The following is a 103,408-nucleotide window of genomic DNA, read 5'->3' on the forward strand; positions in this document are numbered from 1 at the left end:
GGTCCAAGCTGGAGATAGCCCTGATGGCCTCCAATTATCCTCTCAAAAGACACAAGCAAGCAGTGTGAGTTTCCTCATCAGTTAGTGGGAAACGATTGTAGCCTAGTGGGATCCTGTCTGGAGGTGACATGAGAATTCGCAAGGGTTAGGTTAAAAACCAAAAAAGGTATTTAGAATCTGGGCCTCAGGCTCTAAGCCCTTTCAGTCGTGAATCAGCCTGCTCAGGATGCTGAGGGGGACGTCCTTTGTCACCAGGTATTTTGAAGATATTCTTGTCTGCCATGCTGAGATTATCCAAACTCATTTGAGGGAAGGGTCACAAAACAATCACCAGTAAGATGGCTTGGTCAGTGAGGGCTAGTTAAACTGACAGGGTGAAGCAATTTAAATAAAAGCAATTTAATTAGCAAGCAGGAAATCTTGATTTAAATAATTGATTTTCATCTTGTTTGACATATGTACTTTTCAGCTGTTTTTCTAAAGAAAAGTCGAGCCTCATTGTTCAGTATAATTTAGTACTACTTTTCACTAACCTGGATGTTCAACTAGGTCTGTACGCAATTATGTAAAGAGGGATGGATATATATAGCTTAACATATGTTATTCAATCTTTTTTGCTTTTAGTATTGTGTTTTAAAATGAATGCATTTCTGATTAGAAGATGATCTTTTTTACATGTGATCTGTATCTAGCTCTGTCTGGAATGAAGTTGTAATTTTATACAAAATGCACAAACAGCATTTCGAAATGCATTGGGTGAGTGATATTACCATACAAGGGTTGGATAAATACAACAAAAGTGTGCATTTTGCAATAACTAACTTATTAAAACAAGGAAGTATTATTTTAGTCAATGAATTGAACTATTTGTTTCTGGTCACTGGGTCCTTCAAGTTTTTAGAATTGGTAAATCTTATCTCACACCTCATTTTTTCCCCTAGATTGGAGGTGGCAAACAAGCCTTCTCAGTTTCCCAACTCCTGGTAAAGTAGGCATTGAATTTAACTAGTTGAATACATTGAAATGAAAAAAAAATACTTTCTCTGGACTGATACCAGAAACTGCTGTTAGCTGTCAAAAGCTAGTTTAATATTTCCATAAATCCTGATCCTTGGTGCCTAATCAGTGACTTTCACCAGTTTTTAACTTTGCTTAAAACTTTGGCAGCAAATATGGGCTGCTTGAATACTTAAAAAAAAATTTAAATAGGTTTAGTAAGCTTAGGTTTTAGCATAAGGTTTTTTTGCTTTAAAAAAAATCATTTTCGTCCATTCTGTGAACTACGGGCAATTTAAGGTCTGATCCTGAGGGATGGTTGAGGTTGTCATTTTTCCTGTCACTTTCCAGACTACAAACCTAATTGGCATTGACTTTGCCTGTGTACTAACCTGGGCGATGGATTGAATACTAGAATAGAGCAGGCTGATGCATATGTTTGCAGAGAAATCTGAATCCTCTTATGATAAATCCAGAGCAGATTCTGCCTATTATATGTCAGCTCCGCTTTGCAAAAGCTAAGGCTGAAAGAACTGACCAACGCAGCAAAAGATATGCTTGTGTTTATTATTACAATGACTTCCTGTGTATGCTTTCTATCACTATTCACTCCAAAAGAGTCACCTCATCCACCATTAAAATCCACCAGTTTCTCTAAGGAGAAACAGCAGCATATATTAAATTCCAGAGCACATACTAAAATAACATGGTTTTCAGTTCACCATAACTGGTCAGACTCTTGAGTTTGTACATCATTTGGAAGCTGTATGAGATATATACAGCTCTTACCTGGGGCAGCCCTCTCCTTGGACTGTAACCTTGTCGTGGTGGAGAGGCTTGTGTGTTCCATTGACCCTCAGAGCTGTCGTTTGGAGTCTTGTATTCCTGATAGGGTCTTCCCTGGCAAACAGGTTTGAGGCGAGGTCCCAGACTAACCATGGTCCAAACTCCAGAAGACCCCAACGGCAGAACAGGCATACTTGAGGACCTTCTGGTTCTCTGCAGCTGTAAAGGTGGATGAAGGCTGCAGCCGGATGGAGGTCTCCAGTTGTCTTGAACATCCTTGCCACTAGGTTCAGGGCTCCTTCCTGTCAAGTTTGTGTGGCTGTTGCTTGCGCACCAGCTTCCCTGTGTTAAAAGATGTCATGTGCAGGCCTCTGCCAGGGATGTTAACATCTCCCACAAACCAAGTCCTGCACTGATGGATGAGTGGCAGTGGGGACAGGAACAGTGATCTCTGGAAGTCCCTAGTCACAAATCTGCATGTAGGCGATAGTCATGTGATGGTTGTTTTGCACTTACTGAGACAGAAGTACAATTCGGCAGCTGTGGCCATGACTGAGCAGTCCTTTAGGATCCCCTCTGCTCACCCAGAATGAGGAAGGGGCTAGAAAAGGTGCCCTAAACATAGGCTGTATCAAACTGCACTGGCTGGATTGCTGCATCCAGTGGGATCGCTCTATTTACTGCTGAAACCAACAAAATAAAGTACTGAAATTTGCCACACAGAATGTCTGCACTCATGGACTCCCCAGACAGTGAGTGTCCTGAAAGAAGAACTGCCATAGTAGCTAGAGAACTTTTAAGATAAGGCATTGATATTGCTGCCCTAAGTGAGACCCACCAGGCAACTGAAGGCTAGCTGAAAGAAGGAGGTGGCTACACCTTTTTTTGGAAAGGAAAGTCACCTGAAGAGGTGTGTATGTGGTAGCCATGTTGGTCTGAGACAAAAAGAAATGCAAAAAATCTAGAATTTGTGGTTCCAAAACAATACCTTTTGTTAGACCAACTGAGAAATTGCAAAAAAAATCTTTTTCTTCAATTTCACCTGAAATATCAGTTGAAGAGAGGTGCATTCATGGGGTTGACTTTGCCATCAAGACCAAGATTGTCAGTCAGCTTTCAGAACTCCCTGTGGGCATTAATGAATGCCCTATGACTCTCTACCTCAAGCTCAGTAACAACCAGTATGCTATGGTCATCAGCAGGGATCCAGGTTTTCCTTTTCCCATGGAAAAATGGGAAAAAATGTGAATTTTCCCTTTTAACTGAGAAAAACATGGATTTCACATTTTAACAGAGAAGCACACGGATTTTCCACTTTTGGCAAGAGCTCTCTGGAGGCTGGCAGTTCTAGCCTTCAAGGGGCTGGAGGGAGTGGGAGGAGGGCGGTCAGGCAGGGGACACCATGTGCATGTGTGCGCTCATACATGGACATGGTTGCCAGGCAGCCTGGAGAGAAGCTCTTGCAGGTAAGTCTGGTGTGGGGGATTGAGGAAGGGAGGGAGGGAGTGAGTTGGGCAGGGCTGGGGCTGGGACTCCTGCCCACCTGGGTGGTGTGTGGGGTTTAGGACCCAGGGCCATGCATGGCTGCAAGGCCCTGGCAGGGATCGGAATGGGGCTGTGGATGGCTCATTCGGGGGGTGGGACTGTTTCTCTGCTGCTGCCCGCACTCCCAGGGAGGAAGGGGGGGCACGTGCCCCCCAGATCTGTGTATGGGGCAGGGGAAGGCTGCCTGCTGCAGACTCAGGCTCCCTACCTTGCTGCCCTGACCCCGGGGCCTCTGCAGCCCAGCGAGTGTTGAAGCAGGGTGGGGAAGCTCCTTGTGCCCGCAGGCCCTGGGCTGTCTTGATGAAGCTCCCCCTGCCTACCCAGCAGCAACAGGGGTGGCAGCACGGAGTTGTGCCCCTCATTGCTAGGCAGGCAGAGGGTGCCTCACCAGGGCACTGCAGTGGCAATGAGCTTCCCCACCCAGCCCTGCTTTGCCCTGTTGTGCTGGGTCCTGCCTGCTGGGTCATGGAGGCCCCAGGGGGAGAGCAGCAGGGCAGGGAGCCTGAGCCTCCAGTGGGCAGCCCACACCTACCCCATCCCCCATGGGCTCTGTTGCCCAGGGGGAAGGGGGAGCTGGGCTCCATGCTCTGCTTAGCCGCAGCATCCACTGCCTCCCATGGGTGACAGCTGGGGCTCAGGTGCTGCTGCGGGGGCAGGGGGCTCCGAACCCCGGTCCCTGATCCCATAGCTCTGGCAGCTGGGACCCCTCTCTAGCAGAGGTGGGGGGCAGGGAACGATGGTTGGGGAGTGAGGAGAACCAATAGAGCTGAGGGCTGTGGGTGAGGAGTGAGGGGCACCATCAGCGCCCGAAGGCTGTGGTTGGGGCATGAGGGGCCTGAACCTGCGTCCTGGTGAGCGAAGGGGGCAGGGGGAATGCTGATTTTCCATGATAAAAACCCCAAAATCAAATACCAAAATTTGTAGGTATTTTGAATTTATTTTATTATAGTGATTGAAGCACTGGTAGGCTTCCAAATGTCTTTAAAATTGTAAATGTGTCATTAAAACTTTGTGTTCAACTGATACCTATATGTACCGTGGCATTTCATTTTAATCACCAATTTGGGGATTTTCAATCAGAGAATTTGCATTTTTTTTATCAGAGAATTTGTGGTTTTTAAATGGAGAAAACCAGGATCCCTGATCAGTGCGTATGCCCCCACACTTAACGATAAAGAAGTCAACAAGGAACAATTCTAGTGAACTCTTGACACAGCCCTGACTACCGCTGCCAAGAAAGACAAGATCATTCTCATGGGTGACTTCAACACAAGAGTTGGGTGACACTCTGAATGATGGAGTGGCACCATTGGGAAAGACGAGGTGGGAAAAGTCAATTCCAATCCTCTTTAGGAAATGTGCAGAGCATGACTTGCTCATCATGAGTACTATCTTCAGACACAGTGACAAATATAACACCACTTGGAAACACCCATGCTCCAATCACTGGCACCTTCTTGACTATATTATTGTCAGAGCCCATGATCGTATCTATGTCCATATCACCCGACTCCTGAGAGGTACACATGACTCTTGGATGGACCACCGTTTAATCAGATGAATCATGGACATGCAGCTTGCACCACAACACTGTAAGCAACCAAAAGGAACGTGGAAGAGATTTACCATCAAGGCACTCCAAGACCAAGCTAGATATGAGGCTCTTCAGCAACACCTTAATGAGAGGCTCTCTGACCTACCTGACAACATAAAGGACATCCAGGCACATTGGGAGGAATTTAAGAACATTATTCACAAGGCATGTGCTGAATTAATTGGATACTTCACTTACCATCACCAAGACTGGTTTGATAAGAATAATGAAGAAATCCTAGCACTTATCCATCAGAAGAGAACCACATTCTGCAGTTGGCAAAATAAACCTTCCCACCAGCAAAAATGAGAGGCTTACCACCGGCTTAAAGCTGTAGTTCAGAGGTGGCTACGGTACATCAAGAACCAGTGGTGGCAAGTGAAGGCCATGGAGATCCAGAATTTCACTGATCAACATGACATAAGGAGTTTCTTTCAAGCAATAAAAGCCATACACCAGCCAGGTTCCGATAGCCCAACCCCTTTGCAATCCCAGGATGGCTCTGCCCTTCTCACGGATTATGTATCCATTAAATAACGCTTCAAGGAGCACTTCAACTTTGTACTCAACTGTGAACCCGAGGTCTCGGCTGCCACCATCGCGTCCAACCCTCAATGCCCAACAATCAAATTTTTTGCTGATCCCCCAGCCTTCAAGGAAGTCTGGCATACCATCAACTCAGACCAAGAACAATAAGGTGCCAGGACCAGATGGCAAAAACTTCACCAACTTCTTATCAAAGTATAGGTTAACAAGGAAGCTCCACCTGACTTAAAGAATGCCAACATTGTGACCATCTTCAAGAAAGGGGACAGGTCAGTCTGTGGGAACTACCAATTAATTACTCTCCTCTCTGTCGCCGGGAAGATTCTTACTCGCATCCTTCTGAATCGCCTACTCCCTCTTGTCAAAGATGTCCTTCCAGAATCCCAGTGTAGCTTTAGACCATCACGGGGTACAACCGACATGGCTTCTGTTGCACGACAGATCCAGGAGAAGTATACAGAGCAACACCAGGAGCTGTTTATGGCATTCATTCACCTAACCAAGGGCTTCAACTCCATCAATCGTGAAGCCCTATGGAAGGTGCTGGCTAGGTTTGGTTGTCCATTGAAGTTCATCAGCATCCCCAGGCTACTCCATAATGGGATGACTGCCATACTCCTTTGCAATGGATCAAATACAGACCTATTTACCATTTGTACTAGTATCAAGCAGGGCTGCATCATCGCCCCAACCCTTTTCACCTTCTATCTTGCTATGATTTTGATTTTGATCTGTGACCACCTTCCTCCTGGAATTGAGGTTGAGTATCGAATGGTTTTTCAACCTGCAGCACCTTCACAGCAAAATGTAGGTTACCAAGACTGGCATCACCGACCTTCAGTATGCTGATGACTGTTATCCTTGTGCACACTGAGACCAATCTGCAGTCCACTCTTGACCTTTTTTCAGGTGCCTATCACAGCCTAGGACCGTCCCTTAATATTGGGAAGCCTGGAACTCTCCCTTAATATTGCTCCATCAGCCTGCCCCAGCACAAGCTGCCCCCCTCCCCTCACAAATTATCATTCTGGTGCTGTACCATACATCAAGCTATAGTCCACTTAAAAGACAACTGTCTTTTTCACAAAGCCAAGAAATGGCAGAGGAGGAAGGAAAGCACACATCTTGGCCAACTGCTGTGCCCCCCACAACCCTCCCAAGCACCATCTATTGTATCTGTGGAAAAACTTGCAGAACAGGGATTGAACTTTTCAGCCATCTTAAAATTTATCAATAATCTCCCCTTGGCAGACACCATCCTCGTATTAAGGGATAGCCAAAGAAGACCTGAGACAGGATAGGGGTAGGTCTGGGCTTTAAGAGAAGCTGTGCTTAGTCCCATTTGGGCCTAGTTATCCATCTTCCAGGAGATGGGTTGGGGCCAGTGGTGGTTGGGTCAGGTGATCAGGCATCAGGTGATAACATGATGATAGGACTTCCAGGAAAGTGAGGGTCTGTTTCTAGAAAGTAGAGGCCAGGAAGGACCCATAGGAGAGTGTACACTGCAGGGAGGACTGAAAAAGAAATTGCCTACATCAGCTTACTGGTGAACTCTTGACAGGAAGAATGGGACATCAGGGACTCAAGAAACTCATAATGGATCCTCATAATGGACGCTCACAGTGGAAAGTTGAGAATTTCTTGTGTCGAGGTTAGTTCTCTCTAAAAGGGAGAAAGAAAACAGAGCTGAGGCAGGATCCCCCACTGCCTGAAACCAATTCCTGGGAATGAGCCTGTTATCTCTGGGAAATGTACTGAATGAGGGCAGGTACCCTTTTTTGAAAGGGCAACTCATTTAGACAGCTCTTGCAAATAATGTGACTTGCTGTAGCTTCTCTTGTAATAAAAGCTCTCCTTCAAAATTCTTTAAAATTAGTTCAACCCTCTGTTCTCTGACATATCAACCCCACCCATTCCTCCCAACTCACTCAAGTATAACATTAATGTTACTAATTAGGCAAAATGTAACGTGCACTTAAATGGCACCTAGCTCCCAAGAATTTTCCATTCCTTCGTCTTGTTGGCCCTCCCTGTCATCTATCAGGCCCAGGTGCTCTACCTGTCATTTGCAATAATTTTCCCTGACACGATAGAAACGTTTGTGTGTTTTCTCTCTCTGGCAGTTTTCTGAAAGCATTCGAAAGCTGACAGGTCCATTTTGATGACAAAGCTTTCTCAGGATATTGCATCCTTTCTTCTTTACTGTTGTGTCCTGGGGCTACAAGGACTCATTAGCTACCAAGCTATGCCTGTGTCCTTCCAGCCACCCATATTACCTCAGGTTTACTTCTCTTCCAAGGAAGTATGATGAGTGAATTCAATGATGTGAGTGAAGGGCCATTAGCACTGTATGTGCAATCCAGAGTTGTTAGTTTTACCTATACAGGAGTTTTAACCCAGGCCTGCAAAACCTTTTGTTACAGACATGTCCCCACCTCTCCGTAGCTTTGCCAGTGCACCTGTACCAAGACCACTTTTTGCCTTTGCAGTCCTAGACTCATTACATAGCTATGCCAGATGCACCTCAGGTCAGATCTATACCACTCCTTGCTGTTCCCTTCTGGTGTTAAATGGCTGTGCTACAAAACTTGTGGCAGTTGTGTCTCCCTTATAAAACACAGTCCAGGTGAAGAGGTGCTGATCAACTGCCCTCTTTAGTCCTGGAGTTATTGGTCACTGCTTCATCCTCCAAAAAGGTAAGCTTGAACTTGTCTTAGTTATAGCTGTTGTGTTCTTTCTTTTTTTTGTGCAGAGTTCTGCCCAGTTTTGATATACCCTGACTCCCCTTGGATTGGGTTCCTGATTGATTGTCCAGTGGTTCATGCAGTCGAGGGGATATTTGCCTGGTATGTTGAGGGCCCCAGCTGTCTCTTTGGAATCTCATTCTCTCTCTTTTCCCTCTGTCCCCACAACTTCCCAGGTGAATTTCCTGTGTCCAACTTGATCTCTGTTTCCTAGGGTGATACTAAAGGGCAATATCATAACTAAGGTGGGGTGACCAGGGCAGCAGCCCTTAATGCTGACTTAAGGGAGGGGAGGGGCAGTCACTGGGAGAAAAACTTCCAGCTCCCATTGCAGCTGCATGGCTATGCCAGCTCCATGGTGGCAGCCGGACAGAGGTCATCACTGCCTCCATGTGTTGCCACTGCCCTGGGCACCTAGCTGCCTTGTTACACCTCTGCTAATACGGCTATCTAATTCTCCTTGCTCTGCACCTTCTGAGGTTGTTGACTTCAGTAAGTGTCAAGTGTTTCAGTGCTGACCTCTTAGGCTAGGGATAGAAGTCACATATAAACTGGTTTAAGTGATCAGAAATTGGCTTAAACCTATACCAGAACAAAAGTTCAGTGCACATAAACCGGTTCAAAATGGCCAAAACTGGTGTAAGATAAACCTAGTTGAATGTAGTATCATACTTAATTAGTTGAGGTCAAACTGGTTTATGGAACTTCTGTCCCAGACCTTAGTGTTTTGCACTGCTTTGAACTGGTGTGAAGGACTGCTGAAAGTTCAGGGCCATGGAGAATCAGACCTGTGAAGAGTACTTGCAATATATCACTTTTAGAAGTCAGCTGGGAAACCCATTTCCTATTTAATGCCAGGCTCTGATAGCCCTGTGATCAGTTGTCCTTGGTGCTAATCTGAAAACCTATGGCCACAAGCATTTCCAATTTATTTATTCTCCCTCCATAAGGCTGTGTCTGATCCTATCAACCCTCCATGTATGCCACCCTGGACCCAGAGGAGTCCAGACTGAATCAGAGCATTGTGTATAAAGGCCTGGTAGGATCATAGACAAAAAAGGTGTATCTTCTGTTACCACTGAGAGAGAAAGGGAAGCATAGGATTGGGAGGAACAGCTAATGAAGGCAAGTGGGGGACTCCCCTGGGTGAGAGGCAGATGAGTGGGTAGAGTGGGACAGCCGCAGCACCCCTGCAAGAGGGAGGTACAGGCTTGGGAGGGGCTATAAGTCAGGGGGTGGAGGGAGGGGCTAGGAATCACCTGGATGTGAAGCATGGGAGTGGGAGTGGGTAATCATCAGAGGGAATTTGGGGGATTGTTTTCTTTTATGGAAGTTGTGAATGTGGGTTGGGGAACAAGATAGGGGTGGGTGGTGATAGGGAAACACTTACCTAGCAGAAGCAGGAAGGGTGGGGAGAGGTTGATTGCTTTTGAAAGTGGGGCAGGGGAGCTTGGCTGGTTATATTTTCTTATTTTATTACTTTTTTATAATAAAAAAAATGTACTTTATTGTTAAGCTTCCCCAAGCCTTTTGGGGAAGGACAGCACACAAATCTGATAAAATACACCAGAGACAGGGCCAAACTTTTCTACAGGGCAAATATATTACAGTATTCTCATCATGAAACTGGCTGTGAGTTGATATGCTAGGGTTAGATTCAGGTCATACAAGGATAAGACTCTACCAGATTAGTGTCAAGCTTTTTTCCCATTTGCTTTCCCTTCTCCCTGCCTGTCTGTTTGCTTCTATTAGGCATTGCTGCTTGTCTCTTTGTTCATGACTCAGAAATCCAGGTGACCTCCTGGATCATCATATTTAGCTACACATCCTGGCACCTTCCCTGCGCGGCTATAAGCCTTCTACATCCATGGCCTTCAAAGGCAGCCAGGTGGCAGGCATCAAGGTAAAACTGAATAGAAACCTCTGCTCTGCTTTGGGGAGAAGGGTAAAGCCCAGCACAGCAGGAGTTTATGGGTCAGCAGTGGCATCTGGGCCAGGTCAGATTGTAGAAGGATCACGTGGTGGCTCAGACTGTGTGCGCTCTAAGAAGCAAAGGCAAAGACAGTGGGGCTTGGGAGGAGGGGGTGAGGTTGATACTTTAGAAAATACAGGAAAGAGGAAGTTGCCTACCAGATACTAAAGACAAAGGCATTTCCAGCCCTGCGGATCTGTTTCCTGGGTACTCAGGGCAGATGGGCAGGTCTCCAGGAGCAGGAATGATTTAGTTAAAAAGCAGTTTCATTAAGTTAAGAGGCAGTGGGTTAAATCGTTTCCAGGAGCATTATGCATGTTGAAGCTAATTCTGTCTGACCATGTGGAAAAGAAGCCGGTAGCATCTCTGGTGTTATGGGTAACCCTCCATCCTTCCTCTGCTAGAGCCATAGGGAGCTGTAAATCGGGACAGACATGGCATAGCTCACATATACCAGTGAAGTGTCTAGCTGTGGGAACCAGGAGGGTTGGTAGCCTCCCTAAGCTGAGAACATGTTTCCTAGGTGTACATTCATCCATGGTGGGGGAGATGTAGGTTCAATTCCTTCCTCTATCAGAGAAGTCTCAATCCTACATCTCTTCTTTTCATTGTGAATGACTTGATGACCAGGCAATGGACTGTTCTAGGCTGGAGTGTAGTCTCTGCCCACCTGTGCAGGCTGTGCCAACATGCAGAAAAGAATTTGAGATTTTGTGAGCCACAAACAGAAGGCAAGAATGAGCATGACTGTGTAGCTTAGGAGTTATGCAAGAGGCCTGGGTCTTGGTCCCTGCTCCATAGGCTGTTTCATGGAAAAAGGGCATTCACTGGGGAGGTGTAAAATATGGGGTTGTATCCCCTTCAGGCTGAGGAAAATACTGAAGCTGGGTCTCCCACTTCCTGGTTGAGTGCCCTCATCACTAGGATATCACTGAACAAGGGGAGCACCAGTGTTGCCAGCCACAAAAGAAGAGTGGCCACTGCTCCATTTTCAAAAGAAAGGGTGTAAGCACCTATGTCCGGAGAGGATTCCAGGCTGCAGATCCTGAGCAGAGGAGGGCACTTGAGTCTTGGAAAGGAGTGAGATTTAGTGTACACCTTTCTAGAGCTCTCTAATTGGCCAGCTCTGGGGGTGTGCTGACTTGGGGTGCTCCCCTGCTCGGTGCAGCTTGTCTGGAAGTGTCTAACTCCCCTTTTCCATCGTATAGGGAGTACAGGCAACAAGTAGGTTTGTGGATTCCATCCATTAGAAGCCTAAATGTTAGATGTTGCAATGCTCGGTGTAGTAGTACCAACAGTCCATCTTGAGCCTGGGCCTCTAGTATCCATCCATCCAAAGGAGAGAATAGCATTGTCCTACTTCACAGCAGTGTATGTTGTAAGACACTGAGATTTTTTGGGACCTTATAAATGCCACGTACTGAATTTCTACGGGTATATTTTCAGTCATACTAAGCACTCTTTACTAGAAGTGGCCTCCTGAATATCCTCTTGTGCAGGGGACTGTAATAGTCAGCAGAGAGCCAGGGTAAAGGCTTTAAAGCCGGTCTCCACTGGAAGGGTGAAGACAGGCAGGAAGCGGCCACTATTTCTTTCCATATTCAACCTGCTTCTTCTTCAAAGCAAACAGTGAAGCTATGGAGAGCCATTTTCTGAGCACCTGGTTAGTGGAACACCATTCTGCTAAACAGACAGGCAAGATGTGTGTCTTGCCTTGTCTATTTGAAGGCATGTTTTAAAAATGAAACATCCTGCCTGCCCCATGAGGGCACAAAATCCCTTATTGTATGTAGAACCCAAATTTGATTGCTTGCAGCAGGCATGGAGTTTCCCTGGAAACTTTCTTTCTACCTGACAAATTTTAATTCTAATTCTTCCTTTGTGGTGAGAAGCAGGGTGGATGGATTTAAATGGCTGATTTTAATGACAATTTAAGTCAGCAAGTAAGAAACCTTGATTTGTTGTTTTCACATGTAGTTTTTAGCTTTTTTGGAAAAGAAAGGCTAATTATCATTGGATGGTCTAATTGGTGCTCCTTTTTAGCTAACCAGGAGGCTTTAGTTCTATACCCAGTAATTTAAACAATTATATAATGTAACATACATTTATTCAGAATCCTTATTTTTTCTTATGCAACAAAACAGTGAATGTCACTTTTTGTATTAGAATATGGCTAATGTTTCATGCTCACTATTTATATTGAGATTATTTGGATGGAAATTGGAATTCAATTTAAAATGCACACTGCATTGTAAAGTGGTTAGTTGATTAATTGCTCATTAAATACTTGTTAATCAACTGCTAATCAATCATTAATTGTTCTGGATACCTAACAAAATGCAAGTATATTAAAATAAGTGTTGCAGTGAAAATTAACTTTCCTGAAACAGAGGAAGTATTTTCTTGAGTCAGTGAATTCAACCAGTTTTTCCTGGGCATCATCAGGCCTTTCAAGATCTTAACACTGCTTGATCTAGGGGTGGATCCAGAGGGGTACTGTGGTACAGCTGCACCCCGCTTTTTGACCATCTGGCAGGAGCAGCAACCCAGGACTTTTGTAAGTCCAGCAGAAAGTAAGAATTTTCCCCCTTCTCTTCCCTTCCCTGCTCAGAGGCACATCGCCTCCTATTTCCTTCTTCCCTGACTGCTGCTTCAGCTGTCTCTGCTGTCCCAGGGGCAAGGGACACAACCAGACTGTGTGGGGGTATGTATGGTTCAGTCCAGGACACCAGTGGCAGTGGCAGTGGCAAAGCAGGTTCCTCCTTGCTTGCTCCCCCTAGGTCAGAGGTGGGCAAAATGTGGCCCATGGGCCGCATGCAGCCCTCCAGGCCATTCTATCAGGCCCACAGGGCCCCTAAAAATTTTAGAAAATTAATATTTATCTGCTCCTGGCTGCCTGTCAGGTGGCCCTCGATGGCTTGCCAAAACTCAGTAAGCGACCCTCTGACTGAAATAATTGCCCACCCCTGCCCTAAGTGTTCTCCACCAACCCAGGAGCAGGCCTGGGGAAGGGGAACCCACCCACAGGCTGCCACCATCCTGGGCTGATCTCAGCCCCCATGCAGCCTGACCGGAGAGGGATGGGAGCTCCACTAGGCCCCAGAACAGTGCAGACTGTGGGATACCGGCAGTGGCAGGGGTGTGGACCGGAGGAGAAATGATGGGGCATACCTCTGAGCACTGATGGGAAGAGTGGGGAAATGCTTACATTCTTCAGCACTTAAAAAGTCCCCAGCTGCTGCTCCTGGGGTGCAGTCTGCCTGCCCCAGTGCAGAGAGGAGGGGGTGTGTAGTCATCCCTGCAGTACTGGTTGCTGCTCTTGCACCCCCAATTTACAAAATCCTGGATCCGCTTCTGTCTAGAACTTATCCTCTTATACCTAATTTGTCTTCCTGGAGTGGAGGAAGCAAACAAACCTTCTTGGTTTTTTAACTCTTAATTTGTTTCTCACATTTGAATGAGGTGGTCATTGAATTGAACTAGTTGAATTAACTGAAAGGAAGAAAATGCACTGATAGAAGATGCTAAAACCTGGTTTAGCATGTTCATAAACTCTGGTTCCTGGTGCTTAGCTGCTAACTTTAATCCGTTGGGGCTTTAATTTCCATTATAACTTCAGCAGCAAAAGTGTACTGCTTGAATAACTGTTTTATTTCATCTAAATGATTTCAACAGGTTATAATAAGGTTTGGCCTTAATGTGGGTTATCATGTGAACTCTTCAGATAGAATTTAATTTGAAATATGTTTATTATTATGCAGAGAAATTATTTTAATGTAAGGCATGCTATTTAAGCAAAACTGTTGGATTTTTTTATTTGACAGGAAGCAGGGATTTTTATCCAGTTGGTTTGGAAGTAAGTAAATGTCTCATTCCCCAGCTGCATGCGCTGAATTGTGTACTCTTCTGCTCTGATTTCCAGACCATACTCCTTCATTTGCTGTTGTGCCTGGTCATTTTCTACACAGTTTATTACATGATTGGAAGCATTTGTCATGGAGCATTCAGGTGAGGCTGCTGCTTTGGAACTAAGTTGATCTCACTCGAGCTCACCCCCTTGAAGTCACAAGGTCTAAATTGTTAGGGGCATGCAGAATTATATGTTGCCTTTCTATAAAGCGGCTCCTCAGTGTGCTGGTGGGGCATGAGAGTCCTCCTCTTCCCTTCCCAAGTGGAGTAGGGCAATTCTGACTCAATTGTTCTTCCCAAACAGACCATTTATTTTTTAGTTTCAGGCTAATGTAGTGCTTGTGAAAAGCACCAGACTGCAGAGCCCTGGAGTTTGAAGATCCAGTTTGTTTAGCTACAGTAAAGAACTCATAGAGTGCATCTACATGAGATGCTACATTGCCATATGAACGAGCTATGGCAACGTAGCTCATCACTATGGCAGCCTGATATCAGCAGACATGAACCATGGTGCTGCCGCTACTGTGCAGTAGGGTTGGAAACAACCCATGTGGCACCGAACTGCACAGCACTGGCAGTTGCTGCGCAGTCATTTAGTACCAATTACTAAATGACTGTGTAGTAATGACTGGGCAGTTGGGTGCACAAGTAGACATGCCCACAGATCAGTTCTGGTCCCCAATCCTCAAAAAGGATATAAAAGAACTTGAGAAGTTACAGAGGAGGGCAACAAGGATCATCAGTGGTATGGGGGGGTCTTCTATGTGAGGAAAAGCTAAAGAAGCCAGGCCTATTCAGTTTAGAAAAGAGATGCTTGAAGGGGGACCTGATAAGAGTTCACAAAATACTAAATGGTGAAGAGAAAGTAAATAGGGATTTGTTATTTACCGTCTCTTGCAATACAAGAACTAGGGGTCACAAAATGTAATGAGTAGGTAGTAAGTTTAAAACTAACACAAGGAAGTTCTTTTTCACACAGCGTGTCATTGACGTGTGAAATTCTGCCACCAGGTGTTGTGGAAGCAGACAGTTCAGCCAGATTCAAAAAGGGGATTGGAGAAGTTCTTGGAGGAAAGTGGCATCAATAGCTATTAAGTATGGGAGTTAGTGCTTCTGAATCAGAACTTCCTAGACCTTAGATGCTGGAGGCTGCAAGTGCGAACAGCATGGGTGTCTGGTGCCTCTTGAGCCCGGGGGGGGGGGGGGCGGGCACATGCCCCTCCCCCCCGACACCAGTCAGCGACCGGGGGGGGGGGGGGTGTCCCCCGGTGGCCAATCCCACTGACGGGGTGGGGGTGGAACTCCTGCGGCCACTTCTGGAAGCAGCATGGCCACTTTTGCTGGTGGCCCTGTTCCCCAGCTGGCACTCACAGGGGGGGCACTGGTGCTTCCGCCTGCCCCCCTGCCCGCCAGCTAAACAGAGAGCGTGGCCTAACATGGGGTGCACCAGCACTCTCAGGGGGTGCACATGCACCCCTGTGCACCCCCTACACGTTGCCCCTGGTGAACAGTGGAAAAAGCCCTGGTCATACCCAGTTGATTCTCCCTTTCAGCATCCACTCTCGGCCATGGTGTGACACAGGATACTGGGCAAAATGGACCTATGGTCTGACCTAGTAAATGACAGTTCTTACGTCCTTATGCAGATGCAGACAGGGCAAATGACTCATTCAGGTTTCCTTTTGCTGGAAAACGATCACAGACCACTGCTGCATAGTTAAAATAGTCATCACCTTTAGGACAGGACCATTACACCTTCAAAATCTTTTTATTTTGAGAGTAACCAAACAGAGTAACCAAATGTCACTCAGGTGCTATTTAATTTTGATAGTAGTCAGGCTCCTAGTCCCCTTAGGTTCCTTTGAAAATTCCAACTTAAAGTCTTGACCTCTCTGCTGAGGGTACTGAAATTGAGATCCAGTTAGTGTCAACAGGATTGGATGGCTTAAATGAAACATGCAGCTCACTGGAAACTGAACAGAGGTCAGAGAGGCTACTGAAACAGCTCGCAGGTGGCATAATGGCTGCTGTTAAAATATCAACCATAACTGCAAAGGTCCCATGTTTATATCCTAATCTAAATGCAAGGCGACATTGATGGGATCAATTTGGAGGTTCTCTTTTATACTCTATGAATGCCGAATATTCACATGATATTTGGAAATTTACAGTATAACTATACTGGCTTCATTTAACAAGGGTTTTATAGACTAACTCATTCAGACAGGCATGAGCCTTAAACACCGAGTTTTCACTGGACAGCAGTGTAATTGCCCTTGATCATTTTTCACTTCCTAAAAATGTTTTCAAATTTTTTTTTCCTGCCTTCTTTTCAGACTGGACACATTTGATGGACTCATCCCCTTTGAATTTAAAATAGAGCCTTCTTATTCCAACCCCAAATATCTCGGTAAGTAGTGTGGGGCAGCCAGGCAGCACTAGAATATAAAAAAAACCACACAGATCCTTCCAGGCCAAGAGCTCGTGAACACCTGAGTATGTGGGATTAGTTTATCTGGAAGGATGGACTCTAAGGAACAAATACAGGAAAGACAGTGAAGTTGGATTGGTTTATAATGAAATGGCCTATAGGCAATGAGAAGAATAAATGGTACTAGGTTTCTCTGTCACCGGGGAATGGACTTTGCTTATGTCTTCTTGCATATCTCCCATTAGGACCAGTATAATCTGTACCCCAAAGAATGGGACAGGAAGTTAACTCCAGGAGATCGTTGAGGTCTTTTCTTGGAATGCTATGGACAGGGATACTTTGCATTCCCACAGATCCCTGCTATGAGCTATATCTGCCTTCACTCCACAATAAGGATGGTTTTGTTCCTCATTTTCCTAGTAAGTTTGCTGTCCATGGAGCTGACGTACTTCACCAGCAGCCTTCTCTTTGCTGCACTGCTGAAGCAATGGGTCTGGGACTACGCCATCACTGTCACGTTGATCCATGTAATACTGACCTCTCTTGGTGAGTTCGAGTCAGGTGGATTCAAACATGGCACTTTATTTGAAAGTATAGGCAACTGACCCTTTCTATTTTGTAGCCGTATGATAGCAGGATAAGATTTTATCATTTCTCATGCACTAAGCAACTCAAAATATATGAGTTACTGGGATGGGGGGACTTCAAAGGCAGACTTGGGTGTTACAAGCAGTGGTGCAAACAATGCCATTAGCAGCTCTCTTCCTGCAGAGTCAGAATTCAGCCAGCATCCCAGGACCATGCCATATTAGAAGAGCATCCTGTTGCTTATGTTTTGTTTCAGATGATCAGAGACACTGCCCACAACTTCTCATAGCATCTCTTTAAAGGAGGTGGTTTAAAACCTTGTTTTTTCCCAAATTGCAGTTTAGCTAAAAGCCTTTTAACGTGGATATTTTCTAAAGTGCTCCAGTGTTCTCAAAGATCTTGTGTTTTCAAAATCACCTCCTTGCCTTAAACCTGTTTTTAAGCATAAAGAGAGCAAAAATTTCAGAAGGTTTCCAAGTAAATGGACCTGAAAATTGCACTGTGATAGTTAACTGACTCTCGTTATTTCTAAATATTCGGCAAATACTAGACCAAAATGTTCCTATGTCATTGTGCACAGACACAAACATACACTTTTTCCTTAAAACTTTTACCATGTGCCTTGATTCCAGTGATGTGCATGACATTTAATTACCTTAGATTTATCACCTTTTCCCTCCTTCATTTTTGCCACATGTTCAATACATGGATCTGAAGTCTGTGGATTGAACACCTCTGGTAACAAATAAGATGGGGCTGATCATTTTATGAGCAGTTCCAAGGTCTGCCTATAGTACCGGAGCATGTTAGAGGAAATACCGAGTTAAACGGTCAGATGAGGAGGGTCCCATGTAGTGGCAGATGGGTGGTCGCTGTCACATGGTGCGTTTGGGCTTGGAGGTTCGGTGGTGCTCAGGATTGGTGGCTGCTGAGAACGTTGAGACCCTGAAGGTTTCTGTAGCAACCGAGACTGGTACCAGGGTAGAATACTGAGACCCTGGATTTCCATGGCAACTGAGACAGGTAAACATGGAGACCTTGAAAATCCCATGATAGTGGTGAAAGAACATTTGCTGTTGAGGGTCTTAGAGGGTGTCAGGTCAGTTGTCAGAGGGCAGGCTGGTACCTTGAAAGCTCTAGACAGATCAGGCTATACCTAATGCAACCTCCCTTGCCCTGCCTTTTCCCCCTTTCTCCTCTACCCCTTACTAAGCTGCACATAATACTTAAGCCTAATGATCCAGCAAGACCAAAAATTGAAAACAGCTTCAAAGTAAATATGAACATTACAGAAAATAGTCTTATTGAAATGGCTTTCAAATGGGCCTGTCGCTTCTTTTCTCTCCTCTTCCTCAGCCCTGGCCCGTGTTGTTGTTCTGTCCCATTAATTCCTGTGCCATGCAGAACAGCATCTTCCTTCCTACCCACAGTGGCTGCGATGATAACAGGGAAGAAGGTTTCATTTGTCTTGCAGAACAAGTTTCCTGAGACAGACGCTACCATTTGCGTCCCACTGGTGCTAATGGAGTGGAAACAGCCCCATCACTCCTCAGGAAAGGGACTGGGAGTCTGCCACCCGATAGCTGCTACCCCCTTCCATTAACTTCCTGGTTCTGTTTATAGTGAGAGACTAATTGCTTACTCACAAAGTCATTTTACTGAATGAAAAATGCCTACGATTTAGTGGCAGGGAATGCTGGGAAAAGCCCCGTGCAGCTCCTTATCTACATTTATTACATCTGTCTATTAGGTTCATTGTGTCAATCTCCAATACAGCATGATATATGTGCTCTGGTCTTAACATGATTGACTGCAGTGGCTTCCACTGCAACAGAATGACTCTTTGTGTAACTCTTACTCAGAGAAGAACTTCAGCGCTCTGGGATTGAGATAGATGGATGGAGAGAGTACGATAGGCAAACTGATGAATGATAAATGAGTGAAGAATCACAAGGGAAGAAACAGGGAACAGATATATAAGTAGATGGATGAGCTAGAGACATGGGATTTATTAGGGCAGAACCGAACAGTCGCCCATCTCGCCCTGTACCCTGTTAACCAATATCAGATGCTGCAAAAAAAGATAACCCAACCCCTCCCACCACTGTGCATTCACTCACATACATTACACTGAGCTTTAAGGGGAAATTGGTTTTCATAAGGCCCAGAGCTCCTATCTAGCTCCAGTTGCTGTCATACCAGTATCATTCAGACAGCCAGTTTGTTGAAGTGTACTTGAATGCCTGCCACAATAATGTATCAACAAGTTCCACGGGCTAATTATGACAGAGTCTGATCCCGAGTTTGTTGAATTGAGTGGATCAGACCTATATTACATAAAGGCATTTCCTATTAGCCATGTTAGGAGTTTAATATCCATCTTTTCTGTTGTCTTTTGAGTTTTCCTTTGACAAACAGCTGCCTGCCTAACTTCCTGTCCCATTCAAGCATATCAAATAGCTTGGTCACAGTCCTTCTACTCTTCATATTCAGAAGCATCCATTGGTTTGTGCAGCCTTGCGCTTTGCCCTCTGAACACAGGCTGCTTTAAATTTCCTTTAACATTATTGTTCAGCCCAAGGAGGGTATTTGTTTCCTTTACCCCCATGAGAAAAATATTATACAAAAAAGCCAAAGCAACCAGCATTAGCAAAGGGCACAAATCATAAATGCACTTTGCTCTTGCACTTTTTCATAACTCCAAATAAATGGAGGTAAAAGCAGTAATGTTTGGGACAGCCAGCCTAACAAGGTGAGAGGACATGTCACACAAGAAGTCTGTGTCAGATATATAATATCTATCTTCTGCCTTCAGATCCCTGCAAATCATGGCCTCATTCAATTCAATGGCAAAACTCCCACATATATCCAGTAGAGCCAGAAGTACATTTACAGGTTTTTATCTCAAGACTCATTTTCCATGAACTTAAAAGTATACATACAGCCCCCCCCTTTGTAGGAATCAAAGCTCAAACTTCTTAAAAAAGGGAAAAATACCATCTACTTTAGGTGTAAAATGGAATTTCACACCTTGAAATTTAATTGCAGAAATTGGTATTAGAAATACTTTCTTAGGAAAAATGTGTAGTCTGCCGTGCTCATAGAAAACCAAACACCACACTCCTGAGAATCTGAAATCATGATGAAGTCTAACTGACTGTTCTAGTCTAGCATCATTGTCTAAAAACAGGTCGAGTGGCAAATTTGACTTCTACATTTTTTCATTTCAACATTTTTGATCAGTCTTTAAAATATAAATTTAATTTTGAGTGCTTCCAACTCATGATTTTTGTTTTTGCAAGCATCACAATATTTGCTGATTGAGATCATTTCAGCTCTCATCACAATAAATAAAAGTAATCCAAACCTACGATTGCATGAAAAGCTTGCAAACGTGACCCACTCCCCAGAGTTTTCAAAATCAGAGCGCACACATTAACCCATGGTATTCTGAAATACTGTGATATTTTGGGAGAGACCCATCTCATTCTTTCTGAATGCTCAGGGATAGTAATACTCGCAACCAAGCCTTCTAAATAGCATGTTTGCACATCAGTAATAATTCTTCACCCTTCATTTAACTGATGGCTCAAAATCTTTTGCACTGAACTGTACAACTTTCTCCATGGCCTGCTATGGGAACTCTTAGCTCCAATTTACTGAAAGCTAGAGTATGACAACTTAATTGACTTGGCTCCCTCTCTCCCAGCAAAACATCCCATACAATGCAAGTTTGTAGTAAAAAACAGAAATTGAACCCAGGAATCCTGACTTCTAGACTCTGGCTCTAGCCAGGTAGATAACATTGTCTTAGCAGATTATTTATGGCCTCACATCTCCTTACAGGAACACTGATATATTTGATCTGTATTTTGCAGTGATGGGAGAATTCCCCTTGGTGTGGCAGTGGTGGGTAGCACTTGGTAAGTTTTTTTTATTTCTGATTGGGTTTACTTTATCCCCCTCCCCATCCAGCTGTTAAAGGCTATTGAGAAACTCTGCTTTGTGTTTAAAAGCAACTGCTTGGGTCCAACCACAGGTTTTTTTATAGCTACTGGTACACTTTCACTGGGATCTAACCTTGTGGGGTTTTTTTGGATGGTTGATGGAGAAGGATGTACTGGCAGATGTTGGTGCTGTGTTTCAAATGCGCTTTTACCCTTCTCTTTCAGGCAGTGGCCTCTTTCTCATGATTTGCAATGGACAACTTGTGACCTACTTTGCTTGCAATGACTTCAGTTCTTCTGCCTTGGATAGCTTCTGATATTCTTGAAACCTCCTGGGATGCAAGCAGTTTAATACTTAGGCTTACAACCTGAGCATTCAGCTGGGCTGCCATAGAAGTATTGTATAGTAGCTGCTGCGAGTTCCAGTAGCCTGGTTAGAAAAGAGAAACATGCAGTGCTCGCAAGAGTAATACAAATTGGCTTGTGGTCCTCATTCATTAAGGCTAAAAAGACCTGCACAGTGTAGCCACCTAAATCTGATGCAGCAAAGGCTAATGTGAATACAATCAAACTCCTTTCTTATGAGACAGGAAGGTCAAAGACGAGCCTGGGCATTCAGGGTGTAATGTTCACCTCCCTGAATAAGCTGAATGGTGTTACTATCAGCCTATTTGGTCAGATTGGCTTAGTACTACATAGCAGTCTCTTGGGTACATGGGTTTTTTTTTTTTTTGCTTATCCTTTAAAGTCTCTATGTATATTGAATCCTGTCTAATTTTATTTAATACACACCAATCATTTGATTCAGAAGTAGCACTAGGGCATATAAAACTGTCACTTCTACTTTTATCACAGTCCAGCAAAAACTCATCCCTACTGGGAGCTCCAAACCATCAGCTGCAGTGATAGCTAGGTTCTCACGACACTCTCACAACAGGAGCCGAGTGCTTCCCAACATTACGCACCCCGCTAAGACTGGATACATAGCTCTTATCCTTCCAGGCAGATAGGACAAGACTTGTGGAGTTTTTTAAATTGAAAGAAAATGGGTGGTAGAGTTGGTGTTTGCAATGCATTTGCAATGCATGAGAACTGCCACACTGGACTGGAGCTATGATTAATTTAGTCTAAGATGATACTAGACAGAAATGGAGGCTGTCATGTGGTCATTGCTACTAAAACACAAGGTGATGTCAAAGTAGCACATCCTTGCCAAGGACTTCTATTGCTACAGTTTGCAAGGATGGTAGCACACAGATAGAGGGCACCAAATATGTATATTGGTATCTCCTCTTCTAGTCTGGCTGGAAATGCTATGCCCAATGAGAAGTGCTGGACACCCAGCTACATAGCAGGGAAGGTGGCTGGTGTTTGAAGAACAAGTAATATATGGTCATTAGATTTTTCTACTTCATATCATAGACCTTACATTCCAAAATCTGAGGACTAATGGAAAGGAAAAACAGAACAGTTTAAGACAAAAGCTTATGGTGTTTCAAAGTAAGCTTTGTCCACATCTGATAGTAGCTGCCCTTGGCTGCCACTTGGCCATGTTTGTCTTAGTTGACCATGCTACTTTAACCTTTGTACTGTGTGAATAATCTGTGGTGGAACCCTGCAAAGAGAGAAGGAAATAAATGCTTCTAGAGAAATCCCATGCAACTGTAAAACAGTCTGAAGTACAGTGATTGTGACCGACTGAAGAACAGCTGCACACACAAAGAAACTCTCTCATTACTGGCAAATAAGCTGGGTAAAAACCTAGATGACTATAAATATCCCAGGCAGAACACAGGATCAAAATTAGAGAATTTATTCTCCTTAACACTTCAACAATTTTTGCCCTAGGTCAACATATTTATAGTGATAAGATCAGCCCTCTAATTGCCATGACTAGAGGGGTGCACCGATAAAGACTTTTTTTGGCCAATACCAATTATTAACCAACCATACTGGCTGATACCAATCTGATAGCCTATATGCAGCCCAGCAGCTTGGAGAGTAGTGTCTGGCCAGTAAGTCTGTAGGGGGTGAAGGGGCACAGGGGAGGGCCAGATGGAGTCCTCCATGGTGAGGGAGAGAGTGGGCAGGGGCAGGGCACAGGACAGAGCTGTAAGAAGCTTGTCTGGGGGACAAGGGAGGGGGCGGGGGGCAGCTCCCTGCTGCTGCAGGCTTGGGGCCAGGGGCTGTGCTGGCCTCTTCTCCACAGGAGGCAGAGGGGGGAGGAGCGGGGGCTGGGCTCAGAGTGGGTGGGGGCAGTAGCAGTGCTGGTTAGGGGTGGCTAGGGGCACCTCAAAATTCCTTGTAACCACCTCTCCTAGCACTAGCACTGCCCACCCTGACTGCAGCCCTGGCCCAGCCCCCTTGCCAAGAGGCCAGCACAGCCACTGGCCCCACAGTGGGCAGCTTGCCCTCACCTTGTGCACAAATCCAGGGGGGCACTTGCCTCTCCTGGGGGTGCATGCAGCAGTGGGAAGCCACCCCCACCCATGCCTCCCAGACAAGCTGTCCCCATCTTGTGTCCTGCTATGGCTGGCCAGTGCCTGCCCCACTCCTTCCCTCACCCTGGGGGCTTCAAACTGCCCCCCGCCCCCTTTCCCCACCACAGACTTACTGGCAGGAGGTCGCTCTCCAAGCTGCTGGGCTGCATTCCTGGACACGTGCATGCATGCGACATTTATCGGTGACATTATTGGCCAACAAAAGCTGATTGCCAATATTATTAATTTTCCTTTTATCAGTGCTGATCCGATATGGACTGGTATATCAGTGCACCTCTAGCCCTGACCTTACTAGCAAATTACAGATGAAGTCCCCCTGCTACGTAATGTATATGATGATGGCATGGGGGTTTGACCCAGGTCAGTTTTTCATTTCTGGAAGTATCTTCAGGTGAACCAGCCATGGAGAAAGGAAGAGAGGCTTCCTCGCCAATGGCATGCTCTGGGATGGTCAACTTTGTACTAAAAGGTTGCATTGACAATTTGCTGGGAGCCCTGTTGCTTTCCAGAGTAAGTGAAGATGCACAACCAGCAAAACCTGCTTCTATTTGTCTCCTTGCTGACTGCCAATTTCAGTAAGCAATAATCCAGGAGTGGATTGGTTTTTCCCTTCACATTTTTAGGATCCCTGGGGTTGCTCCTTAGAAACTACTGACTTTATTTCAATGAAACTAATTTCAGCTGAGGAAAGAACAGCATTCAGCTCCAAAAACAGATAATTTGCTTCCAAGAATCATGTTCAGTGCACACAAAATTTCAGAGTGGGTTTTTGTACTCTTCAAGTGAACTCAACTGAAAAATTTTAGAGATTCCTCCTCTTCAGGAGACAAGATCACTGAATGCAACATCCCTGAAACCAGCTGGGAGCCAGTTACAGGGTCTCTGATATGACCAGAACTGACTATGATTCAGCCCCCTCTTAAAAATCCTCTGGAAACAAGGATGATATTCCATTGCTGAAGATCACATAACAAGTATCTGTTTCGCTGAGATGAATGGCTTCATGGAAGCCTCTATGGCTATTTGGTAGTCCTTCAGTGGAATCTCTGTGCAGGCTGGAGCACTGAGCTGCCCTTTACGAATAAGATCACACAAAGTCTGAATCATTCCAGTCAGTCTGTCCTTGTCTGTAAAGGAAACAAACAGAAAGCATGCTAAATCCTGCTCCTTCCAGAGCTCACCCACAGCACCATCCTTAGCAGTAGAATCAATAGCCTGGAAGCAATTTAAAGCTCTGGCAGGCTGAGGTGGACCAAATGGTTTGTTCTTCCAGTAACTCCTTCCACACGTGCAGCATTCATTTGTTTTTGAGATACCTGCATCTTGTTTATACAGGTCAGCAAGATGTGGAAGCCTTCACAAGACTGGGGAGTCTTGTCAAATTGGACACCTGATTTGTACTGATGTGAGGGTAAGGAGTCCCTGAGTTCCTCTAGCTGTTTGGTGTTATGCTACAGGTGGGCAGCTGGCAACCTCTTTGCTGGGCTGCCTTGTTCACTACACTAAACGTTACTTTCTATTCAGCTATGTGGCCCATGTTACTGGGCCGGAAACCCCCTAGAAGAGGCTACTTTTAATTTAGGGCAACATCTACCCTGTCTCAAAGCAGGAAGACCAGTATCCTCCACCCCCAAAACAAGTTAGATGCCAAATACCTGGCTTTTTTCTAAAATCCAACACGTGCTAAGCAGCTGGGGCCTGACCCCTCTCAGCTATTTAAGCCCAATACTACAGGTCATCAGGTTTCTAGACCAAAGCACATGATTCAGTACAAAGAGCTGATTCTGTGCATTACGTGGAAGGGCACAGAAGGGAAATACAGCTCATGTTCTGCTGGTTCAAAAAGAACTTTTCCAGGTCAATATTTGTCACCAGTCACCACCCACTTACTACAGTTGATAGCTAGAAATCCAAGTACACATTTACCTACTCTTCACATGAAACAGCTGAGAACAGTTTTGCATGTATTCCCCATGAAAGCATCTGCTAGAGTGAACTGGCTATTCTACAGTCCATTCTGGCTTTGTGCTCACAGTCCATTCCCTAAGAACTGGGATATCAGAGAAAAATGAACTTGTTCAAGGCAGACAGAGTGAGAAATTCTGAGTGCTCCCCTCTGTCTAACTACTACATCTCCAGGTTTCTCTTGGCTTCCTCACACATGTAGGCAGGAGTGATGCTTATCTTGCATCTTTGGTAGGATCTGGGAGAACTGGTAACTGCTTGTGCACTGCTCGAAGGCAAGTGCCTGGTGTGGCAGGAGGAAGTTCTGGGACCAAGGGACGACAAAGTTAATAATCCTGTATAAAGCCTTCAGTGCAGAATGAGCAAAGATATTGGACCAACTCAAATTTAGTTTCAACTGATGATTTCCCACTGACTCCAATAAGCTGTTACGCCCAGCCTGAATGTGGCCCAGCAAGGGCTGCATAGCCTGCCAGATTATTACTTGCTAACATGGGTGTATCAGAATGTAACATGCAGCATAAAACATGAATAGAAAAAGATACCTGTGGCTTAAAAGGCCAGGAGGCGTCTCCACCTTGGCCCACAAGCCAGCCTGGTTATGTTCCAGCTAGCCTCATGCTGATGGGATGCCTGCCAGAACTTGTCCAAGGTGACAGGACTTCTACCAAGTGATTTGTGAAGGCTTGTTTAGGCAGTACTGACACAATACCCACAGGCTAGTGACTAGCTGTGTTCTCCAGCATGCATCCCCACAGGCTTGATGGGATTTTCAACTTACTATGGGCTTGGTCTTTCTTCCATTGGGTCATCCAAAACCCACGCAGCTTCACATCCTTGAAGATTAATGCACTCTGTAGAGACAAAGTGAGATATAATTATGAGAGGCAGGGACAGGGGAGGGAGGAAGAAAGTTTACAACAGATGTAGTTTAACATTATATTTCTGCTATGCTCGCACCAGGGTAGAGACTGCCCTCAAGCAGCTACTGAGACATTTTTTCCCTGCCATTGTACCTTTGATAGCCATTGTCCTAATACCATGAAAGTCTGCAATAGGTCTGTTCTGCAATTCTGCATTCCTGCCACTCACTGACTGTTGCTGTTAGAGCCTGAGTGAGCCCAAAGTTCAGAAAACTCAAATTTCTACTTTTACATGATGCTGGAGAGTAAACAGGAGCCACAAAGTTATTGGATTCTTGCCAGAGGCAATTCCTTCAGGTCACAAGTAATAATTCCTATATAGCCATGCCCCAGCTGTTCCAGGCTCTTTGGGAGCAAGGGATTTAACACTACATTTAAAAATTCGTATTAAAACTGCATTAGCACCAGGTCCCTGTGAGAGTGCTGAGAAGACAAAGACCTGTGGCTATAAGAGTGCTGCGAAGATGCAGAATTGAGGACTAGGAGGGTGAAAGGTAACTGTCTCACCAGTCAAACCTCAGGCCAGCGAAAGCACCAGCACTGGAGCAATCTGCTGTTCACGTGCTGCCCTGATATGTGCGTGACAGAGTGAAAGTGATTTGTAGTGAGGATCTGCATGACAGATGCTGAAGTGATAACTTTTAATGGTTGGGGTTTCATGCCAGAGCAAATTGCTCCCTATGCACTGGCAAGAGTAGGACAGACATCTGCCCAAACCCCAGGAACCAGAAACAGACAAGAGCTGGCTCATTCTTCTAATGTTCCCAGCTGGCTAAGAGACCCTGTATCTTCATTTAAAGAACAGACAGGCTGTGTCTGAGGCTTGGCCTGAAGGAAGTCTAAAGCACAGTCTCCTCCTGTCACAATAGCAGCAGTGCTGCTCAGTGGGAAATAAAAAGGATATACGGAGCTAGAGAGCACTGAATAGTTGTGGGATGCGCAGTGCTTGGACCTTCAGGGTACCTGGAAATTACAGGCAGTGTGTCTTATGCATGAAAGTCTCAGCACTATAGTGCAAGTGTTATGTGACATCAGTGTAAGATATGCCACAAACACCACACTCACTTACCACGGGGGCAGTCACAGGTTGTTTTGCCATTCCACCATATGTAACCATGGTCCCTTTATGCCTGCAAGCAAAATCAGGCATCACATTTTTAATGATCTTTCTTACTACACACATTTAATACGCCTGGCCTGCATTCCAACAAACCTAAATCTTTAGAGATACAGACAGGGATCATCCCTACCACCTGGGACTCTTTCAAATACATTACTGCTTGCTTGCATTCTAACTTCTCCCTCTTCCTCACAAAGCTGACATTCTTATTTGGTGGTACAAGATCCTATGCTCTCCCCCAGCTTGCTAATACAATGACAGATCCCAATAGGATTCTGACTAGTCTTGAAAGGACATGCCTTTCAACTCTTAACAGTCTTCAGAAATAGTAGTTTGCACCATCAGGAAAGAAGCTTTCCTAGATTTGCAAGGAGCTCTTCAATTTCTAAGCTTCCAAGGATCACCCTTCAGTTTTTGAAAAAAAGTGACTAAGGCAAGATAATTAGATGCAGCTACCTCCACTCCCACTGGTACTAGTGAACTCTGGAACAAGCCAGTGCTTGAAACGGGCCCTCTTTTTAATACCAAAAATAAGGCTCACCACTCAAATAGAGGCAGCAAACAGCTGAACTTACTGTAAAAGGCGCAACATCTCAGTAGCACTTTTCCCTCCAACACAGTTCAGAGCCAGCCGGGGCTTTGGGACTTTCTAAAAAGAATCAGAAAGACAAGGAAAAAACTCAACTCCCCCTTCCCTAGTCGCATTTTTCTCCATCCAGAAACATTTAAAAAGGCTCCTCTTGAATTCCAAGATTCCCTTCTCATGGGGTGGAGAGCTATACTATAGAGCAAGGCTGGGGTGGAGAGCTGACTATAGAGCAAGGCAAGTTCCAAAAAGGCTGCTCTATTCAAGGGTAGCTCAGGCCTGTACCTGAAGCAGATTTATGTTCCTGGCACTGCAACAGCAATGAAGACCAGCTCCAAAACAGTTGGGGCAACGTGCTGAGTCAGAGAGGGGCATAAGTGAAACATCTCCCTGGAAGAGGAGGTGGTGTCTATATGTTAAGCAGTGGGACATTTCAAATCAGAGAATCTGGATATAAGACCCATACGCAAAGTCCTATCTGGTTTCTTCCTGCCGTTGTCCCTGTAGTACATCTACTGGCACCACATGGGTGTCAGCGTTGGCACTTCCATTGTAGTCATCTCACTTCAAAGATACAGACACATCACAAGGGTCCAGAAACAGATAAGCAAGTCAAGGCATGGAAAGACTTGGGATGAATAGAGGCTGAAGAGTGGGGCTGTTCAGTTTGAAAAGGAGACAAATAAGAAGGATCTGACAAGTCAAAAAATACCAAAAGGTGCAGAGGTGGCCAGGCACTCCAAGTTACCATCCTGCCCAAAGAAGAACAAGGGGGCACACAACAAAACTGACAGGGAACTTTCAAAGGGATCAAAAGAAACAACTTATTTTACACCTATTGGAACTCATGGTCAGAGAATATCACTGAGGTCAAAAGCCTAGCAGGTGACAGTCTGCCCACCAAAGATGTCCCCATATTGGCTCTGGGTAATAGGAATTACTCTCCTGCCTCCCTACTGTAATTCTTTCTGAAGAGACCAGCCATAAGGTACCTTAAATAATTCTTTCATCTCTGGCTTTCTCAGCATCTCTTCTGTGATGACGTAGTCCGCACCAAGTGCCGTCAGTCTATCTACCAGTTTTTGGAGGTCAGGTCTGAGCAAAGGACAAACAGAAGGAGTCTAATAAGCCAGACAGAAAGCCCTGGCCTCCATTCCCCACAAGCTCAGATGTGCACAGCTCTGCAGGGCCCTTTGATTTAGCTGATCTCAGTTTTCTGTATTATAAGGTATAACTAAACCCTACCTTGGGTTTTCAACCTTTTTTGGTCAGGGTACCCCCAGTGGCCGGTTGATTGGGTGGGTGGGGAGCGGGGGGGTGAGGAGGAAGGAGGGGGCATGCGAGGCAGCGAAACCAGAAGTGCCATTAGTTTCTCCACGTTGCTGCCATGTACCCCCTGGGGCCTTCCAAAGTACCCCCAAGGGTATGCGTACCCCTGGTTGAAAACCCCTAATCTAACTAATTCCCACCATGGGATAAGCAAACAAAGCTCAGTTCATATCAAGGCAAGGTGTCCCCCTACAAGACCCAAACATGTTTGGTAGTACAAGCTCTTTTGAGGGTTTTTTTTTTTTTCTCTTCTCCTCCTCTCATCCTGTTTTGAACCATGTTGCTTCTCCCCTCTCCTAACATCTCTTCAATACATTTTCTCATCTTCTGTATCAACTACGAGGTTGATACAAACCTTCAGTATTCCTGGCCAAGACTGCGCACTCTGTCCAAACCTCCCTGCACCTCTGGCCTCCAGCAGCCTCCTGGAGAAATGTTCTTGATATCTCCACCCTCATTCTGTTCCTTGTTTTATTTATTTATTTATTTATCCACCCATCCTCTCTAACCATGTTCTTCTGCACAGTTTCTGGCATTGGTTTCAGACAATGGCTCAAGCTGCTCTTAAGCAAGAAATGCTATTTCCTGGATTCTTCCCCACAGCTCCCTAGTGCTACAGAACAGGGCTCCTACTGAGCAGACAAGGAGCTGGTTACCAGTCACAGAGGAGGAGTTGCTCACTACCAGCATCAGCTGCTATTGTTGCACTAAGCTGTGATAGATCCTACCTTCTGATGAGAAGCAGAGAGGACAAGCAGCAATGTGAGAGGAGCAAACATATCAAGCAGACCTTGAAGGGGAGCAGATACAAGACACCAGACAACATTCTTTCCTTGCCATCCAGTTTCTCACTTTCATTCTACTTCAAGGGTTAGTGCAGGGGACCTCTAGCAGACCCTGGGAACTGGCTAGTCCTTCAGAGTTAAAAATCCCTTGGAAGCTGCCAGTGTCAGAATTAAGATACACCCTGTTACCACCTGCAATTTAACAGCTCATCTTCAAAAAGGGAGAGATTTGATGCCATTTGCTAATTGTTTGACAGGTAGCAGCATTCAGGGAGGAAGGGGGAGATCAATTTTGCCCGTCCACACAAAAATGTTATCTTTCCATCATCAGGAGGCACTGACAAGGTTTACAATATAGGTTCTTGCCTAAACAGGCAATAGGTAGAACAAGGATGAGATAAAAGCAGGTGCAGGTCAAGGGTGATGATCCTGCTCAAACATGTGGGAGAGCATTTCCCACATGTGGGAAGCATTTCCTTCCCACATCTTTCCACAGCCTAGTCTCAGTTGGTGTGGGGGTACCCTAGTGAAAGTTTGGGTAATTACAAAGCAATTACAATAAAACTTCTGAGACAGAAGGATAAGCAGACACTTTAAATCAATCAGCTGGATCTACCCTCATTACGCTATCACACAGCTCTGTAGGTCCAGCTTCCTCTTGTGATCAGTAGAAAAGATGCAGTAGAAAACAAGATAGAAGGAAGGAGGACTTGCTTTTTAAACAGGGCAACTAAACAATTCAGGATACAGAAAAAGTAAAGAAATTGTCAGATTAGGACAATGTTAAACAAATGACCCAGTTTTAACAAAGTCTATAAATCAGCACCCATTACACACTCACCTGTCTCTGATAACATTGATTGTTTTGATGCCCATGGCTCCTGCGATCTGGATGACAGCCTGTCCTACACCACTGTTGGCCGCATTCTGGATAACAGAATCACCTGTGATGAAGTACAGAAACCCAGATCACCTTAGGCCACCATTTCTAGAGCTGTGCGCTTAAGGTCATATGACAATAATCATAACAACCTGGCCTTGTGGTCAGAGTCATTCATTCAAGGATCTTAAAGTGCTTTGCAAACACTAGCTTAACATCAACTCAAAAGCCCTGCCAGTCGGGGACTGCACCTTCATGCAGTGTCTGTACAGGGTCCTGGTCTATAACCAGAGTTTCTGGTTATTATTACAGTACACATTACAAACGTCTCCTCAAATTATCAGCTAGGAAAGCAGGTACAGAGACATGACCAACAGTGATAGAGCCAGAAATAGTATCCAGAGTCCAAACTCCCACACCCCTACTTTAAATATTCAGTGGTCAGATTTTCCATACATGGGAAATCAGACTTTTATTGGTATATTCTGTGCATAGCTATACAGTGAACTGTATAGATTAATTTCTTCTAAGCTGTTTAAGGTTAAGATTCTCGGAGTATAAAAGTCAGCCATACATTGAGAGACATAGTATAGCATACATGGTACAGCTTTACCACATACCGGGCCCCAAGGTCTCAAAATCAGATAGCATCCGATAGGCTGTGCAGGGGTTGACACTCAGAGTAGCAGCACAGAGCAAAGGGATGTCACCTGGGAGTTTCATCAACTTTTCCTCTGTGAACACTGCATCTGTTCGCCACGTTCCTGGTTGAAAAGACAAGTTTGATATAAGCTATGAGAAGAGTTAGAAAGATGGAGGTAAACTAAGCAAGTAACGGATAGACTAAAATGCTCAGGATGGGGTTTTCCCCCCAACAAGATTTGTGTATTGCTAACACGTGTTCCCTAGACAATTACACATCATGTCTGGTGAGCGCTGGAGAAGGTACAGCTCTGCTGCTGCGGGCATTGGCTGGGTCAGCAAATTCACTCCTACTTAGTTATCCATCCATTTCAGCTACATTTTAATTTATCCTAGAAACCCGGGTGTGCACAAAAAGCTGAGGAAGAAGAAAAAGACAACTATTATCTTTTGTAATGCCAAAGGATAAAAGCTGCCTTAAAACAGAACACACCGCAGTTAAGACTGTTAGCTAGGAGCAATGTAACTACCTATTATTCGCAAAAATCCAAGCCCATAAAAGCAAAGAAAATTAAGGCTATAAAACCTTAAACTGACCACTTAATCAAGCGCAACGTTCTAGTTCAGTAAAGCAAAGACGCATTTTTCGTCTTGGCGCCACAATCTTAACTCCTACCAAAAATAAATACCGTCCTTTTTTCAATAATGTCAACATCCCTCCCCCCCCACCATCACCCTTTTGGGAGACTAACATTCTTCAGGCGTGAGTTAATGCCAGCTACAGTCCCAAGCATGCAGAGGTACTGTATTGTCTTGCATACCACCCCCACCCCCCCATCCAAAACCAAGTGCTGGAAATTTCAGTGAGCAACGTGTATGAGAAATAGGGTAAGACCCATTTCTGCCAGCATGGGCAAAAGTGAAAGAAAATTTTGTACATGACCCACAAGGAGCAGAACAATGAGCAGGCACTGCTCCCTTGCTGCTGCTGCTACTCAGTTCCTTACTACAAGGAAAGATCTTTTTTTTCCTTCATCCTGACTTTCAAAAACAAGGGATGTATTATGCTCCAGGACATTAAATATTTAAGAAAATATGGTAATTTTACCACAAGCCACAAGTGTTAGGCTTTCCTCTGATATCACTTGCAAGGGAGAGCACTGGCCTGAAATTCCTATTTAATGGCACCTAAAATATTTAAACACTGAAGTAATGTCCTACAATACCCTTTCCCCACAAAAGAGTCCATGGACTGAAATGATGGCAGTGTTGCCATTATATGCACATTTCTTCAGACTACAGAAGATCAGGGGATGGGATCTGGGGGACAGCATAAATACCTTAGGAGCCCAAGTTGCATTCTCAAAGCATTTTTGAAAATGCCACCTCACTGTCTGTATTATGTGGTCAATGCGAGACTTCCAAGGTCCCCAGCTGGATGCTACTTTGTTTTTGGATGCAACAGGATAGATAACATGATTGTAGTCATGTGGTTTCCTTCACTGGCTTTTGGAATTCTTTGTGATGTGTGTTATCCTTTGCCTACCATCTACTCTGTCAGCAGCTTCATGATTGATGTATAACTCTGCTTTTGCTCCATCAGTGGAAGAATGTTTTGGCACAGCTGACTTGCACAGGTAACTTTGATACAGCATCTGGTTTGAAGGGTTTTCCTCTGGATGGACAGCGGTAAAAGGAGTTTGTACAACCTCAGAGAAGGACACATCTTAATCAGTGAAAACCTAGGACTGGACCAAGGACTTGCATATTTTCCAGGTCCTTTACACTAAGGGCACTGACAGAAGTGATATTTGCTGTGGATCAGCCTCTTGAAAGTGCTCTACAACCATGCTCTGACAGAAGTGCATGGTTGCAGAGTGCTTTAAAAGTGACTGATCATGTGACAAATTAATCCACATTTAACGAGGGTTCAGATGAAGGTGCTCCAAAGTGGAGCTATGGGGAAAATCCATCCTGAGCATCCCTGCTCCATTTTGGAGAAAGCAGAATTGAACTATGAATTCCCTTTCCAGTGCAATGATGGCACCAATGCTCTGCTACTTCCTGAATATCTGCTACTACAGTCAATGACAGATGAGCACAATGACTTGTTAGTCCATTAGTTACTTGCTCAGTTTACCTCCATCTTTCTAAACTCTTCTGATAGCTATTAACTTCTGTTTGTCCCTGCCCGGGGGGAGGGGAGGGGGGGCAGGGATGGGCTGATGCAGCCCAGCTGCGTCCCCAGTGCTGTCGTCAGGATGGATGGGGAGAAGGGGGAGGGAGCTCCGTTCTGGGGTTTGCCCAGTGTGTGCTGGAAGGGGGAGGTGGGTGAATTGGAGCCCTCCACAGGTGGGGGGCTCCAATCCACCTGCCCCCCCTTGCCCTTTTCTATGAAGCTTCCTAAATTACAGCTGAAAGTTGCACATCTCTCTGTGCCCTAACTGACTATGCCAACTCTTAAGGCAAGATTCAAGATGCCCTTATGACAGCGATATAATCCAGTGTGCATAAAGATTTTTCGGTCCAGATTAGCAGTGAATGGCTGTGGAGCAGTTTGAGGCTTTCAGGTAGAGCCAGCCCACCATTCTAAAACATGCTGGAAGTTGTTCTACTAATGAAGCCAAATCCAATTACTTCAACCCTGCCCTTCTACGACTACGTACTTGCAGAAAGAACTACGGTTTGCAGCATCTCGGTATCAGGGAGATTATTCTGTGTCAGAGGTGCTCAACCTTCAGCCTGCAGGCCAGATCCAGCCTGCAAAGCCATATCATCCCGCCCACAGAGCTCCCTAAGGGTCCAGCAATTTGGCAGCAGGGGCAACAGCAGCATTAATTGCTGCTTCCCTGCTAATAAATTCCCAGACCTGCAGGGAGCCCCAGGAGCCAGATAATGTGGCCCTGTGTGCCAGACTGGGCTGGCATATGGTGGGATTCAGGTGCATGGATTGACCCTGCACACTGACCCCACAAAGGATCTTGCCCGTGGACTGACTCAGAAGCACTCATCCAGCCTGTGGGACCAGCAGGTTGGGCACCACTGTTTTATGTGGCTAAATAAAAAACAACAGTCTCAGAGGCACGATGACCCTGGACACAGCTTGAGCAAACTAAATGCATACCACTAATGAAAATTATGCTATATCATAGGAGATGGCAATACAAATAAATTACTATGGCGGATAAGAGGGATTTTACTATACATCAGTTGCTCTGAGATCATTGCTTGGTTTGTGCTCCTCCACTGCAGTAAGTAGAAGCCCCAACATGACAGCTTAGCCCTCAGAGAAAAAGGGGTAAATTACCATGGTTTAGCTTCTACTTACAGGGTGCATCTGCATGCGATACTACTTCGCCATAGCAGTGTGCTACAGCAGCATAGCATCACTGGGCAAAAAACGTGATGCCACAGCTACGTCACTGTAGTGATGCGCTCCCTCGGTATAGTGCGTAACTACAATGATGTAGCAGTTAAAAATAACTGTGTCATGTGGATGGCACAGCATAGCCTGTTAGTGTACTTCCAAAAGGAATTCCTAAATGATGGTGCAGTAACAATGGCGCCATAGGGACACATATATATGTGCCTACAGCGAAGCAACAGTAGGCATATGAAACAGAAAAATGCGTTGTGAAGCTGTTCCCTTTTACTCTTCAGGAAATTTTTCAATATCCAGACAGCCAGAAATGGGCTACTTTGGGAAAGTCAGTTCTCTTAGTGATTTAGAGACAGGAGCCCCTACACTGATACCTGAATTCACCCCATATTCATTTGTGCCAAAAAGTACTTTTATTTCCCATTGTATCCTTTGTGACTGAGCCCCCTTTGATTCTTAACTGGGAGCCCTCACTGATATTACTTTCCTGATGATGTAGAAAACCGCCTTTAAATAAAATAGGTGCTGAATCTGTTATCAGAATAAATGGGATTGGAAATGCTGGCAGACAACTTCAAGGGGCCCAAATAATACTGTACAAAAAAAAAATGTCACTTGAAAGCTGTTAAACATATAACCCAAGATATGTATTCAAAGATATAAATTTAACTCTAAGATTATTTAAACCCTGTTCTTCATGCCTCAGTCTTTAAACGGGTAAAAACCAGAAACGTTATGCACAAATAAAATACTGCCCTGCTGCTGCCCTCCCCACCCAACCCCTCTCCCCCAGCCCTGCTTTTTAATACCAAAAATAAGGTGCCCCTTGCCCGCCATGGCCCTCCCAGTCCAGCTGGAGCAGGCCCCCAGTTGCCAGGGCTATGGGGCCAGGGACCCAGGTCTGCAGCCTCCCGCCCCCCACAGTACTGCCTGAGCCCCAGCTGCTGCCTGTGGGAGATAGCAGCTGCTGCGGCCCAAGCACGGAGCCCAGCTCCCCCTCCCCTGTGGGTGGCATAGCTGGAGCACAGCTCCCTGCCGCTGCACGCACACCCAGGAGACAGGGGGCACGTGCCCCCCAGAACTGTGTGGGGTGGGTATGGGCTGGCTGTTGTGGGCTTGGGCTCCCCGCCCTGCTGCACTCCCCCCAGGGCCTCTGCAGCCCAGCGGGCATGGCAGGGCAGAGCAGGGCTGGGTGGGGAAGCTCCTTGCTGCCACAAGCCCTGCGCCACCATGGCAAAGCACCCCTGCCTGCCTGGCTGTAGCAGGGGTGGTGGCACGGGGTTGCATCCCTTGCTGCTGCTGGGCAGGCAGGGGGTGTTTTGCTAGGGTGGCACGGGACTCACAGTGGCGGCAACAAGCTTACCCACCCAGCCCTGCTCTGCCCTGCCATGCTGGGTCCTTGTTGGGTTGTGGGGGGCATTAGGGAGGGATGCCTGAGCCTGCAGTGGGCAGCCTGCACCATGCACAGATCTGGGGGGTATGTCCCCCTCTGTGCCCCTGGGAGTGTGTGCAGTGGCAGGGAGCCAGCCCCTTCTCGCCCCTGGCATGAGCCACCCATGGCCTTGTCCCACTCCCCACCAAGGCCCTGCAACCATGCACTGTGACCCGGAGCCCCAAGCCCCACGCATTGCCCCGCTGGGCAGCATCCGAGCCCTGCCTAACTCCCTCCCTCCCTATGGGGCCTCAATTCCCCCCACTCCCCAACTTACCTGCTGGAGCTGCTCTCCAGGCTGCCTGGTGGTCATGTGTGTGTACATGTACATGGCACCCCCTGCCTGACCGCCCTCCTCCTGCTCCCCCAGCCCCTTGCAGGCTGGAACTCTGCCAGCCTGCAGAGAGCTCTTTGCAAAAGAGCAAAATCCATGCGTTTCTCTGTCAAAGTGAAAACCCCACATTTTTCTCAGGTAAGAGAGAAAATCCATGGTTTTTTTCCCGCTTCCCATGGGAAATGGAAAACCTAGATCCCTAGCTATAAGCAAGTATTAGTTGCAAACATCAGAACACAGTTTAAGGCAGCATAAAAACAGATATGAAATTAAGAGTGTCTTATGAAACTCCACTGGCTACACAGATGCTTCTCATTTGAGATGATATAACCTATGATATTTGCAATTAGCCTAATATGGTACTAAATGGATTCCAACCACTGCTTCCCTCTCCTGGAACATTCTCTAATGGAGATTTTTTAAAAAATTACATTCTATTAGATGTAATTGCCCATACCAGGCGGTGCACATGACTAAGGGTGTACCAAGCTAATACTGTACATCAGAACCACAATTATGCTACAGAGCATAGTATCTCCTCCAAGTTTAAAATCCCACAACCTGATGATTAACTCACAAGACAAGACATATGAGTATAAGCAGAACACAAGAGACATTTGTGGTTAGGGAAGCATACTAGGTACTCAGGAGATCTAGGTTCAATTCCCAGCTATGCTATAAGTTTCCTGTGTGACCTCAGTCAAATAGCTGCAATGGAAGTTAGAGGCGGGGGTCAAGCACCTCTGGAACCTCACTCGCTCACCCGAGGAAGAATTAACTTGTGACTGGAAGTGATTAGATAACGCATGGGAACATCCAGAGTGACTTTCGGGGACAGTACAAACAAAGACCCTCTTATAGGAAAGGTTTTCTGACGTATGTTATTTAGCAAAGAGAGAGGTTCGTTAGAGTGAAAAGGTCAGTGGGATGAACGCAGATAGAACTGTAACAAGCGTATCTCACACATTTGGGCAATATTACAATTCAGCGATACAAAGCAGAAATCTTCGGTTCTACTCCCAGTCGGATGGGAGACTCACTACAACACCATGGGTAGGCTGGAATCTTTCCTCCCTCAACTTTCCCCTGATAATCTATAAATGAGAGACCTATCTACTTCCTATGATCGTTTATAAATGAGCTTTGGGATCTGCAGGGGTAAGAGGCCATGGGAAAGTCACAGGGAAGATCCTCAGCTGATATGAACCACAACCGCTCCACTGAAGTCAACGGAGCTAGGATTACGCAACACCAGCTCAAGATATGCCTCCAAATATTCGCGTACAAACTCACCAAGTCCTGCATCTCCTGGGATTACCCAATCACCAGGCTTCAAAGAAGTCACATGACTGCCAACTTCTATTACTTCTCCAACACCTTCATTTCCTCCTACTGCAGGCAAGTCAGACAGAAGGGCATAAGTCCCTGGAAAAGAAGCCAAACCATGATAAACATATTGCACCAAAAGGCATAATGAACAACAGGCATTTCCTAACTTCTGTTCTGTATGAGCTCAGACCTATACCATAGCAACACTGGGAAGCAGGCCTAAATCTTTCACAAAAACCTACAGGGAACGTCATTAAAATTCTTACAGTCTGTTTGCGTAATTGCTCATTTGACAGCATGTTGCTAGTCAGCAGGAATTCCACACAGGAATGGAAGCAAAGCCAACTTTTTGCTTATAAACTCTGAAACCACAGAAACCATAGTTACCTTGGATCATGTTGATGTCTGATGGATTGATGGGGGCGGCTAGCATCTTAACGTGGACCCCAGAACCCCCTAGTTCTCCAAGCTCTAGGTCCTTTAACCTAAACAGAGAAAGACTAATATTAATGAACTTGAACTTGCACAGCAAATGTTTTCTGCAGAAGCTGCATCCAAACCCAAAACACTGCCTGCACGGAACATTAGATTTAAATTACAAGGGGCCCAGCATTATGTAGAACTGATTTCTCATACACTTCTAATGACCCTAAAATGCTCCCAGGCTACTCAGCAACTCACTCCATTCCTGCTCCATTTTGGAGAAAGCAGAGTTGAACTATGAATTCCCTTTCCAGTGCAATGATGGCACCAATGCTCTGCTACTTCCTGAATATCTGCTACTACAGTCAATGACAGATGAGCACAATGACTTGTTCCTCACTGAATAAGGTGACCATATGTTCCAGTTTAGTCATGACACTCCCAGATTTCAGAGGCTGGTCTCAGCTGGCTGTTGAGAATTATAATGGGCGTCCTAGAAACACAGAGGCACAGGCTGCAGTCTGTCCAAGAGTTGGAGCAGTGCAGAGCACCTTGCAGGCAGGCATGCGGCCCTGCTCCTGCTGACTTGCAAGCATGCCAGAAAGAGGGGCAGGGAAGCAGGGCAGTGTCCTGGATTCCCCAGATGATATCCTGGATTTCTGGGATTTCCACGTGATTAGCCTATCACTGAATGACTAGCACTTGTGCCAATACCCCAGCAAAAGGAATACAGCAGCTCACACCGCCCAGAGCTTGTGCTGCCAAATACCTGAATTTTTTTTTTTTTTTTTAAAGAAAAAAGTAAATTGCAAACCTTGGCTGTGACTACACAGGAATGATTTTCAATATTTAACTAATGCAGATTTAAGCCAGGATGATTTCACTAGAACAATCCTGGAATAAGAGCAGGCATGTCCCGTTGTCCAATTTAGTTTGCTGAGTACAAGCTAAACCTAAGAAGAGCTCTTTCATTCTATAATAAATGACCACATGGAGGGTTACATTGGTATAACTGGTAAAACTTTTGCATAATCTTAGAGTCAGCAACCAAAAAATTGTGTATTATGGGGGGCCCAGCAGCTTTAGACATCTATACTCGATAGTTCTGTACAAGTATGGTGTAAGAAGATGACATCAGTGGAAGTGCAAGACAGGTTAGACATATACAGGAAAGCTATTCCAGACAGCAGGAGCAGTAAAGATAACTCTTCTGCCACCAGTTTTGAGATTGCGGCAATAATAGCAGTCCTGTGCTCGGTTAGTGGAAGGAGATGGGTCAGGTGGAGTGAGTCCAGAAAGCATTTTAATAATTACAGCAATTATTAATTACATGTGAACAGACTTGAGAAGCTGGGGCTCTGAAGATGAGGGTGATGAGAAGCTTGCACTTGGCTGCCAATTTTAAGAGCATGGCTATTTAGCTGTGATTACATCCTGTTTGGTGTACATCATTAGGAACTATAAACTTATTTTTTTTCACAGCTTGTCCTGTGCTGGCTAAAGGTTTCCCCCCCACACTTTAAGTTGCATGGCTGATTTCTAGATAAATCTGAGTTTTGAATTAAATAGCATGATGTACTTGTCAGAAGGCTTTTAACACTTCAGAATTTGCATGCTGTAACCGGGTTTTTAAAGACCTGAAGCTGCACTGAAATTCTAAGGAGGTCACAAGTGAAACTGCATCAATGTGCAGGCCTTTGTCGGTGGTAGCCTGAGCTCCAACACAACCAAGTTTAAACTGATGCTTGCAAACTCTGAATCAATTGGACTTAGATATGTCCTTAAAAGCTTTGCTGAATTGGGGCCACTGTCCTTTGGCTTAGAAGCCATTTCACCACATGCCAAAGCCATTGAACAGTGGGCCAAATCCACTTTTGGTGCAACTCCCTACACATCAAAGAGTGTGTATAAATTCTGCAATGCGCAGCAGGCTCTACAGAATGGGGCTGCATTAGAACAGACTCTGCTCCCTGAAGGCAAAGGCCAGGATTTTTAAAGCTATGCAAACTCAGGAAACAAATACAGTAGACTCCTCCCCAGCTTTTCCTGCTATTCCTCCATTAACTTGGCTCAAGCTTGTCTGAGAGGCACAGGGTGAAAGGCTCAAGGATTCACTTGAAAAAGATGAGTATTTTACATCTCTCACTAGGTATCAGATATGCAACGGTTTAGCCCAACACAATGCTGACCCAGATGTCCCAAATAAGAATGATGGAAGAGTGATGTAATCTGCTGAGCATCTTACTCCTTTACAGAGTTGCCATTTTTGGATTTTTAAACCAGACAGACAAACTTGTAAGTAAAGCTGGATTTAGGAAGGGGATGCTCCAGGTTGGAAGATGAAGTTGCTCAGAATTGAAGGGCTGCATAAGGAAGCCTTGCACAGCCTTCAGTCATAAGAATGGTCATTATTCCCAGAGTGACGTCATGATTATATTAATGCATAAAACTAAGACATTTACCTGAGGATTGCAATTCTGCAATACCTAGTAGTGGAATAGGGACAGCCTTGAATTTCCTGGCTTTTACTGGTTTCAGCTAGACCTGTATGCTTGTCCTTGCAAAGGGAGTTTTAGACAAGATGGCTAGAAGGTTACATTAAGAGTGTTCTTTGTATGTTTAATGCCTCTATAAAGTGAGCACAAGCAGCTGTTGTGGAGCATGCTGGCTAGAATTACTGGAATTAAGTTTGGTTTGGTATCGAGCTATTTCAAGAGAATTGTGAAGGTTTCTCCATGGAAACTATAATGACTCTATTCACAGCTTTAAGATCCCAATGGTTTAAATCAACAGATCATGGACACAATGGCTCATTTAAAGCCATTACTGTCAATGGGAATCTGTGCGCGTGCGGTAAGTACACATATCAAAGTCCTTATGGATGGAGTAGCTGGAGTTCTGTGCAGCACTGTGCTAAACTCAGAGGGGGTTTTATTGCTTGACTCTGCTGGGAATTCTCTTGCATCTGTTTGGAGCGAATCGGTACACACTAGCTACCACCCATGTGGGAGGCTGTGCCTGGCTGTTATGGTGCAGTCCCTACAGGAGTGTGCAGCTCAGCTTCTACATGATAGTTTGCCTTGTTAGAGGGAAACGGTTCGTTTCCTCAACCCCCCACAGCTGCTTGAGTTCCCTTTTCCTCATTACATAGAGATGCTAAATGATCTTTCCAGGGAGGGGCTTATTGTACTTATGATCAGTCTTCCCTCGAGCACCCAAAATTCTCACTGAAGTCAATGCAAGTCCTGAGACCTTCCATTTACACGGGCATATTTAATTCAGTAGGGACCCTGAGGGGGAATGGGTTCATGGCACAGACCAGCAGTTCACTTTTACCTGACTATTTCTGCAATGCGTTAGACTAAGTATAATGGCTTTTCCAACAGAAAAAGCAGCCAGCTTTTTATGCCCCTTTGCTGCTTTTTAAAGACAAATATTTTGATTGTTCAATTTCAAGTTCCCTTGGGCAGTGATCTACATCATAGATGAAAGGCCTGCAATCAAAAGCCATATCTATAAATCTAGTATCTTAGGCAAGAAAAAGCAACAACAAAAAAAGCCCTAAGTATACAAGGAGGAGGGGAGGGGGGTGGGGAAGAGGGAGAGGGAGAACACCCCTCTATAACTTTCCAAAATGTACTGGTGCCCTGGTTGAGAATCACTGTTGTACTTTCTTAGCTCACCTAATGCAGGCAGGAACCCACCCCTCCATCAGATAAAACTAACGTGGTGGCAATGGTGCAGCAGCCTAGAGTAAAATCCATAGAACAGCATTTCTCAGCTGGCTGTCTCTCCAGGCTACTGCATTGCTGCCGGGTGAAATTACTTCATGTGCCTGTTTCCAGAGGGCATATGCAGAGCTAGACCCAGAAGTGGCTGTAGCAGAAGAAGCCACTGCTGCCTGCATTAGGTTTATCACATAAGCCCAGGGCTGCCCACCTTCTGCAGGGCTGGACATGATGCTGACATGTGGTTCCCGGGCTGCGTAGGCAGCACACTGGGGGGGTGGTTCCCCAAACTCCTGGGTAGGACTAGTGGCGCACGGATTCCTGCTCCACAGCAGTGGAGCAGAGGGTTGTCAGTTCACCAGTTGGACAGCCCTCAGATAGGCTTATTATTTTGGCTCCAACTCCACACATGCCTCCTGGAAACAAGAGTGCATGGAGCCATTTCATCTAGCCATGGCAGTGCCACAGCAATACTGAAAGGGCCTCATAGCACCCTGGTTGAGAAACACTGCTTCAGAGATACCCAGCAGCATACCTTCCTCCTGAGCTTTTCAAAGCACCACATATTTATGGTTCACAATTAAGCATGATTAAGCTTCACAATCATGTATTTAAACCTCAAATTGACAACAGATATCTCAAAGCAAGTATTTTACACCACATCTAGAATCACTGTGAGGATAACCAGGTTGTAACATGCTTATAACTAACAAGGATCACCACATCCCTATAGCTTAATTTCCCTAGCACTTGCATGCCAGCATATCCATCATAACATTTGGGGAAATTGGAACAATTCTGTCATACTGTTTTTTGGTGCTGGCACTGTAAGCAAAAAAATGTTGGTGCTTCTCCTCCCTCAACACAGTGCAGATATTCTAAGTCATAAGGATGGTTTATAGTTAGGGATGGTTCTGCCTCGAGGGGGAGGTGGCAGGGGGCTGGACCAGATGACTTCCTGAGGTTCTTTTTAGTCCTACTTTTCTATGACAAACTGATCTGTTTACACACTGGTCCTAGATATGCAGTGAATCATCCTAAAACCAAGAGAAGAAAATCCTACCCAAGGCCTTTACCTAAAATTTCACAGTTGAACATGTTTTTGTAATTAATAATTCCCTTGAAAAATTGGTTTTTAGATGGAAATACCCACACACTAATAGTTACAACAGTATTAGTGGAGCACTGCTGGAATGTAATCATCCAACTTTGCTAAAACATATCATGCCATCCCAATGAATAATGGTCACTGGCCTTAACTAATCAGGTAAATTGCATAAGAAAGCCATTGCTTCATCCACTAGATGTTGGTCAGGTATTTTACTGCTAATGTCATCCTTGCTTTTGCTTTAGAAGAGAAATGAACAGCGTTGTGACACTTAGAGAGATGTATGGGATTCTGAGAAATGGAAAGTACAATCATCATTAAGCAAGATTCACTCTCATGTAAGGAACAGGGACAGAATGTCTTTAGCACAGCTCCAAGATAACCATCAGAAATCTTCTCCTTTTGTCTTTGTCCATCACAAAACCTGGGCACTTTCATCAACTCTATTTTGACAGGTCAAACCAAACCTAATCTTTCATTCCTTACTCAGGTAAGTCTCCCAACTACAGAGTGCAGGACTGGGCATGGGATTCTTAAGAATTACATCTTTACAGCTTTTGGAATGCTTAATACCTACAGCTGACCATGACTTCAGTTGCACTTGAGGGTGCCCAGCAATTCACAGAAACCAGAAGTACTGTGAAGTGATGTTGCATGCTTAAGTAGGAAAAATAAAGAGAGAAAGCTGTCTCTAAGATGCTGAATAAAAGCTCCCTTTATTTCTGAAATGTAGTTCTAAGCAATTAAACTGGAACAGCAAACCCTCAAGATTCCTTCCTTTTAAAATTGCCATACTTTAGTATATTTTATAGCATGTCCATGCCGAAATCTCTCTTCTTAAAGAACAACCTCCAACTTTGCAGTTTTAGAAGCCAAAAGCCTGCATACAATCCAGCAAGAAACTCACTCATAGTAACATATTTATTTCACTATAGTCTAAGGGTTTTTAGTTTAAAAAAACATAGCAACTGGTTTGATATCTCCTGTCTTATCCTTAGCTAAAAATAAGCCCAATCTAAAATGTCTTTTAAATGAAAGCGGGCCGGGGGGAAAATATGCCTCTTGGTGCTATGTCTATCAAGGCTGAATGACTACTTGGAGCTACTTTACACAAAAGCTTCCAGTCTAGATACCTGAAAGATGCGAGTTAACCTTGTATGGAATCTAAAGAGGGAAAAAACCCACAATTTTAATTTAAAATGTGATTCAAGGTATGCCAGCAGGAGTTTCATACTCTCATAGCAAATAAAATGAGTCACCCGTCCTATATTTCAGTGGCAGAACTGCTCAGATTTTCTGGTTGTACAGAGGATGTGATCAGCATTATGTCATGACAAAAGGCTGTTGCTTCCATTTCTGAATTTTTTGACGTCTCTGTAAGCGGGTTGTCTAGCCTGCTAGTTTCTGCGGGTCAGCTTTGTTCCCCAAGGAGATACCAGCCAGTTCTCCCAAATAAAGCACAGCCTTTAAATAGCAATCAAACGAACAAAACCAAACCCTGCTGCCCTCTCCCATACACTGGAAAGGGAACCCTTTGGGTCTGGTCCCAGCAAAGCAGCTTTGTTCCTTCCTGAAGCAAACTTGTCCTGTTCACAGCTTGGCTCCCTTTGCAAACTGTTCCATCACAGCTTGTTACCTTTCTGCTCACTTTTTAGGAGTTTTAGTCTGTCAGTGGGACATACCATCATTGTTCAAATACCTCACAGCCGGGCTTCTTCAAGAAGGCTGACTGTTCCCTCTTCAACAAGGCCAGACTGCCCTGTACACCGTCCTTCAACAAAAAGAATGCAGAGCTTGCAAAGGGAGCTAATACAAACCCTGACGCTCGGGTATTAAATGTCTGGATGAAATATGTTGGACCTGCAGTGTCTCAGTTTCCTCAACTCCACCTACAATAAAAGGAAACCAAAAAAACCCAAACAGTCCAGACACCAGATGCCTTCACATGGTGTTCTATTCTCTTATGGACCAAAACATAAAAGTTAGAAGTGAAAATCCTAGGGGTAGGAACAAACTCCAAGATAAGGCAATTATATGGCTGGGCAAGTGGATTAGACTACAAATACTTCCGGGTTTATAATTCCAAGTGATCCAATAGCACAGTGCTACCTAGTCAGCTAAAGCTATAACAAAAATCAACAGCAAAGCTATGGTTATAACCCTTTGCCATCAAGCAACAAAGAACACACAACTGGGAGAAATAAATCCTCTTGCCAAGTGTGAAAAGTCTAAGAATTATTAAAATGAACTGGATGAACCACTGGTGCCTTGTTCCTACCTACTCAGCTATGTACAACTCTGTGATTGTGCAGACTTCAAAGGACACTGTCAACTTGAAAAATCATATCTATCAGAAAATTTGTGTCAGACAAGTTATAAGCACCACCCAGATTGCTGAAAGGCAAAGTTAACATAGATTTCTCTCTTCTCCCGAGTGTTTATTTTTTGCTGTCAACAGCACTTCGCATACAGTCTGTTTCGCCCATACAGCCCATCAATTTTTCCACTGCTGATCCCTACAAACACGAAATGAAATTTTCTCTGCTTTTATTACACTTGGACAAACAGTTGTCTGGGAATACAGGGGACAGGATTCAATGGCTTGAGAGCATCTTCTAGTTTTACACTCCTATTTCTCTTACAAGTCTTATAAAACCATTTCAGGAAAGTTGCATCAATGCTGCTGTATCACAAACTGTATTTTTTTTTTTTAACTGGGCCCTCAAGGGCACACCGTCAACCTGAATCCCTTTTCTATTCAATATCTGCGAGCAGGTGGCGAGCCTATAATACAGGAAGAAAAAAGGAGTCGAGTGAAGACCAGGGTCACAGGGGTTACGAGGTATCGAACGAGGAATGTTTTTGTGCCTCCCACGTTCCTGAGGGAAATTGCGTCAAATGTGCAGAAATCTGCCCGTGCAGATGCCGGTCTCGGTGACACTGGACTCTGCCCCGGGTGGAGCCAGTGTGGTCACCCCACGCAGCAAGGATGGGCTCGAACCCCGCGTGCCCATCTCTCCGCTCCCACGCTAGAACCGCCTCGGTCGCACCCGACGGAGCACGGCACCCTGCATGGGAAGCAGCGGGAAAGGCTCCAGCATTATCTCCCCTCGCCTGGGCGCGCAGGGGGAGCTGGAGACCCGCTGCCCCCTGCTAGGGGCTCTCCCGCCGGGGACACAACCAGCCCATCCCCAAACGGCGGGGCCCAGACAGCTCCCGGCCCGGCCCGGCCCGCAGCCCCTTACTGCAGCACGTCAGCCGGCTCCCCGTGCCGCTCGTACACCAGCGCGCGAGGCCGGGCCGGGGCCGGGGCCGAGGCCGAGGCCGCGGGGCGCAGCAGGGGCCCAGCCCCGCGCAGCAGCCCTACCCCCAGCCGCATCCCGCCGCTGTCGCACAGCAGTGACGCCAGCAACGCCCCGGCGGCGGCGGCGACAATTTGCGTCACCGCGGGAAACCCCCGCCCACTGCCTATAAAAGCGGGGCTCTGAAACCGGCGTACGCTGATAGTGGGGGTGTGTCGTCTTGGTTGCGTTACGAGGCAGCGCACGCAGCAGTGTTGCCAACTTTTGTGATTTTTGGTGTTGTTTCTCAAGGAATATATTTTTAGCTATTTTAATATTATAAAAGTCTTAATCTGTCCGTCTGTCCATAATGCTTTATTTGCGCTCTGATTGGCCAGTGGAAACGGCCAGTCCGACTGCGGGTACAGCATTGGGACAGGAAGCGATGGCGAGATGGCGTTGTGCCACCGTGATGGCGGGGCTGCAGGGGGTGGCACGGGGCGAAGCCAGCGCCCTGCAGGTGCTGACAAGGGAGTCCTGACCCCGCTTCCCCCGGCTCCTTGGCGGTGGTGGCGGCAGTGCGGAAGGGGAGCGGGGGTGAGGCCACCAGCGCTGGCCTTGGCCTGCCCCTCCCCCCTTCTGTCATGGCCACCCCCCTCGGTCCTGGGCCCACTCCTCCCCTGTCCCCGTGTTAGCCCCAAGCCTGCTTCTCCCGGGGCCCTGCTGTGGTGGGCCGGCTTCTCCCCCCGCACTACTGCTCCCCCCCACGAGAGAGAGTGTGTGTGCACCAATCTTCATGAAACTTGGCACGGCTCATGCTCTCTGCAGAGTCTACCATCCCTGAAAATTTAATCGAAATCAGACAAAAACCAACAAAGTTATAGATATTTTATTATTTCCCCATTATACCCTATGGCCGGATCTCCGAGGCAGCTCTGAACCTCTTCGGGAAGCCGAAGGAGGCCGGTGCTTCGATCCGGATGTGCTGCTTCAGACCCTGAAGCGCCGGAAGCTTCTCCGGATCCAAAGCTCTGTCAGAAGCCTTGCACAGCCCTACCAATGCCCCAAATCATGAGAGTTGGCAATGCTGCATGGAGGGAGCTGCCTCCAGCGCACGACCTCCCCTCCACAGTCGCAAGCAGCAGGTACCTTTTCTTTTGCCTCCTGGTCGTCTAGCCCGCAGCGCCTGCCTGCTCCATAGCTGCCCTTTGTGGCCAGAGGGCCAGGAGCTCACTCTGCTGTTCGTGCAAAGTGGAAGCCATGCAATAGCTCTGGTTAAGAAAGCCACTGAAATACCACATATGGGCAATGCTGCTGCGCTGGGGAAACTGCAGTGGAGATGCTCTGCTGCTGGAAACCCCACATGGAGAAATACCCGGGCTGTTGACTTGTTAAATTACTTAGTTTTGTTGGCGGAGCTCCTTTACTGCAACCTGACTAATTACCCTGGGGTAGCAAATGTCTACAGGCTGGTCGTCTCCTTGATTTTAATGAGTACGTATGGTAGCAAGTGGTGTACCCAGGGCTACGTTTTGGCAGGATTAGGTCCCTGCTGCATAGCTGCTAGACTCATCTGTAGTGGCGCCGAGTACTTACATGTCCCACTGAAGTCTGCTGTAGTTTTGTGAGCTCAGCACCCCTAAATATCAGACAAATATATTTACTGTTCATGCTGAAAAATATATTAGGGGCACAAAACTGGGGCTCTTACACATTAGAGGAGATCAGTCAGAGTATTTTCTGATCCAGGTCCAAAATTTGCAGCCAACATGATCTATGGTTGCTGCCAAAACCTTTAATTTATTCATTTCCTGGCCTATATTAAAAATGAAACATTAATGCACCTTTTTTTTGCATTAATGTAAGTACATAAACATGAGTCATTTTCATAATGCTCCTGAATCTATTTCATGCTGCAGCAGAACTCTTGTAGGCTAGATTCTGAGAGGCATTAAGTACCTTCTAACTTCTAGAGCTGAAGGCATTTGGGCTCGCATTAGATCAGGATGAAAGATCCTGCAATGTCCTTCCAGTGGTAGCAGGGGGACACAAAACCTAGCTAGTTTAAAGATGAAATGCAAGAAGTTTATGAAAGTGCTGATACGTTGTGATGATGCCCATGACAGCATGGCACTGGCTATGGTAACCAAGGAGATCTCTCCCAGTCCTGTGTTCCTCAGGAATTTTTCCTTGCAGTTAGGTTTGCCGCTAACACATTTCTAGCGCACGTAGGAAATACTGCCCAGGCATGTTAATTAGATGCTTATTTAAGGCAATATATGCCTGACACTAGTGTAAAAAAGTACTACTAATAATCAAATTAAATGTTTGATATAATTCTCTTGAGGGGAAAATCTCATTTACTGTTTACAATTAAAAGTAGTTATGCACGAGGAAAAAAAGCATGCAGAAATATGGATGTCTTATTTACAGATTGGCCTGTCACAGCAGAACAAACAGCATTTTCAAAAATAATTTCTTTTTTCATGTTTAGATTTGACTTCTGGATTGGTAGAAACAATTCAATAAATCATTTGCCATCTCCCCACCCTTCTTCCTCCTCCAGATCCAGCTGCAAATAAATGAGGCAAACTGTAGGCAGAAGAATTTAGCACAAACTTTAAGACCCGGGGAGCCCAGCAGGAGATACAAGATAGCTGCTCTTGTTGCTGCAGCACCTCTGGGGGAATGAAAACATTTCCTTCCCAGCAAAATAGAAGAGAGGAGATGAAAAAGGAGCAGAGGAGATGGAATCTCTCTCAACAAGGTAGGTTTAAACATTTCAAAAGCCAGAAAAGATCCAAAACTAGACTGGGCAGAAAGGTGGCCAGTTTGACCTTTGATGAGGTATGATTCCTCAATGGAACACTGCCTGGAAAAATTAGACATCCCTTACTTGGACAAGAAAAATCTCCTCTTGATCAATCTCTCTTTGATTCTTTTCTGATCATCCCATTCTGTTCCCCCAAGCTCTGCAAATGTGGCCTTTTGGGGTGACTGTGCCAGTCAGCCAATGATTTTATGCCTGTTCTACCACAGACAATGGTTTCCTCGGTTCTGGTCCTTTCCTAGCTGTCCCTGAAGCCAACAAAGCTTTTCAGGCTGTGACCCCTTTCCTCCAGGCCATTTTTGTGGATCTACCAACATCCCTCATGTTGAATTCAAAGCACACCTTCTAGCCACTGGTGCAAGACTGCTGCTTGCTTGCCATTTACCTGAGCGCACTCAAGCAGCACAGCCTACCAGATCACCAGGGATCCTGATTTTCTCCAATAAAAAGTTGCAAATGATCTGATTAACGCCCCCCCAATCCACGTTTTTCCATGATTAAAATGAAACACTACTACATATATAAATATCAATTGAACACAGTGTTTTATTGATATATTTGCAATTCTAAAGCTCCCCACCCACTGCCCCCTGGGTCCTGCTGGTGCTCCTTACTCCCCATCCATAGGCCCCCACCTCCCCAGTCCTGCCGGAGGGGGCTCCCAGCTGCCAGGGCTATGGGGCCAGGGTCCTGGGTCTGCAGTCCTTTGCTCCCTGCAGCAGCACCTGAGCTCCAGCTGCCACGTGGGAGGTGGCAACTGCTGTGGCAGAGCAGAGTGCAGAGCCTGACTCCCCTTCCCCCACAGGTGGCATGGCTGGAGCGGAGCCCAGGCGGGGGGGAGGCAGGCGTGGGTTGCCCGCTGCTTACTCAGGCTCCACACCCTGCTGCCCTTTACCTGCGACCTCTGCGCCCCAGCAGGTGAGATGCCGCACAGCAGGACAGAGCAGGGAAGGTTGGTGCTGCTGCTGCGAGCCCTGCAGTGCCATGGCAAGGAGCCCCCTGCCTGCCGAGTAGCAGTAAAGGGCACAACTCTGCAGTGCCACCCTTGCTGCTGCCAGGTGGGTGGGGGCACTTTGCCATAATGGCGTGGGGCTCCGGGTGGTGGCACAGAGCTTCCCTGCCCCGCTCTTCCCTGCTGCACCAGGTCTCACTTGCTGGGCCACAGAGGCCCCAGGGGAAGGACAGCAGGGCAGGGAGCCTGAGCCGACAGTGAGCAGCCCACATCTGCCCCCTCCCCATGGGCTCCGCTCCAGTTGTGCTGCCAATGAGGGGGGGAGCTTGGCTCTGTGCACTGTTCTACTGCAGCAGTCACTGCCTCCCACATGTGGCCGCCAGGGCTCAGGTGCTGCTGTGGGGGGTAGGGGGCTGCAGACCCAGGTTCCTGGCTTCATAGCTCTGGCAGCTGGGGGCCCCTCTGGCAGGGCTGAGAGGGGCAGGGATCTGTGGGTGTGGGGTGAGGGGCAATGGCATGGGCAGGTCACCAGCATATCAGAGCTGCTCAGCACCACAAAGCAGGGGTGGAGGGAACACCACAGCTGGACTCACATTCTGGTGAGCCAAGGGGGCAGGGTAAGCTCTGATTTTCCATGATAAAAAACCCCAAAATCAAATGCCAAAATGTGTAGGGAATTTAGAATTTATTTTGTTATAGTGCTTGAGGCACTGGTAGACTTCCAAATTGCTTTAAAATTGTAAATAAAACATTATATTCAACTGATACCTATATATAAAGGGGTGTTTCATTTTAATAACAGAAAAACAGTTGGGGGAGTTAATTAAAAAAATTGTAATTTTTTATCAGGGAAACCCATTATCCTTGGTAATAACAACTGACAGGTGCCAATGTAAAGATGCAGAGTGCCAGTCAGTGGGTTATCTCATGGCTGCTGCATCAAACAGCTCTTAGCATCAATCCAAGGCCACAGCCCCTTTGTTTTGTCCGTTTGTACAGTGACAGAAGCTGCAGGTGTAGCTTTTTCTCTGTCACCCAGCCAAGGACTTCTGGCAAGCCTCACTCCTCAGACCCCTCTCTCAAGGGTTAAGGTGACTCTGTTTCCCTCTGCTGGAGGTTTCCTTAGGTAGATCTGCACCCTGATTGGTTGCACACCTGTCTGGGGACCATAAAAAGTCTCCCCACCTGCAGGCCGTTCCAAATAGCCCAGCAGGCCCAGACCCAGGCCACCGTTCTCTACTATATGACCCCAGGACTTATTCCCTTCTTGGCTCAGCCTGGCATAGGGTGTCATTGAACTCTCAGCTCTTTTAAGGACCAGTTCATGCTGTATCACAGAAGTGCCATTTCAGATGTCTGTTCCCTGTAGTGTCTCTCTTTCATGTTCCTAAGGTGTGATTGTCTGCTCTTTGGTATTATTGTTATCACTGAAACCATCTTATTTGAATTTGATTAAAATAAAAAAGGCAGAGAAAACACTCAAGCCTCTGTGCAATGGCATTATCGCCTACCTTTCAAAACCCCTGCCACAGTTTTTGATTTACAGAATCGTTTTGCCCAGATTAAATTGCAGCTTTTTCATTTTAGAGACTGTTTTGTGCTGCCACTTTGTTTCCTTAGTCCTGTGGTTCTCAAGTAGGGTGCCATGAGACCCTTTCAGATAAACCCTTTCAAATAACCCAAATGCAGGCAGGAATGTGCTCTCCTGCTGCAGCCATTTCCCAATCTGGCTCAGCTTGAGGCACGTGAGACGGTTCCGCCTGGCTGCAGTGGTGGCGGCGGCGTCACTCCAGTTGAGAACTACTGAGGTAAGCGGAGGCAGTTCAGTAATGATTTTCCAGCAGGGTGCTGCCAAATTCAAGAAAGGGGAGGGGTTTCTTGAATCTAAAAAGCTTGAGAACCACTGCCTTAATAGTTCTTTTTTTGGGAGCCAGCCATTTCTATGACTCCCTTTGTCACACAAACATAGTGGCAGCTGCATGAAGTTAAATGAAGATCTGTAGTAATGAAGAAATTTGATAGTGATTAAATGGAATGAAATAGGGTGAGGGGGGGATACTGCTCTTTTTCCATGCATAAGAAATCTGAATAACCAACAGAAGAGCTTGAGATATGGCCTGAACCAATATCCCCAGCTGAACATACTCAAGTGTTTGGGAAAATTTGGGTATTTCTGTGATCTGAATCAAACCTCATATCCAAACCATGTGAATGTTTTTGTGACCCAAATGTATTTGCCAATTGCCTTATTTCTATGCAGAACATGCTGATAACAAAGTTTGGGTTCAAGGCCTAATCTTATTCCACTGTGAGTTTGACTAGAGATGTGAACAGCTGGCCCAAATGCGCTTGTAGGAAAACAAAGTGATCACAAAGGTCCAGCCATCTATGACTTTTACTTTTTTTGGCAGAAGTGTGTGCATGTAACATGATACCTTGCCTCTGCCAAGCTCTGGGCTTCTTGGTCCCATATACTGCCCTACTCCAGACTCCTCAGCCCTGGAGCCTGTATGCTGCCCTGCTCTAGTCTTTGAGCTCCTTGGCCACAAACCCTGGCCTGCTGAGAAGCCAGGGTTTGGGGCCCTTCATATTACAAATGGATGCCTCTGATGCTGCCATAGGGTGGTGTTATCACAGAAAGAGAATGGGAAAGAGCACCCTATAGCCTATATTAGTCACAAGTTGCACAACCCCGGAGCAAGCATTGATTACCGTAGAAAAAGAAGGCCTGGCCATAAAGTGGGCAATAGAGAGTTTCTGGTACTACCTGCTAGGGAGACAGGTTATGGTAGTAATTGATCATGCACTTCTCCGGTGGCTGCACTAGATGAAGGCAGATAATCCCCAGTTGACCCAATGGTGCCTAAAGTCAGGTGCATGGACTACTGGCTGTGAGCACAGTATGTCTTTTACCTTGTGGAAGGCAGTTGTCCCTCCTTTGATCCACTGTACCTTGTTTGGAGCTGCTGCCTTGGTCAACTCTGTCAAGGGTGCTGTGAGCTCCAAGAACATGGGAACTAGTTAGCAACAGTGATTTACCAGGCCCAAGAAGAACCACACCTGTCTCTTGGTATGTGGCAGGAGATAGTCCTTTAAGGCTTGCACCTGGTCCATGAGAGGTTTAATTTGCCTCTTCCCTACCAAGAAGCCTAGATACCTTGTTTTTCTCTGGCCTAGAGCACACTTTTTTGGGTTGGCTGTCAAACCAGCTCACCTTAGTTCATTCAAGACAGCTTGGAGAGCCCCTAGATATTCACCCCAGCCCCATGTGAAGATTCACTTCATTGGTGTAGGCTGCTGCTTTCTCCTAATGTGGTGCCAGCACCTGATCCATTAATCTCTGGAAGATAGCAGTCACTCCACATAGTCTGAAAGGCATCCATGTAAACTTGTACAGGCCCCAAGGGGTGGCAAAAGCCATCTTATCATGGGATTGACATTCTAGGGGAATTTGCCAATACTCCTTCGAGAGATCTAGAGTGGAGATGAATTGGGACCCGCCAATCTGTTCCAGCAGATCTTCAGTCTACTAACCCATCCATCCAAGTGTGACAAATGGAAGTTCATAGCTTCTTAATGTGCAGTCTCACAGACCTCATGGAACACCCTCAACATGAAGTTGTCATTGTTTTGGTCTATGTTGCCTTCTTCATAGATCCAGCAAAACCCATCCTCCTGCATCTGCTCCACTATCAACTGACTGTGTTCAATAATCTTGGTGATCTTGACTCTGGCATCCCCAGTGGGCTCTCTGACTTTGGTGGTGGCTCAGTATTCTTCCCCCACCAAGACCTCAGCCAGATGCAAGGAAGAAGCCCATAAAGGGTGGGTGGCGGGAGAAAGTGGGCATTTGTGGCTCTCTTCCCATCACTTCTGTCACCAGCTCCTGGAACCATGGCCAGTCTCAACCCAGCAGAACAAGATACAGCAACCAGAGCCGTGCACACTGGGATGATATGAGAATGCCCACCTGTGGTCATTCAAATCCACACTCGGTCATAACGGGTTGGCTTGCTATGCAGGCAGACCAAAGTGCAGCAGTCTACTACTTGTCCTGCCCTTCTCTGCAGTAACCCCTTACGCACCAGTGTTTGCTCGGCTCCAAAATCTAGGAGGGCAGGCGTCCACTCCCACTTGGGCTTTAGTTACCAGGTAGGGTAGATGGTGTCTGTCAGCTCCCCCACCCAGACCCGTGGAAGGGCTCCATGGCCACATTCCACCTCTTCTACAGCCAAGGGTTCACCCTTATTTTCTGCACCTCCTGTCATCTGGGTGGTAGGCCCTGCTTTCTCCTTCTCACCGCAGGAGCAACTGAGGGCAAAGTGCTTGAGGTGACCATACTGAAAACATGCCTGATCCTAGGGGTTTCCTATCCGATCCCTTTCTCTATTCAGCTTGCCTGTTCCCCCATCCTGGTGGTTGGGGCTTTCCTGCTCCAGACTCAACTCTTTATCAGCTGCTGCAAAGTCCTCTCCGAGTTTGATTGCCCCTGCAAGAGTCTGGGGATGGTGTCTTTGCACCCAGTTTTTGACTCTGCTTTTCAAGTCCCATATAAATTCCTCCAGCACTATCCATTCCATCAGCTGCTCTGGTGTTCTTTCCCTGAGACGGAGCCACTTGTTGGCTTGGTCCTGGAGGAGATGCCCCAGCCTGGAGAGGGTGAGGGACTTTCGTCCTTTCCTGGCCCTAAACCATTACCTATGGGTCTCCTCCAAAACTTCTAGCCTCTAATATTTCCACCTTTGCTCTATCATAATTGCTAGTGTCTTCTCTGGGTAGGGTCCAATAGGTGGCTTGGGCCTTCCCAATCAGCAGCATGCCTAAACGGGGGGCCCATGTCTGTTTCTCCCACTGTGCATTCACTGCTGCCCTTTCAAAGGCCTCCAAAAATGCCTCCAAGTCATCCTCACAGGCTTACTTGAGGAGGGACCCTCAGTATTGTATATCAACACCCCTGCTGTTACCGCCTTGCTCTCAAGCACCAGTGCCTTTAAAGTCTTTGCCAGGTGGAACTGCAGGTGCATCATATTCTCAGTCTTGGCCTCATGCTTCTGCGCCTGTTTGTTGGCTAAAGCCTGCTGCTGGGCTAACAAATGCACCAGCTGCTCCATCTCCACCCCCTTCTTTTCCCATTAATCATGTAAGCACCCAAGGTCCTTTAGGATAGGCTGCTCGTGCATCCATGGTCTACTGCTGAACCATTCGTGGCCAATACGCTAGTTTAACAGAGTGCTTGTCCCAGGGGGTGGCTGTGATAACAGAGTGCTTGTCCCAGGGGGTGGCTCAGTCCTAGCTTGGTCTACCCTCACAGGGAGCTATCCTCTTTGCTTGCCCACTACACCTTGATGTTCTAGTCCCAGGTTAGGCAACCCCTGGCACAGGTGCCAGTGTGGCACACAAAGACATTTTGTTTTGCACACATGCCTCAGGGTGGACAGTGGGGAAGGGGCCAGGGCTGCGCTGCCACAACAAGCTCCCCTGCCATGCCAACATCTTATGAGTCAAGGTTGCAGGTATTTTTGGCACTTTGCCCAAAAACATTGCCAACCCCTGCCTAGTCCCTTGAAGGAAGGGAGGCTGCCCCAGGGCTTTCCAAGCCTGGTCTCACTTACTAGAACACAGGCTAACTACATGTCTCTGGGTGCCCATATATGCTTGTTGGGACTTGGCCTTCTTGGCTTCAGCCCCCTCTTTCTTTTGACTGGTTCCCATAGACTAGGTCCACTGCACTGGACCTGGCTTCTGGATCCCAGCCTTATTCTGGCTCTCTCTTTGTGTCTCTGCCCTTCTCTGGGCCCTGGGCCCCCTGACTCTAAATGCTGCCCTGCATTGGGCTGTTGGCTCTGTTGGCATGCCTTGAGCCTGCCCCTGGGTCACTATTGGGACCTCCAGACCACCCCTCCCAGTCGCATCCTTAAACCACGAAACAAAATACAAATGGAAACATTAGTCCACTGGCTCCAACTTAACTCCCCAGTCCACTGGCTGTCTGAAATCCTCTTTTTGAACTATATCTCCTTCTCTCTCAGACATCAATTTCTTTCTGGGCTCTCCTGGAGAAAGCAAGACCATCCTCTAGCTCTTCTCAGCAGGTAGTCTGCTGTAGGGCTCCTTCTGTTTCAGCCTCCAGGGCCAGATTGCCTCTTCTCTGGTTCAGGGCCTGTGTTCATATGGCTCCCTGGCCCTGTCACCTGCCTCCCTGGGCTGCCACAGGTGTTTCTGATTTGGCTTGCTGGAGCATCCTCAGGGAGGCCGCTTGTTGCTGGGTCCTGAAGTGTTTCTGTGCAAGCCCCTAACTCCTGATGTTGCTGTTGCTGCTCACCCCGTGGTAAGTGTTCACTTGGATCTTTTCCACCCTTAATTCTGGAGGTCTTGTCTGGCCAGCAGGGTTCGGGGTTTGCTTCTCCTTCTCACTAATGGGGCAGGGGTCCAATTACAGCGTGCTTGTGCTCTACTGCCCTGAAGGATGCAGGAGATCCTAGACAATAGAAAGGCAAGAGCCACAGACAGGGAGAGATGGGTCTTTTAACCATGCCTTTAGTTCCATGGTATTCCAACAGGGGTGCAGGTTGTAGCCATGTTGGTCTAAGGACATAGGCAGACAAGGTTCTTTGGGTGAATCTGATATCTTTTGTTAGACCAACTTAAATAGTTGGAAAACAATTATTAAGCAAGCTTTCAGGTTCAAAAACCCTTTGTCAGGCTGAGGAAGTTTCAGCAATTGGTGTGTGCTCTACCTGGATGGAATGAAAAGTGAAGAAGCCAGTGGCTAGTCTGGTCTGCATACAAGACAGGTAGTCAGTGAAAATGTAGATTGAGGAGTCAATGGGTGAGAGAGAGGCTGGGGAGGGGGTATTCCAAAGCATTTTTGACACTAGATGTGAGAATGATTACAGCTGCCATTAAGCAGGTATTTAGGTATCTATGCCCTACTTAGCTGCTTAAACTCCCTTTGAAGTGAATGGGATTTAGGGGCCCATATTAGAGTTTGGTGCCTAAACCCCTTTTCACATATGGCCTTGTTTGTCCATGCTGTGTAGATGTAGCTGGGTGTGTGTCACCTTCCATTGGGCAAAGGGAAGGGGTTTCCATTAGGATACAGCAAAGCAAAATTTCCTTGTACCCTATGGCATATAACCTCTTTTCTCACACTATGGAAGTGACAGCTCATTAGCTGCATGTTTGTCAGACTGAAAAAACAGGTGACAAGAGATACCCTAAAGCAGCAGCAGAGTCAACAGAGATGCTGCTTGAGAATCATATTGATACTTAAGGAGTAAGATTTGCCAGACAAGTGTTTTGGCTAAATGCTTTCTTTGCATTCTGATGCTGTCTGTAGAATTTCATGTCTGCAGATTCCCAATTGAGTGGGCTGGTTTTTTGTGGGTTTTTTTAGAAAGCAAAATTGCATTGAAATAACACCTCAATTCAAAATTGCAGGTCAGAAAAACAACCTACTTAGTATGTTAAGTACATAAAAGTAAACATATGATTGGAGAGCTCTATATTAGCTGCCTAAAGGTTAATTAACAATTTGAATTGTAAATCTGATTTCCTCAGCTTCTGCTTAGCATGCACTGAGAACACAATAGCTTTCAGTGGAAGAAGCTGTTAAGTAGTCTGTGCAGTCCCAGCTAACTTGTCTCACCAGTGCCTGCTCCAGCTGACTGTGGCTCCCAGATCTAGCTCTCCATTCCCTCTGTGAGCAGTACTAAGTTCTGTGCCTGCTCAATTACTACACATTTATTCTGACCTCAGCAGCAAGGAAAGTTTGGTGGTGGCTGAAAGCTCTGCAGAGAGCCTGTATGCGAGTGTAGTTTGTGAGCTTACAAGGCTGTGTACATTTATGAGTATGAACAAAGAGGTTATGTGTTCTTCATGAATACAAAGCAAAACAATCCCAGCTGTGGGGACATTGAAATTTGAATGCAGACTTGGCTCCAAATTTCAGATATGTCCCACATTGTTCTAGACAGTTTAACCAAAGCTCCCAAACTTCCTTATGCTTTGAGGGGGATGGGAATCAAATGCTGAGATGCATCTGCCCAGTACTTACCTTCTGATATGCACACACTTACAGCTGTTCTCCAGCAAAACTAGTCAGCTTGTCTGATATTTGTAAATTATTTTTAAAAAACCTCAAATTAATAAAATAGCTACTTACAGACTTTCTCTGTACACTGTGAAGGTACAGATAGCGGCTCAAACCATGACTTTTAAAAATGTCCTTAGCGGAGATGCTGTTAAGGATTTTTCTGCTCTTTTGGTGACATTTATGAAGATCTTTATAAGAAACTGATTCTAAAACAGAAACAGAGAAATTGAGCGTATAAAAAGTGCTGTCAAAGGCATGCATAAAACAATCTTGGGGAAAAAAAATAACTTTTTCACACGAACTTTTTTCAGTTACAGGAAACTTAGGTGTCAGATATAACAGGAGTAGGTGTTAGCATTTTCAAGACACTCGTGATTTTCAAGCTGATGATTGCTGACACACACACAGTGCTGATCTGTGCACAGATAAAGCTGTCCCATTGACACCACTCCGCTCCCCCACATAAAGCTGCAACATACGTCTATGTGTGAGAACTGCTAAAAAGACAATATCACCCCCTCATTGTAAAGCTCACACAGTGATTTATCGCAAGTCTTGCAATAGTTACTCTTTTATTAAAGTTGTAGCTCCAGAGGCTTTTTAAAGTTAGGTTCTAGCCCCTGTGATAAGAAGAGCCTGAAAACAAGACTTCAGTACTCCCTAATGGTCCAAAATTCAACTCAAATAAAAGGAACCCAAATGTTCTTGTGTTTTTAAGCCGATCTAATCATTTTTGGTGCCTGGCTTTAAATGCTTGGAATTGGCCATATTTTACATGACTTCTGTGGTTTGCGCTTGATGATAATCAAAGAAGTAATTTATATACAGGCAGTCCTCGATTTACGGTGTTTCGACTTAACGGCGATTCACACTTGCAGTGCTCCACCATCTACACCCATGTTAATACTTACGGCGCTGGATCCTAGCACTTACGGCACTACAGGGAGATTTGTAATGAGAAAAAGAGGGCAGCAAAACAAACATCCCTGGATCAGTTTCTCAAAAAGCCATCAGGTGGCCCTAAGTCTCCCCAAAATCTCCCCACAGAAGCCCTTCTGAATTCTGTGACCCTGATGAAGGTGTTTCTTCACCTTATGATTAAATACAATTTTATGTGATTTGTTACTGTATTGCACTGTTTAATTGATTTATATACAGTACACTTTAGAAAGCTTTGCACTGTCCAGTGTATATCATTTATAGTTGATGAAATAGTTGATTTAAATATGGTGTTTATGGTAATTTCTATAAAAAGTTGGGCATCAGGCCCTTGGTCAGGAACGTAACCCCCTATTATAACATTGTTTCTATGGGAAAATCAGATTCGAATTGCATCGTTTCGACTTACAGCGCCTTTTCCAGGAATGGCACCCGCTGTAAGTGCAAGGACTGCCTGTATAATCATGAACTCATGCTGGACAAACTGACTTTAAAGTTGTTGGTGTCCCATTAAATAGTAGTCTCATACTTCACTGCTTCAGCATAGGGTAAAACACAGTTAAGAACAAATGATTTGTGCGACATTTACACAAGTATATTGTATCAGTTAACATGTTAGAAATTATTAAACCATTGTTCTTTGGCAAGTTTTTATAAGTACATACTTTATCTATAAATATATAGAGATTTTTTAAAGGTGCTACAGTGTGCCTTAATAGCTAGAGCACTGGAGTTAGGACAGAATCAAAACAGGGAATAATGCTATCTGTTGAATTTGAGCAAATCACTTCACTGCCCTGTGCCTCAGTTTTCCCACCTGTAAAAGAGAATTAATTTTTTTTATCCCCTTTGTATAGCACCTGAGGGGATGAAATGGATGGAAAGTGCTTTATTAGAGGGAGAGAGCGACAATAGTAAAATGCTCTGAAGCAGTTCCACAAATATCATGAATACGGAGTAGTGCTGGTATTATGATTTGGTGTCTGATGACTCATGACTATGTATGAGTTGTCAATTCTGGTTGATGTTACAAAATTGCCATGGGTAGTTATAAGGAAAATTACTGTATCCTGAATCTCTCTCTGTCACTGGGGGGGGATTTAGTCAACCAAGCTTCAGTCATTTCTCAGCTAGGGATAATGGGCTCTTGTTAAATCATTACATGCAGCTATTAAGATGGAAACAGACTGGGAGAGGCGGCTAGCTGAGGCCAAGTAAACACGTTTGGCCAGGTTTTTTGGTATAGGCTAGTGTTTGGAGTAGTGGACTGAACAAAGATAAGTGTTAGCAAGGGGGTTGTTTGAGGAAGAAAGCCCATGGAAACAGACAGGAAAGAGCAGGCAGGGGGTGGGAAGTGATAGGCATTTGTAGGAGCATGCAATTCAGCAGTGGGATTGGGTATGGTCAGAGGAGAAAAACCATGGGGTTCCTGCAGCAGCCTGAGAAGATAGGGAGAAAACCTGTTTGACAGAGGGGTGCAGATGAAAAGGGTGAAGACTGTTGTAATTTAGGAAGCGTGCACTGTTCTTAATGAGCTATTCTCTTTTATATTTTAGCTTGAAAGTAAAAAGCAGTGGTATATTTAGAAACATTGTGCACAGTCTGTACGTTTGCTTACACCTAGCATGTGGCTTCTGAAGAATAAAACTCTAAGCTGGAGACTTCCTACCTTTGGTGGGATTCTGGAAAATACTTGGGGTGTAAGCTGTACCCGGGGACGAGGCTACTGGCCCATGAGGATTCAGCTCTCGGGAAGGGGAGCCAGATACGATCTGCACCCTACTACTGTGACTAGAGCCTCTACACACTGAAGATTTTGAACCTGGGCATGGGGGGCGGAGGGGGAATTCAGCATTCACATTGCCCCCACACTGATGAACTGTTAACAAAAGCTGGCTTGGCCTTGGACAAAACCTAGTTGCCCACCTTTGCTCACTTGCTTGTGAGAGGAACAATCTAGTTATTTGTCTGACTTGGTAAGGTTGGCCAGCTACTTGAAGAGATGCTGTCAACTCCAACATCACATTTGGGTCTGCAAATCTTTCTATCTGTTCTTATTACAATTGGCGCTAACTTTTCTTGTAACCAAAAAAAGATAGTGAGAATTTATTTTGCCTTCTTTGTCCCCACCCTCCCCCCTATTTTATTTCATGCCTTGACAGCATTGTGTAGAGAATCAGTTTTTCTGTTTCCGCCTTTAGAATTGGTTTCTTGCTGAAAAGATCCTTATTCCCAGTACTGCAGGAGAAAAATCCTTATCAGCATCTTTCAAAGGATTATCATATTTTTTAAAATCTGGATTTATGTTCTTGTTAAGCATCCTTCTGGTATACAAAAGAGGTCTGCAAGATGGTTGTCTTATTTTTCTGAGTTTTTTCCTTAGAAATATTCGGTAAGGGGATTATGGATGTGCTGGAGGACATGCTGGTAGTCTGTGCAAATATACAGTTTAATGCCTCACATTGATTGGAAAGGTTTGAAATTTCAGTGTTGATTTCTACTCTCCAAAATGTTAACTAGTCCCCAAAGTCACATAGATAAAAACTAATGACTAAGAAGGCTAAACTGGCTAACGAAAAATTTCACTTCTCTCTTTGCTCAGTCTTTACTCTTTTCAGCTCTTCTGAGATCACTTTACCTGTTCTTCAGTCATTATGGCTAGGGACAGACATTCAAAAAGCCTGAGCCTGAATTGATTCAATATTTGCAGGTTAGTCTAACCTGCCTAGGCTGAATCAGTTTGTAACTGTTCAGACATGCCCCTTGACTGAAAAAATGCAGGTACATGCCTGCAGTGGCTCAGGCTGGGGGGGGGGGGGGGGTGTTACCAGATTTGCCCATTACTTTGGGGTGTGCTAATTTATTAGGGATAGTTTCTAGGGTCTTGGTAATTCTGTCAATGTGCTGCTTGTGTTACTATGCGGAGCTGTATCTCTCCCTTCTGCAAGCCCTCACCCCCAATGGAGCTATCTTGCAGGACTCAGTCTCAATGGGGCTGGGTTCCTCCAGTCACCAAATCAGTCATACACAGAAACACACACAAATTAACGTGACACGCCTGACCTGGCCGGGTTGATCAGCATGGACAGGCTGACACCCTCACATGCCAAGAATCAGTTCATCAGGGCAACAGTAAAATGCAGTCAGACACAAGCACACAGGTAAACAGAATCCCTCTGAATCCGGCTGGGTGTCCAGCTGACACCCTCATGGGCCAGCATTCAGTTTATAAGGGCACGTCTGAGTCAAACTGGGACAATCAGCCTGTACAAGCTGATCCCCTTATGTGTTTCAAACTCAGCACATCCCAATCTTTGGCCTCTGGATGAGCAGACCTCACAGTATTTTTGGGCTTCACAGGGATCTTTAGCTTAGGTAAAAGAAGCATTGCTGCAGAGCACGGGAGGAAAGAGAAGCAGAGAAGGAAAAATATACCCAGTTACTACTAGTTTGACTATAAAAGTTATTTATTGATAAGTATATGAAATATATAATGGTACTAATAGTAATAGACATACAAAAGAAAAACAAACACAAACAATTACAGTACTACCCTGGTTTCACTAAGTATTTGGGGAAACTTAGCTCAAGCTTAACTAATACAGTTCAGGTTCAGAAATATATGCCTAGAGTGAAAAGAGAGAGAGAGCGCTGGGATCTCACCAGTCCAAGGTACTCAGGCTGCAAAGCTGACAGGCACAGTCCTTGAAGGGAGATGATCTGTTCTTCCAGCGTCCCAAGAACAACAGGGGATGGTGTCAGCACAGGAGTTTTCTTCTTTCTTAAGCACCCACACTTTTTACAGATTTTTATACCCTCAGTTCAGCTGCTTCGAAGCATCCTCAATTGTGTAAATCATTGTCTTTTCCAATTGACAAGGGGTTATCTGGTTTGGAACATCTCAAGAAACTGATTGATAGTCAGGAAACACACAAGATTAGGGAGTAACCAAATACTTGGGAGCCAGCTTGAAATTCCTATGGATAGCAGATATACTGATGGGATATCTCATGGTTTCTTCAGAAACAATAGATAACTTGCAGCATCAGGATTTTGGATTTTTACTTGTTGTGCACAAGCCTCAGCTTAGCATGACTTTTCCAGATCTTACTATAGTCTTTTAACAGACTTAAGATAATTATTGGGGTGCTCATAACCTTTTGTGGAGAGGACTTCCACCAGTCGTATCGGGAAAAGCATGACAACACCTGTGATTAGGGCTCCAATGGGCTGGACGCTGTGATGAACCCTTAACCATTGTTCAAATGTTGCCCATACCCCCTCTGACTCGGTCTCTTTGCCTCAGCATTCCCTAACCCGGCAACCAAGTTTTAGTCAATCAAGTTTAAATAGGCCTCCCATAGTGGGACCGGGGAATGTACGGCCCAAGATGCCTATTAAACTTAGAGGTGTGTGTGTGGGGGGGGGAAGGGGCCACGGGGAAAGTCCTTAGTAAATCCAGATTAGAACTGGTCTGATAAATGCTGAGCTGGGTGTGTGTGAACATGGGTTGATTAGCATTTGGAGCACAGATTCCCCATCATGCAGTGCTCCCCTGCTTCTCTGGTCCCAGAATTCACTGCAGTCTCTGCTTCAGGCTTTCTGTTCTCCATCTCTCATGTAAATGAATGGTCATCTGGTTCCATCTCGGATACAAATGAGACCTAAGGCAGTTGTTTCACTCTTGTCACCCTTATCTGGAGGGTCTTAGGTGTGTCTCTCACTGCATCTTAATCAGTTTCGTTTAGGTAGAGGAGGGGAGGGGGGGGCGGGAAATTCTTTGTGAGTCAGACAGACTGCATCCTGTGCCAGGGTTGCCCAAGAACACAGAGCTGAGACGTAACAGGGGGGCCCTAGAGCAGCCCTCCAGTCCTTTTCACAGTGCTGAGCTGATATGGGCATGGTCAGGCCCTAGCAAGACACTCTGATTAGGGAGGGGTTCCCTACTTCCTGACCAGCCCAGCAGGGAATTGATAACACAGTGTTTATCACCCCTAACTCAGTGTTTATCATCCCATTAAGAAAACAACAGAGGGACATTACCAGCTACCTGTTGATTCTGCCCTTATGCTGTCTGCCACAGCAGGATCGTAGCCAGCATATGATCTGCTAGCTAATGCTGAGAGGTGCCTGGGGGACAGGGAGGGGGGGAGCAGGAGGAAGCCAGGCAGATGCCTTCGGTCTCTGCCAGAGCTGCAGCCAGGAAGCAGAGGGGAGGCGCCAGCCCTGCTGCAGAGCAGAAAGCCCTGCACAGCCCCGAGAGCATGCTGGGATGCTGGGGGAGTCTGATTTAACTTAAATCAGGAGGGGGTCTGGGACAGACATTGCATAAACAGGTTTGACCCAAATCAGTTAAGTTTGATACATTCAACCAGGTTTATCTCAAGCCAGTTTCAGCCATTTTCAAACTGGTTTATGTGCCCTGAAATCTGTTCTGTTACAGGTTTAAACCGGTGTCTGATCACTTAAACCAGTTTATGTGTAATGTCTGTTCCTAGCCTATGGGGTCTTTCAGAAACACAGAGTTACATTATATATAAAAATAAGCAGGATATTCAGGGGAATATTTTTGTTGCTCAGGAATCTGGGTATTTTTATCAATTAGAAAACATATTATTTGAAGATGTCTCTTCAATAATTCATTACAGTCGGAGTCCTGGTCCTATCTGGTGACTTTGTCAGTGATTCTGAGGCCTTGAGCCAGCTGCTCTGGGTCTGATTTTCAAAAAAGCTCAGGACTGGGCTCCTGATTGCTGAGCTTACACATCTATGACCTGATTTTGAAAAGAGCTCAGCAATATTGCTGCCTCTAAGGATTCAACGATTATGAGTTGTGTTTCTCAAAATCTCAAGATTGGCCTAAAGATTATGAGCTTTTAAAAATACACCTGGTGTTTTATTTGTTTCTTTGGTTGTTTTTAATTGTCCTAGATTTTGAGCTGTCAGTGTTCATGTTTTCAAAATTTTCTCTGCAGCTAGGAGGCCTGGAAGGTCACTTTCTTTAAAAAAAAACAAAAACCCAAACCCCCAAAACTCCAGAAGTTCAGTCTCATGTGATGACTCCAGGATCTGGGGCGTTAAGTAAAACACTGCAATAAACTTCCAAATGTGGGCATTGCTAGTTCAGTTCCAAGGTAGGCACTTCATTAGGGAACAGGTTTTCCATAGGGCACAGCATTCAGCAGCTGCTGTTTGGGACACTCCTGGCCAGATTTTGGTTCTGAGCTAGTTTGAAAATCTAGCCTTTGGTGTTTCAGTTTACTATTCTCTAGAATAGTACTTAACCATTTCCCAGAATGGCTGTTGTGAGACTTAATGATTTTGTAATGAATTTGAGATTCTCAAAGTGCAACATAAATGCAAAATGCTAGATAATGCTTGGATGGAGACTTTTAAGCCTACCCTTATGGAAATTCAGGCACATGTTCTGAAAAGAGACTGACAGACCCAAGGAAATAATGAAGCCGTTTAGTAAAAGCACATTTGTATGCATCTTTTTTCCCCCTACACACAGTAGCTTAAAAAAAAACACAACAAATGTACAATGTGCGGCTTTTGTTTGTTTCCGTGAAAAGAGCCATTTATATGATCGCAGGTAGAGAACCAGGCCATGTGCTTTCCACTGCTAAATGTAAAGAAACAGAGAGGGAGTTACTCACAAAAACTGTAGAAGCTATTTATTTAACTATTGCGCAATTAAGGAAGTTTCAAGCCTGTTCTGATGATGTTCTTCTACTGACAAATGACCATAGTTTTCTTACTGTCTCAATAGCGGAGGTATATCTTGTGAGTTGACAATGTGTATTATTGTATGGGAGAATAAAATAGAGCACTTTATCCAGTCATAACTGATGCCATATCTGAGGGATAGATTTGGAGAATTAATTGCTCAGCAGAGGATGGGGAGATGTGGGGGCTGAGAGCTTTAAGGACAAAAATCACCTTATTGAATAAATTTCAGAGACCTAGTAATAGAAGATCTTCCTCTCTCACATGCACATAAAGGAGGTAGAGAGGGTTTTGAAATGAAAAGACAGGCAAAACCAACAATGCTTTTTAAAACAAAACTAAATAATTTTTTGAGGTCTGACGTGACTTTTGAATCTCCAAAGGTGGCAATATTGGACCAGCGGTTTCAGGAGCTTCAATTTTGGGTGCCCAACTGGAGATACTTTAAGCTGGCTTGATTTTAAGAGGGTGGGTGCTTAGCACTTCGGGAAAATCAGGAACTCCAATTCAGTCCCGAATAGCAATGCACTTGAAACCACAGGCCACTTGTGACAATTTAAGCCTTGAAATCATGAGACTAATTTTGGCCCATTGAGATCAATAGGAGTTTTCTTTTGATGTAGCTGAGATTTCACCATGGCTAGGGTAGTACCATAGGGACCTGGAAGGGACGGTTCCACAAGGACATGAGGCAGAAGTAGATCAAGGATGCATCAGACAGTGGTCTTCTAGGGCATTTCAGGGGATTAAAATATTAAGACTTTATTTTCTGTTCCTGCTCCCTAATTTTTTTTAAGAACTTCGCCTTTGTGCAGAGCTGGCAGCCATGTCGTTTTTGCATTTGTGGCAGCATGCTGTAGAGAGAGGAGGCACACACTATATGGGACTTTTTCCCCATCTTTGTTTTAATGCCAAATCATTCATCTCCCTCTGAGGGTATGAGGTTCCCTTTGTGCACAGAAATATGTATCTGAAAGAAGGCTGCGGAGGAGCATGTGCTAACTGGCCAGGATTCAGATAGGGCAGCCCATTGGGAAAAGAGATTTTAGAGGCACGTGGCTCCTGGTCCGCCAGACAGCAAGGCATTTATGTTTAGTTCTATGGGTGGCTGGACAGAAGGTTGTTGGCAGCAGGGACTCAATCGAAAGGCTCCAGATTTAAAAGCATAAACCTATTCTACTGCATCTAAAGAGATGGCCTCTCTTAGCCATGGCTGTGCAAGTCGCATTGGCCTTTCTTGGTGACCAGTCTCTGCAGAGGAGGACAGCATCCCACCGAGCAGGGTACTAGCCTCTGGGCCAGTGGGGCACACTGGGGCTCTGGCTAGTCAGACTCAGCCTAGGTAGGTAGCTAAGGTATGTGAAAGCAAAGGAGCTGCATAATTGTTATTTATCACAAGCAGGGACACCAGCTATTATTAAGGTTGCCTAACACTTCCCATTAGTAGGCTCTGTTTTTGGTAGCTGATAACTTTGCCACACTTTCACCATTGGGACTAAAATTCTGCAGGTTGGATGCCTGCCTCCAGCTGATTATCTTTGGATATTTTCAGACAAAACCAGTCAGCCATTCCTACCACTCAAGTTAAGGAGAAAACCTGTTGTTTCTGCCAGTAGCATGATAAAGGTTGGGCAATCAGGGCACCAGCACCACTCTGAGGGGGAGAATGAATGGCATCTGCTGCCTCTGCCATCTTGGCCACCACAGCCATTGCTGCAGCTCTGGGCATAGAAACTGCTTCTTATACCTCTTGTTTTTGCAAAAATCCGCCAGCTTTTCTTTGAGATGCACTAATAATCCCTGGCTTGAAAGAAGCGTTCCAACTAGGGTGGGGAGAGTGCAGAAACCCACCCACGTTACAAGCAGTTGTGAGTTGCTCATGAGTCGTGTGATTTCAACTGGGTCTGAAAGCAGGAATCTCTGGCCCTCAGCTCTGCTGGGGGACAAAATCCCCCTCTGATTGCCTGCCTGCTCCATTTGTCTACCTTATGAAGCAGCCAACTTGAACTGAGAACAAGAATGAAGCAGTTCATCGTAGGCCAGTTCATTCCCCATTGCCTGCTGTGTACAGTCTGTGTCCTATCCCTTCCCCCATTCATGCTCCAGCCCCGCAATACCCAGTCTGGAAGTAAGGAAAAAGGAGTGAAGGAGCCTTTAGAGCTGTAGTGGAAGCAAAGGTGAGGGCAGGGGAAGTACATAAATAATTGCTAGACTTAGGAACCAGCATGCGTTGGGCTTGTGCGAGAAGGATAGAGACACAGAGTTGATTCATTACAATGTTGGAGTTTGGGAAAAAGCTGTAAGCACCACTTGTGGATGGATCTAGGATTTTGAAAAGGGAGGTGCAGACAGTGTGGTACATCATTGCATATAACTAGGGACCTACTGAAATTGTGATTGGCCAATCAGAGGCATCGAGGTTAAAGGGGAGGCCACCATGCTCTGCTGCAAAGATGGTGGCCGGGATTGCACTTGGACCATGAAATTAGGGGTCCTGATTTTTGAGTCTGATTCATGGCTCTTTAACTTCTGGGGCCAGCCATACTGTGCTAGTTTTTGACAAATTACAGATTGTGCTGCTTGCGTGTTCCTTATTTTCTGGGTGCCAGCTTTTTGAGGGCTTGGGGGCTGATTTGCAGAAGGTCTGAGCATGTGCAGAAGTCAATGGAAAGCTGAACTTTCACTATATTCTTAATGCTACGGGAAGCAAAGACCTCTGAAAAATCAGGTTCCAGGCATCTCAATTTCTGGGCCTCCTTCCTTCTAGGGTCAGTGGGGTTGTCCTACATTATGCTCTTGCTGCCCTTCACTCTGAGCTCTGAAGTGGGGCAGCCAGGACCTTCTCCCCCTCAGCTTGGGCTCAGTGTCATCCATCTACTACACGCCCTGTTCTTCCTCTCGGTTCTGGTCTTGGGGCTTCTTGTTTCCCTATGGCTCCTTGCAAATCCATTAGCCTTCCCCAAATCTCCCACTGCATTCTCAAAGCTTTTTGGGCATATTCTTGAGCCCAAAATTCTATTTTTCCCCGGTCGGTGGGTCTGCCCGAAGCCCCCATATAAACTGTTATGTAGGCCACATGCCCAACCCTTGCTGCAACCAGTTTCCATAGGGTCCACCACTTAAGGCATCTCAAACTGAGCATCTCAAATTAGTGGATCATTTAATCATTTACCTTAAACTCACTTTGCCTCAGCTCCTCATCTGTAAAAGGGGGATAATATTGTCTCACTCCCCAGGAGTCTTGTGGAAATATATTAATTACTGTTTGTGAAGCAGTCAGAGCAATGAACGCTGTAGAAAAGCCCTTGTGAGGAAATGAATTATTTTGTCTTTGGAGCATGCTTTGGAAAGTGTGCAGTAAATATGACCTAGGGATGTACATTATACAATAAGTGTTGAGCAAAATATTGAAGAGCTGCTCATTAATTGAGCCTTGTCCATCCCATGCACTGAATGAGTCAGGAATTCTGGGGAAAAACAACATGCGATTGCATAATTAAGGACTTTATCATATGCCTTTATACTAAGGGGCTGAATTCAAATTGCACAGGCAAAATTAATTTAATTATTTCCCAATTCAGAGTGCTTGCTTTTCTAGACTAACTATATCCTAATTTATGCATAATTTGTTATGCTGATTATGGTAGTGCCTGAAGAGCAGCCCAAAATGGAGTTCTGTTGTACTAGGTGGTGGACAAACACAAAGTATTTTGTGGCAGGAGATGGATTTCCCATCTCACAAAACTATTCAAGACATTGAAAATTCTTCTCTCTCAGATCAGGTTGAAAAGTTGAAATCTTTAAAGTTTTTACAAAACTGAAACCCAGACAAAGAAAGGAAAGGAAAAAAGAGGTTCAATCAATTTTTTTTTGTTTTGATGAGTTTTAAATATTTCGTTTTATTTCTGACCATTTTTCACTTTTAATTTTTTTCCCATTTGTTTCTATTTCAAACCAAACAGACAATTCAAACTTGAAGCCTAGAATTTTTCATTTTGAAAATGTTGAAATGATTTTTTTGTCAACATTCTCTTGAACTGAACATTTAGTTGCTGCAAAGATGTTTCAGTTTTGATGAATCCATACTTCCCCCCACCCCAAAACTTGGTTGAAAAATTCCTGATCTGCTCTGTAAACTGACCACCTGACCACCACCATTCCCTTTGCATCCCAGTGTTGAAAACATTGCTCTTTGTCTACCCCGAAAAATTAACTAGTCACAGAAGCAAAAAGGATACAAACACACACTTTTTATTTTGCTTTTATTTATTACTCTTGCTGATTCATTGCCCTTCCATGCATTATTTTGTTTTCTCCCTTTCCATTCCATATCACATCCTGATTTATCCACACCTTTCCTCTTTAATTTAGTGGGTGCTTTTTTTCATTTTATTTTCTTATTCCCCACCATTTCCTCTGACCCTTCATTTATTTCCTTTCTCCCAATCTCTTGGCTTCCTTGTCTCTGGCTCCCTTTCATCCTTTGACACATCTGGAACATGCTCTACCAAGGCCACTGCAGTCTCTTGACAATGACAAGACTCTAAAGTCTGAACTTCTGCTTTTTGGGGAGGGACATCTCCAGGCTTTGTCACTTTTAAGCTGCTTTGGAGATTGTTTGCAGCCTTCTTTTTTTTACTATAAGAGACAGGAGTGTGGGGGCAAACTGATGTCAGTATGTACTAGTACCACATATGGGAACTCTCCCATTGCCCTGAGGATGCTAGAGTTGTTTTCTGACTCCCTCTAAATGGATGCTCTCAGGTTAAAAACCCTGTACCTGTTTGTCTGCTGTGTAACTCTGTAGTAGGCTCACCTTTCAGAGCTTGGGTTGAGTCCCAGGCTGGAGATGCTGCTGTTTTGATTGGTGGAGCCCATCCACCAGTCAGGAGACAGCAAGAGAAATAAAGTTACACCCCTTTCCTGAGGGGATGGGGGACAAGAGCTCCCCCAGACCTGATTGAAGACTGCAAACTGTCAGGTCTGGAAGACTTCAGGAGTGTATAATAGGAGCTGCGTGCCCAGGACAAGGGGAGATGCAGTGAGGGACTCAAGAAGAGTGGAGCCAAGAAAACCTGGGGAGCTCTCTCCCAGCGGGCAATAGGCCCAAGGCTCCTGAAGCTGCCACTGGAGGACCAGCTTTGGGAGTGGTGCAAGACCGCTCGGGCTGTTGACAGCAGACAGGGATGGTACGTGGAGACCCAGCCTTGGGAGCAGTGTGAGACCACTCGGGCCCATAACAGCACGCAGTTCAGTGCACGGAGCCCAGGCTTTGGGAGCTGCAAGCGGCAGCTTGAGCCTGCAACCCTGGAGGGCCAGCAGGTCACATGGTGCACAGGGCGGTCATTGTGCAGCTCAGGCATCATTGTGAGTAACCCCAGCAGATGGCTGGGCAGAGAGGTGTGCAAGCAGCGCACGAGGGAGCGGAGCCAGGGAGCAGTGGAGGCTGTTTGGGTTAGCCACCCGGAGTAAGGCTGGCTGGCCAGAGCCTGAAGGGCCTGGCCTGTGCTAAAAAAGCCCTCAGTGCTGAGCCAGGGCATAAGGAAATAGTAGTGCTGCAGCGTGAGACCCAGCACCCAGAAGCCAGCAGCAGTGGTGCAGCAGCTAAGAGGAGCTGAGCCCTCGGTGCTCAGAGCGGGGCACAGGGTGGGAAGGAGCCCAGTGGCATGGGAGAGGCCTGGCGAGGCGCTCCAGCAGAGGAGACCCTATCAAGCTGTGCCCTGACCGCTGCCACCTGAGGGAGTGTGAGTCATTGGGCCCTTGGGTCCCACAGGGGAAAAACATTTGGGGTGGGTAAACCCAGAGAGTGGGCTGGGTGAGCAGCCCCACAACCTAGTCAAGGTCCTCAGGGGAGGGGCCCCTGGTGCTTCCTGGACACTCTCCAAGGGACCCCATTGGAAGGAGGACTATCTCTTGCCATGGGTCAGGGACTATATTAAGGAATAGATGTTATTAAGATTGTTCATGTTTGCACCTTGTATTTTGTTACTGAAATGTTGTATTGTGTTGATGCTGCTGAAATTGTTTTATTGTGATGTGTAAATAGTGTTATTTAGGGTTTGACCTTGGTTATTGGTTAATGTTCACTGTGTAAATATATGTATATGATATTTCATTTTATGATTATGTATATTATAACTCAATAAATTGTATATAGTTAAGAACTTTGGGCTTGTGCTAACTCTATAAAGGAAAGAGGGATCTGCTAAAAATTCTGGCATCCCTCTTACAGCACTCCCTCCTGCCTACCCATCCCATCCAGTTGAGAATAGGGCACACCCTTGGGTGTACCTGGGTTACAACTCCATTTTGAGGCCAGTGTGCAACTCCTTTTGAGGTCAGTGAAGCTGCAGGGATGTAATGAACTGTCCAATCAGACCTTGCATATTTCCAAACAAGTGTCCTCGTCTAGTACACTTGCCAGTAACTTTGACTATTCAAAGACAAATTAGGTAGAAGAGCTGCTTTACTTTTGACACTTACACAGTTTGATTTTTATATTTGTCCTAGTTTGGACAGGAAAATAACATTGTTTTTGGTCAATTTTATGTTGTAAGCCTTCTGCCCTAGCACGAGGTTTGCAATGCATTGCCAATAGTATAGGAGAATGACTGGGGGGCAACTTCCACTGGGATTGAAAGTTATTGGCTAATAATAGCAATTAAGTGCAAGAATTAAAGTTTGGGGTCTGGTAACACTCCCTCCTCTTGAGCAGCAAGTGGGGAAAAGCCTGGGACAGTACAGGCCAGGGTGGGGGTTTAAACACCTCCCTAATCAGAGCGTGTTGCCAGGGCCTGGCCATGCCCCCCTCAGCTCAGCAGTTTGGAAGGGAAGGGAGGGCTGCTCTAGCACTCCACAGCTTCTAGCCTATGCCAATGCAGGCATGTGCCTGCATTTCTTCAGTCCAGAGGGAATGTCTGTATGCTTGCAAACTGGTTCAACCTAGGCAGGTTAGACTAACCTGCAAAAATTGAATCAATTTATGTGCAAGCTTTTTCAGTGTCTGTCCCTAGCCCCAGTGACCTAAGAACCTGCTTTGCAGGTATGATGGGCACCCTCCTTTTTTCATTAGATTAGGAAAATCAGGTTCTACAGCCCAGATTCCCAAAGGTGCTTCAATACCTACCTTTCATGGGAATCAGCCTTTTAGGACCTGGGTGGGTATAAGTGAATATCTCAAGGCCTCACAAGGAGCTGGTGACAGAACCAAGAGTAGAGCCCCCATCTCTTGAGTCCACTTGACTACATGAGCTGGTTGAGTCCCTCGACTACATGCCCCTCCTGGGATACAACGAAGTATTATTACTTCTTTTTATAGGGCAGAAACAGAGGCAAAGAGAAATTATGTGGCCTGTTCTAGGTCAGAAAGCAGCTTATACCAAAAATGGGAACTGAATTCAGATCTCCTGAGTCATGTGCCTTAAATATGACCGCGGATGCAAAAAAACAAATAGACTAGCAGCCTTTTGTGCTTCTTTGTGATGCATAAATAAGGCCTGTGAGACCTCTATCTCCAGCCTTGTTGTTTTTGTCAAGTCTGTTCTCATCTGGAAGATTCAGTAGGCAGAATTTTCAGCAGGACTCAGCACCCACAGCTGGGGCCAGGCTTTCAAAAGAGCTCCGTGTGTCGGGTGTTAAATCTGTTTTGAAAATCTGCCTGTAAGTGTTACAATGGGAGCTGCTGAGCATTTGAAAATCTCTGTGCTCTGGTCCTCTGGTCCCTGGAGAGTGAGTGTAAAGGATGACATCACCAGTGAAAACTGAGGGGGAGAGATTTTTGCTCATACTCTACACATTTTGCTTTCATTAATGTGTGCTTAATGTCAGTAATTAATGTTTTGGAGAAAGGAAGCCTTTGAACAAACCCTCGCTCCTTCAGTTAAGAATGTATACAGTAAACATTCCTGGGATTTGTCATGACTTCTCCAACTGAGCTAGGTAGAGTGAGTATGAGAGTATGGCTATATGAACAAGCCATCGAGTGGCAAGAGATAGTGTGGCTACAGCGTTAGCTACTCTGGCAACTCCCTCTGTGCACTTAAGCTGCCTTCAGGGGTGTAGGTTGTAGCTGTGTTGGTAGGCAAACAAGGTTCTTTGGGTAAATCCAATATCTTTTATGAGACCAACTCAAATCATTGGAAAAAGTCTTCTTAGCAAGCTTTTGGGCACAAGCATACTTCAACCTGATGAAGGGTGTTTGTGCCAGAAAGCCTGCTAAGAAGAAATGTTCCAACTGTTCGAGTTGGTCTAGTAAAAGATACCTGATTTACCCAAAGAACCTTATCTGCCATAAGCTGCCTTGCATTTATCACAAGGTATCTGGCTTTCATTGAGCGGTGAGCTATCTCACATTTACCACAAGGTAAGAGCCTTCACACATGCAGTTACCATGGAATAGGTGGTGGGCCATAAGCTCATACTCTGCTTTATCTCTCTCTATTTTGTGTGTGCCCAAATTCTTAACTTTGCTGAGGCCTGCTGTACAAAATGTTTTTACTGGGCCTGCTTTTGTTTTCACTGACATTAGACCATCTCCCAGTGTGCACACAGTTCTGCTGCTATAAATGATCTGTATACCAGTACAACTTATTCCTCTTTTCCTGTGGAAATAGGTCTACTGGTTTCCTAACACACAGGTGTTTTATTACTTCTTTTACATTGCCATGGACTGCATATTTTAGCTAGACCTATATAGACAAAGCCTGATATTTTCAAGGTAAAACAAAAATCAGTAAAACTTTAAACAAATAAACTACTCTCAAGTTCCTTTTATGTACCATAAAGAATCAATAAAGGGCAAGGATCTCATAACTCCAAACTCCTTTGTGACTCACTTTTCACCACCAAAGTATCCTTCTTTTCCAGAATGACTTAGATTAGCAGAACCCAATCTTTAAGAGCTTGCCACCCCAGTTCCAATGTGAGCTAGACTTTCACAGCTGAATTTCTGTGCGGCTTATGACCCTACTTATAAATGCTGTGGCCCTGTTTGGAGCTATGAGCTCTAGTGTGGGTAGTTTTGGCTGTGCTGGTATGGTTAAAGCAGTGGACACAGTTACATTGGTGTGAAGGTGCTTTGTGCCTGTTGAGCTGTTCTGGTATAGGAAGGGAGAGGAGCATAATGGTACAAGCACATTTTTGCTAGTAGAACTACATATGCATTAGTGGTTATGCATCGCTAAGTCAATGAAAATTAATTCCTGGGTCCTACCTAGTTATAATGGTACAAAAGTTGCGTGCAGAACAGACATCAGTAACTGTACCGCAGAACAGTCTTGCACTGGCACAGTTGTGGACAACATAGACTGTTTTAATGGGACTTCTTTAGCTGGCTTACCTCTTATGGCCTGGATTGCTAACACCTTCCATGCAGTAGGTTCTTGGAAAAAAAAAGTGTCCTTCAGAAGTATCTTTATGATTCAGGAAGAAGTCATCCTTGGCGAGAGTGTGAGCTTAGGCTTCCCAGAGACTAAGGGAGCATCGTGAGAATAAATGATTAATTTTAAATCAGCATTTTGATCTAATCATGGTAATAAAACAATGGGATTTTAATCACATTAAAAACCACAGCTTTTAAATGATGCCAAATGCGATTAATTTTTTTTTTTTTTTACAATAATGTAAAATCTGTGTTTGGATTGTATAATTAGCTAGCAAATTGACCCATTATACACATGAAGACTGAATACATTTGGAACTGAGTTTGTCTCATGCTTCAGCAGGAAAGGTTGAGGAAGCATTGCAGGTTTCATTTGGAGTAGTCCAAGCTAGTAAACTGCATTTTGGATTGGGACTCAGGAGTCATGGCTCTCACTCTAAAAGTGACTTTGGTGAAGGCATTTTGTCATGCCATGCCTCAGTTTCCCACCTGTAAAGGAAGGCCAATGTTCTTCTCATATTTTTTAGATATTTTGAGACCTGTGGATAAAAAGTTTATATTACTCATCTTCTAAGGGGCTGTCTCCCAGGGTCACTGGCTTCCTATAATATTTTGCATGGCTAGTGTCTTAGACAAAACTGATCGCCAGGGCTGTGCGAAATTTCATCAAGTGTTTCGTTTTGAAGCTGTTTCGATGCATTTTGAGCTCAAAACAGCGAAATCAAAACAAAACAAAAAGCATCAAAACAGCTTCAAAATGAAATGAGGGCACTCAAAATGTTTTGAAATTTTCAAAATGTTTCAAGTTTTGAAGCAGCCCGGTGGTGGGAGGCAGGGGAGAGCCAAGGCTGTGCTCCAAGCAGCTCCACGGCCCCATGTGGCTCAGCCTGGCGGGGAGTGCAGCCCCGGCTCTCCCTACCTCCCGCTGCCGGGCTGCGCTCCGTGGGGCTGGCGGAGCCGATCAGAGCGCAGCCTGGCAGCAGGAGGCAGACAGAGCTGGTGCTGAGCTCTGATCGGCTCCGCTAGCCCCATGGAGCTCAGTCCAGCGGTGGGAGGTGGAGTGCAGCACTGGCTCTGTCTACCTCCCACTGCCGGGCTGCGCTCCGTGGGGCTGGAGGAGCTGATCAGAGCGCAGCCTGGCCATGAGAGGTGGGCAAATGTGGGGCTGCCCCGCCTTCCTCTGCTGGGCTGAGCTCCATGGAGCCTGGTGCTGGGCACGAGTTGCGCCCAATGCCAGCCCCAGGTGTCAGTGGCAGCTTCCTGTCATCAGGTGCAGATCTGGGGGCATTCTCACCACTGACAGCGCTAAGGCAGACCAACCACTGGTGCAGAAGCCATCATGCTGGCTGCATCTCTCTGAACGTGGGTAGAGGACAAGATGACAAGTATGCCAATGGCTGAACCGTGTGGACAGAGCTGGCCCAACAGACTTACAATGCAGGGAGACTGTGTGCCAGATACCACTGCAGACAAGTCTTGAGAGTCCACCTCCTCTGCCCATGCCCCTCTCCCAGAAATCAGAGTTGGAACAAGATAGGGATCCCTGATGCTGATAACACTAAAAGTCAGCAGCTGCCTAATAAACTGGAGCTCTTGTTCAACAGCGCTGCCAATTAAATTCTTGAGACCTGGGGGGATTTGACATGTAAGTATTAGGCAGGCAAGTCACAGCTCCTTAGTGACAGCTTTAAAATTCATGCTGCATGCGCGTATGTGTGTGTTCAAATTTGCACTAAAGTACTTTGCTGGCCTAGACTCCCACTCCCCACTTCCGTGACCTTGCCCTTCCCCTCCATAACCCTTCATATTTTCTATACGCCTTTCCCTCTCTCATCTTTTTACTGCTGTTTTCTTCCACTGTTACACAGCAAACATCTTGCTGAGCTCTCTTTTAGTCACCCAAGTACACGGTTGTCTTCCTGTGAAACTAATGGAAGCCGGGGAGCAAACGCCTTTCCCAGCCTACTCTGCACACATAGCCCACACTGTGGGCTGAGTCCACACACCTCTTCCTCTGCTTTGGCTTTGTTCACAAAGGAATCAACAAGGCACCAGAAACTTTACTTCAGATCTTGTCTGCAGATTGACTTGCTGGTAGGGATCCTCTCTCGGGATGGCTCAGCCCACCCCTTGAACCCTTTCCCCTCCAAAAGCTGTACCCTTACGCCCATGTGAATCGATGAGCTTCCTGGCTCCTTGACTCCGCAGAGCCGACTTCACTCAGTCCCGGGAGGGTGTGTTTCAGGCAACTAGTGCCAGCTCGTTACAACAACTTTTGGCTTGAGTCTGCAGACAGGCAGAAACAACGGGCCATGTGAATCCCTGTTTTAACCCCATTAGTCCTTCATCAGTTGGGGTATAAATAGTGTTGCCAAATGAAGCTGATGTGCTTCATTGGGTATAACATACACCATCCGTTGTCCTGCCTGTTGATCATGTGGGACAACAGGCGACACATTCCCTGTGTACAGAGATACACCCTGGAGGTTCCCAGGAGCGTGTCTCTGTGAAGGAAAAGTCAGGCAGACAATCTAAGGGCTTGAGGAGCCTACTCCTGCATAGGAATGTCCCAGGGTGCACAGGACCGGGCACCTCAGTCCCCAGGAATGGCTGCCCAGGCTGGCTGGAGAGTATGGGCAGCTCTGGGCAGCTCACACTCTTCTGCCATAAACAAATAGATATCCTCTGTGAGAAAGTGGCACAAATTATTACTACCGTTTGTTGCAGCCACATTAGAGGTGTCTTTGGCATGTTAGTTCAGAGACTTGGACACTGACTTTTACCTCTGCAGGATGTCAACTCTGAACCCTAACATGGGTGAACATGAACTGTTTTGGGGAGCAATTTAACAGAAACATGGAGCTCCTCTGCCAGTGGGGATGGCATAGGGGGCAAGCACCTCTGCTCTTTTTGTCCACCTGCCTGACCCATTCCCTACTCCAATGGCCAGGGAGTTGGCATCCATGTAATCAGGAGTTGCAAGGGGTGAAAATGGGACTTGCGCTTTGTGTCTATCCAGCCAACATCAACCTTTCTCAGCATGAGGCAAAGGGTTAGTAACTAATTACACTAGCAAAATGAGATTCTTTTCCATATCATTAGAAATGTATGTATTTGCAAATTGGGGCTGGCAGACAATTTATGATTATTTTGTTAATGTTTCTTCTGTAACAAGCACAATTTCCTGTGATTAATGACTATTTCATCCTTTGAAATTACATTTTTTTTAAAGAAGACACATGCATATTGGGTTTTTTTAGGAAGGGAAAGAAGGGGAATCAGAAGCCATTCCAAGGCATCGGCAGCAACTGTTTGATAATTGTGGGTCCTGCTTCTCCAAAGAGGGAGAATTGCTCTGGGCCAGGGGAATGAATGATGCTGTTTGCTCCCTCCTGCCTTTCCCAGCTAATAACCATTATTGTTAATTATGAACTGATGATTTATCTCAACTATTGATTGATTCGAGTAATTCCTGCTTGTTCATGTCTTGAAAGCAGAAGTGCTGCCAACGGGATAGTGGATTTATTTTTTAAAGCATTTGTTAAGTAAATGTAATGCCAGGGTAAACTGCTGGAGTAGCAAAGCCATGGCCTGAGTTGTTTGTCTGCAGCCCAGCCAGCAGCGCTTGCTTCCTGCCCTGATGTGCTGTTGTGCTCTGTCCCAGACTTAGCTACCCTGGGGTGAAGCGGAGGCTCGCCCTCAATGCTCCAGATAGTGATTGTCTGTAAAGATTAGTGCTCATGGTGATGGTGAGATCTCATAGGTCTGAGCTGAACTCAGCAACTTATTTCATGTGGACCACTAAGCAGCTGTCCAGCAGGGTCTGTAGGAGCCAGAGGACATCAGGGCAATGTAGAATCTTCCATGGCATCTGGTATGTATGTAAGTGCCTAGCATAAGAGTACGTCATGCATTACAAGTAACGGGAACAACATTTGACTCACTTGCAGGTCTGCTCTCATGGGATCCCCATTGATTCACAGTACACACAGGAAGCAGGACCCAGGAAGCTGCTGAGCCTTTGAAGGGGCTTGCAGGGAAGCAGCAGCAGTCTGCTCAGTGTTGTCTATCCATGAGCTGAAGTAAGACTCTTTATCTCTTCTCTTGCCTGATACTTTGCCTTGTTGCCCTGAACCGGTGACTGTGACTCAGGTTCTTGTCTTTGGCCTGATGCTCAGCCTTAACAGGGTGAGCAAAACCACCAGGACAATCTGAAGAAATGTATTATCATGAGGAAGCCTTTGTAAAATCAATGCACCTTGTCCCCTTGGAGAGTTCAGGTTTCATACAGGAATGGAGTAGATTGTATTTAAAGAATAATTAGCATTTAAATTCGTCTGAGGATCTTAAAGGTTGCTGCAAATGTAGGCATTATGATCATTTTGCAGCTGAGGTGAGAGAGATGCAATGAGGAAGTGACTTGTTTATGGTCACACCGCAGACCAGCCACTAAGCTGGGAATAGAACAAGTGGCAAGGATTTCTTAGGGTGATAGCTTTTATTGCATCCACTGCAGAGTTGGGATAAAGTTAGATATGCTTTCAAATGCAAGACATCTTTCAGGAGATCTCATGGATCTTGTGTTCTCAGGCCTGAGGATATTGCCTATCCCCTTTTGCTGTTTGTGACTAGTACCTCTTGCCCCCTGTTCCTTCCATGTGGTTCAGGCTGCCTTTTTTCACATGGCAGTTCCTGCCATCTTATAATTTTTCTTCCCCTTCTTTTCAGTTCTTTTATTTTATTTTATTTTTTTACTGCCTACTATACACTTTCTTAAGCTGTCAGTATTTCTGCCCATGGCCCTTTTTATTACAGGCCAGAAGGTGATCCTAAAAAATCCACAGAGCTCTTTCACATCTTAAAGCAATTTACTAGCACCAAGTTTGGGAGAGAGACTTTCTGTGTTTTAGTTCCAGGGAGCTCAGCTTGCACGATGCTGTGTGGTTCTCAACTCCTTCCTCTAGATGGCAGTAGTACCCCAAAACCTTGACACCCTTCCAGACTGTATCCTTATTGCAAAGGTAGCTGATGAGTGAAGCTGCCCCAAATAAGGAGATTAGCAGGAATAGAAGGAACCCCCCCCCCCCTCCAAATACCTTAAGCTTTATTCTAAAATCCTTTGTTTCTTCTGCTGCCCACCTGTTCTCATCAAGCCCTTTCACTTCCACTGGCCTCTAAAGCAAAGTGGATGCTCATGCATTGCTACTCAGCCCCCCAGTGGAGACTTCACCCAACTGTTACTTTGACTTCAAGAGACACCCAGTTGGAAACCTCGTTGATGGCAGCTGGGTGATGTAGTCAGTTCCCTCTTACAAAAAAGCCGAGGTTGGGGGGGTGCTGCTATGCCTTAGCCCAGGGGTGGGCAAAATGCGGCCCACAGGCCAGATGTGGCCCCCCAGGCCATTCTATCTGGCCTGCGGGGCCCCTAAAAAATTTAGAAAATTAATAATTATCTGCCTCTAGCTGCCCATCATGTGGCCCTTGATGGCTTGCCAAAACTAAGTAAGTGGCCCTCCACCCAAAATAATTGCCCACCCCTGCCTTAGCCGTTGGCATGCCCTGCATTCTGGAGGCCTGCACAGTTGCTCTCTAGACTCAGCCCAGCATCTTGGTTCTTCTAAACACCCAGGAGCCCTTCCTAATTGAGCTCTGCTCTGCCTGTTACACAGCTTTACACTTCACTTTCCAATGTGTACCAGTGTTTGCCTGTTTCACAATTACCTGTTTTTTGGTTGGAGTGCATAGAAACAGCCTTTTGCAATAGCAGGGGGTTGGGGCAGGGGTGAGTTGTAGAGCTGCAGGGGAAGGATGAGAGTTAGAAGAAGGTGCTGTGTACCTTCACTATGATTTGAGTAGCACTGGCTGAGCTGGTGCTCTAGGGAAGGCTTGCAGGGACCCTCTCCCATTAGTTCTGCTCCAAGCCAGTTTTAGAATCCTTCTCTTACATAGTTGTCAGCGCTACATTGGCTCATAGTTACTCACAGGAGATGATGTGGCGGAGGCTTCTCTAGAACCCAACTGGGGATGTTCTTGACATAGGGACTGGCATTTCTGCTGGAACTGACACTCAGGCATGTCAAGCAGGGATGAAAGAAGGGGAAATGGCTCTAAGTCTTCGGCTAGGGATAGACATTCAAAAAGCCTGAGCCTGAATTGATTCAATCTTTCAAGGTTGGTCTAACCTGGCTAGGCTGAACCGGTTTGTAACTGTACAGACATCCCAGAAATGCAGGCACATGCCTGCAGTGGCTCAGCTAGAAACCAGGGGCAGTAGAGCAGCCCTCCCTTCCCTTCTATGGTACTGAGCTAAGTGGGTGTGGCCAGGCTCTAGCAGGATGCTCTGATTAGGGAGGGATTTCCTCCCCTTAGCCGGCAGGGATGTACACAGCATTTACTTACACAGTAGGGAGTTACAGAGCATTTATCAGCTCATCAGAAAAACAAATACCTCTCTCATTAGTTCAAGCTCTTCTTAAACAACTTTTTTCCAAGCAAGGAATGGAGGGACATTACCAGCTACCTGTTGATTAGCTCCAAAAAGCCCTAACTGGACACTGTCCTGTCTGCCTTACACAGACACCACTCTAGCTAATGTACCACATGTTGGCTATGGCTTGACCTGCTGTTTTGTCTTGCTGGTTTAACAGATACCACACCTAGCCTGGATCTCTGTACAACACACAGCAATATCCAGTGACTGAATATACTGCAAATAATCTTATTATGACAAAGCCCACTGATTATTATTGTTTATATTGCAGCAGTGCTGATGAGCCCCAGATGGATCACTGTGCTGGGCAGAGCAAAAAGGCAGTTCCTGCTTCAAGGAGCATACAATCAAAGGATATGAGCCAGTGGCAAGAGGTGGATACAGACAGAGGGGGAAGCATGAGGCTGCAGAAAGGTAAGTGAAATTGTTTGGGACCTTGGAAGCCTTAAACGTCATTCAAGGCAGACAGAGCCAAATTCATCCATTGACTTGAAGGGATTTACACTGCAATTCATTTAGCCCAGCAACCAAATAATCTTGACTCTGGAAATATACTGGAATCTCAATTTTTCTAAGAGGCCTCCAATTGTAGAACTACTTATTCAAGTTATTGTGTAATTATGAATTAACTACTTATAGGATCGGCACTTTTTAATTAAAGCAAATAATAATCTACTGCCTTTTTCACTGGAATGAACTGAGATGTGTTTGCTTCATTCAGGGATAATAAGGAAGGAAACTTATGAAGCAAATGGTGACCTTTTTGGTTAAAGTATTTCCTGTCCCTGGTAGAACTTGGTGCTGCAGGTAGGCTGTCTTTCAGGCATAGCAGGTGAACACCACCCACATGTTAGCTGTGCTGCAGAAAGTCTCAGTACTATTGGAAGGCCGGACGATGTATTGTTCTGAGGCAGCTTGACACTGGTCAAGGCTTTCCTGGCTGGAGCTGACAGATGAATTAGAACTGGAGGGGGCAGGTTTTGGGATTGGCCAAAGTCTTTTGTGCCTAAGTTTTTGTTGTGGACCTGGTTGCTGGTAGCAGGAAGTTGATACTGTTTGGTGGTGGCTGAGTGGTCTCTGTGACATGGGCTAGTGGGTCTCAGTGGATGAGTGCATTGCCAAAGTACTTACTACACTAGGTGCTAATTGATTCCCTTGTGTGCATCCAGTGTCCTCCTAGACCTCCTATGTCTAAAAAGAGAGGCTTACAAAGGATGGAAGACAGGAAACACCACTAAGGAGGAGTATTTTGCACTGGTCTGCACCCTTAGGGAGTGAACTAGGAAAGCCAAGGCTGCAATTGAACTCAAACTGGCTACACGAATCAAGGACAATAAAAAGTCCTTCTTCAGATATGTGGGGAGTTGAAAGAAAACAAGGGCAACATTGGACCCCTGCTAAACCAATTGGGGCAGCCGACTACTGACACCCAGGAAAAAGCCAATCTGCTTAATAATTACTTTTGTCTGTTTTTCACCAGCCCAAAGAGATCACCCTGCCTAACATGATGCAGGATGACCAGGGTGAGGGTGAGTATATGCCCACCATTGGCATAGATCTTGTGAGGGAGCAACTTGAGAGGCTGGACCCCCACAAATCAGCTGATCCGGGTAGATTGCACCCAAGAGTGCTAAAGGAACTGGCAGACATCATAGTGCAGCCACTGGCAAGGATATTCAAAAACTTGTGGTGTTTGGGCGAAGTGCCTGAAGATTGGAAGGGGGCCAATATGGTGCTTATCTTCAAGAACGGGAGGAAAGAAGACCTGGGAAACTATAGGCCAACCAGTTTGACTTCAGTCCCTGGGAAAATCTTGGAAAAAATTATCAAAGAAACCATTCTTGACAGGCTAACAGAAGGCAACATTCTGAGGGACAGCCAGCATGGGTTGGTTGCAGGTAGGCCTTGCCTGACCAGTCTCATTTCCTTCTATGACCAGGTGATGTATCACCTGGACAAAAGGGAAGAGGTTGATATCATATATTTGGACTTTAAAAAAGCTTTTGACTTGGTGTCTCATGATGTCCTCATGGAAAAATTGGGCAACTGTGGACATGCTGCACCACAGTCTGATGGCTGGGGAACTGATTCGGAGGTCAGACCCAGAGAGTGGTAGTTGACAGAACCAAATCAATGTGGCACTCAGTGACCAGCGGTATCCCCCAAGGCTCCATTCTCAGACCTGTACTCTTGAATGTCTTTATAAATGATCTGGACTCTGGTCAGAAGTGAACTGGCTAAATTTGCTGATGACACCAAACTTTGGGGAAGAGTCTCCACACTTGAGGATAGGCTGGTGATCCAGGCCAACCTTGATAGACTTGCAAGGTGGGCGGATGAAAACCTGATGGCATTCAATATGGAGAAATGCGAGGTGCTCCACCTCGGGAGTGGAGGGAACCCGCATCACACTTACAGGCTTGGCAATGCTACGCTTGCTAGCGCCATGACCAAAAGAGTCTTGGGGGTCATGATTGACCACAAGATGAATATGAGCCATCAGTGCGATACTGTAGCTGGCAAAGAGAACAAAACTCTGGCTTGCATCTACTGTTACATCTCGAGCAAGACCCAGGATGTCATCCTTCCGCTGTACATGGCCTTGGTGAGGCTACAGCTGGAGTACTGCATCCAATTCTGGGCTCCACAATTCAGGAAGGACATGGAGAAGCTTGAAAGAGTCCAGAGGAGAGCAACGTGTATGATCAGAGGGCAAGACGACAGGCTTTATGAAGAGAGGTTGCGGGCTATGGGACCCTTCAGCCTGGAGAAGCGCAGGTTCAGGAGTGACTTGGTGGCAGCCTATAAATACATCAGGGGTGTACATCAGGATCTGGGGCAATGCCTGTTCACCAGAGCACCCCAGGGGATGACAAGGTCCAATGGTCACAAACTCCTGCAAGACTGTTTTAGGCTGGAAATAAAGAAAAACCTTTTTATTGTCTAAGCCCCCAAGGCCTGGAATAGACTCCCTCCAGAGGTGATGCAAGCACCTACTCTGGACACTTTCAAAAAACATGTGGATGCTTATCTTGCTGGGATCCTTTGACCCTAGCTGACTTTCTGCCCCTTGGGCAGGGGGCTGGACCCAATGATCATACAAGGTCCCTTCCAGCCCTAATGTCTATGAAATCAAAGCAAGGGGCTGTGGATGGATTGAGGTTTCACAAGGGCAGGGCTGAGACATGCTGACTAGGAATTGAAGAAGTGAGTTTTCTCTGTAACTATCTGCTCAGGGGTGAGAGGTCTCTGCCTTCCGCTTCATCAGAGCAGAGTACAGGTCGAGCAGTGTGAGAGTCCGGGGCTCCATCTTGAAGAAGCCATCCGTGGGAATGTTGTGAGTGATTCATGGTAATAGGCATGTGAAAGGTCATTAGACCAGAAGGTGTATTGCCAGGATGGAAGACAAATTATGAAGGGTGAGGTAATGATGAAGCACCCTCTATGCACAACTCCTTTATATCCTGCAACACGTTGCTGGGCTCAATCCTGGCAGCTCATTTGCAGGCCCCTCTTCCTTCCCAGCAGGCTGCTCTCTAGGCATGGGCCTGTATCTACTGGCAAAGGTATTTCCATTGATGGCCAGGGGTCTAGTGTATTTAGAGCCATCAGGACTTGGGGCCAGTTCTCAAGGTTTTTACTCTTCACTCTGCAGGATTAAAAGTCCTTTGCTCCCACTACTGACCTCAAAAAGCCTGGTGCCAGAAAACAAGAATGCTTAACACTCCCAGGCCAAAATTTTGCAAATAACTAGTGATTTTTGAGTGCTCTGCTTAATACAACTCGCCTTAGAGTGCGGTATGGGTTTTGTTAAAGGGCTGAGTGCTGGCCCTCTGAAAATCAGGCCGCTTTGTGGCCTCTGAAATCAGAAAAGGTCAAGGACCCATGCCAAGTTTAGCTGTCCAGTGTGGCTTAGGCACACTAGTATCTGTAGTCAGCAGCACACTGGAGTGATGCGTCTGACATCAGATTGAGTGCCTATGATTCCCTTGCCTAAATGATCACATAGTTGGGTTGACCGTGGGTGGCCTTTGGTACGAAGCTGGAGCAAGGCTCAGGCTCATTTGGCCAGATCTATAGCTAGATGCCCTAACCATGTTGCCACAGCCCTGCAAAGTGCCTAAAGTAAGGCTCCCCACATCACCAGCCACTTAAAAAAAGTTCCTGGCTGTAATCCTCCCCACAATGTGGGGAAGCAGCAGCCAACCCTGTTCACATGAAAACAGACAGAGGCACAAAGAGGTGAATTGCATGAAGCCAACAGGAGGTGTGACCACTTCAGGACCAGGACACAAATCTGCTGGCTCTGAGCCCTGTGTTCCCATACATCAATCTGCCCCCCTTTTCTGCTGGGCTCAAGGCATCTGTGCTGCTCAGTGCTGGGGGAACTCTAAAGTTAGATAAGAAACTTTGAATTGTATTAAATGGTAAAAATAAAAAAGGCACCAGGCATAATGCAGTAGGAGTGGGAATAACGTGCTCATTGCACGAGGTGCTTTACCAAGCAAGGATGAGGGCTGATGCTAGAGTGGTTTTATCTTCATGTGATTGTGTGTGAGTGGGATGAGCTGTCAACTCACGATGTAAACCTGGGGCCAGGCTTGCTGGTGCCCTGTACCCATTTCATCAGTTACCCTAGTGCCGAGTGGGTGTGAAATGCTGCTGAAGAGTGGGGATTTATACTCCCTTTCCACAAGTATAAATGACAACACAAGATGCAGCTCTGGTGTCTTGGCTGCAGGCCTAAAGGCAGACTGCAAGCTATGTGGGACAGGACCATGGGTCTGTCCAACACCTGCCTAGGGCCTAGGTCCTGATGGCAGCTGTTGGATCATCAGTTAACAGATCTGTGCTGATTTTACCTCATTCACTCTCATTGCTTTCAGTGGGGATGTACAAGATATAATTAAGGGCCCAATTTGGCCCAGTGAGTAAAAGCTCCTGCCCTGCACTGGGTGACTGCACTAGAAGGTCCCCAGAGAGCTAACACCTGTGTTTTGGATGTAAACCATGGAGGACTGCTGGCAGCACCACCTCTCTGGTCTGGCTTTAGACTAGCAGCTGCTTCCTTATCCCCTCAGTTCTAGGGCTGGATGTCTACTTGCATTTTCCACCATGTGCAAGCAGCTGCTTTGCTGCTTCCTGAGCCCAGAAAGGACTTGCTGTCATGGCCCAGAGTTTCTGGGCATGGCAGAATGTCAAAAGAAAACAGTGGTACTGCCTGCTACAGGCTCCACTTTCCAGAGGCTTTGTAGTTTTTTCTGCTACTGAAGCCATCTCTTACCTGAAGTTCTCCCTTCACAGGCATCATCTAATGCCCTTTCTGTCAATCCCAGCTTAGTCTCATGATTGAGCAGGGCTGGCTGGTCCTGTAGACCACCGAGTTACAGGGGTAGACCACCCAGTTACAGGGTTGCTTTCTCATTGTACAAGGCCCCTTTGGCAGGGTAAAAATGCCCTCAGGTAGGTCTAAGCAGTGAAGGTAGCTTAAATCTGTTATAAGGCACCTTTATTGCTTCTAGAAGGTCTTGATGCCCATGAGAGGTAGTCCTCAAGCATAAGGACGCCAGATCCTCATGAGATTTTAGAATCCTTGGACAAGGAGTGTCTCTGTTCTGAGCCGGGCCTGAGACTGGGGCATATGGACACTATTGCAAGATGAATAATAACTTGAGGAGAGCACAGGTTAGTCCCTCTCTTTTTCTCTTATGTATAGAAGCTAAATGGTATCTGAGGCCACTGCCTGCACAGTAGAGGGCAGGAAAAGCTCTGAGGGTACCTATAGCCATGGTAAAATTGCTGTTGTCCATGAGCAGGGACTCCACTCAGACAGAAGCAATTAAGCTGGCCAAACTCCATCTGCAGCTGGAGTACTGCATCCATTCCTGGGCTCCGCAATTCAAGAAGGATGTGGAAAAGCTTGAGAGAGTCCAGAGGAGAGCCATGTGTGTGATCAGAGGGCAAAAGAATAGGCCTTATGAAGAGAGGCTGAGAGCCCTGGGACTTCAGCCTGGAAAAGCGCAGGCTCAGGGGGGACCTGGTGGCTGCTTATAAGTACGTAAGGGGTGTACGTCAGGATCTGGGAGAACATTTGTTCATCAGAGTGCCCCAAGGAAAAACAAGGACCAATGGTCATAAACTCCTACAAGACAATTTTAGGCTGGACATAAGAAAAAATGTCTTTATGGTCCAAGCCCCCAAGACCTGGAATAGACTCCCTCCAGAAGTGGTGCAGGCACCTACTCTGGACTCATTCAAGAAACTCTTGCATGTTTATCTTGCTGGGATCCTTTGACCCTAGCTGACTTCCTGCCCTTGGGGCAGGGGGCTGGACTTGATGATCTTCGAGGTCCCTTGACATCTGTGAAATCTTTGGAAATGAAATGAGGCCTCAAGAGCAGTCGATTTACTTTTTGTTAGACATGCATGAATTTTAAAATGGGAACAAATGCTTTGTGCTTAAGGACCTGCTTTCCATAATCTGGAGCTTATCCTCAAATCCTTATTTAGTGCTTTTAAGGTGCTGGACAATCCTGTAAATTCCATTTTATTCAGGCACCTTTATCTAAAAGCACCCTCATGCCTGACACTCCCCACCTCAGGGGACCATATCTTCTCAAGAGTCAATCAAATGACTTGGGTGGTTTCCTTGCTTTTAAAGACTCAGACAAATTCTTTTTGAGCCTTCAGAGCTCCCTCAGATTTTTCTGCTTTGAATTGTTTCACTGTCATATATTTAAAAAAAAGGAAAAGAGAAAGATTCAACAGCAAACTGGGAGTTGATGAGTTCTGATCCTCTGCCAATGGGAGAAAGAAAAGAAGCTTCATTCAGTACAAATGAGAGGAAAAAGGCAGGCTGAGGAAGGCTCCCATTGTGCTGTTATCTATTATCTGTCTTCACACTTCTCCCCCATCAGAGTCCTGTGTGAGCACTCTGCGCACGTTCCTGGGTTTAACCCCACCGCATCCTGAGGTAGAAGGAAGTTTCTTGAACTGATGCGATATTGAGGCACAGTATAGGAGAAGGGTGACTGTTTAAGCCAAGATCGTGTAGGGAGTTTGGGCCAAGCCAGCAGTATAGTGCAAATCTCCAGAGGTCCTTCTGTGCCTTACACGCAAACTCACTCTTCTTCCACTCTAACCTGCACATATCAGGGCTTCTTCTTAGTCAAATTTATTCATATTTATTGGACATATCCCAGTGAGACTTGTTTCCATTTCAGGTGCAAGCTGTGTACACAACTTCCTTAGGCCATTTGGAAATCCTAGCTTAATAAGCAGTGCAGGTTTATTTAATAAAGAGGAATGAGTGTCTTTACTGCAGAGCCTGCCCTGCCTATTGCTCCTAACTTGCCTCCTCCACCCATTCTTCAAGCCCTCGCTCCAAAGGTAACTGGTGTTTTCAGCCCACGCTAGCTGGCTTGGCTGGGGACTGGATTAGAGCCTGTATTCTATTTTCACTTGGGCAAATACAAGCTACCTAGTGCTGATAGTTCACCAGTGTTGTCCTGCAATTCCCCTCCAGGCACTCAGAAGGACAGACAAATTCTCCTGCAGTTTTTTGGAACAGGATCATAGAGCAGCTCCACTTCATGCAGCACAGAGAGCCATGGGAGATGCTCCTCAAGTACTAGTGACACACAAGAGTGAGTGTAGTAATACTGAGGACTCAATAACTTAAACGTGGCTTTGCAGTGCAGTTATCAGATCACTTGGCTACCTTTGCTGTGAGGATACCCTCATGTTCAATGTTACCATCTACCTAACATTGATCCACAGCTCTTGAGATTCAGGGTGGATCCTCAGCTGCGGTATATCGGTATAGCTCCAGTGAACCATGGCTAGTTTGATATATACCACCCGATGCTCTGTGTCCTTACATTGCTCTCAGTACATTCCCGTATGTCATAGAAACATAGAAAGTTAGGTGTGGAAGGGACCTCAGGAGGTCATCTAGTCCAACACCATGCTCAAAGCAGGACCATCCCTGACTAGATCATCCCAGCCAAAGTTTTGTCTAGTCGGGTCTTGAAAACCTCCAAGGATGGAGCTTCCACCACCTCTCTGGGTAACCTGTTCCAGTGTTTTACTACCCTCCTAGTGAGATTTTTTTCCCCTAATATCTAACCTAAACTTCCCTTGCTGCAACTTGAGACCATTGCCCCTTTTTCTGTCATCTGCCACTACTGGGAACAGTCTAGCTCCATCCTTTTTCAAACCTCCTTTCAGCTATTAAGTCCCCTCTCAGTCTCCGCTTCTCTAGACTAAATAAGCCTAGTTGTGCTCCAGCCCCCTCATTTTTCTTGCCCTTTGCTGGACACTCTCCAACTTGTCCACATCTTTTCTGTAGTGGGGGGCCCAAACCTGAACACAGTATCCCAGATGTGGCCTCACCAGTGCTGAATAGAGGGGAAGAATCACTTCCCTGGACCTACTGGCAACATACCTACCAATGCAGCCCAGTATGCTGTTTACCTTCTTGGCAACAAGGGCACACTGCTGGCTTATATTCAGCTTATTGTCCACTGTAACCCCCAGGTCATTTTCTGCAGAGCTGCTGCTGAGCCAGTCAACCCCCAGCCTGTCCCGGTGCATGGGATTGTTCTGTCCTAAGTGCAGGACTTTGCACCTGTCCTTGTTGAACCTCATGAGATTCCTTTTGGGCCAATCCTCTAATTTGTCTAGGTCACTCTGAATCCTAGCTCTACCCTCCAGCATATCTACTACACTGCCCAGCTTGGTGTAAACTTGCTGCAAACTTGCTGAGGGTCTATGCCATTTTCCAGGTCACTGATGAAGACATTGAACAAAGCTGTCCCCAGGACTGACCCCTGGGGCACTCCACTTGATACCGGCTGCCAACTAGACATTGAGTCATTGATTGCTACTTTCTGAGCCTGTTGCTTCAGTCAGTTTTCAATCCACCTTACAGTCCATTCATCCAGCCCGTACTTCCTTAGCTTGCCTGCGAGAATGTTGTGGGAGATCGTATCAAAAGGCTTGCTAAAATCAAGGTACACCACATCCACTGGTCTCCACAGAGCCAGTCACCTCATCATAGAAGGCAATCGTAGAAGGCCACTGAATGCATACACTTGCAGGATTCTGGCTCACTTTACACTGCACCCACTACTTTTCATCTTGCATTTGAGATTAAAATCCAACTCTGTGTTTGAAAACATCTTGGGACTTTTATGGAACAAATGTTTTATGGTAGAACAAAACACAAAGTCTCTCAGAAGGCAGTTAGAAAATGCTTTTAAGTCAATAGATTACTTCAGAGCTTATGGTATTAAAAATCACCAAAGAGAATTTACAAATAAAGCCTTTTCTTTTTTTTTTCTTTTATTCTCCCCCTGTCAATGCTTTTACTGCAAGTGCCAGAAACATAAAAACTATGCCACAGGGCTTCATTCACAAGCTCCAGGCCAGATACACCCCTGCTACTATTCTGCTCTTGTAGCAGGGATGAATTTCATCCCATAAAGTTCAGGCAGACTCTCTAATTCAGAAGCCTGATACCTGAGATATGGGGTCACTGCTCTCAAAAGCGGGGTGATGAGTGTTTAACACTCCTAATGATCTACTGTGGGTTACAAATACCTTTTGAAGAGGGATGTCTCCTTGACAGCCTGAAAGGAGAAGCTGAGGAATGAGTAGACAGAGGAAGTTGAATTCCCCTCACCTCCTGGTGCTCCTTGCTGATCAGCTGGGAGACACTGTGGCAGGACAGGGGACTAGGGCTGCACTGAGTACTTGTGTTAATGCTGGTTCTGATTTCATTTATACATCAATGCCAGTCTGGCTTCAGCAGCATTACTCTGGACTGACACTGGAAACAAAGGGATCAGACTCAGGCCTTTCCTCTTTTGGATTTTCAAGCATGTTCCCCAGCACTAAATTCTCTATCAGCGCTGGTCTCATTCCCCTCTGCCTTGGATCAGGATCAGAGTTACACAGCCAAAGTATCCCATGTAGCAGTCAGCTTGGGGAGGCCCAATGGAATGGCAATAATGTGAGGGGGCACAACAGCAGGGCAGGAGCACGTGGGGGATCTTGGGGCTTGCGTCAAAGCCCATTAAAGTCCCAGTGAGCTTTGGAGGTCTTAACTGTAGGAGGCTTGCATACCATGTACCCACACTGTGCCCAAGCCCTGCTGGCTTTCATGTTCAGACAAATAAGTGTGGGAACACAGAACTGTTTGGCTTATTTGATGCATAAGGAGGCTTCCTGGAGAGTAAGGCAACTTGGTGCTGTAAGATAAGGTGAGAAAAAGCAAACCTTCTGCACAGGAAGCTTGACCTGGCCAGTGGTGGAACTGCTGCTGGGGAGCCCAAAGCCTGGTGCAGAGCTGCTCATGCAGGGGAAGGGGCATGCCTTCACCCAGCTCCTTGGGGCAGGAGGAGTGTGGACAGGTAATGGCTAACTCAGCACAAGAACAGCCTAGAAGTTGTGCACAGCTCAAGCACCAAACCCTTTAGTGCACTTTTTTTTCCCAGGCCACATGGGGTGTCTTTCCCTTCACCTACCTTGTCCCTTCAAAAAGCCCTGTAATGGCCCACAAGCTTTCATCTCCCTCCTTCTCCTCTTCAGTTGTTCATTCTTTAATCTGCATTATCAAGCCACGACAGAGGGAATACAGCATTTATGTATGTGTGTTTCAACAGGAAATAAAGCAAAATATCAGCTGTGAATTTGGCATCTTGACCAATATAAAGTTGTAAAGCAGTGCCAGGAATGGAGCTGTTAGACAGTGCAAGGAATGACCCTGCTGGGAGAAGGCAGAGCTATATATATTTCTTGAAAAGGTGATCTCTAAAGGGAAAAAAATAATAATGGATTAGTGGCCTTTTGTGCTTCTTTATACCAGGAAGGGGTTTAACAGTCTTTTGATATTTTTTTTTAAAGCTTTTTCTGTCGTTTAGGATCCAGGTGTTTTCTGTCTCAGTTTTGTCCCAAAAATCTCTTCGGCTGACAAACGTACAACTGCATGACAGCGTGGGGAACCCAGGGTGTGAGACCTGTTAACTCCAGAGGCAAAGAGAGCCATGTTAAAGCTGTTTAAAAGATTGAGTTCAAGGGGTGTTGACAAAAAGTAACAAACACCTCATTAACCTTGGGGCTGCAAAAGTCCTCCTCTTCTGGTTAAAAATTGAACAGCACTGCACTGAATTCAGCTATAGCATTGGGAAAACTCCCAGGCCCCAGTGCTGGTTTCTTCAAGAACACTTCCAGCAAATCTGGAGGCATGACAGTTGATTTTCCTGACACATAGGATAACAAAACAAAACAAGCTATTAAAACAATTGCCCCGAAATCTGCAAATATTTTGTTGTTACTGGAGGAAAAAAAATAAATGTCACACTGCCTCCATAAAAAAGAAAGAAGGGCATAAAATCTTTTTCCTTTCTGTCAGGTCAATTCTAAATAACGAAGGGTTAGCCCCAGAGCAGAGCTACAGAAGCTGTTTTCACATCCCTATCGATCTTGAGGATTCAGATCTGCCAGCTCCAGCAGCAGATTGTGAGAGATTTTGGCCGTGTCCAAAGCAAAGCCCGAATGTGGGGCCCTCTTGCAATTCTGGATGCAATTTGAGGCTAAAATCAGAAGTAGATTTGAATACAGGGATTTAAATCTGTTTCTCTGTATTCACGTATCCCCCGCTTCACAGCAGAAAAAATGCAAAGTGGTTCTCAGGTCTCCAGTTCAAGCCTCCTCGTGCTTGAGAGTCAATTTGGGAGGGTAAAAGGCAGAGAGCCCTGCTGAGACAAGAGACCTTGGAGAGGCAGACAGGAGGGAGGCGCTCAGGGTGGGGTGGGGGGTGCAAAGACAAGACAGCTTTGGGGCTATGTTAGCAATAAGGAGAAACTCCCACAACAGGGGCTGAATTTGGATGACAGCCCAGTCTGTGCTGCATAGGGAAGAGGGTGGGTGCTTTCTTTGGGTACAGAGGCGGGCAGGGTGTTCACAAATGAAGTACTACCCACCAGCTGGGGGAAGATGAGGAGGAAGCCAAGGATGTCAGTTTTAAAAAGCATTGAGTGAGGTTGTAAATGTCTCACTGAGACGCATGCAGCAACATCATCCATCACCTTAAATAAAGCTTTTGCCTAGAGCAAGTCTGTCTCCTTCCAAATGAGGGAAACTTGGCAGGGCTGGGAATCTGGCCAGTTGCAGGCTCTGAGCCCAGTTTGGGTAGAAAGCTACCTAAGGCCAAATACCAGGCACTGGCACTAGTTTTTAGAACTGCTTCCTTGACAGCTGTGGATGGGCCCTGCCCAGCACTCCTGAGTCCTGGGATCAATGGGAGATAAGGCTGCCTAGCACCTCAGTGTCTGTCCCTTTACATGGGACATTTGCTGCATAAAAAGATATAAGGCTAAACTGCAGAGATGTTTTGCTGAAGAGAAGGGTCCTCATGTAAGCTTTCACCTCGCCTTGGAGGTTGTTGGGTGGGGGGCTCTGTGTGGTGGTCCTTAAAAGGCTGGCAACGATGAACAGAGATCAAGTAGAGATACCATGGGGTTTTTTTTGAACAGATGAAAAATCTGCGCTGTAGCTTTTCCTAGAGAGGCCAATCCCAAGCCAGCTGTCAGGTAGGCCTTGGCAGGGCGCTAGGGAATCAAGAGGGTTAAAACCTGTGGCAGGTCACTTGCCTCATTGAAAATGTAACAGTGGAAATCTGGGTTAGACCACATGTCCTGACCAGCAGGCATGCTGAATCCTAGCTGAGAAGCAGTTGTGAGGTGGAGGTGCCCTGTAGTGTTCAGCAAGAATCTGCCTGCTCCTAGTCCTGTGTTTCATAAGGGCTTTCTCAGCATCTTCCCTTTGCCACCCTGCACAGAGCTGGTGCTGCTGTTCCAGGTTGGGGAATAATGGTCTGATCTTCACTTGGGTTCCCTGTTGAGATGGTGTGTAGGCATGTCATTAGCCAGTATGTCTGGTAACAAGAGCCTCCACCCTGAGAGAGGAAGCAGCATCATTGCTCTGCCCTGGTAGGATCCTGCGAACCTTTGTGCCAGCAGTCATTTACTCACTTAAGTAGTCCTTTCTTCCAGTGAGATTGCTCACCTGAGGACAAGGCAGCTTGTCCTTGATTTCTTGTGGTTGTTTTACAGCAAAACATGGAGAAGCTGAGTGGCAGAATCAGCCCTAGCTGTGGCCAGGCTTGGGGCATCTGAAATAACCTTCCTGTTTGTGGGCCACAGCTATTATTACTCATGCTCATTTAACTCCTTCCTTCTAATTGGGTCAGTTGTATTGCTGATGCCCACAGTGGGTGGTGCCAGCTGAATATTTCAGCATGCGCAGGGAGGGGTTGGTTTGGGTAGAAATGTCAGTTGAGCTCCAGGAGCTTGCTTTGTTTCTAGCAATGATGTGAATGATGCAGCTCTCTAATGGATCAGCTGCGGTGTGCTAGGTACTGCACTCTCTCTGTTTCCATGTTGGTAAGGAGCAACCTCAGGGAACAGGTGGTGTGCAGCTAGACCAAGTACTGAAGGCAGCCTTTTTTCCCTGATGGGGCTGCTGGTGTGCCATCTTTCAGGGAGGTGCTGCACTGAAGTCCCTATGACTTATGATAAATCCCTTTTCTTCACCCCCAGGCACAAGAAGATTAAAGCTTCGTTTATGAGTCATCAATTACTGTGCTCTCTGGGCTCTTTGATGCCTACCTTGATGCATATACAAGCCAACCTGGGTGGTCAGCAATGCTTTCATGCTCTAGGAAGCTTAAGATCCTCTATAGTGCCACAGTGCTAGGTTTTGTGGTTTGTTTAATCATCTAGGGGTAGAGATGCCTTGACGACCTCTGCTGTTAGCTACTATGGTGCATTTCCATGAGGGTGAGCATGGGCAGCAGGTACTGCTGGAGCACAGTCAGGGCACAACAGTATTAAGCAGAGCCAGAATAATGCCTCCTTTCCTACAAAAGAGAATCTTTGTCCTGCTTGACGTTGAGACTATGTCACTGAAATACCTACTGTTAGTGTTATGCTCTGGTCCTGTCCTCTGTAAATATATCAGACATATATATTGGAAGTGCCCTAATAACATCCCAGAGCATTGCTTTTCATTTGAAATCCCAGCTGCTGCCCAGAAGAGCTCCTTGTCGATATTGAAGCCTCACCTCATATTGAAACTGATGAGATACGAGCTCTGCATCATGAAGTCTTGATTTAGACCCTGGACGGAGTGCTGGGTAAAGGCTTTCTATGTGCGGTATCATGCCAAGCACCCTGTAGACTCTCTCTTGGATTATTCTCTAACCTTGCTTTTTATTATCTACCTCTGCACATCAGAAAATGTCAAGTCATCACATGAGGAATCACATTCTGACTAACACAGGACTTTAAAAGGGTGCTTTGCCTGTAACTTGTGTTTGGATAACTCTGCTTCTTGAGAGCTGATAGCAAAGGAAATGCCTGGGAGGTTTGAAGCTTCATGTATAAATGTATTCTGGATCCTCCTTTTCTTTCCCAGTGATAGCGAAGTCCTAGCAAAGGATCTCACACCAGTCAAAATGCTTGAATGAGTCACTGCCGCAAAGGGAATTGGATGGTGTCAGCACTTTGGCATCAGCATCTGTGTGCCATCCTCCTGCATCTGCAGGACAGTGAGTCCAGAACCATGAATAATATAGTCTGTGGGTGCCAGGCAACCTCTGGTTTTAGGGCTCTAGAACTGGACTGCTTCTCCCCAAACTAAGGGACGGAGCATCACCATTAGTAATGCTTCTCTTAGAGCCTTTCTGAACCTTCAGCCACTGTAAAGCATCTTAGTGATGTACATCTGACACCTCACTTCCCCCAGTGTAGCTGCTTCATGCAGAATAACTGAGGGATGCCAGCAGGACAGTGTACAGATAACTGACCTGGGAAGAGAGAGAAATTTTAAGAAAGATGAAAATTGCCCTCCCTTGCTGAAACTGCTCTTGTTTTTATTAATGAACTGAGGCTTTGTTCATACTCAAATCTTCCCTGCTTAGCTCTGCTGGCACAGTAGTCCCTCTTAGTTTGGCTTAATGTGAGCTTACTTCGATTTAATCTGTTCTTAATTGGCCAAAATGAACTGCAAATAAGGCATGGCTTAAACCAGGGATGGCCAATCTGTGGCATGCATGGCAAAGGCAGCATGTGTGTGGTGCACAGCTGATCGGGGAGGGAGCAGGGAACACAATGACAGATAGGGCACGGGGGCAGAAAGCAGAGCAACAGATCAGGCTGGGGAAGGGGATCAGAGTGGAAGTCGGGCAGGGTGTGGGGCTTAATTCGTGGTAGGGCTGCCAGAAAGGTTGGCCCCACAGGCTTAAACCAAAATGATAATTCATGTGGCTTTTGTTAACTAAATTGGTTTATAATCACACCCTTCAGGCTCATTTACACATGGAAGTTAGAATGCTGTAAGCAGGGGTGCAGATTTGCAGTGCACTGGGTGCTCTGCATGAGCTCCCTGCGTAGACACTCCAAGTGTGCCCTAAAGGAGATGTTATGTACAGTTATCACAGTTATCTACTTCTCCCTTCACTAGGACTGTCCCCACAGGGAGCTGGGGCACTGCCCAGTTCACACTCAGGCATCCTGCATGCTAACTTCCCCATATAGATAGCCCTTTATTATACCAGGACTACTATGAGCATTGAAAAACTTGAGGTAATGACAGCAGGTTCTTTTTTTAGCCATTACAAGCAGTGCAGGAGCTGTACCTTGGTGCTTCTGCTTTAGTGACAGTTTGTACATCCTTTGCATTCCCTTTGCACTGGTGCAAATGGCAGCACAAGATGCCTTGCAATGGTGAGTCAGCCCGTAGAGCTCTGTTAAACAGGTCTTCCCAGATAGCCAGGTAGTCTGAAAATTAGGTGGATCTTTTCAAAGACATGCAGCTTGCTTTAGTTCCCTTGGGAACTGTGCATCTAAATTCCAAAAGCAGCCTGGAAAACCTCAACCTTAAATGTTATTCCCACGATTAATTATGCCTCTGTTGAAGTTAATTGCAAATACAAAATTACATTGTCAAGTTGATGGCAGGCGAAGAGAGTCAGCCCCTTGCTGTGTGCGCTATTATCCAGCTACTTAGATGGGCATCAATGAGGTACATCTTTCCTGCTTTGCTGTAAGACTGTGTATCCAAGAATTAATTATGAATGAACCGTGGCCATGGGTTTCAGATTATGATGATAGGGCCCATTTCTCTGCTGCATCACTCCAGTTTCTCACTAGTGTAATTCTATTGACTCCATTGGAGTTATGGCAGCGTAAAATTGGAGTAACTCGATAGTGAATTCAGCCTGTGGAGTTTAAATAAGATCTTTCCAGCCATTTCCTCTTGGGACCTTCCCATAGCTTTTGCATTGCATAGGAATACAGGTGGTTTGAGTAGTTTATTTGGATGAAGGCATGTAAGTAATATAATCCTTTCAGGCTACAGTAACTCATGTAATGGCCCTAATTACTTGTGGCTGCGGCACTGAAATAGACTCCTGACCACTTGTGGGTGGACCGTTGGGGAGAGAGTGGCTAGATGAGATAATCTATCTTGTCTGTTAAGAATGAAACGGATTTTTGGCATTAGAAAGAGGCAGGTGATTTGAGAAAATAGCCGAGTCCTATTAGAGATAAAGATCTGGAAGGCAACATAATAGAGTATAAAAAAAAAAAAAAATATATATATATATAGAGAGAGAGAGAGAGAAAGATAAAGAGCCTGGAATAAAGGAAGAGGAAAAAAACCCAGAAGATAAAAATTATGGTACTAAAATTGCCTAAATTCCTCTAAAGCAATGGAGGCAACAATGTGATCCTCAGCAGGGTAATTTCCTTGCAGCTTTGGAAGATCTTATTGCGACTGGGAAAAGTTACAGTAAAGTTCTAAGAGGACGAGCAACATAGCAAGTTGGGGAAGTGAGCAGGAGTCAGTTCATCATTTCCTCACAGTAAAGGCTGAACAATGGGTTGCAGATGACAGATAGTTTCTCTGTCAATCCACTCGATATTGCCATTTGTGCTCTGGTGTGTTTCCCTCAGATCATAGGATTGGAAGGGATCTTCTGAGACACTGAATCCCATATATCTTTTCTAGCTTCACTTACATTGTCCATTGTAGCACTGTTTTATAAGCTTCACTGAAGTCTAGACGGTGGGGAGATCCGTCAAGAACATTGGTTTGCTTATCAAGGAAAAGGTATCAGGTCAGTCTGGCACAGTATAACTTTGGTAAGCCATGGTTGTATATTATCCTATTTCTGTTTACTCTATGTCCTTAATTATTCCTTCCTGCACAATGTGTTCTAAAATCTTATGCTTAGGTTCTCCTTTAAATATATTTTGGTTATGTAGCATCATCCTCAATTTGATAGAATTCTTGAAAACACCAGGCACCCCGCTGCAGGGTCACAGACCACGTTTTCTAGACCAATGGGGTGGGGATTATCTGGTCCCCATGACTAGAGTCCTATGAACTGTTTGAGTTTTGCTTTCACTTTGGTTGTATTGATTTTTATTTACTTACTCTTCTTACCATCACCCATCTTCTCTTTGCCCCTTGTGTTCATAAGACCACAGGAAAGTAGGGCTAGAAGACATCTCACAAGGTCATCTAGCCCAGACCTCTGCTTACAGCAGTATAATTTCTGACTATGCCATCCTAGCCAACTGTCTATCTAACCTGCTCTTGAAAATGTCTAGGGATGGCATGTCCATAACTTCACTAGGTAGCCTGTTCCAATGCTTGACCACCCTCATAGGATGTTCCTCCTAATCTCCACCTAAATTTCCTCTGCTGCAGCTTGAGGTCATTGCTCCTAGTCCTGTCCCTTATGATCACAGAAGAAGGTCCATCTACATCCCCGCTGTATTTGAAGGCTGTTATGAAACCTCCTTGGTCTTCTCTGCTCCGGACTAAAAAAGCCTAGTTATTTCAGCCTTTTGTTGCAAGTCGTGCTTCCTGAACAGTTAAGCATTTTTGTAGCTCTCTGCTGGTTACTTTCCAATCTGTCCACATTATATTTTCATAGTAGTTTCATAGTTTCTAGGGTCAGAAAGGACCTGAACAGATCATCAAGTCCGACCCCTGCCCTGGCCAGGAACGAGTGCTGGGATCATAATATATATGATCATAGCCAGATATCTATCTAACCTCTTCTTGAAGACCCCCAAGGTAGGGGAGAGCACCACCTCCCTTGGGAGCCCATTCCAGAGTCTGGCAACCCTAACTGTAAATTAATGTCTCTGGATATCAAGTCTGAACCTGTTTTCAATCAATTTGTGGCCGTTATTCCTTGTTATCCTAGGTGGTGCCTGGGGGAACAGAGCCTCACCTATTTTGTGCTGGTCTCCCCCTGGTGAATTTATAGACAGCCATCAGATCCCCTCTTAGTCTTCTTTTGTGGAGGCTGAATAGATTTAGGCCCTTTAGTTTATCTTTGTAGGGCCTGGCCTGCTGCTCCCTGACCATGCGGGTGACTCTCCTCTGGACCCTCTCAATGCTAGCCACATCCCCCTTGAAGTGTAGTGCCCAGAACTGGACGCAGTACTCCAACTGCGGCCTGACCAGCGCCGCATAGAGGGGAAGGATCACCTCCCTGGACCTGCTTGTGATGCATCTGTAGATGCACGACAAGGTGCCGTTAGCCTTACTGACCGCTTCCTCGCGCTGGCGGCTCATGTCTGTCTTGGAGTCAGCAACGACTCCAAGATCCCTTTCTGCCACGGTGTTGTTGAGAAGGGCGTTCTCCAGCCTATAGGTGTGTTGCTGGTTCCTTCTCCCTAGATGCAGCACCCTGCACTTGTCTGCATTGAATTACATCCTATTCTCATCCACCCACCTCTGTAACCTGTCTAGATCTAGTTGGATTCTGTCCCTCCCTCCAGTGTGCCCACTTCTCCCCACATCTTTGTGTCATCAGTGAATTTGGACAGCATGCTTTCCATGCCTGTCTCCAAGTCACTGATAAAGATGTTGAACAGCACAGACCCGAGGACCGAGCCCTGGGGAACTACACTGCCCACATCCCTCCAAGTCAAAAATGACCCAGCCACCACCACTCTCTGGGTGCGACCATCAAGCCAATTTGCCACCCATCTGAATGTGTAGGCATCAATGCCCCAGTCACCTAGTTTTTTTTCTATGAGAATGGGGTGAAAAACTGTCAAAGGCCTTCTTGAAGTGTGAGGTACAAAACTGGACACAGTACTCCAGGTGCTGAATGAAGTGGTAGAGTCATTTCTCTTGGTTTGCAAATGGTATGTCTGTTAATACACCCCAGTATACTGTTGGCTTTTTTTGTTATAAGAGCACAATGTTGGCCTATATTTAGCTTCTGGTCTACTGTAACCCCGTGGTTCTTCTATGCAGTACTATAGCCTATCCAGTCATTCCCTAATCTCTGTTTGTGCATACAATTATTCTATTCCAAGTGCAGGACTTGGAGCTAACATTACTTTGGTCTTCCTCTTACTTCTGACACACTTATAGAATCCATTTTTATTGACTCCCTGCATACCCGTGTGATATTCTGGATCTTTGGGTAAATCTGATATCTTTTATTAGACCAACTCAAATAGTTGGAAAAATTATCCTTAGCAAGCTTTTGGGTATAAATATAACCTATACCCGTATGCTATTCTTGTACTCTTTCCTAGTGATATGATCAAGTTCGCACTTTTTATAGGATTCTTTTTTGAGTTTCAACTCATTGTAGAGATGGCCATCTAGCTAGGCTGGTGTCCTGTTACACTTTCCATTCTTCTGTCATATTGGGATAGCTTGCTTCTGCACCCTTAATGAGGCCTTTTTAAAGTACAGTTAGCTCCCCCGGACCCTTTTCCCCCTCAGACTTGCCTCCTAGGGAATCCTACCCACCAGTTCCCTGAGTTTGTTAAAGTCTGCTTTTGAAGTCCAATGTCTTTATTCTGAACCTCTCCTTCCTTCTTCCCCTTAGGATCCTAAACTCTATCATTTTGTGGTCGCTGGGCATGTCTACACATGCATTAATGTGCTTTAGTTAATGTGATGCACGAGAGGTGTGCTGATACACAAGATGTACCAGGCATTTTAATTAGAGCATCTCATGTATATAGCTGAAAAATCTTTAGCTAGTTATTTTAGTATCTTTCTCAGGGTTTAACTCAGCTTGTTTTTGGCAAGTCTCACTATATCCATATACTTTATGACCTCTAAAACATGGTTTTTATTGCTGCTCAGTCCATTTTTCCATCTGTATAGGCTTTCTTATTCCTAGCATCCTTCTTGAGTTCTTATTCATTCACTGATGTCTGGAGATCCTTCTGACAGGTTTTTAACCCTTGCTTGGTCTTGGATTTCTGAACATTTAGTCTCGTTGGACTTGGAGACATTCCAGCTTCTCTCCACTTCAAATTCTTGACTTCCTCAGTCTAGTTGACTTCCCTAAATTGTTCTCTTAGCTTATATAAGTCCTTCCTTTTGGACCAGAGACTTGTAGTTCTAGATCTGCTTTAGTTTATCCTTCTGTTTATTTAAACTAAATCAATTTGTGACCCCTTTGACCCAAGGTTATTTTCTATAAGGATTCCGCCTGTAATGTCTCCATTACTTACAAAAAACAGACATAAAACAGCATCTCTATTTGTTGGTTCAGTGACTGTAACTGCAGGGGGTTTCCCTCTTGCCTCTGCTTTTTCTTTGATTTATAATGGAGCATGTATGGGCTGTGAGACATTGATACACCAGCTCATTAGCACCCAGCACTTGATAGGAATGAAGCTAGAAAAGACCACTTGGATCATCCAGCCATGTCCTCTCCAATCAAAATATGTTCAAAAGTGTCCAGTTGGCATCCATGGTTCATATCCACTTCATGGTCCAAAAGGATTCATGTCCACCTGAACCTCTCCCATGCACCTCCATCCACCTCCATCTACTCCTACCACTCTATCACAGATTTAGAACCTCTTGTGCAAAACATAGAAGGCCTCAGAAAATACCAGCTGCCACAGGAAGAGAGGCACCAGGGGTATCACTAATATTTAGGCCCCTGTAATGGCAGGGAATTTGTTAGCTAAAATCTGGACAGAACACCCCTGGAGGTGATCCATGCCCTGTGCCACAGGAGAAGAAAAAAATCCCATTAGATTTGAAGCCTGTTGGAGCTGGGAAGGAATCCTGTTCCTGGCCTGTAGAAGGGCTGTGCAGGGAGGAGGGGTGGCGCTGCGGTT

The 103,408-nt window shown here is 45.7% G+C and overlaps 1 protein-coding gene across 2 annotated transcripts; it reads right to left on the reverse strand.

Moving 5' to 3' along the window:
• Positions 1 to 22,855: 22,855 nt before the first annotated feature.
• Positions 22,856 to 46,932, reverse strand: MECR (mitochondrial trans-2-enoyl-CoA reductase). Of its 2 annotated transcripts, none has more exons than XM_006267155.4 (10): positions 46,890 to 46,932; positions 38,651 to 38,748; positions 38,228 to 38,359; positions 31,768 to 31,911; positions 31,109 to 31,211; positions 29,146 to 29,248; positions 28,143 to 28,216; positions 27,517 to 27,577; positions 26,306 to 26,378; positions 22,856 to 24,686 (listed from the first exon to the last, which is right to left on the reverse strand). In XM_006267155.4, the coding sequence occupies exons 2-10, from the start codon at positions 38,694 to 38,696 to the stop codon at positions 24,523 to 24,525; spliced, it is 900 nt and encodes a 299-aa protein (XP_006267217.1). In that variant the 5' UTR covers positions 38,697 to 38,748; positions 46,890 to 46,932; the 3' UTR covers positions 22,856 to 24,522. The 2 variants fall into 2 exon arrangements, with proteins under 2 accessions (XP_006267217.1, XP_019344297.1); XM_019488752.2 differs by lacking the exon at positions 46,890 to 46,932 and adding an exon at positions 46,768 to 46,883.
• Between the last annotated feature and the right edge of the window lie 56,476 nt (positions 46,933 to 103,408).

This window comes from Alligator mississippiensis, chromosome 6 (assembly GCF_030867095.1).
Source record: "Alligator mississippiensis isolate rAllMis1 chromosome 6, rAllMis1, whole genome shotgun sequence".
Lineage (NCBI taxonomy): Eukaryota > Metazoa > Chordata > Crocodylia > Alligatoridae > Alligator > Alligator mississippiensis.

What these genes read in the sequence shown, in the direction of transcription:
- MECR (XM_006267155.4), bottom strand. Translation starts at nt 38,696, where the DNA reads ATGCTAGCCGCCCCCATCAATCCATCAGACATCAACATGATCCAAG. An exon ending in TTTTGAGACCTTGGGGCCCG is followed by an intron (nt 31,212 to 31,767) that starts GTATGTGGTAAA and finishes ACTTCATCACAG; the next exon opens with GTGATTCTGTTATCCAGAAT. An exon ending in AACCTGTGACTGCCCCCGTG is followed by an intron (nt 26,379 to 27,516) that starts GTAAGTGAGTGT and finishes TTGTCTCTACAG; the next exon opens with AGTGCATTAATCTTCAAGGA.